We start from the raw sequence: 107,764 nt of genomic DNA, 5'->3' as shown, positions 1-107,764 counted from the left end.
AGCAGTGACCTGGGGGTCAGAAATGCTTTTTGGGGCGATCCCCATGCTGTCCCCATGTCATTTGAGCACTGTCACTATCGTTTTGGGCACTTGTTAGGCTTTTAAAAGACTGCCGGGGGTGCCACCGCAAAAATGCTCGAGTCTCCCATAGACTAACATTGGGCTCATTGCTCGGGTCGAGCACCCGAGTATCACGGCGAGCTCGGCTTGAGCTTCGAGCACCCGAGCATTTTAGTGCTCGCTCAACACTAAAGGTAATCCATCACTGTTGTCCAACCAGTGTGACTTCAACTTTTTGAGAGGATCCACCACACTATCTAACCAATGTGACCTCAACTCCTTGAGGGGTACTCTGGAAAAACATAACACTCAGTTGTCTCCATTTTCTGTTTTTTTTATTACTTGTGCTTGAAATATTGGTCTCTACTCCATAGGCATATATAATGTTCACTCTTATATAAATACTTATTAAAATAGTAAAAAACAAAATGTCTTAAATCGGACCCAATAATCTGTACAAGCCTTCAAATGTGATTGTGATTTTAGAATTTTTATTGGGCATCTATCCTTCCGGGACTGTTTTTGGCCTTGGTACACGGGTTATGCATCAAATAACAAAAAAAATGCCCCATTTTTTCATATTAAAGAAACTAGTCCAGACAATGGCATAGAAAAACATCAGTCCCAACCAAAGTTGTGTCCGGTCATCTGATAAAACTTCATGTTGTACGGTCGGTAAAACTCCTGGAGACGTAACAAAAGTGTCTTATCTATATCGGGATGTGGACGCCCCTTGGATTTGCCTAGACATCTTGGCTTACCACTTCCCTCCGGCTTCTTCAGACAAGGAAATCCCTTGGTTTTATTGAAGTAGAAATGTTTATCTGTTATGACCCTCTTTAACCCCAAAAAATCCTGAACTCGGCCCATTTCTGCTGCGGGGTCACTGACCAGTCTCTCCCCGCTGACAAAAAGGAATTTCGAGAGAGGGAAATATTGGAGCCAGTTCTCTAAGTGCTTAGCATAGATGCCAATACGAATGGCACTCCAGGTAGTTTCAATTGTCCCCATGCTGGTGTTTTTGAAGGCCAATGCTTGGAAGGTGGGCAATGATGGAGTTTTTGACAGAGTCTGTGTATAGTCAGAGATGGCCCTGGTCACTGGATTTCTCACCACCACGATGAGCTTTGTGTCCTTTGACATGTTGTAAATTCGTCTTGGCGCCTCTGGGGTTACAAAGTAACTCGGAGTCTTCTCCATTGTGATCTGTCCATCTAAAGTCCGAGGCATCAAGTTCCTAAGAAAAAAAAGAATAGATATAATGTGTTAGCATGGATTGAATTTATATTTTATCGAACTTCTATGAGTAAATCACTGTTAGTCTGGTGGGGAAAGCTGGCACTAAGTGTTCGATTCTTCTGCAGCACAACCACAGGAGAAATTAAGTACTACATGTGCCCATTCACATCGGATCCTCCAGAGGAAGAGAGACAGTTTTTTGTAACCACTCTCCGCTCTATCCCACAGATGAGGATCCCGAATGAAGAATCCCCCGCCTTTGTTAACTTAGGATTCCCTAATAGGGTGTATGAAGATGTTTTTTCTGATCTCGACAAAGCTTTCTAAGGGGTATTTATTGATCCAGCTGTATGGTAGGAGCCAAGTAAGAGCCATCAGAAGCCCTTGTGTTCCCCTCCAGGAGTTTTCTTTAATGTTAATGACATAAATAATTACTCCCCACCCCTAAAAAGAGTATTTTACTGTCAAGATGTTGTAACTTTTATTAATTAGTTCCTCAGATCTACTCACAGGAAAAGTCAAGTGCCAACCATATGGCCTTCATTACAATGCTATAAATATAACCTCAGCGGACATTGCCATCAAACGTTTTAATCTACCATTAGAAGAGATCTGTCCACCATTTGGTCATCCCCCGGTGTCATCAGATTAAATATAGAACAAGTTATAGTTTTACAGGCTTTTCTAATTGGGTATTACCAGCGAAAAATCAAATAGGTTTTAGCGTCTTAAAAAATGTAATCTTTATTAGAAAAACTATGATTCTTACAATTTTCCCTTAAATTGGGCGTGCGTGGGATTTTGTTAAAAGTCCAAACTGTTCAAAAAACTATTTATACAAGTTTTTTCAATTTTAATGTGACCTTTAAATTTTTTTTATGAAGGTTTTAACCATCTACAGAAATGTTTTCTTTCTTTTAAAACAAACCCAAATTGATCTGAAATGCCCGTGTGCACCTAAATGATTATCCAATGACACATGGCCAAGGTCAATTCAGGAAATACTCAGAATACAAAGAAGAGTCATGTTTTGTATTTATACAAATGATTAAACCAAAGTTTCTGTATTTTCACTTTTCTGTCGCTCTTGGGAATGGAAGACGCCTGAACGAACTGCAGCCAACTAGAATATTGTGGAAATAATAACCTACACTGGGAATTCCTGCTCCAGTAGTGGAGGGTACATGACAAGTCAATCGTTATTTTCTTGTCCTGCTCCTGGAATAAACCCTAGAACTATCGTCATCCAATACTGAACCTGTCAATCAGAACATAGATAGAGTAATGATATGTAGGTACTATACCCAAGCCTCATTTACTGTATATAGTCATCAACAATAACTTGTGCAATATAACTACTATAATACTGCTCCTATGTACAGGAATATAACTACTATAATACTGCTCCTATGTACAAGAATATAACTACTATAATACTGCTCCCTATGTACAAGAATATAACTACTATAATACTGCCCCTATGTACAAGAATATAAATACTATAATACTGCCCCTATTTACAAGAATATAAGTACTATACTACTGCCCCTATGTACAAGAATATAACTACTATAATACGGCCCCCTATGTACAAGGATATAACTAATATAATACTGCCTCCTATGTACAAGAATATAACTACTATAATACTGCCCCCTATGTACAAGAATATAACTACTATAATACTGCCCCCTATGTACAAGAATATAACTACTATAATACTGCCTTCTATGTACAAGGATATAACTACTATAATACTGCCCCCTATGTACAAGAATATAACTACTATAATACTGCCCCCTATGTACAAGAATATAACTACTATAACACTGCCCCTATGTACAAGAATATAAGTACTATACTACTGCCCCTATGTACAAGAATATAACTACTATAATACTGCCCCCTATGTACAAGGATATAACTACTATAATACTGCCCCCTATGTACAAGGATATAACTACTATAATACTGCCCCCTATGTACAAGGATATAACTTGTAGTGCCGGCGTCCCTGCCCTCTGCTAGGCAGGGACGCTGTTCCCCTCACCGCTCTGCTCCGAGCCCGGCGTCCCTCTCCCGCTCTGCTGGCAGCGCGCGCTCCTTCCCGGCCACTGTGCTTAGGGGGCGCGCGCGCGCCCTCCCTCCCTCTTAAAGGGGCCGCGCGCGCCGTCCTAAGGAGTCCCCGGCCAATGGCCGGAGGACTTTACCGTATATAAGGCACCTCCTCCAAAATGGAGGTGCCCGAGCAATGTTGTTTGCACCTGTGTCTCACCTGTGCTTCAGCCCTCAGGTCCCGTTGCCAGTTACCTGCCAGTTACCTGCCAGATTCCTGCCTGATTACTTGCTACCTGCCTGCTAGTCTGAGGTCCGACGGTCTGCCTTACTAATCCTGTCAGTCTGTCTAAGGACCAGCCTGCCCGCTCACCTGGGAGCGCACATCTGATACCTGCCAGCTTGTCTGAGGTCCGACGGTCTGCCTTACTAATCCTGTCAGTCTGTCTAAGGACCAGCCTGCCCGCTCACCTGGGAGCGCACATCAGCTACCTGCCTGCCTGCCTGAGGTCCGACGGTCTGCCTTCCAACTCCTGTCAGTCTGTCTATGGACCAGCTTGCCCGCTCACCTGGGAGCGCACATCTGCTATCTGCCTGCTAGCCTACCTGGAGGCTCCGCCGTCACGTGCTGTGACCACCTGCCTGTCCAGTGACTCCTGCCCGCTCACCTGGGAGCGCTCTTCTGCTACCTGTCTGTTTGCCTACCTGGAGGCTCTGCCGTCACGTGCTGTGACCACCCGCCTGTCCAGAGACTTCTGCCCGCTCACCTGGGAGCGCTCATCTGTCGCCTGTCCGCTGGTCTTCCTGTAGGCTCCGCCGTCACATGCTGTGACCACCCGTTCATCCAGAGACTCTCGCCTGCTCACCTGGGAGCTCCCGTCTATCTTCAGCCGCCACAGGTCGTACCAACCCTATACCTAGAGACTGCCCCGGTCACTTGCCGTGACCTCCAGCCCGTTCACTCAGAGACTGTCCCGTTAACTCAGAGACTGTCCCGTTCACTCAGAGACTGTCCCGTTCACCTGCTGAGACTTCCAGCCCGTCTTCCCTGGTCGCCACCCGCTCCCTTACAAGGACCGCCTCCTTGTATAGTAGCTCTGAGGTTCCGCCTCCCAAACCCGTTACAGTTTGCTCGGGCCATGGAACCCGGTGGCACCCAAGCTCCCTCGCTCTCGGACCTGTGTCATGAACTGTCCCGTCAAAGGTCCCAACAGGAGTCCATCCTGGGTCACCTGCGGAATGTCAATACTCGCCTGGACACTCTGACTGCTCCACCAGCAACCTCCGCCAGTGCCATGTCTCGCAATCCGGCAGCTCCGCTGCCCACTAATACCATGGTATCCTACCCTGGACCCCGGCTTTCTGCACCTCCTCGCTTCGGAGGCGACTCCGCCCAGGCTCGGGGCTTCATAAATCAGTGCACCCTGCACTTTGAACTTTTGTCCCACCAGTTTAACTCCGACCGAGCCAAAATTGCATTCATCATGTCCCATCTCACCGGGGAGGCCCTGGCCTGGCTAAATCCTCTATGGGAGAGAGGAGACCCCCTGGTGTCCAACTTGCCTGCTTTTCTCACGGCTTTCCGGAAAGTCTTCGACGAACCCGGACGGAAGACCTCATCCGCATCATCGTTGCTACGCCTCCGCCAGGAGAGTCTCACCGTGGGCCAATATGCCATACGGTTCCGTACCCTTGCCTCGGAGCTGGCCTGGGATAACGACGCTCTGGTTTCCGTCTTCTGGGAGGGTCTGTCCGGCCGTATTAAAGATGAACTTGCCGGTCGGGACATTCCTACCACTCTCGATGACTTAATAACTCTTGCCACCCGGATTGACCTACGGTTCCTGGAGCGTGCCAGAGAGGTCACCCGTGAGAGGAGGTTACCACGTCTAGCTCCTACTTTTCAGAAACCCGTCACTCCTTCTGTCTCTAACCAGGTACACCCTCCTGAGCCTATGCAGGTCGACCAGACCAAGATGGTCAAGACCTGTCAGGACTTACGTCGTGCCGAGGGGACCTGCTTCTACTGTGGCAGTAAGGAGCACCGGATCCGTGCCTGCCCGGAGAGATCGGGAAACGCCTGTGTCTAGGTTCGCTCAGAGAGGTCCACCTAGACAAGAATAAATCCTCTCCATCCCTGCTGTTGTCAGTTTCAATCGTCTACGGGGAGAACCGTTATTTCGAACTAGCCCAACTGGACTCTGGAGCAGCCGGGAATCTTATTTCACAGTCCCTGGTAGAGAAATACCGCATCCCCACCAAACCTCTGGCTGTACCCTTGTCTGTTGCTGCCGTGGATGGGGGGCTCTTACCACGCCCCATCCAACTCATCACCGAATCCATAACTCTGCAGGTGGGAATGCTGCATTCTGAAAGTATCTCCTTCCATGTTCTGCCTGGACTCTCTCACGCCCTCTTGCTAGGCCTACCTTGGCTCCAGAGACATGCACCCGTTCTTGACTGGCAGACCGGAGAAGTCCTTCGCTGGGGACAGGGCTGCCATAAGACCTGTCTGGTTTCCGTTCATCCCGTCCGTCCTTCTCCTACCCCAGCTAATCTACCTGGACTTCCGATTCCTTATTGGTCTTATGCTGATGTCTTTAATAAAAAGGAGGCAGAGACACTACCCCCTCATAGACCATACGACTGTCCTATCGACCTGTTACCTGGTACTTCTCCTCCCCGTGGGCGTATTTATCCATTATCCGCTGCTGAGACCCGGTCGATGTCCAAATATATTGAGGAAAATCTGGCCAGGGGATTCATTCGGAAATCTACCTCCCCGGCGGGAGCAGGCTTCTTTTTCGTCAAAAAGAAGGACGGCTCTCTCCGTCCCTGTATAGACTATAGAGGCCTTAACCAGATCACGGTGAAGAATAAGTACCCCCTTCCGCTCATTCCGGAGTTATTTGATCGTCTGAGGGGGGCTAGAATCTTCACCAAACTGGACCTCCGTGGGGCGTACAACCTGGTCCGTATCCGTCAGGGGGATGAATGGAAGACGGCATTCAACACCCGGGACGGCCACTATGAATATCTGGTAATGCCCTTTGGTCTCTGTAACGCTCCTGCCGTCTTTCAAGAGTTGGTCAATGACATCTTCCGGGACCTTCTCTACTCCTGCGTAGTGGTGTACCTGGACGACATCTTGGTCTTCTCTCCGGATCTCCAGACTCACCGGAGGGACGTTCGTCAGGTCCTGCTCAGGCTCAGGCAGAACCATCTCTACGCTAAATATGAGAAGTGCCTCTTTGAGCAGACCTCGCTTCCGTTTCTGGGCTACATTATCTCTCAGACCGGCCTACAAATGGATCCTGAGAAACTGTCTGCTATCGAGAAATGGCCCCGACCAGAGGGGTTGAAGGCTATTCAACGGTTCCTGGGCTTCGCCAACTATTACCACCTCTTCATCCCGCACTTCTCTTCCCGGACTGCCCCAATTTCCGCACTCACCCATAAGGGTACTAATCCCAAAGAGTGGCCGCCCGAAGCAGAGGAGGCCTTTCTTTCCCTAAAACAGGCCTTCTCTTCCGCCCCGGTGTTGCATCGCCCGGACGGCAACAAGCAGTTCTTCCTGGAAGTTGACGCCTCCTCCTCTGGAGCCGGAGCGGTACTTACTCAAAAATCATCTTCCGGGAGAATGGTAACTTGTGGCTTCTTCTCCAAACTCTTCTCCTCTTCTGAGCGCAACTATTCCATAGGAGACCGAGAGTTATTGGCCATCAAACTGGCGTTGGAGGAGTGGCGTTACCTACTCGAGGGGGCTCTTCATCCGGTAATAATTTACACTGACCACAAGAACTTGGCTTACCTCCAGCATGCCCAGAGACTTAACCCGCGCCAAGCCCGGTGGTCCTTGTTTTTTGCTCGTTTTGATTTTGTTCTTCATTTTCGCCCGGCTGACAAAAACGTCAAAGCAGACGCCTTGTCCCGATCCTTTCTGGTGTCCGATCTCGAGGAAGAACCTAAACATATCATCGATCCCGCCAGAGTAATGCAGGTGGCTCCCGTGAGTCTAAATCGTCTCCCTCCCGGTAAGACGTTTGTTTCAGTACCTGATCGGGAGAAGATCCTACACTGGGGCCAATCGTCTAAACTAGCTGGCCACGCCGGTCAGAAAAAGACCCTCCAGCTTATTGCCCGGCACTATTGGTGGCCTACCTTGCACAAGGACATAATAGACTTTGTTTCTGCCTGTGTGTCCTGCGCTCGCAACAAAGTCCCGAGACATCTGCCAGCCGGACGCCTCCTTCCGCTTCCTGTACCTGCTGCCCCCTGGCAGCATATAGCAATGGACTTTATAACTGATCTCCCCGTCTCTGCCGGTTGTACGGTCATTTGGGTGGTCGCTGACCGCTTTTCCAAGATGGCTCACTTTATTCCCCTGCCAGGCCTTCCGTCTGCACCCGAGCTGGCTAAAGATTTTATCCGCCACATCTTCCGTCTTCATGGCCTGCCCCTCCACATCGTGTCGGATCGTGGGGTACAGTTCACCTCACGTTTCTGGAGAGCCACTTGTAAACTGCTAGACGTCACCCTGGACTTCTCCTCCGCTTACCACCCACAGTCCAATGGTCAAGTGGAGCGGATCAATCAGAACCTGACCAGTTACCTCTGGCACTTCGTTAATGCCCACCATTCTGACTGGGTGGATCTCCTACCATGGGCCGAGTTCTCTTATAATAATCACGAGAGCGAATCCTCCTCCAAATCCCCGTTTTTTGTAGTCTTTGGTCAGCATCCTCGGATTCCTTTTCCTGTCTCCACCTCTGTGGACAACCCGGCTGCGGAATCTCTCGTTAGCAAATTTTCCTCCATATGGGAGAGTACCCGGTCCGCACTCCTTCTGTCATCCGAGCGTATGAAAAGACACGCTGACAAAAAACGCCTGGATCCTCCACAATTTCGTCCAGGAGATAAAGTCTGGCTCTCATCTAAATATGTTCGACTCAAGATACCTTCTTACAAGTTAGGGCCTCGGTTCATCGGCCCTCTGGAGGTCATCAGTCAGATCAACCCGGTGGCCTATAAATTGAAACTCCCGGCCAACTTACGGATCCCCAACTCTTTCCATGTATCTCTCCTCAAACCCGTGGTGCTTAACTCTTTTTCCAAGTCTACAGGTACGCCTCCTGCTCCGGTTTCTGCTGAGGACGAGTTTGAGGTAGAGAACATTCTTGCCACCAAAAGGGTAAGAGGAAAGACCTTTTTTCTGGTAGATTGGAAGGGGTTTGGTCCTGAGGAGAGAACGTGGGAGCCCCAGGAGAACATCCATGCCCCTCTCATCCTAGCTAAATTTCTATCTGGCCTAAAAAAGGGGGGGCCTAAAGGGGGGGGTACTGTAGTGCCGGCGTCCCTGCCCTCTGCTAGGCAGGGACGCTGTTCCCCTCACCGCTCTGCTCCGAGCCCGGCGTCCCTCTCCCGCTCTGCTGGCAGCGCGCGCTCTTTCCCGGCCACTGTGCTTAGGGCGCGCGCGCGCGCGCCCTCCCTCCCTCTTAAAGGGGCCGCGCGCGCCGTCCTAAGGAGTCCCCGGCCAATGGCCGGAGGACTTTACCGTATATAAGGCACCTCCTCCAAAATGGAGGTGCCCGAGCAATGTTGTTTGCACCTGTGTCTCACCTGTGCTTCAGCCCTCAGGTCCCGTTGCCAGTTACCTGCCAGTTACCTGCCAGATTCCTGCCTGATTACTTGCTACCTGCCTGCTAGTCTGAGGTCCGACGGTCTGCCTTACTAATCCTGTCAGTCTGTCTAAGGACCAGCCTGCCCGCTCACCTGGGAGCGCACATCTGATACCTGCCAGCTTGTCTGAGGTCCGACGGTCTGCCTTACTAATCCTGTCAGTCTGTCTAAGGACCAGCCTGCCCGCTCACCTGGGAGCGCACATCAGCTACCTGCCTGCCTGCCTGAGGTCCGACGGTCTGCCTTCCAACTCCTGTCAGTCTGTCTATGGACCAGCTTGCCCGCTCACCTGGGAGCGCACATCTGCTATCTGCCTGCTAGCCTACCTGGAGGCTCCGCCGTCACGTGCTGTGACCACCTGCCTGTCCAGTGACTCCTGCCCGCTCACCTGGGAGCGCTCTTCTGCTACCTGTCTGTTTGCCTACCCGGAGGCTCTGCCGTCACGTGCTGTGACCACCCGCCTGTCCAGAGACTTCTGCCCGCTCACCTGGGAGCGCTCATCTGTCGCCTGTCCGCTGGTCTTCCTGGAGGCTCCGCCGTCACATGCTGTGACCACCCGTTCATCCAGAGACTCTCGCCTGCTCACCTGGGAGCTCCCGTCTATCTTCAGCCGCCACAGGTCGTACCAACCCTATACCTAGAGACTGCCCCGGTCACTTGCCGTGACCTCCAGCCCGTTCACTCAGAGACTGTCCCGTTCACTCAGAGACTGTCCCGTTCACTCAGAGACTGTCCCGTTCACCTGCTGAGACTTCCAGCCCGTCTTCCCTGGTCGCCACCCGCTCCCTTACAAGGACCGCCTCCTTGTATAGTAGCTCTGAGGTTACGCCTCCCAGACCCGTTACATAACTACTATAATACTGCCCCCTATGTACAAGAATATCTATATATATAATTGTCTTATCCCGTCTGTCTGTCTGTCTGTCTATCTGTCTGTCCAGGAAATCCCGCGTCGCTCATTGGTCCGGCAGCCGCCAATCAGCGCCGCGGGATTTCTGAAAAAAGATGGCGGCCGTTAGCGGCTCATCTGCGGGACGGAGCTCAGCGGCGATGCAGCCGGGAGATGAGCGCCGCGAGGCGCTCATCTCCCGGCCAGTAACAACAGAAGGACCCCGACCGCCGGAACCATCTGCGGGACGGAGATGCAGCTGGGAGATGAGCGGCGCGAGGCGCTCATCTCCCGGCCGGTAGCAGCGGAAGGACCGCCGGCGTCGCTGACCTCCATGCGGAAGGGAAGACTGGGGAGCGGCGCTGCGGGTCGGGATACTTCTGCTGCGAGCGCCCGCTCATGTCCCGGGTTCTCGCAGCCGAAGTAGCCGCACAGGCAGCCGCTCCCCGGTCCTCACCAAGACGATTCGATGATTGGTCGTGGTCTTCGGACCCGACCAATCACAGATCTTAGCGCAAAAGTTAAATACCGCTGTGCTGATTGGTCGCGGACGCTGCCCACGACCAATCACCGATTTGGGCTCCACATTTAAATATCGGCCGCGACCAATCAGCACAGTGGTGTTTAAATGTGGAATCAAGATCGGTGATTGGTCGCGGCCGATATTTAAATTTGGCGCACAAATCGGTGATTGGTCGCGGGCCAAGACCGCGACCAATTACCGATTTGTACGGCACATTTAAATAGCGGCCGCGACCAATTGGATGTCAGCGCCGCTCCCCGGTCCTCCCTTCACACCCTAGCCGCATGGATGTCAGCGGCGCTGCCTGTGCAGATACTTCTGCTGCGAGAACCAGGGACATGAGCGGGCGCTAGCAGCAGAAGTATCCCGACCCGCAGCGCCGCTCCCCGGTCCTCCCTTCACACCCTAGCCGCTGATGTCCCCACAGTATCCGCATGGTGTTACTAAGGTCCGGACATTTGTGTTAAAAATCGCTGATTGGTCGTTGGCACTGCCCGGACCTTTGTAACACCATGCGGATACTGTGGGGAGATCAGCGGCTAGGGTGTGAAGGGAGGACCGGGGTGCGGCGCTGCGGGTCGGGATACTTCTGCTGCGAGCGCCCGCTCATGTCCCTGGTTCTCGCAGCAGAAGTATCCGCACAGGCAGCGCCGCTCCCCGGTCCTCCCTTCACACCCTTGCCGCTGATGTCCCCACAGTATCCGCATGGTGTTACTAAGGTCCGGACATTTGTGTTAAAAATCGCTGATTGGTCGTTGGCACTGCCCGGACCTTTGTAACACCATGCGGATACTGTGGGGAGATCAGCGGCTAGGGTGTGAAGGGAGGACCGGGGTGCGGCGCTGCGGGTCGGGATACTTCTGCTGCGAGCGCCCGCTCATGTCCCTGGTTCTCGCAGCAGAAGTATCCGCACAGGCAGCGCCGCTCCCCGGTCCTCCCTTCACACCCTTGCCGCTGATGTCCCCACAGTATCCGCATGGTGTTACTAAGGTCCGGACATTTGTGTTAAAAATCGCTGATTGGTCGCGGGCGCTGCCCGCGACCAATCACCGATTTGGGCGCCAAATTTAAATATCTGCCGCGACCAATCACCGATCTTGGCTCCAGATTTAAACACCGCTGTACTGATTGGTCGCGGACGATATTTAAATTTGGCGCCCAAATCGGTGATTGGTCGCGGGCAGCGCCAGCGACCAATCAGCGATTTTTAACACAAATGTCCGGACCTTAGTAACACCATGCGGATACTGTGGGGACATCAGCGGCTAGGGTGTGAAGGGAGGACGGGGAGCGGCGCTGCGGGTCGGGATACTTCTGCTGCTAGCGCCCGCTCATGTCCCTGGTTCTCGCAGCGGAAGTATCCGCACAGGCAGCGCCGCTGACATCCATGCGGCAAGGGTGTGAAGGGGGGAGCGGCGCTGCCTGTGCGGATACTTCCGCTGCGAGAACCAGGGACATCAGCGGGCGCTCGCAGCAGAAGTATCCCGACCCGCAGCGCCGCTCCCCGGTCCTCCCTTCACACCCTAACCGCTGATGTCCCCACAGTATCAGCATGGTGTTACAAAGGTCCGGACATTTGTGTTAAAAATCGCTGATTGGTCGCTGGTGCTGCCCGCGACCAATCACCGATTTGGGCGCCAAATTTAAATATTGACCGCGACCAATCACCGATATTGGCTCCACATTTAAACACCGCTGTACTGATTGGTCGCGGACGCTATTTAAATGTGGCGCCAAAATCGGTGATTGGTCGCGCCCAGCGTCAGCGACCAATCAGCACAGCGGTGTTTAAATGTGGAGCCAAGATCGGTGATTGGTCGCGGCCGATATTTAAATTTGGCGCCCAAATCGGTGATTGGTCGCGGGCAGCGCCAACGACCAATCAGCGATTTTTAACACAAATGTCCGGACCTTTGTAACACCATGCGGATACTGTGGGGAGATCAGCGGCTAGGGTGTGAAGGGAAGACCCGGGAGCGGCGCTGCGGGTCGGGATACTTCTGCTGCGAGCAGTCGCTCATGTCCCGGGTTCTCGCAGCGGAAATAGCCGCACAGGCAGCGGTGCTCCCCAGTCCTCACTAATACGATTCCGCTCCCCGCTCCTCACCAATACGATTCGCTGATTGGTCGCGCTCTCCGCACGCGACCAATCAGTGATCTTGGCGCTAAAGTTAAACACCGCTCTGCTGATTGGTCGCGGCCGCTGCCCGCGACCAATCACCGATTTCGGCGCCACAATTAAATAGCGGCCGCGACCAATCACCGATCTTGCCGCCACATTTAAACACTGCTGTGCTAAATCTCGCTGATTGGACACGGCTGGCGTCCGCGACCAATCAGCGAGCTTGGCGCCAAATTTAAACAACGCTCTGCTGATTGGTCGCGGACGCCAGACGCGTCCAATCAGCGAGATTGGCGCCAAATTTAAACAACGCTCTGCTGATTGATCGCGGTCGCTGGCCGAGATCAATCAGCAGTATTGCCGCAAAATTTAAACAACGCTCTGCTGATTGGTCGCGGCCGGCGACCAATCAGCGATTTTGGCGCCAAATTTAAACCCCGCTCTGCATCGCTCTGCTGATTGGTCGCGGTCGCCGGCCGCGACCAATCAGCAGTATTGTCGCCAAATTTAAACACCTCTTTGCTGATTGGTCGCGGTCGCGACTAATCAGCGATTTTGGTGCAAAATTTAAACACGCTCTCCATTCCTCACTAACACGGTTCGCTGATTGGTCGCGGCCGCCGCCCGCGACCAATCAGCGATTTTGGCGCCAAATTTAAACACCGCTCTGCTGATTGGTCGCGGATGGCGGCCGCAACCAATCAGCGAGATTGGCGCCAAATTTAAACAACGCTCTGCTGATTGGTCGAGGCCGGCGACCGCGACCAATCAGCAGAGCGATGCAGAGCGGGGTTTAAATTTGGCCCCAAAGTCGCTGATTATTCGCGTCTGACGGCCGCGACCAATCAGCAGAGCGTTGTTTAAATTTTGCGCCAAAATCGCTGATTGGTTGCGGCCGCCATCCGCGACCAATCAGCAGAGCGGTGTTTAAATTTGGCGCCAAAATCGCTGATTGGTCGCGGGCGGCGGCCGCGACCAATCAGCGAGATTGGCGCCAAATTTAAACACCGCTCTGCTGATTGGTCGCGACTAATCAGCGATTTTGGTGCCAAATTTAAACACGCTCTACAGTCCTCACTAACACGGTTCGCAGATTGGTCGCAGCCGCCGCCCGCGACCAATCACCGATATTGCCGCCAAATTTAAACACCGCTTTGCTGATTGGTCGCGGTTGCCTAACGTGACCAATCAGCGATTTGGGCGCCAAATTTAAACGCCGCTCTGCTAATTGCACCCCGTCGGCCGCATACCTATTCTAGAATACCCGATGCGTTCGAATCGGGCCACCATCTAGTATCTACTATAATACTGCTCCTATGTACAAGAATATAACTACTATAATACTGCTCCCTATGTACAATAATATAACTACTATAATACTGCCCCATTTACAAGAATATAACTACTATAATATTGCCCCTATGTACAAGAATATAACTACTATAATACTGCCCCTATGTACAAGAATATAACTACTATAATACTGCCCCCTATGTACAAGAATATAACTCCTATAATACTGTTCCCTATGTACAGGAATATAACTACTATAATACTGCCCCTATGTACAAGAGTATAACTACTATAATACTGCCCCTATATACAAGAATATAACTACTATAATACTGCTCCCTATGTACAGGAATATAACTACTATAATATTGTTCCCTATGTACAGGAATATAACTACTATAATACTGCTCCTATGTACAAGAATATAACTACTATAATACTGCTCCTATGTACAAGAATATAACTACTATAATACTGCTCCTATGTACAAGAATATAACTACTATAATACTGCTCCTATGTACAAGAATATACAGTGGTTGCCAAAAGTATTGGCACCCCTGCAATTCTGTCAGATAATACTCAGTTTCTTCCTGAAAATGATTGCAATCACAAATTCTTTGGTATTATTCTCTTCATTTAATTTGTCTTCAATGAAAAAAACACAAAAAAAATTGTCCTAAAGCCAAATTGGATATAATTCCACACCAAACCTGAAAAAGGGGGTGGACAAAAGTATTGGCACTGTTTGAAAAATCATGTGATGCTTCTCTAATTCGTGTAATTAACAGCACCTGTAACTTACCTGTGGCACCTAACAGGTGTTGGCAATAACTAAATCACACTTGCAGCCAGTTAACATGGATTAAAGTTGACTCAACCTCTGTCTTGTGTCCTTGTGTGTACCACATTGAGCATGGAGAAAAGAAAGAAGACCAAAGAACTGTCTGAGGACTTGAGAAACCAAATTGTGAGGAAGCATGAGCAATCTGAAGGCTACAAGTCCAACTCCAAAGACCTGAATGTTCCTGTGTCTTCCGTGCGCAGTGTCATCAAGAAGTTTAAAGCCCATGGCACTGTGGCTAACCTCCCTAGATGTGGACGGAAAAGAAAAATTGACGAGAGATTTCAACGCAAGATTGTGCGGATGGTGGATAAAGAACCTCGACTAACATCCAAACAAGTTCAAGCTGCCCTACAGTCCGAGGCTACAACAGTGTCAACCCGTACTATCCGTCGGCGTCTGAATGAAAAAGGACTGTATGGTAGGATACCCAGGAAGACCCCACTTCTTACCCCGAGACATAAAAAAGCCAGGCTGGAGTTTGCCAAAACTTACCTGAGAAAGCCTAAAACGTTTTGGAAGAATGTTCTCTGGTCAGATGAGACAAAAGTAGAGCTTTTTGGGAAAAATCATCAACATAGAGTGTACAGGAAAAAAAAGAGGCATTCAAAGAAAAGAACACGGTCCCTACAGTCAAACATGGCGGAGGTTCCCTGATGTTTTGGGGTTGCTTTGCTGCCTCTGGTACTGGACTGCTTGACCGTGTGCATGGCATTATGAAGTCTGAAGACTACCAACAAATTTTTCAGCATAATGTAGGGCCCAGTGTGAGAAAGCTGGGTCTCCCTCAGAGGTCATGGGTCTTCCAGCAGCACAATGACCCAAAACACACTTCCAAAAGCACTATAAAATGGTTTGAGAGAAAGCACTGGAGACTTCTAAGGTGGCCAGCAATGAGTCCAGACCTGAATCCCATAGAACACCTGTGGAGAGATCTCAAAATGGCAGTTTGGAGAAGGCACCCTTCAAATATCAGGGACCTGGAGCAGTTTGCCAAAGAAGAATGGTCTACAATTCCAGCAGAGCATTGTAAGAAACTCATTGATGGTTACCGGAAGCGGTTGTTCAGTTATTTTGGCTAAAGGTTGTGCAACCAAGTATTAGGCTGAGGGTGCCAATACTTTTGTCTGGCCCATTTTTGGAGTTTTGTGTGAAATGATCAATGATTTGATTTTTCCTTCATTCTCTTTTGTGTTTTTTCCTTGCAAGCAAAATAAATGAAGATAATAATACCAAAGAATTTGTGATTGCAATCATTTTCAGGAAGAAACTGAGTATTATCTGACAGAATTGCAGGGGTGCCAATACTTTTGGCCACCACTGTAACTACTATAATACTACCCCCTATGTACAAGAATATAACTACTATAATACTGCCCCTATGTACAAGAATATAACTACTATAATACTGTCCCTATATACAAGAATATAACTACTATAATACTGCCCCTATGTACAAGAATATAACTACTATAATACTGTTCCCTATGTACAGGAATATAACTACTATAATACTGCTCCCTATGTACAAGAATATAACTACTATAATACTGCCCCCTATGTACAAGAATATAACTTCTATAATACTGCTCCCTATGTGCAAGAATATAACTACTATAATACTGCCCCCTATGTACAGGAATATAACTACTATAATACTGCCCCTATGTACAAGAATATAACTACTATAATACTGCCCCCTATGTACAAGAATATAACTACTATAATACTGCCCCCTATGTACAAGAATATAACTACTGTAATACTGCTCCCTATGTACAAGAATATAACTACTATAATACTGCCCCCTATGTACAAGAATATAACTACTATAATACTGCCCCCTATGTACAAGAATATAACTACTGTAATACTGCTCCCTATGTACAAGAATATAACTACTACTAGATGGTGGCCCGATTCGAACGCTTCCGGTATTCTAGAATAGGTATGCGGCCGACGGGGCGCAATTAGCAGAGCGGCGTTTAAATTTGGCGCCCAAATCGCTGATTGGTCGCGTTAGGCAACCGCGACCAATTAGCAAAGCGGTGTTTAAATTTGGCGGCAATATCGATGATTGGTCGCGGGCGGCGGCCGCGACCAATCTGCGAACCGTGTTAGTGAGGACTGGAGAGCGTGTTTAAATTTGGCACCAAAATCGCTGATTAGTCGAGGCCGCCGGCGCTGATTGGCCGCTGCCGGACCAATGAGCGACGCGGGATTTCCTGGACAGACAGACAGATAGACAGACAGACAGACGGGATAAGACAATTATAAGACAATTATATAGTAGATAATACTGCTCCCTATGTACAAGAATATAACTACTATAATACTGCCCCCTATGTTCATTTAATTTCCGTCCCTTTGGCTGTCCCTGACCTCAGGTAGAACTGAGTCAGCCAAAGGGCTAAATGTGGACTGTTTAGGTTTTATTTATATAGGATTCATATTTTATAACATATGATTCAGATAAAAAAAAATGGCGTGCATGTAATCATCTGGTTTATAGACGTCTTCCCAAGCACTTGTGCACTTCTGCTGCATTTAGGGGAAAAGCAGAGGCCTTTCATGTTTAATAGCAGGAATTATAGTTTGTAAAGCGAAGTTTAGAGGCTTTGTACAATGTTAGACGGCATCTGTAGAGCTCTTTCATGGGTAATAAACCAGACAATGCACAGGTGGTCCGAAGGTACATAAAATACACTGTACTATAACTAAAACCATGCCAACCTCAGTAAGATTGTGCCTGTATAGTGCCAAGGGAACTATACCTTTTACCCAAGTTATATGCATGATGCAGCCATCTTCTATACTTGTTTACCTTTAATCCTTTAATTAATTAATCCTAGTTGTCTGAATTAAAGGGGTACTGGCTGAACACATGACTTGTATACAGACTGTAACTGATATATGATCAAATTTTTTTACCTGCATTCACCACTAGGGGGAGATCACCGTATACAGATTCATACAGCTCTTCAATAAAAGCTGTATAAAATCTATATTAAGCGACCTACCCCTAGTAGTTGCTGTATGAAACCACATGCAGTGACTTCCTCCTAGTGGTGGGTGTATACATCGTTATGCAATGCACTTTCTCTAGTGGTGGCTGTATAAATCCATAAACAGTGATCTCCTCGTAGTGGTGGCTGTTTAAATCTATATACAGTGAGCTCCTCCTAGTGGTAGCTGTGTAAATCCATATGTAGTGAGCTCCCTCTAGTGTTGGCTGTATAAATCCATGTGCAATGAGCTCCTCATAGTGGTGGCTGTATAAATCCACATACAATGAGATCCCCTAGTGGTGGCTGTATAAATCGATATGTAGTAAGCTCCCCCTAGTGGTGGCTGTATGAATCCATATACAATGAGCTACTCCTAGTGCTGGCTGTATAAATCTGTGGCGCCCCTGAGGGTTCGACCGCCACAGGGATGCTGCAACTTCTCTAATGGAGCGTAGTGTTCCTCCTCTGAGGTAAGAACAGTGTGATGGTCAGGACCCTACCTCTACATCCAACACCACACTTCTCCCACCAGAGGGGGCTAGAAGGCACTAGGTGCTGCCCCTACAGGAAGTTGGGAGACTGGGGAACCAAGAGATAGGGGAACCAATTAGTGGGTGAAGGTGGAGGATTCACATTTTAGTGACACTTAAAATTTCATATTTAATACCCAGCCATTTTGGTTCTTGGTTCTTTGACTGTTCGTTATCGTGACCTACCTCCCTGAGCGTGGATCCTGTGTGGACCTGCAGAGGATGGAGGCACGGCCCTCGTACCCTGGCCTTGGGACGAGGGGCAGGCTGCAGACAATGTATGTCTCAGCCCGGTCAGGGACCATGACCAAGAAGGCCCGGAGCTTAGGAGTGTAGCTCCACAGCAAATGGATCCCAGGGAGGATGCAGACGGAGCGGTGTATGCCACCTGTCCTCACCAACCTGATCTATTCAGAGGGATTCCGGCTGCAAGAGGGGTACCGGCCCCCGACACCTGACCTTGCTACTCTACGTCCTGGTCAGGGAAGCCCGGTAGGCCCTGAGGATCCCACCGGGTAACGGAGGAGCGGAGCTGCCACCCGTACCCTTTTTCTGAGAGGAGTTCAGAGGGAGACCCGGCCTATCTACACACACAGACAGGAAAGGACTCGGTCTGAAGTCTAGGAACACTCTGGTGCGGGGTCCTGATTGAACACTGGACTTACTCGGAGGTTTTCGGACCCCCGTTCCTGGTGACCGCAGAACTCCGCGAGGAGCAGGGAAAAGCCTTGCAGCTGTACTCTTCACCATGAGTAAAAACCCTGGAAGTCAACCTCTATGGCCTCCGGACTCTTTATTCTTCATTACACCGCACTACGCAGCACCAGACCTCCTAGACTACTACCCCCTCCATCCTGGCTCTCTCTCTGCCCTGAGGCCCTGCTCCGCCTGTGGGGAGTAGTAACAACGACGGCTGCCATAACATGCTGCCTCAGCGGACTGCAACAGCGCTGATGGCCTTCACCAGGTGCCACAGGTGGCGTAGTCGAGATCAGCCACTCAACCCGGATAAGCCCATACCATCTTTTTTTAATGTGACGGCCCTGGGCACGGAGCGGGTCCATGCCACGGCTGCACCCCCATCTAGCACACAGAACCCGGCTCCGAGTCCCCCATCTCCCAGGGTAGGGCTTCCATCTTCGAGCGAGTGTCACAAATCTATATGTAGGGAGAGCCTCCTAGTGGTGGCTGTATAAATCCATATATCGTGAGCTGCCCCTAGTGGTGGCTGTATAAATCCATATACAGTGAGCTCCTTCAAGTGGTGTCTGTATAAATTCACATACAGTGAACTCTCCCTAGTGGTGGCTGCACACAGGTAGAATTCTAACATTTACAAAATCAAAGATGCAGAGCTTGCATATATACAGATATCATTGCAGAATTGTAGACCTAAAAAGACCTATATTTATGTAGTACTAGTAGTGGGGCTTTCAATGGGATGGGACCTAATGTCTTTAGTGAATACCCCTAATAGGGATTTTCCTGTAAGTGCATTTTGTGCCAAGTCAATAACATATGTAAACAAAAATCCAGGGTCTAGAGCAGGGGTCTCAAACACGCGGCCCACGGGCCGCATGCGGCCCCTCCAGCTGCTTCTTGCGGCCCGCAGGCATAGACCCCGTAACTATCGTGGCTCTCTCCAGCAGCCGCCGACATCAGAGCTGTAATGCAGTGTATTGCCGTGCAGCCGGCCTATCAGAGGCAAGCAGCTGACCTCTGCGTCCCAGCGCAGCGGCGTATGACGTCACTGCCATGCGCACATGTCAGCTGCTGGCCTCTGCTCCTGAAGCCTCCCAGATGATCCTCGGAGGTTTCACTCACCATTAAGTCAGTTTCAAACATCTGATATTCATGGTCCATGATGTCCAACCATCTGCGAATCACCTGACCCAAACTCACCAATTTGATATATGGTTAGGAGACTGCTGTGTTTGGATCACGAGACCCATGGCTGTTCCGAACATTGCGTCCGCTCACGGACTGTGAATATTGAATGTGTGGAATGTGACTGCACTACTATGGACAGTCCCTAATAAATAACCTCTGCAAGCTCCCCGAATAGGGTCCCGAAAGAGAGTACCCCAGAAGTTCTATTAAAGCATACCACTTAAGGAAAGAAGCTTGTGGGTGGGATTATTGGTGGTTGACAAGTGAGACAGTATCCCCCCTGCCTCAAATTTTTTTTAGTACTTTTGTCCAAACATGAAGGTTATTTCGACCTCAAGAAACAATGTTTCTAACAAAGGAGGAGAGAAATGTTTTTTTCTCCCTACTTGAATTGATGGCCAATTTGGACTGTTAGATACAGAACCCAATGTTAAAAATGGTTATAAGAACCAGCTGAAGAAATACTATGGAAATAATCATGGGCTCAGTACTCAGTGCTTCAATAGATCAGATTCAAGTATTCCATGTTTTCCCCCCAACGTTCTACAAAGGTCCATTGACGCTCGGAGCCCCTCCGTGGACGCTCTGCTGGGTTTACGGGTCTCTCCATCGGTGTTAGAAGCACTGATCTGAATTTTACAGACTTTTTCTATAATTCACCAACTTTTCTATGTTTCCTCTTTATTGGTAACTTAATACTTACAGAATTTTCATTGATGCCAACAAGTCGTAATTGGATCCAAAAAGACAGAATAAAAACATATGGTAGTTAAATGGAGAGCCCAGGAAAAATAGGAAAGCTGTAAAAGTTATTGCTGCAGAAATCCTGGACGGGTCTGGATACAAGTTGTTCATTCAGTATTTAGTATCATTTTTAATAAAATAAATACAATTTTTAAATAAAAATAATTTACAGGTCAGAATATGACCACCATTTGCCACTACATGTCATCACCAAGCACTCGTTATCTCATCATCACAGGACTGGACAGGTCACTGCCACCTACAACATCAACTCACTCCTCTTCTGCTGCTGTAATTATACCAGTGATCTGATTGGTTACGGAAGAACAACAAGAACATTTTATATACTGGAACAAGCACTGCAGCTGTGTGAGCCGAACATTGTAAGGATGAGTTTTAAAGGGGGTTGTCCCTTGTTCGGACATCTGAATATCATACAGTGAAATCTTTAACTTGAGACCCTTTTTTCGGAACAAGAGTGAGGGCTGGTAACAGAGAAGATGCACCGGCCACTTACTGATCGCCAGACCCTCCGTGATCAAGTGATCGCTGAGTCTGCTTTGGCCAAGAAAGCCAATGGGTGGTATCTTTCATTGACATCAAGCAGAGATCTTAAAAATTGTCCATAATGAAAGCGAAAAATATTAGGAGGCTACAATGATTGATGAAGAAATACTTTCAGGAACTGAGCCCATCCCGCAGAGGGCAGGTGACAGCTGTGTTATACAGCCAGCGTCTGCCTGTAACAGTAGTGACTGCAGAGATCCCCTATCACTGCTGGTTAGCCTCCTAAATCCTGTTAAAATGACACTATAAAATACAGTAAAATGTAAAAAAAAATAAAAATTCCCTGGTTTAAAATAACGAAATAGAAAATAATTATATGTGGAATTTGGATAGTCGGTATTATCACATCCGTAAAAGTTCAATTTATTAAACTCGAAAATTATTTAACCCATCAGTTTAAAATAAATAAAATGAAAAAAAAAAAAAAGCATATTCAGAATTCGGATAATCGGTATTGCCACATTCCGATCTATGAAAATATAATATGCAAATTACCTCTTCAGAGAGAAAAAGGACTTGAACTGTATAGCGCCACCTATTGGAAGCAAGTCACAATCGACCCTTTAACGAGTCTTGCAATATGACTTAGGATAATAGCCCAATCAGAATCTCAATTTGTAGACACGGTGTTTCGGGCTATTGCCCCTCGTCAGTGCAAAGTATGAGAACTGATTTGGCTAGGTGAGAGGCTCTGGACTGAGATCTAAGGGATAACGTTTCTCCTTGTGGGTGAGTGACATACCGGTTCTGGTATGCCTATGAAAATATAACAAATTTTAACCCATTAAGTTAAAGAAAAAACAAACACTAGAATTTTGGCCACATTTTTTTCGCTTACACAATTTTGACGAAAAAATTAAATAAAAAACCATCAGAATTGTACTACTAATAACTACAGCTCGGCATGTAATAAAAAACCCACTGTCAACGAGGAAAAAACTATACAAGTTTGGCATCGCCATACTCATAAGGACCTATAGAATCATGCTGCCGGGTCATTTTTTTCTGAACAATGAACACCGTAAAAAGAAACTAAAAAGCAATGGAGGAATTGTATATTTTTCACCATTTAAACCCACTTAGAATTTTTTTCCCGTTTGTTTTTCTCAAGACATTATATGGTAAAGTGTATGGTGTCATTCACACCTTTAGCTTGTCCAAAGCCCAAAAAAAAATAAGAAGAAGGGGGGAGGAGAAGATTAAATTGAAAAGTGAAAAAAACAAAAATTGTCCCCAGTGGAAAAAGATTATTATGTTTTACATGCTTCTAAAAATTATAAAAACTCGAACGGGCACTTAGTTTCCCTGTGTCAATCAGCACACCAGACCCGTCCGTCATAGAGATACGCTGTATGGTTAATATTACGGCGATTGACGGTTGCGCATTTTTCCCGCATTCCATGTGCCAATCATCCTTTGTGCCCTCTCCACACTTAGCATATGTTGTTATTTCTGGGTGAGAAAGCGATCTCTGTCACTCCACACTCAGTGATTGTGCTGAATCTTGCAGCAGGGGGATCGGGCATGACCGCACACTGGGCCATAATGAGAAAATTAACCCCAGACAAGTCATCCAAGGTGTTGGCACTGCCAAGACGCAGCTACTGACAGCCCATTAGCCTCACAATGTCTTCCTGTGGCCAGCCGCGTAGGCCTCTAAGCTCCTAATGGGGCTTCTGGGAGACCACGGCCCTTGCCAGATCCCTTCTCGCTCCTGCAGAGAGGTGAGAAAATGCATCTGTTACACATCTCCTTCCTCCATCTCTGTCTTCCATACAAAACAAAATAAGCCACAAAGAATGCTGGCCAATATTTTTTCTGTCCTTGGCAAGTGGAAATCTGCTCTTAAACTTTTAATGACTTCAATATTTTTTAATGGGATTTTTTTTTTTTAGTTCCTGCCACTTGAAATGCGTTGTGTTTTCTAGGGTCATTTTTGTCAAATTTTGTTAAAAAAAAGAATTTTTCCCCCTCGTTTGTAGACATTTTCAAAGCCTCCCTCTCACTTTCACCAGATTATAATTGCCTTTAAGCTCTGGATGCGTATGCTAATGACCTCCCTTAATTAGGAAATGATCCGTCTGGAATAAAAACTGCTCCCGCTGACTTCGAGGCGGTTCAATTAGCAACCGGGGAGGGTGTGTGTATGTGATGGGGGGGTTGATCATTTTCAGAAAATCTCCCCTTTGCCCCAGTCTCCTAATTAACACCCGGATCAGAGGCGACTGGTGCCAGGTAAGCTGGGAACACTTCTACTAGTTTTACAAGTGGGGCACAGGTTGACGGTTTATTCTTCCAGAGACGCTGTAAAGTTGGCTCCTGTCTCGCAAGATTTGTCCAGGCACGCTGGAGACATTAAATAGCAAACAAATAAAATGAAAAAAATAATGGCATTGTACAGAAACAGTGCCACTCTTGCCCATAGGTTGCATTTGGTATTGCAGCTGATGCAAAAATTAAAACTTCTCAAGAAATGTCATTTCTACATCATCCCTCAAGCTCAATTTAAGTAACCTAAATACTCAGATACATAAAAGCAGGCCGTTTTATCTCATCGTGGCCAACCCCTTTAAACCCATGACTAACAAAACAGCAGGGGTGTCCTGTTCAAACCTGTTCAAAGAATCATTTTCTAACTTCAATTGGTTGATCATAGCAAAATAAACCCCATAATTGTAACATACTTGGTAGCGGGCTTGCATGGTGCACCATCTCTCACTATGCAAGATCGCAAACTTGATCTTCAGTCTAGTCTGCTAGCCTGGCTTCTATTCATGCTGTCTGTTTGTCTCTGTTCTGACTGCTTAGGGCGGCGGCCCAGTTACTTCCTGTTTTTTGTAGCTGCTGTGGGCACACCCCTAATGCGTCCTCAGCCTATTGCTGTCTGTCACTGGATATTTAAACCAGCTCCACCTTGAAGCTGGTGCCTGAGCAACTCTTTCCCTCAGAGAGCTCCTAGCCTCTGATGTGCCAGGTCCCGTTCTGTTTTTCCTGCCTGTTCGCCTTCCTGGAGGCTGTATTCCCAGGCCTGTCTGAACACGCTCCTAGCCTGTTCGTCCCGCCTTCTGGGGGCCGCATACCCAAACCTGTTATCTGTGTCTTCTAGCCTGTTTGTCTGCCATTCTGGGGGCCGCATACCCAGACTCGCTCCTGTATCTCGCTGCAGTGTCAGTTCCTGTCTGAACACTGAGTTCCTGTCTGAACACTCTCCTAGCCTGTAACCTGTTTTTCTCTATGTCCGTACCTTCCCTTTTTCTGCAGAGTCTGAACCTGCACCTAACTCCTACTCGTTGTCGCTGTACTTCCGTTTGTGAGTTTGGAGTCCACTCGCTACTTCATTACAAGTATCTTGTGTGTATCTGGTTCTGCCTTTCCCTTCCAGTCTGTTTCGTGTGAACAGAGCCCTGTCCCCTCTGCTCTGCCTTTGCTCACCGCTCCGGCGGTTTATCTCTGCTCTGCCTTGCTTACCGCTCCGGCGGTTCCTGCCTGCTCTGTCTTGCTCACCGCTCCGGCGGTTCCTGCCCGCTCTGCCTTGCTCACCGCTCCGGCGGTTCCTGCCCGCTCTGCCTTGCTCACCGCTCCGGCGGTTCCTGCCTGCTCTGCCTTGCTCACCGCTCCGGCGGTTCCTGCCTGCTCTGCCTTGCTCACCGCTCCGGCGGTTTCGCTCTGCTCTGCCTTGCTCACCGCTCCGGCGACTTCTCTCTGCTCTGCCTTGCTCACCGCTCCGGCGGTTCCTGCCTGCTCTGCCTTGCTCACCGCTCCGGCGGTTTCTCTCTGCTCTGCCTTGCTCACCGCTCTGGCGGTTCCTGCCTGCTCTGCCTTGCTCACCACTCTGGGGGTTCATGCCTGCTCTGCCTTGCTCACCGCTCCGGCGGTTCCTGCCTGCTCTGCCTTGCTCACCGCTCCGGCGGTTTCGCTCTGCTCTGCCTTGCTCACCGCTCTGGCGGTCCCTCTCTGCTCTGCCTTGCTCACCGCTCCGGCGGTTCCTCTCTGCTCTGCCTAACTCACCGCTCCGGCGGTTTCGCCCTGCTCTGCTTGCTCACCACTCCGGCGGTATCTCTCTGCTCTGTCTTGCCCACCGCTCAAGCGGTTCCTCTCTTCTCTGTTTGTCTACCGCATCTGCGGTTCTGTTCCTGAGTCTCAGTCTGTACTGGACCCTATCCAGTCTGTACGCCAGCCGTGCTTGTCAGTACCCCCTGTCTGCATACCAGCCGTGCTTGCCAGTACCTCCCCGTCTGTACGCCAGCCGCGCCTACCTATACCCACCAGTCTGTGTGCCAGCCTAACCTGCCTGTTCCTGTATTCCCCGGTGTGGGTCAACAGCCGTGTCTGGGGTCTGACCTGGAGTAGCACCTGGTCCCTTTGCTCGGTTCCTCCCTGGTGCACGGCGTCGTTAGCCGTCGTGCGACCTTGATCGGATCGGGTAGATACTTAGTTACGCCCCTCCAGGCACTCTCTGGTTCATGGCACAGTGGAATCACTAAATCACGCACACGCCAGACAGTCCGGGCGTGTGCATAACAATAATATTGTAAAAAGTTGCCGAAAAGTGGACCCTTCAATATTTTAAGGGTGGGCCCTAAAATCTAGTTATGCCCCTGGATGTGTTATATTTTTTACAATATTTTACGATGCTAAGTTATCTCCTGGTATTGATTTTCTTAAGCGGAGCCATTTCCTGTGCAGCCTTCTCTTATTTCTTGTTGTCTGGGTGGGAGGGGCTTGAAACAAGTCTGTGCATCATGGAGAGGCAGTCTACTGTATAGCAGATAGAACTTCCTGTCCCTACTTCACCAGACATAGCGACTTGCACTCACCGAGACAGCAAGACAAGGAGTTATTAAGTAACACAGAGGACATTTTTGTAAGTGCTATCCCAATTATTTTTGTACAACCTTATTGTAAACCCAAAAAAGTTGGGATTTTCGGGGTGCATGTAGCAAACCCTCAACCATAACAAATATTTAAGGAATTAGAAAAACTTGACAATGTTCTGTCAAAAAAACAGCGCCACACCTGTCCGTAGGTTGTATGTAGAATAGCAAGTCAACCTCCTTGACTTTAAATGGGTTGTCCAGGTCTGTCATGAAAGCCTGAAGTCACTACGTGCACTATCAGGATTCTCCAGTGCCGCCGCCAGGATCGTGCAGTCATGTGACCACAAGTAAGCAATATGTCCGGTCACATTCCGACTAGACATGTGCAGTGTCACTCAATTTCCGCCGGCAGCGTGTGCCTGGGGGAAGGTTGAGAATTCATAAGTCTGCAGTTCCTTAAAGTAACTGCAAACTTTTGTGCCAAACCTGAACAATCCCTTTAAGGCAGCTAAGCTAAAGTACTAGGCATTAGTCAATTTTCCTGTGGCCATTTTTTTTTTCTAATCCTGTTTTTTACGCCTATAGACGTAAACAAAAATGTTCCTGTCACAGATATAAAAGCAGATATCCTAAAAAATGGCAAGGAAGGAATGACAACACAAAGGGAAAGATTTATTAAAACCGTCTAAAAGAACTAAGAACATCTTAGTCACCCATAGCAACCAATCACAGCGCAGCTTACATTAAGCCAGAGCTGTTTAAAAAATGAAAGCTGAGCTCTGATTGGTAGCTAGGGGCAACAGATTTCCATTTTAGATAAATGAGGCCTACGGTAAATTTGAAACTTGTACACCGTTTATATACTATGATTAGGCTTTACGGACACAACACTGGCGGTACTCTCAAAGCTCAGAATAATGACACTCATGTAAATCATCACACTGGCCATATGGCATCACATGATCTAATGCGTCGCCTTCTGTTACTCATCCCCATGTTGGCTATAAATTTGGCACAAGGTCAAAAAACAGTCAGCTTTCTCCTGACGTCCCCCATAATAGGCTCCTATAATGTGTGTACTCAGCCGTAGTCAGGTAAATAGCTACCTGAACCACAATATGGCCCCATTCATTAAGCCTGAAAGGCCCAATAAACAAGAAGATTATTATCAACGTGGCCTGTCCTCCAGGTACTACGGCCCGTCCTCCCCTGGAGACCTGAGAATTGAATTAATCTCATTAACAGGCAAAATACATAAAAGCTAATTACCCTGGATACTGAGCGCCGCTCCGCTCGTTACTGATCTACTGTATAAACTATGGGAAAATCCTTGAAAGGGGGTAGAGGCGATGTTCATTAAAATATGATTTTTAACTAGGTTTGGTAAAATATGTATTTCACTAAGCGACGACTCTGCACTGTCCTGGTGGTAGTAATTATCCGTCTGTGAGGCCATATGTCCATTTTTACTGCAGCGCTTGGAAGTTAAATTGCTGTAATTTTAGAAATGTTTGGGCTTTATTAGCATCGATCAAACGATCTATATACACAGTATATACACTTATGTCCGCCTACTCATTTCCCCAAATAAGAGGTGTGGATACTGCTGATCTCCTATGGCAGCTTACAAACTAAGGAGAGGGTACCACAAGTAATTTAGAGAAGAAAAGACCACAATATGGAGAGAAAAGGGTTGTCGTGGCTTACACTCATTGTGATTAAAACTGGGAGAGGCATTGTGGCTGACAATTAAAGGGTTTTTCACATTTTCATATATGGATCTTGGTAAAAACAAGCACTTTTGCAATTTATTGCTTATTAAAATTTCCAGCCGTTCTTGAGATATTAACATTTTTTTTTGTTTACAAATCGTTGCCAAAGAGACCGACCACCGCTGCTGTCTAGTTTTTAAGCGCTGCGCTGAAGCTGCCCAAGATTAGGAGGTAACAACGCGCTTCAGAGAACCTAGGCAGCGCTTATAAGCTGAATAGAAAATAGATTGTAACTGTGCACGTTCTGCTGTCCAGCAGCGGTGGTCGGTCTCCAAGACAACGAGCTGTAAACAAAAGAAAAGTATTAATATCTCAAGAACGGCTGAAAATTTTAACAAACAGTAAATTGCAAAATTGCTTGCATTTACAAGCTCTATCTGACAATATCCATTTATGAAGATGGGAATAAACCTTAAAGTAATTTAAATGACATATAAGGGAGCCATGCACTGAAAATTGGGATGGGCATTATAGCTTGCAATTGTATGGGGTGTAGCATTTAGGCTAATAATAGGGAAAACATTGTGACTGACAATAATAGGGTATCATGGCTGACAGTAGACGGCATTGTGGTTGACAATAGGGGGGAAATATGGCTGAAAACAGGGGAGATTGTGGCTTACACTAACAGAGACATGGTAGCTTGTATTAGGGGCATAATGGCTTATGATAGAAGATTATTGTGCTGAAAATAGGGGGTCATTGTGGCTTGCAGTAGTAGTGTATTGTGGCTGACATCTTACCTTTAAAAAAAAACCTTGTAATAAAAAAAAGCCCTTGTATCGCATGATGTAAACATTTCCTAAATTATCTCATTATAATATGTTATGGCTTCCTAATGACAGAGATCTTGTTCTGCCAGATAAGGGCTTCATGTCAGCTTTAGGTCATGAGAATAATTTCTCATATAATCAGCATCTTTATGCACTAAAAAAATTAAAAAAATCCATCTGAGCCATTGCAGTAGCCATTTTTAGCAGCTACGGAGCTATCATTTAGTCACAGAGTCACCCAGGCTTTATAGCAGTGCATAGCCCCTTCTTTCTCCTCCCCTTCCTGCACATGGCTCTGCCTCTTTACGGTCCGATCCTCATAGTACCTGATCTATGGATTACTGGTAGTAAAAAAAGACTACAAAATTAAGTTTTACCACAACATCCAGAGGGACACCGCCACATAAAGTTTTATAGCAATGACTGTAGATTCACTTAGAGCGCAAATCCGTGCTACAAAGTGATACGTTAACAATAGGTGGATTGATTAAAATTTACATCGCGTCACTGGACGTGTTCCCATTAAAAGCGCAATCGTTACTTCAGCCCAAAGCTTATAATAGACTCTTTTATTAAAAGTGTAAACCCCCAGGAGTCTGAAATTTACATGTCTAAATGTTTAACAGCACTTCATTAAGGAAAGAAGGCGGCTACCGGAGAGGAACTGAGGCATATAAAATGGAGAATTTATAGTGTAGTGTACAGCCGCCAAAAATAATAAAAAGCTATAATACATTACTATTATAACATAGTCATAGATACACTTAGAGATCGACAGGGCCGAGGATGTCAACATCTTTTACATACACTGACATGAGATACAGTTGTATCCCAAATTCTTTGCTATTGTAAGACAGATCACTGAAAAACGTATAGGATGTTACCTGACAGATACTCTGCTATATCACTGACAATCATCAGCCATGACATTAAAACCATCTGGGTCTAAGCATCTCCAAAATGGTAGGTTTTCTGGGGTGTTCCTGGCATACAGTAGGTCTTGTGGGGTGATCCCTGTATACGGCAGGTCTTGTGGGGTGTACACAGTATACAGCAGGTCTTGTAGAGTATTCCCAGTATACGGCGGGTCTTGTGGGGTGTGCACGGTATACAGCAGGTCTTGTGGGATGTTCCCTGTATACGACAGGTCTTGTGGGGTGTTCCCGGTATACGGCACATCTTGTGGCGAGTTCCCGGTATACTGTGGGTCTTGTGTTGGTGCTCCTGGTATACGGCGGGTTTTGTGAGGTGTTCCCTTTATACAGCAGGTCTTGTGGGGTGTTCCTGGTATACAGCAAGTCTTGTGGGCTGTTCCCAGTATACGGCAGGTCTTGTAGAGTATTCCCAGTATGCGGCAGGTCTTGTGGAGTGCTCCCAGTATACGGCAGGTCTTGTGGGGTATTCCCGGTATACTGCGGGTCTTGTGGGGTATTTCCAGTATACGGCAGGTCTTGTGGGGTGTTCCCGGTATACAGAAGGTCATGTAGGGTGTTCCCAGTATACAACAGGTCTTTTGGTGGTGTTCCCGGTATATGAAAGGTCATGAGGGGTATTCCCAGTATCTGGTGGTCCTTGTGGGATGTTCCCACTATACAACAGGTCTTGTCGAGGTGTTCCCAATATACAGCAGGTCTTGAGTACACTGTGGGTCTTTTGTGGTGTTCCCTGTATGCGGCGGATCTTGTGGGGTGTTCCCGGTACACAGCGGGTCTTGTGGGATGTTCCTATTATATGTCAGGTCTTTTGGGGTGTTCCTGATATACAGCAGCTCTTGTAGGGTATTCCCAGAATATGGCAGGTCCTGTGAGGTGTTTCCAGAATATGACAAGTCTTGTAGAGTGTTCCTGGTATACAGGTCTTGGGTGTTCCCTATATACAGCAGGTTTTGTGTGGTGCACCTAGTATATGACGGGTCATGTGGGCTGTTCCTGGTATAAAACAGATGTTCTAAGGTGTTCCTGATACACAGCAGGTCTTGCGGGCTGTTCCTGGTATAAGCCCTTGTATACGGAAGGTCTTGCGGGGTGTTCCCGGAATACGGCAGGTCTTGTGGGGTGTTCCCTATATACGGGAGGTCTTGTGGGGTGTTCCCGGAATATGGCAGGTCTTGTGGGGTGTCCCCTGTATACGGCAGGTCTTGAGGACTGTTCCTGGTATACGGAAGGTCTTGTGGGGTGTTCTGGGAATACGGCAGGTCTTGTGGGGTGCTCATGGCATACAGCACATCTTGTGGGGTGTCCCCGGTATACTGTGAATCTTGTGGGGTGTTCCTGGTATATGGTGGTTTTTGTGAGGTGTTTCCTTTATACAGCAGGACTTGTGGGGTGTTCCTGGTATACGGCAAGTCTTCTGGGGTGTTCCCAGTATACGGCAGGCCTTGAGGGGTGTTCCCGGAATACGGCAGGTCTTGTGGGGTGTTTCCCATATACGTCAGGTCTTGTGGGGTGTTCCCTATATACGGCAGGTCTTGTGGGGGTGTTCCCGGAATATTGCAGGTCTTGTGGGGTGTTTCCAGTATACGGCAGGTCTTGTAGAGTATTCCCAGTATACATCGGGTCTTGGGGGTTGTTCCAAGTATACATCAAGTCTTGTGTGGTGTTCCCGGTATACAGCAGGTCATGTAGGGTGTTCCCAGTATACAACAGGTCTTTTGGTGGTGTTCCCGGTATATGAAAGGTCACCTGGGGTATTCCCAGTATCTGGTGGTCCTTGTGGGGTGTTCCCAGTATATGACAGGTCTTGTGGGGAGTTCCCAATATACAGCAGATCTTGTGGAGTGCTCCTGGTACACTGTGGGTCTTTTGTGGTGTTCCCTGTATGCGGCGGATCTTGTGGGGTGTTCCCAGTACACAGCGGGTCTTGTGGGGTGTTCCTTATATATGTCAGGTCTTTTGGGGGTGTTCCTGATATACAGCAGCTCTTGTAGGGTATTCCCAGAATATGGCGGGTCCTGTGAGGTGTTTCCAGAATATGACAAGTCTTGTGGAGTGTTCCTGGTATACAGGTCTTGGGTGTTCCCTATATACAGCAGGTTTTGTGTGGTGCACCTAGTATATGACGGGTCATGTGGGCTGTTCCTGGTATAAAACAGATGTTCTAAGGTGTTCCTGATACACAGCAGGTCTTGCGGGCTGTTCCTGGTATAAGCCCTTGTATACGGAAGGTCTTGCGGGGTGTTCCCGGAATACGGCAGGTCTTGTGGGGTGTTCCCTATATACGGGAGGTCTTGTGGGGTGTTCCCGGAATATGGCAGGTCTTGTGGGGTGTCCCCTGTATACGGCAGGTCTTGAGGACTGTTCCTGGTATACGGAAGGTCTTGTGGGGTGTTCTGGGAATACGGCAGGTCTTGTGGGGTGCTCATGGCATACAGCACATCTTGTGGGGTGTCCCCGGTATACTGTGAATCTTGTGGGGTGTTCCTGGTATATGGTGGTTTTTGTGAGGTGTTTCCTTTATACAGCAGGACTTGTGGGGTGTTCCTGGTATACGGCAAGTCTTCTGGGGTGTTCCCAGTATACGGCAGGCCTTGAGGGGTGTTCCCGGAATACGGCAGGTCTTGTGGGGTGTTTCCCATATACGTCAGGTCTTGTGGGGTGTTCCCTATATACGGCAGGTCTTGTGGGGGTGTTCCCGGAATATTGCAGGTCTTGTGGGGTGTTTCCAGTATACGGCAGGTCTTGTAGAGTATTCCCAGTATACATCGGGTCTTGGGGGTTGTTCCAAGTATACATCAAGTCTTGTGTGGTGTTCCCGGTATACAGCAGGTCATGTAGGGTGTTCCCAGTATACAACAGGTCTTTTGGTGGTGTTCCCGGTATATGAAAGGTCACCTGGGGTATTCCCAGTATCTGGTGGTCCTTGTGGGGTGTTCCCAGTATATGACAGGTCTTGTGGGGAGTTCCCAATATACAGCAGATCTTGTGGAGTGCTCCTGGTACACTGTGGGTCTTTTGTGGTGTTCCCTGTATGCGGCGGATCTTGTGGGGTGTTCCCAGTACACAGCGGGTCTTGTGGGGTGTTCCTTATATATGTCAGGTCTTTTGGGGGTGTTCCTGATATACAGCAGCTCTTGTAGGGTATTCCCAGAATATGGCGGGTCCTGTGAGGTGTTTCCAGAATATGACAAGTCTTGTGGAGTGTTCCTGGTATACAGGTCTTGGGTGTTCCCTATATACAGCAGGTTTTGTGTGGTGCACCTAGTATATGACGGGTCATGTGGGCTCTTCCTGGTATAAAATAGATGTTTTAAGGTGTTCCTGATACACAGCAGGTCTTGCGGGCTGTTCCTGGTATAAGCCCTTGTATACGGAAGGTCTTGCGGGGTGTTCCCGGAATACGGCAGGTCTTGTGGGGTGTTCCCTATATACGGGAGGTCTTGTGGGGTGTTCCCGGAATATGGCAGGTCTTGTGGGGTGTCCCCTGTATACGGCAGGTCTTGAGGACTGTTCCTGGTATACGGAAGGTCTTGTGGGGTGTTCTGGGAATACGGCAGGTCTTGTGGGGTGTTCATGGCATACAGCACATCTTGTGGGGTGTCCCCAGTATACTGTGAATCTTGTGGGGTGTTCCTGGTATATGGTGGTTTTTGTGAGGTGTTTCCTTTATACAGCAGGACTTGTGGGGTGTTCCTGGTATACGGCAAGTCTTCTGGGGTGTTCCCAGTATACGGCAGGCCTTGAGGGGTGTTCCCGGAATACGGCAGGTCTTGTGGGGTGTTTCCCATATACGTCAGGTCTTGTGGGGTGTTCCCTATATACGGCAGGTCTTGTGGGGGTGTTCCCGGAATATTGCAGGTCTTGTGGGGTGTTTCCAGTATACGGCAGGTCTTGTAGAGTATTCCCAGTATACATCGGGTCTTGGGGGTTGTTCCAAGTATACATCAAGTCTTGTGTGGTGTTCCCGGTATACAGCAGGTCATGTAGGGTGTTCCCAGTATACAACAGGTCTTTTGGTGGTGTTCCCGGTATATGAAAGGTCACCTGGGGTATTCCCAGTATCTGGTGGTCCTTGTGGGGTGTTCCCAGTATATGACAGGTCTTGTGGGGAGTTCCCAATATACAGCAGATCTTGTGTAGTGCTCCTGGTACACTGTGGGTCTTTTGTGGTGTTCCCTGTATGCGGCGGATCTTGTGGGGTGTTCCCAGTACACAGCGGGTCTTGTGGGGTGTTTCTTATATATGTCAGGTCTTTTGGGGGTGTTCCTGATATACAGCAGCTCTTGTAGGGTATTCCCAGAATATGGCGGGTCCTGTGAGGTGTTTCCAGAATATGACAAGTCTTGTGGAGTGTTCCTGGTATACAGGTCTTGGGTGTTCCCTATATACAGCAGGTTTTGTGTGGTGCACCTAGTATATGACGGGTCATGTGGGCTGTTCCTGGTATAAAATAGATGTTTTAAGGTGTTCCTGATACACAGCAGGTCTTGCGGGCTGTTCCTGGTATAAGCCCTTGTATACGGAAGGTCTTACGGGGTGTTCCCGGAATACGGCAGGTCTTGTGGGGTGTTCCCTATATACGGGAGGTCTTGTGGGGTGTTCCCGGAATATGGCAGGTCTTGTGGGGTGTCCCCTGTATACGGCAGGTCTTGCGGACTGTTCCTGGTATACGGAAGGTCTTGTGGGGTGTTCTCGGAATACGGAAGGTCTTGTGGGGTGTTCATGGTATACAGCACATCTTGTGGGGTGTCCCCGGTATACTGTGAATCTTGTGGGGTGTTCCTGGTATATGGTGGTTTTTGTGAGGTGTTTCCTTTATACAGCAGGACTTGTGGGGTGTTCCTGGTATACGGCAAGTCTTCTGGGGTGTTCCCAGTATACGGCAGATCTTGAGGGGTGTTCCCGGAATACGGCAGGTCTTATGGGGTGTTTCCCATATACGTCAGGTCTTGTGGGGTGTTCCCTATATACGGCAGGTCTTGTGGGGGTGTTCCCGGAATATTGCAGGTCTTGTGGGGTGTTTCCAGTATACGGCAGGTCTTGTAGAGTATTCCCAGTATACATCGGGTCTTGGGGGGTGTTCCAAGTATACATCAGGTCTTCTGTGGTGTTCCCGGTATACAGCAGGTCATGTAGGGTGTTCCCAGTATAAAACAGGTCTTTTGGTGGTGTTCCCTGTATATGAAAGGTCATCTGGGGTATTCCCAGTATCTGGTGGTCCTTGTGGGGTGTTCCCAGTATATGACAGGTCTTGTGGGGAGTTCCCAATATACAGCAGATCTTGTGGAGTGCTCCTGGTACACTGTGGGTCTTTTGTGGTGTTCCCTGTATGCGGCGGATCTTGTGGGGTGTTCCCAGTACACAGCGGGTCTTGTGGGGTGTTTCTTATATATGTCAGGTCTTTTGGGGGTGTTCCTGATATACAGCAGCTCTTGTAGGGTATTCCCAGAATATGGTGGGTCCTGTGAGGTGTTTCTAGAATATGACAAGTCTTGTGGAGTGTTCCTGGTATACAGGTCTTGGGTGTTCCCTGTATACAGCAGGTTTTGTGTGGTGCACCTAGTATATGACGGGTCATGTGGGCTGTTCCTGGTGTACAACAGATGTTTTAAGATGTTCCTGATACACAGCAGGTCTTGCGGGCTGTTCCTGGTATGCGGAAGGTCTTGAGGGGTGTTCCCGGAATACGGCAGGTCTTGTGGGGTGTTTCCCATATACATCAGGTCTTGTGGGGTGTTCCCTATATACGGCAGGTCTTGTGGGGGTGTTCCCGGAATATTGCAGGTCTAGTGGGGTGTCCCCTGTATACGGCAGACCTTGCGGGCTGTTCCTGGTACACGGAAGGTCTTGTGGGGTGTTCCCGGAATACGGCAGGTCTTGTGGGGTGTTTCCCATATACGGCAGGTCTTTGGGGTGTTCCCTATATATGGCAGGTCTTGTGGGGGTGTTCCCGGAATATGGCAGGTCTTGTGGGGTGTTCCCTATATAGAGCAGGTCTTGTGGAGTGTCCCCTATATACGGTAGGTCTTGTGGGGTGTTCCCTGTATACGGCAGGTCGTGTGGGGTGTTCCCTGTATACGGCAGGTCTTGTGGAGTGTTCCCTATACACGGCAGGTCTTGTGGGGTGTTCCGTGTAAACGGCAGGTCTTGTGGGACGTTCCCGGAATATGGCAGGTCTTGTGGGATGTTCCCGGTATGCGACAGGTTTTGTTGGTTGTTTCTGGTATATGATGACATCTTATGGTGTGTTACTGGTCTATGGCGGGTCTTGGGTGTTTCACACAAAAGTCCAAGGAAGGATAACCAGTAAACTGGCAACAGGGTCATAGGTGCCTAAGGCTCTTAAATGTGTGTGGTCAGTGACAGCTAGTTCATCAAGTTCAATCCCACAAAAAGATGACTGTCCTACTAATTGCTGAAAGTCAGAAAATGCAGAGCATTGTATCTTGCTGTACATGGAGCTGAGTAGTCACAAATCGGTCAGAGTGTCCATGATGACCCCTGTCCACCACTGAAAGCATCTACATAGACATATGAGCATCAGAACTGAACCAGCAGTAATGGTAGAAGGCGCTGGGTCTGATGAATCCCGTTTTCCGTCATGTGGACGGCTGGTGCGTTTGCGTCACTTACCTGGGAGGAGATGGCGCCAGGATACACCATGGGGAGAAGACAAGATTTCGGAGGCCGTGTGATGGGCAACGTTCTGCTTTGATATGATGCCAGAAACCACAGGAGTAGGAGATACACAATATGTGGTACCAATGTTATGTACAGTGGGTACTGAAAGTATTCAGACCCCTTTAAGTTTTTCACTCTTTGTTTCATTGCAGCCATTTGGTAAATTCTAAAAGTTCATTTTTTTCTCATTAAAGTGCACTCTGCACCCCATCTTGACTGAAAAGAAACAGAAATGTAGAAATTTTTGCTAATTTATTAAAAAAGAAAAACTGAAATATCACATGATCATAAGTATTCAGACCCTTTGCTCAGACACTCATATTTAAGTCACACGCTGTCCATTTCCTTATGATCCTCCTTGAGATGGTTCTATTCTTTCATTGGAGTCCAGCTGTGTTTAATTAAACTGATAGGACTTGATTTGAAAAGGCACACACCTGCCTATATAAGACCTCACAGCTCACAGTGCATGTCAGACTAAATGAGAATCATGAGCTCAAAGGAACTGCCCAAGGAGCTCAGAGACAGAATTGTGGCAAGGCACAGATCTGGCCAAGGTTACCAAAGAATTTCTGCATTACTCAAGGTTCCTAAGAGCACAGTGGCCTCCATAATCCTTAAATGGAAGACCACCAGAAGTCTTCCTACACCTGGCCGTCCAGCCAAACTGAGCAATTGTGGGAGAAGAGCCTTGGTGAGAGAGGTAAAGAAGAACCCTAAGATCACTGTGGCTGAGCTCCAGAGATGCAGTAGGGAGATGGGAGAAAGTTCCACAAAGTCAACTATCACTGCAGCCCTCCACCAGTCGGGCCTTTATGGCAGAGTGGCTCGACGGAAGCCTCTCCTCAGTGCAAGACATATGAAAGCCCACATAGAGTTTGCTCAAAAACACATGAAGGACTCCCAGACTATGAGAAATAAGATTCTGTTGTCTGATGAGACGAAGATAGAACTTTTTGGTGATAATTCTAAGCAGTATGTGTGGAGAAAACCAGGCACTGCTTATCACCTGCCCAATACAATCCCAACAGTGAAACATGGTGGTGTCAGCATCATGCTATGGGGGTGTTTTTCAGCTGCAGGGACAGGACGACTGGTTGCAATTGAAGGAAACATGAATGCGGCCAAGTACAGAGATATCATGGATGAAAACCTCTTCCAGAGTGCTCTGGACCTCAGACTTGGCTGAAGGTTCACCTTCCAACAAGACAATGACCCTAAACACACAGCTAAAATAACAAAGGAGTGTCTTCAGAACAACTCTGTGACCATTCTTGACAGGCCCAGCCAGAGTCCTGACCTAAACCCAATTGAGCATCTCTGGAGAGAACTGAAAATGGCCGTCCAGTAACGTTCACCATCCAACCTGACGGAACTGGAGAGGATCTGCAAGGAAGAATGGCAGAGGATCCCCAAATCCAGGTGTGAAAAACTTGTTGCATCATTCCCAAGAAGACTCATGGCTGTACTAGCTCAAAAGGGGGCTTCTACTCAATAATGAGCTAAGGGTCTGAATACTTATGACCATGTGATATTTCAGTTTTTCTTTTTTAATAAATTTGCAAAAATTTCTACATTTCTGTTTTTTTCAGTCAAGATGGGGTGCAGAGTGTACTTTAATGAGAAACAATGAACTTTTTAGAATTTACCAAATGGCTGCAATGAAACAAAGAGTGAAAAATTTTAAGGGGTCTGAATACTTTCTGTATCCACTGTATACATTTTGTTCCATACATTTAAAGGTTCTCTAATATTTTGGGGGATCTTTTAAAAAGAGACTAATAAAGAAATTAAATTGAATGGGATGTCACCTCTGTAATTTTACCCCCATATAGCCAAACACTCACAATATCTTTTGTAACCATCCTCCTCTATAAATCCCCCTCACACATCAGGTCCAAAAAAAATATGCAAATGTGTATATATATATTTTAAACAGGAGATTTTTATGTCTCTTATCCAGGTCATATGAAGGATTTGTTCATTCCTATCAACAGAAAAATTGCCCATTTGCTGAAAATGAGCTTCTGTGATTAGGTGCGAGGATTAGGGGAGCTGCTCATTTCTGAAATGTTGATTATGACCCTCTGGGACGGCATCCATGGTGTTTTACAGCTGCAATACAAATTAATTCTATAATAACCCCCGATCTATCTTCCGTAAGCTGCGAGCGAAACCTCCGGGAGCTTCTCTTTAAATACAGGTCCCCTCTGTTCAGCTCTGACACAATCAAACATGCTGACAGCCTCCATAATTCCTGTCTCTTCCTCAATCAGCACATGTTATGAAAACTCCATCATAAATCCCCCAGGAAATGAATAATTTCACTATATTTGTATATATTTGATCAGGATACAGATTGATACTCTCCACACGTTACATTCGCCGTGGGCAGAAAACACTGAGGATCTAAAAGCTTAAAAAAGTAATAAAAAAATAAAATAAAAAATACAAACAATAAAATCAGATGATGCTTCAGCAAATCTCCAGGTAAGAAGAGTCATTATGTTATCTCAGTAGGGATATAGGGGATATTAGGGATATGTAACTCTCCCCACCCCAAAAGGCAATGGTGTCCTATGGAATCATAGACACAAACGATAGATAGATAGATAGATAGATAGATAGATAGATAGATAGATAGATAGATAGATAGATGATAGATAATTGATAGATAATAGATAGATAACAGATAGATGATAGATAATAGATAGATGATAGATGATAGATAATAGATAGATAATATATAGATAACAGATAGATAGATAATAGATAGATAAAAGATAGATAATAGATAGATGATAGATAGATAGATAATAGATAGATAATAGCTAGATGAAAAATAGATAATAGATAGATAATTGATAGATGATAGATAATAGATAGATAATAGACAGATAATAGATAGATGATAGACAGATAATATATGGATAATAGATAGATAGATAATAGATAGATAATAGATAGATGATAGATAGATAGATAATAGATAGATAGATAATAGCTAGATGAAAAATAGATAATAGATAGATAATAGATAGATAATTGATAGATGATAGATAATAGATAGATGATAGACAGATAGATAATAGATGATAGACAGATAATATATGGATAATAGATAGATAGATGATAGATAATAGATAGATTATAGATAGATAGATAGATAATAGATAGATAATAGATAGATAGATATTTGAAAAAGATGATAGATAGATAGATAGATAGATAGATAGATAGATAGATAGATAATAGATAAATAGAAGGATGGATGGATAGATAGATCATTTTTATTTCTATAGCGCTAACATATTCTGCAGCACTTTACAATTTTAGAAGGGACTTGTACAGACAATAAAAACATTACAGAATAAATATAACTGAGATACCAAAATAAGTGAGGGTCCTGCTGTTCGCAAGGTTACAATCTATGAGGAAATAGGGGAGACATTAAAAGTAAATGATAAAATGTGCTGATGTGGCGCCCCTGTGGGTTCAGTCGCCACAGAGGTACAGCATCTCACCCAGAGGTGTGGTATCCCACTCTCAGGTAAGGAAGGAGTACTGCCCGGGACCCTAACACCTGCATCCAACACATGCACTTCAGTAGGGCAGGGCGAGATTGCTCCTAAGGGAGAGCACAGTCCCTGGTCCGTGGCTGGAGTGGAGGGGAACCAAGTGAGGGGGAACCATGTACTGGGTGTGGGTGAAGGAAGCAGATCAGGGGAGCATGAAAGGAAGTTGTATAAAAGGGGAGCCATCTCGAGAAAGACAAGCCAGTCAGAGAAGGAGAAGTGAAAGGAGCAGAGGCTCTGCAGGAGCTCTGCTCGGGAGGCGGGCCTAGCCCAAGAGGCCCAGGACTGAGAGAGGAGAGGGAGCAGGAGAAAGGCTCCAGGAACAGAAGGGATCCCAGGGGTACGGGAAGTGCTGGAGGCCACCCGTATGCCCGAATCTGCCAGGTGGTGGAGGGATCAAGCCGCAGAGGGGACCGGCCCCTTAACTAGTGGAGAACTACAAGGCTCAGCTAGGAACCGGAGGCTCTTGTACTTGCAAGGTGCAGTGGCCACAACCACAATTATATCGCTGAAAAGGTGGCCACAGAGGGTCCAGGGTATTGCAGGTCGCCCGACAAGACCCGAGGCTACCGGATTGGGACACTGATTGTGAGGCGCAGGGAAGGAGGGCGAGAGCCAGCGCAGGAAGACGACTGAGGAAGGCACATAGAAAGGGGTACTGTCAGGCACTCTTGAATTACCTGAGGGATTGCTGAACCCCTGCCTGGTGAACGCAGCACGACGTGGGAGGTGGTAGTCCGGAACCTGTAACCTGAGGAACTTAATAACTGTGAGTAAACTCGGAAGACTGCACCCCACTGTCTCTGTGATTATTATCTGCGCCATCACTCCTGCACTACAACGCCCAGCACAACCTATAACATCTACACTGCCCTGGAGCTAAGCTCTACCTGTGGAGAGTCACACCAGCTTTGCTGCACTAACATCATCTCCAGAGGACCTGCTCCGCAGCGGCGGCTCCCTTTAGCCGCATACCACAGGTGGCGTCACAAACTATATATATAAAAACTATACATCCCCTGTATAAAATCCCCTTTTTACTGACCGCCCTGGGTCACGGACCGGGTCACTGCCACTGTGACATTTCCCCTAGCAACGACCAGCCCGGCACCGAGTACCCCATGGCCCAGGGGGCGCGTCATCTTTGGCGTCACGAACAGGATATGAACCCACCCGTTATCACCGGGTATTGTGCGCCTAGAGACTGTGTTTTATACTGAATGTGGCGCCCGCCCCAGAAAAACGGGCGCCATTATGTGTGAACCAAAAGACAACAAGAGACCGCCTCCCATCGTGGGCCGGGTCCCAGAATGGCGCCAAAAATGGAGCACGCCCCAAGCAGCAGTGACCATGAACATGGATGTGTCCATCAAGGTGGGGGGAGCTGCCCCCAGGTGTGACCGACAGCAAGCAGCCAAGGGACCACCCCCGAAAGGGGAGAGGAAGAGAAAAGAAAACTGGGAGACAGGGTGTGGTCTTAAGCAGACCAGACAGACCACACCCGGCAGGCAAGATGGAAGGAGGTGAGCCTGGTACTCCGGCCTGCATCCTGCAGCAAGACGAGACACACTCTTACCTTGGGAGAGGTGATCAGTAAGCTGTCCCTGGAGGACGCGGAGTTCCTCCACGTCGAGATGTGTGAGCTAAGTCGGCGGGTGGGAGAGGCCCAGCAAACAGCCATCGCCGGCTGGAAGAGAGAGGTGCTGGAGAAAATGAGAGCGAGACTGCAGCAAGCACTGGAGTCCACCGGCAGCGCCCCAGCCCCGGCGGAGCCTAACCAGGACCAGGAGGCAGAGAGCAGCAAAGGAGCGGCCGCAGGAGCAGGTAGGAAGAGTTTCCCTGTCCCGGGCGCAGACCGCGCTGACTTGCTCCTGGGCCCCCTGGCTGCGCCTCCATACCCGGGCGCGCACGCTCCCGACTTGCTCCAAAGCCCAGAGTCTCCTACAACGGGTGCCTGCTCCGCCGACCAGCTCCTCGATCCCCTGGCGGAATCCCCATACCATCCGGGCGCCTGCTCAGCTGACCTGCTCCTGGGCCCCCTCCTGGAGTCACCAGCCCCCGCACCTGAGTGGGCATACGGAGGCCCCACTTATGACTGGTCCGCCAGGAATGCCGACCAGGGGGGGACTCCCTCTGACGCCCACACCTGCACCCCCGGTCGCCTGCCCAGGAGGAGAGAAGTCCCGGGGGAGGACCGGGAAGGGTGCCCTCATGGGGTTTCCGCGGGAGACGCAGGCCCAGGCCCTCCGGAGGGAAGAGCACTGCAGTTGGAAAAGGAGTGATATGACCGGCAGGTGCGGTGGGAGCACATGGAGGCCCGAAACATGGCGGCCAAGGCCTGGGCCCGCCAGGTAAAGTCCACCACACCCAGTCCCCGTCTGGAGGGGATAGTGGTCAAATTTGACTTGGACGCTGGGTGGGGCTTTGTAAGGGAGCCCCACACTGATAGGGACGTGTTCGTTAACCGGTGGGATGTAGAACCCCACCTCCAACAGGGGCATCCTGGCCGGGACCTATACCCCGGCGACTACGTCACCTTTACACGCCACAAGGGCGAACGCGGGTGGTATGCCCTTCAGGTGTACCGGGTGGCAAAAAGAAGAGACATGCCCCCGCAGCCCCAGGCTGAAGACCCGGCTGGGCATTCCAAAGAATAGATAGATATAGATAGATCAGAGTAGTAAGGGGGACTTCTAGCAGAATATCATTTTCCACACACCCTTTAAGTTTTCCTGTGATATTTCTGATTATTTTTGCGGCCCCCACACACACACATTGCAGTATCATTATAACCTTACACCTATCCATGCATTTATTGTGCAGTGTGAATGTGATGGGTCGGCCAAGAACAAGGCCCGGGATTGTTCCGCACATTACACGAGCTCCAGATGTTCTATAAAGAATATCATGTATCTCCACGCTCAGAAATGAAATCCAAGCATCACCCTGGAGAAAGGAGAGGTTCTGCTGCGGCGCATAATCCAGGGCCGCACATAAGATAGGATTTCCTAGTAAATTCCTTGTAAGGAAACCCTTCAGGTTTATACACAGTAAAGAACCCAGCGGAGGAGTCTGCTCCCGGCAAAAAAAGAATTCTATGTAACAAAACAAGTGTTCAGATATCTGACCTCACATACCTGAAATACTAGGAACATGCTGAGATATTCTGCTGGATAGATAGATAGATAGATAGATAGATAGATAGATAGATAGATAGATAGATAGATAGATAGATAATATAGCTGCTATTGAACTGAATGATACATTTGTCTTCAAAAAAGCTCCCCCTACTGGTGGCAGCAGGAAGCCAATATGTATGATTTACCTCTTTGTCTATGCTGGAGATTGGAGATTTCACCAGTGGGGACTGTATGTGCTGCCATATATTTTGGGGTGGAAAACCTTCATAATATATTATGCCATAGAGGTACAGTATGGCCCCCTAGCAGTCTATGGCATAATGTTATGGATTCAGCTCTGTAACAATACTGAGTACATTTGCGCTCGGATACTTGGCGGTCCCGCCGCCGCTGTCTTTGATTTGTTACAACCCGTCTCTCAGCGCTGTTTATGTCAAATGCTGCAAGGCAGGACAAATCAATCCCATATGTCCTGATATTTGCCTTAAAAAAGAGCAGACATGATCCGCAGCCATGCCGGAGGGAGGAGAACACTGGATGCTTTGAAGTTCAGCAGCGGATTAGACGCCCCGTCGAAAAGTGTCGTATCCCATTATAATGCGGGACGTCCATAGATGCTTTAAAAGGTTACTCTAACCACAACCTGCTCTGACAAGCAAATGGAGTATGATCAGCAGCTTTTAGGAAACACAACCCCATCAATCATCCCACTGAAAAACAGAACTCCCACCCTGAAGTGGTTGATAACTGGGGACAATAGCTTAAACTCAAATTTAAGAACCATTTTAAATTTATTGTCCATTTAACAGATACAATATCAATCTAAAATTTCCTAATTATTCCTGTCATTTTCAGAATCCTGTCTTGTTCCAATATCGTGCATTGCCCTATGATCGATATAGCTACAGGGCTTCTTCAAACATCCAGCTATAAACTATCACAATTTTACATTTTTAACAGCTGCACAGAGTATCTAAGCAACCCCTAAGGATGGCTATATTGATTTTGAATCTGTATTTACTAGAGGGTGTTGTTTTGGGGGTAGTTCCCCTTTAAATGTTTTTCATATTTTTTTTTCAGTCAATGTTTTTCACATGTTTTTAAACATATTCATTTTTCTGCGATTGTTTCCTAGGTTTCCTAGATACAGATATAAACAAATAAACAGATAGGTATAAAAAGATGAAGATCTTCTATTTGATAAAGTCCTTTTTTCATTTTTTTTCTTTCTTTTTAATTTTTGTTATTTTTGGAACATAGGGCTTACTGTCAGTTCCCTGCTGATCGCTTCCTAGATACAGAAATAGACAAGGAAACGGCTTGACATAAAAAAAGATGTAAAGTTGTTTGTTTCTTTTCTATAAATTCCTTTAATTTCTTTTAAATGTTTTTCATTTTTTTCCCTGTTTTTCATAATTTTTGGACATTTAGCCTACTGTTAGTTACTTGCTGATTTCTGCTAGCTACTTTCCAAAAAAAAATTGCAAACACAGAAATAACTTTACACATGAAGGCCTTGTATACAATAACGAGGATTTTTTTGGTTTATTAATTCCCTTTGAAATGTTTTTCATAATTTTTGGACATTTTGGACACTAATGTCAGTTACTTGCTTATTCTTGCTGGCTACTTTCCTAGCTATAGATACAAACATGGAAATAACTTTACAAATGAAGACCTTGTAAGCAATAAAGAGATGATTGTTTGTTAATTCCCTTATAAATGTTTTTCATAATTTTTGGACATTTTGGACACTAGTATTAGTTACTTGCTGATTTTTACTGGCTACTTTCCTAGTTATAGATAGAAACATGAAAACAACTTAAAAAATGAAGATCTTATATACAATAAAGAAGGGAGTTTTTTCGTTTGTTAATTCCCCTTTAAATGTTTTTTTCATAATTTTTGGACATTTTGGACGCTAGTGTTAGTTACTTGCTGATTTTTGCTGTATAGTTTCCCAGATATAACATGGAAACAAATTTACAAATGAAGACCTTGTATACAATAAAGAGGTTTTTTGTTTGTTTGTTAATTCCCCTTTAAATGTTTTTCATATTTTTTTACTTAAAGCTTTGCACTAGTTTTGTGTCTTCCCTTATTATGGAAATGCTGATTGTTATCCATGTTTCCTAGATAGTGATATTAACAGGCAACAGGATAGAGAAAAAGGAAAAAGACCCTACATATACTGAAGGGTGTTTTTCGTTTTATTTTTGTTAATTCTGCTTTAAATGTTTTTCATATTTTTTCTGTTTTTAATTTTTTATTATTTTGGTACATAGTGCTTAGAGACCATTTCTTGTCACCTTTTACGATGGAAATGGAAACACTTTGCTATAAGAAAGATGAAGACCTTGTATATAATAAATATTAACGCCCCTTTAATAATTTTTAAGATATTTTTCTCGTTTTTTTGTGTGCTTTTTTTTTAGTTAAAGCTTAGCGTCAATTTAATTTCACTCCTTATGATAGACTTGTTGATTGTAACTAATGTTTCCTATCTAGAGATATAAGAAGGAAAAGGCTTGACAAAAAAGAATAAAAAATGTTTTTTTTAAATTCCCCTTTAAATGTTTTTTCATCATTTTTTAACTAGTGTTTTTCATAGTATTTTTTTGTTATTTTGGGACACGGAGCACAGTGCTAGTTATTCGTCACCTTGCACGACTATCTTGAAGGGCGTTGATGTAACTCAAGCAGATCCTGTCAATTTTCCACATCAGTTTACAAAAATGAAATCAAATGTCAGGCGGCCGTGCGGCTCCTACTGTTTTCATCAATGTCCCCAAATGTCTGCACAAAAAAAAATTTAAATTACCCAGAAAGTTCAGCCGAGCAGGAAAACCGTAGGAAAATGTCATCTCAAACAAGAAGCTCAATTCAGATTTGCAGATGTAGCAGAGCTGAGTTTGTCATATGTCGTTGTAGTGCTCAGTGTGACAGGTGTAGCAGAGATAAATTTTACGGATGTGACAAAGAAGTCCCTAAAATGTAGCAGAGCCAGAGGTTTTTTTTATTGAGTAGCAGAACTGAGATTGTCAGATGTAGAAAATTGAGAAATGTTAATTATACGTAGCAGAGCTGAGTTTGTCTCTGAGTTTGTTAAAGTGTCCAAATTGTCAGTTGCAGCAGAACTACACAGCTCTGCTACATCTGCAGCCAATGGAGACATGCAAAACAGGTTCAGATGGATGTAATAAGCAAGAATAAAAGTTGTGTGTCCATATTACTGGAAAAGGGAAATAAAAAAAATAGAAAGGAAAGAGCAATAGATAGATATATAGATAATAGATAGATAATAGATAGATAGATAATAGATAGATAATAGATAGATAATAGATAGATGATAGATAATAGATGATAGATAATAGATAGATAATAGATAAATAATAGATAGATGATAGATAATAGATAGATAGATAATAGATAGATGATAGATAATAGATAGATAATAGATAGATGATAGATAGATGATAGATAGATGATAGATAATAGATAGATAGATAATAGATAGATGATAGATAATAGATAGATAATAGATAGATGATAGATAGATGATAGATAGATAATAGATAGATGATGGATAATAGATAGATGATAGATAATAGATAGATAATAGATAGATGATAGATAATAGATAGATAATAGATAGATGATAGATAATAGATGATAGATAATAGATAGATGATAGATAGATAATAGATAGATGATAGATAATAGATGATAGATAATAGATAGATAATAGATAAATAATAGATAGATGATAGATAATAGATAGATAGATAATAGATAGATGATAGATAATAGATAGATAATAGATAGATGATAGATAGATGATAGATAGATAATAGATAGATGATGGATAATAGATAGATGATAGATAATAGATAGATAATAGATAGATGATAGATAATAGATAGATGATAGATAATAGATGATAGATAATAGATAGATAATAGATAGATAATAGATAGATAGATAATAGATAGATGATAGATAATAGATAGATAATAGATAGATAATAGATAGATGATAGATAATAGATAGATAATAGATAGATGATAGATGATAGATAGATAATAGATAGATAGATGATAGATAGATAATAGATAGATAATAGATAGATGATAGATAATAGATAGATGATAGATAGATAGATAGATAGATGATAGATAGATAGATGATAGATAGATAATAGATAATAGATAGATGATAGATAGATGACAGATAGATAATAGATAATAGATAGATGACAGATAGATAATAGATAGATAGGAGCTAGATGATAGACAGACAGACAGACAGATCTGCTACATCTGATTACTTTGCAGGACAGATACCACATTAGTGTCCCAACTTTCCATTTACAAAGTGAACTATGTTGCCCCAAAAAGATAACCTGTTCACCTCTGCTACATCTGTATAGAACAATGAAGAAACGCGGCGTGGTCCGGATCTCCAAACATCGACTCCCTGATTATTACTGACTCTTTGACAAGGTAAAGAACACATTTATAAGACGTGAAGCAGTTCGGCTCTGCTACATCTGTAGTGATATGATGGCTTTGCTGTGTGCTGGGTCTGGCGGGTCATCTGATAGGCCGCCCCATTGGCAGATCTTATCGTCTCCGCACATTTGGGGAGCCCGGCAGGATGTATGGAGGACGGTGGTGGTTTCTAATTAACACAGAAGTTGTAACCAGTATGGTGCTATTTCCCAGTGCCGCTTTAGTCCCAGATACCCCTCACGGCTGACTGGTCAGACTTCCAAACAAGAACTGATACATCCAATGTCAAAGGCTCCTGACCGTCACCGCACAATTACCGAGAAGACGAAACCAGATGGGAAGCCATGAAATCTGATAGGAATATAGCAGTGCTGCTCCAGCGCTCCCACTGCCCATATGGTATCATTTATACTCATCCCTGGTGCTAACAAAACAGGATCCGGATCCCCTCTGCCCATCCACTTAAACCCTCAGTAAGACCCTGCCCTGAGGCTGAAGGGGGCGAATTTCCTATGTTAACCATGATTTAAAGGGACAGGAAGATCATACGATAGAGAAAGTGGAAGCAGCCATGACATAAATGTCTCAGACAGAACCAAAATAGAACAATACACAGACTGAAATGCTAAAAATTGCTTTTCCGGTGACTTTGATCAGTCTTTGTGGTAAATAATAATACACCTGATATTTTATACTAGCTATATGTTATTTAAGGGTTGTTAACTACTGAGAAGCCCTCATTAGATACGGAAAGACTGTGGCTGGGAGGCAAGAAACCTTCCCTCTATGCTTTCCTTGCAATGAGAGACAAGTCATACCTCTTTACATAAGTCCTGCCCCTGAGGGAATGTGTACATAAGCCCTGCCCCCGAGGGAATGTGTATATAAGCCCTGCCCCCGAGGGAATGTGTACATAAGCCCTGCCCCCGAGGAAATGTGTACATAAGCCCTGCCCCCGAGGGAATGTGTACATAAGCCCTGCCTCCGAGGGAATGTGTATATAAGCCCTGCCCCCGAGGGAATGTGTACATAAGTCCTGCCCCCGAGGGAATGTGTACATAAGTCCTGCCCCCGAGGGAATGTGTACATAAGTCCTGCCCCCGAGGGAATGTGTACATAAGCCCTGCCCCGAGGGAATGTGTACATAAGCCCTGCCCCTGAGGGAATGTGTACATAAGTCCTGCCCCTGAGGGAATGTGTATATAAGTCCTGCCCCGAGGGAATGTGTGCATAAGCCCTGCCCCGAGGGAATGTGTACATAAGCCCTGCCCCTGAGGGAATGTGTACATAAGTCCTGCCCCTGAGGGAATGTGTACATAAGCCCTGCCCCCGAGAGAATGTGTACATAAGCCCTGCCCCCGAGGGAATGTGTACATAAGTCCTGCCCCCGAGGGAATGTGTACATAAGTCCTGCCCCCGAGGGAATGTGTACATAAGCCCTGCCCCTGAGGGAATGTGTACATAAGTCCTGCCCCTGAGGGAATGTGTACATAAGCCCTGCCCCCGAGAGAATGTGTACATAAGCCCTGCCCCCGAGGGAATGTGTACATAAGTCCTGCCCCTGAGGGAATGTGTACATAAGTCCTGCCCCTGAGGGAATGTGTACATAAGCCCTGCCCCCGAGAGAATGTGTACATAAGTCCTGCCCCCGAGGGAATGTGTACATAAGCCCTGCCCCGAGGGAATGTGTACATAAGCCCTGCCCCTGAGGGAATGTGTACATAAGTCCTGCCCCTGAGGGAATGTGTACATAAGCCCTGCCCCCGAGAGAATGTGTACATAAGCCCTGCCCCCGAGGGAATGTGTACATAAGTCCTGCCCCCGAGGGAATGTGTACATAAGCCCTTCCCCCGAGGGAATGTGTATATAAGCCCTGCCCCTGAGGGAATGTGTACATAAGTCCTGCCCCCGAGGGAATGTGTACATAAGCCCTGCCCCGAGGGAAGGTGTACATAAGTCCTGCCCCTGAGGGAATGTGTACATAAGCCCTGCCCCGAGGGAATGTGTACATAAGCCCTGCCCCCGAGGGAATGTGTACATAAGTCCTGCCCCTGAGGGAATGTGTACATAAGCCCTGCCCCCGAGGGAATGTGTACATAAGCCCTGCCCCCGAGGGAATGTGTACATAAGTCCTGCCCCCGAGGGAATGTGTACATAAGCCCTTCCCCCCAGGGAATGTGTATATAAGCCCTGCCCCTGAGGGAATGTGTACATAAGTCCTGCCCCCGAGGGAATGTGTACATAAGTCCTGCCCCCGAGGGAATGTGTACATATGCCCTGCCCCCGAGGGAATGTGTACATAAGTCCTGCCCCCGAGGGAATGTGTACATAAGTCCTGCCCCCGAGGGAATGTGTACATAAGCCTTGCCCCCGAGGGAATGTGTACATAAGTCCTGCCCCCGAGGGAATGTGTACATAAGTCCTGCCCCCGAGGGAATGTATACATAAGTCCTGCCCCCGAGGGAATGTGTACATAAGCCCTGCCCCCGAGGGAATGTGTACATAAGCCCTGCCCCCGAGGGAATGTGTACATAAGCCTTGCCCCCGAGGGAATGTGTACATAAGCCCTGCCCCCGAGGGAATGTGTACATAAGCCTTGCCCCCGAGGGAATGTGTACATAAGTCCTGCCCCCGAGGGAAGAACTTCTAAGAGAGAAGTTCAATTTCTGTGAAGAAGGCTTCAGAGTGAACAAGAAAATCCAGCAAATGCCACGACCGTCTCCTAAAAAAGATTCAGCTACGGGATCAGATCAACACCAGTGCAGAGCTTACTCATGAATGGCAGCAGGCAGGAGTCAGTGCATCTGCTTGCACAGTGAGGAGAAGGCTTTTAGAAGCTGCCTGATGTCAAGAAGGGCAGCAAAGAAGCTACTTATCTCCAAGAAAAATATGAAGGACAGACTGACATCCTGCAAGAAGTACAGCGATTGGACTGTAGAGGATGGGGGGGAGATTTCCTCTGATGAAGCCTCCTCCAGACTGTTTGTGAATTCTGGAAGAATGATTGTCCGGAGAAGAAAAGGTGACGCTGCCATGAGTCCTGTGTCTACCAACAGTAAAGCATCCTGAGACCCTTCAAGTGGGCTTCTCATCCATGGAGGGGGCTTACTCACAATTTTGTCTCAGAATCAAGCCATGAATAAAGAATATTTAACGCTCCTCCAAGAGCAACTTCTCCCATTGACGCGCCCCCTGGGCCGCGTGTGTGTGGGGATACCCGGAACCGGACCCGTTGTGGATGCTGGGGGTTGTAGTCCTTGCGTGGCTGGGACCCGGTCCCGTGGCTCAGGGCGATCAACCCAAATGGCAGTCTAATTATGTGGTCTTTATGATTATTAAATGTCCGACTACGCGACCTGTGGATTGCGGTCAGAGTGAACCGCCGCTGCAGGGCAGACCGCTGAGGCTGGTGTTGTGGGTGCAGCAGAGGATAGTATAACTCCCCACGGGAGGAGTATAGCCTCAGGGCAGTGAGTGCAGACGGTGGGGGTGATGGTGCACGGGAGCAGCAGTAACGACACGGAGTCCTGTAATGCAGTCCAGGCTATTTACTCACAGTTCTTTATCCACGTTACTCTAGCTGGTCATAACTTCCCGCGTCGCACTGTGCTCACCAGGTGAGGGGCTCGGCCTACTCCCAGATAACTTTGGAGCGTTTCACAGGACCCCCTTTGTGTGTCCTTTCTCTGGCCTGTTATACCCCACCAGTGACCTCGCTTCTGTCCGGCTGCCTCGGGCCTTCTCGGGTAAACGTTGGTGCCATTTCCCTGACCCTATGTGGTGCCTTCCTAGCGGGTGTAGCGAGGGGCTGCGCCACATAAAATGTCACAGCCTCCGGTTTCTAGCTGAGGGTAGTTCCCCGCCTCCACTAGTTTCGGGGACCGGTCTCCCCCTTTGGCCTGACCCCCCTACGCAGGTAGATTCAGGCGTGCGGTGGCGACTCGCCGGCCCACACCCCTGGGGTCCCTTCGTTCCTTGTTCCTGGAGCCTCCTCTGCTCCTCTTCCTTCCTTCTCCTTCCTCCAGGCTCCGGCCACTCTCTCAGGCCTGCCTGCGGAGCAGAGCTCGGTCTGAGCCTCTGCTCCCAGTCTTCTCCTCTTACTCTCAACTCTCTCTCCTTGCTCTTTCAGTGCTGGCTGGGCCTCACAGGCTAGGCCCGCCTCCGGAGCAGAGCCCCATGCAGAGGCCCTTACTCTGTCACTCCTTCTCTCTGACTGAACTCAGAACTAAGATGGTGCCCACCTTTTATACCTCCCTCTAGGTGAACCCAGGAACTGCCCTCTCCCTCCTATGCACTACAGGGTCCCCCCTTCCACGGTGTTCCCTCCCCCCACTCCAGCCAGGGACAGGGACTGTCGTGCTCTACTTGGAGCATATCGGTCGCCCTGCCCCCCGGAAATGTGGTGTAATGCATGCAGGTGTCAGGGTCCTGATCCACACTCCATCCTTACCTGGAAGTGAGATATCGCACATCTGGTTGAGATGCAATACCTCTGTAGCGACCGAACCCTCAGGGCGCTACACCATCATCCAGGAACAATGCAGTGATGATGGTCTCCAGCATGATGGAGACCATGCCACAAGGCAAAAATGGAAATTTTGGATCCCAGGAAACTCGGCAGATCTCAATCCCATTGAGCACCTGTGGTGAATCCTCAAAAAAGCAGAGGACAAACAAAAACACAGAAATTGTGATAAACTCCGAACACTGATGAGATAAGAATGGGTGATTATTAGTCAGGATCTGGTCAAGAAACCAATATCAGCTGCCAGTGTCGGAAGAGCAGAAGTCTGCAAATGTAAAAGTCAATCCTGTAAATAATAAGTAATATCTAAAATTCTTTACATAAACATGATGTATTTGTCAATAAAAGTTAAACAACTTATGAAATAATGATAATTGTACTTCGTTAATGTTAGATAGATAGATAATAGATAGATAATAGATTATAGACAGATAGATAATAGATATATAGATAGATGATAGATAGATGATTGATAGATAGATAATAGATGATAAATAGATGATAGATAATAGATAGATGATACATAGATAATAGATAGATAATAGATAGATGATAGATAATAGATGATAGATAATAGATAAATGATAATAGATTATAGACAGATAGATAATATATAGATAGATGGTAGATAATAGATAGAAGGATAGATAGTGTGACAGAGTCACTGGTATGATTTATGAGGGGAGGTATGTGTCATACAGGTTGCTAAACTGTGTGAACTGAAACCAATAAACTTTCTACCAGCATGTTATTGTAACAGGTCTGGGAGGCGGAACCTCTGAGCTACTATACAAGGGGGCGGTCCTTGTAAGGGAGTGGGTGGCGACCAGGCAGGCAGTCACAGCAGGTGACCGGGACAGTCTCTAGAAGAACGGGCAGGAAGTCACGGCAAGTGACCGGGGCAGTCTCTGGATGAACGGGCAGATGGTCACAGCAAGTGACCGGGGCAGTCTCTGGGTGAACGGGCAGATGGTCACGGCAAGTTACCGGGGCAGTCTCTGGGTGAACGGGCAGATGGTCACGGCAAGTGACCGGGGCAGTCTCTGGGTAAAGGGTTGGTACGACCTGTGGCGGCTGATGGTAGACGTGAGCTCCCAGGTGAGCAGGCGAGAGTCTCTGGATAAACGGGTGGTCACAGCATGTGACGGCGGAGCCTCCAGGAAGACCAACAGACAGGCGGCAGATGAGCGCTCCCAGGTGAGCAGGCAGAAGTCTCTGGACAGGCGGGTGGTCACAGCACGTGACGGCAGAGCCTCCAGGTAGGCTAGCAGACAGGCAGCAGATGAGCGCTCCCAGGTGAGCGGGCAGGAGTCACTGGACAGGCAGGTGGTCACAGCACGTGACGGCAGAGCCTCCAGGTAGGCTAGCAGGCAGGTAGCAGATGTGCGCTCCCAGGTGAGCGGGCAAGCTGGTCCATAGACAGACTGACAAGAGTTGGAAGGCAGACCGTCGGACCTCAGGCAAGCAGGCAGGTAGTTGATGTGCGCTCCCAGGTGAGCGGGCAAGCTGGTCCTTAGACAGACTGACAGGAGTAGTAAGGCAGACCGTCGGACCTCAGGCTAGCAGGCAGGTAGCAGAATATTAGGCAGGAATAAGACAGCAAGCTGGCAGGAATCTGGCAGGTATCTGGCAGGTAACTGGCAACGGGACCTGAGGGCTGAAGCAGAGTAGTGAACAGTGCAACAACATTGCTCGGGCACCTCCATTTTGGAGGAGGTGCCTTATATATGGTGAAGTCCTCCGGCCATTGGCCGGGGACTCCTTAGGACGGCGCGCGCGGCCCCTTTAAGAGGGAGGGAGAGCGCGCGCGCGCGCGCCCTAAGCACAGTGGCCGGGAAGGAGCGCGCGCTGCCAGCAGAGCGGGAGGAGGACGCCGGGCACGGAGCAGAGAGGTGAGGGGAACAGCGTCCCTGCCTAGCAGAGGGCAGGGACACCGGCACTACAGTACCCCCCCCCTTTAGGCCCCCCCTTTTTTAGGCCAGACAGAAATTTAGCAAGGATGAGCCCCCGCTCCCCCGGGGCTCCCACGTTCTCTCCTCAGGACCAAACCCCTTCCAATCTACTAGAAAAAAGGTCTTTCCTCTTACCCTTTTGGTGGCAAGAATGTTCTCTACCTCAAACTCGTCCTCAGCAGAAACCGGAGCAGGAGGCGTACCTGTAGACTTGGAAAAAGAGTTAAGTACCACAGGTTTGAGGAGAGATACATGGAAGGAGTTAGGGATCCGTAAGTTGGCCGGGAGTTTCAATTTATAGGCCACTGGGTTGATCTGACTGATGACCTCCAGAGGACCGATGAACCGAGGCCATAACTTGTAAGAAGGTATCTTGAGTCGGACATATTTAGATGAGAGCCAGACTTTATCTCCAGGACGAAATTGTGGAGGATCCAGGCGTTTTTTGTCAGCGTGTCTTTTCATCCGTTCGGACGACTGAAGGAGTGCGGATCGGGTGCTCTCCCAAATGGAGGAAAATTTGCTAACGAGAGATTCCGCAGCCGGGTTGTCCACAGAGGTGGAGACAGGAAAAGGAATCCGAGGATGCTGACCGAAGACTACAAAAAACGGGGATTTGGAGGAGGATTCGCTCTCGTGATTGTTATAAGAGAACTCGGCCCATGGTAGGAGATCCACCCAGTCTGAATGATGGGCATTAACGAAGTGCCGGAGGAAACTGGTCAGGTTCTGATTGATCCGCTCCACTTGACCATTGGACTGTGGGTGGTAAGCGGAAGAGAAGTCCAGGGTGACGTCTAGCAGTTTACAAGTGGCTCTCCAGAAGCGTGAGGTGAACTGTACCCCACGATCCGACACGATGTGGAGGGGCAGGCCATGAAGACGAAAGATGTGACGAATAAAGTCTTTCGCTAGCTCGGGTGCAGACGGGAGGCCTGGCAGGGGAACGAAATGAGCCATCTTGGAGAAGCGGTCAGCGACCACCCAAATGACCGTACAACCGGCAGAGACTGGGAGGTCAGTTATAAAGTCCATTGCTATATGCTGCCAGGGGGCAGCAGGTACAGAAAGCGGAAGGAGGCGACCGGCTGGCAGATGTCTCGGAACCTTGTTGCGGGCGCAGGACACACAGGCAGAAACAAAGTCTATTACGTCCTTGTGCAGGGTAGGCCACCAGTAGTGCCGGGTAATAAGCTGGAGGGTCTTTTTCTGACCGGCGTGGCCAGCCAGTTTAGACGAGTGACCCCAGTGAAGGATCTTCTCCCGATCAGGTACTGATACGAACGTCTTTCCGGGAGGGAGACGATTTAGACTCACGGGAGCCACCTGCATTACTCTGGCGGGATCGATGATGTGTTTCGGATCTTCCTCGAGATCAGACACCAGAAAGGATCGAGACAAGGCGTCCGCCTTGACGTTTTTGTCAGCCGGGCGAAAATGAAGAACAAAATCAAAGCGAGCAAAAAACAAGGACCACCGGGCTTGGCGCGGGTTAAGTCTCTGGGCATGCTGGAGGTAAGCCAAGTTCTTGTGGTCAGTGTAAATTATTACCGGGTGAAGAGCCCCCTCGAGCAGGTAACGCCACTCCTCCAATGCCAGTTTGATGGCCAATAACTCTCGGTCTCCTATGGAATAATTGCGCTCTGAGGAGGAGAAGAGTTTAGAGAAGAAGCCGCAAGTTACCATCCTCCCGGAAGATGATTTTTGAGTAAGTACCGCTCCGGCTCCAGAGGAGGAGGCGTCAACTTCCAGGAAGAACTGCTTGTTGCCGTCCGGGCGATGCAGCACCGGGGCGGAAGAGAAGGCCTGTTTTAAGGAAAGAAAGGCCTCCTCTGCTTCGGGCGGCCACTCTTTGGGATTAGTACCCTTACGGGTGAGCGCGGAAATTGGAGCAGTCCGGGAAGAGAAGTGCAGTATGAAGAGGCGGTAGTAGTTGGCGAAGCCCAGGAACCGCTGAATGGCCTTCAACCCCTCCGGTCGAGGCCATTTCTCGATGGCAGACAGTTTCTCTGGATCCATTCGTAGGCCGGTCTGAGAAATAATGTAGCCCAAAAACGGAAGCGAGGTCTGCTCAAAGAGGCACTTCTCGTATTTAGCGAAGAGGTGATTCTGCCTGAGCCTGAGCAGGACCTGACGAACGTCCCTCCGGTGAGTCTGGAGATCCGGAGAGAAGACCAAGATGTCGTCCAGGTACACCACTACGCAGGAGTAGAGAAGGTCCCGGAAGATGTCATTGACCAACTCTTGAAAGACGGCAGGAGCGTTACAGAGACCAAAGGGCATTACCAGATATTCATAGTGGCCATCCCGGGTGTTGAATGCTGTCTTCCATTCATCCCCCTGACGGATACGAACCAGGTTGTACGCCCCACGGAGGTCCAGTTTGGTGAAGATTCTAGCCCCCCTCAGACGATCAAATAACTCCGGAATGAGCGGAAGGGGGTACTTATTCTTCACCGTGATCTGGTTAAGGCCACTATAGTCTATACAGGGACGGAGAGAGCCGTCCTTCTTTTTGACGAAAAAGAAGCCTGTTCCCGCCGGGGAGGTAGATTTCCGGATGAATCCCCTGGCCAGATTCTCCTCAATATATTCGGACATCGACCGGGTCTCAGCAGCGGATAATGGATAAATACGCCCACGGGGAGGAGTAGTACCAGGTAACAGGTCGATAGGGCAGTCGTATGGTCTATGAGGGGGTAGTGTCTCTGCCTCCTTTTTATTAAAGACATCAGCATAAGACCAATAAGGAATCGGAAGTCCAGGTAGATTAGCTGGGGTAGGAGAAGGACGGACGGGATGGACGGGAACCAGACAGGTCTTATGGCAGTCCTGTCCCCAGCGAAGGACTTCTCCGGTCTGCCAGTCAAGCACGGGTGCATGTCTCTGGAGCCAAGGTAGACCTAGCAAGAGGGCGTGAGAGAGTCCAGGCAGAACATGAAAGGAGATACTCTCAGAATGCAGCATTCCCACCTGCAGAGTAATGGATTCGGTGATGAGTTGGATGGGGCGTGGTAAGAAACCCCCATCCACGGCAGCAACAGACAAGGGTACAGCCAGAGGTTTGGTGGGGATGCGGTATTTCTCTACCAGGGACTGTGAAATAAGATTCCCGGCTGCTCCAGAGTCAAGTTGGGCTAGTTCGAAAAAACGGTTCTCCCCGCAGACAATTGAGACTGACAGCAGCAGAGATGGAGAGGATTTATTCTTGTCTAGGTTGACCTCTCTGAGCGAACCTAGACACAGGCGTTTCCCGACCTCTCCGGGCAGGCACGGATCCGGTGCTCCTTACTGCCACAGTAGAAGCAGCTCCCCTCGGCACGGCGTAAGTCCTGACGGGTTTTGACCATCTTGGTCTGGTCGACCTGCATAGGCTCAGGAGAGTGTACCTGGGGAGAGACGGATTTCTGAAAAGTAGGAGCTAGACGTGGAAACCTCCTCTCACGGGTGACCTCTTTGGCACGCTCCTGGAACCGTAGGTCAATCCGGGTGGCAAGAGTTATTAGGTCATCGAGAGTGGTAGGAATGTCCCGACCGGCAAGTTCATCTTTAATACGGCCGGACAGACCCTCCCAGAAGACGGATACCAGAGCGTCGTTATCCCAGGCCAGCTCCGAGGCAAGGGTACGGAACCGTATGGCATATTGGCCCACGGTGAGACTTCCCTGACGGAGGCGTAGCAGTGATGATGCGGATGAGGTCTTCCATCCGGGTTCGTCGAAGACTTTACGGAAAGCCATGAGAAAGGCAGGCAAGTCGGACACCAGGGGGTCTCCTCTCTCCCATAGAGGATTTAGCCAGGCCAGGGCCTCCCCGGTGAGATGGGACATGATGAAGGCAATTTTGGCCCGGTCGGAGTTAAACTGGTGGGACAGGAGTTCAAAGTGCAGGGTGCACTGATTTATGAAGCCCCGAGCCTGGGCGGAGTCGCCTCCGAAGCGAGGAGGTGCAGAAAACCGGGGTCCGGGGTAGGATACCATGGTATTAGTGGACAGCGGAGCTGCCGGATTGCGAGTCATGGCACTGGCGGAGGTTGCTGGCGGAGCAGTCAGAGTGTCCAGGCGAGAATTGACATTCCGCAGGTGACCCAGGATGGACTCCTGTTGGGACCTCTGACGGGACAGTTCATGACACAGGTCCGAGAGCGAGGGAGCTTGGGTGCCACCGGGTTCCATGGCCCGAGCAAACTGTAACGGGTCTGGGAGGCGGAACCTCTGAGCTACTATACAAGGGGGCGGTCCTTGTAAGGGAGCGGGTGGCGACCAGGCAGGCAGTCACAGCAGGTGACCGGGACAGTCTCTAGAAGAACGGGCAGGAGGTCACGGCAAGTGACCGGGGCAGTCTCTGGATGAACGGGCAGATGGTCACGGCAAGTGACCGGGGCAGTCTCTGGGTGAACGAGCAGATGGTCACGGCAAGTGACCGGGGCAGTCTCTGGGTGAACGGGCAGATGGTCACGGCAAGTGACCGGGGCAGTCTCTGGGTAAAGGGTTGGTACGACCTGTGGCGGCTGATGGTAGACGTGAGCTCCCAGGTGAGCAGGCGAGAGTCTCTGGATAAACGGGTGGTCACAGCATGTGACGGCGGAGCCTCCAGGAAGACCAACAGACAGGCGGCAGATGAGCGCTCCCAGGTGAGCAGGCAGAAGTCTCTGGACAGGCGGGTGGTCACAGCACGTGACGGCAGAGCCTCCAGGTAGGCTAGCAGACAGGCAGCAGATGAGCGCTCCCAGGTGAGCGGGCAGGAGTCACTGGACAGGCAGGTGGTCACAGCACGTGACGGCAGAGCCTCCAGGTAGGCTAGCAGGCAGGTAGCAGATGTGCGCTCCCAGGTGAGCGGGCAAGCTGGTCCATAGACAGACTGACAAGAGTTGGAAGGCAGACCGTCGGACCTCAGGCAAGCAGGCAGGTAGTTGATGTGCGCTCCCAGGTGAGCGGGCAAGCTGGTCCTTAGACAGACTGACAGGAGTAGTAAGGCAGACCGTCGGACCTCAGGCTAGCAGGCAGGTAGCAGAATATTAGGCAGGAATAAGACAGCAAGCTGGCAGGAATCTGGCAGGTATCTGGCAGGTAACTGGCAACGGGACCTGAGGGCTGAAGCAGAGTAGTGAACAGTGCAACAACATTGCTCGGGCACCTCCATTTTGGAGGAGGTGCCTTATATATGGTGAAGTCCTCCGGCCATTGGCCGGGGACTCCTTAGGACGGCGCGCGCGGCCCCTTTAAGAGGGAGGGAGAGCGCGCGCGCCCTAAGCACAGTGGCCGGGAAGGAGCGCGCGCTGCCAGCAGAGCAGGAGGAGGACGCCGGGCACGGAGCAAAGAGGTGAGGGGAACAGCGTCCCTGCCTAGCAGAGGGCAGGGACGCCGGCGCTACAGTTATATTCTGGAGTGTTGACTCACTTAAAGGGCGCGGTTTTAGGGGAATGACAGTGATGGGAGGTACATCATTCCCCATACCTCCACCACAGGGTGTGGCTGAGCAACTTTTAAGGCTATGTGCCCACGATGCAGAAATGCTCAGGATTTTTTCATGAGCGTTTCTGCATCTCCCTGGCAGAAAAAAACGCATGCGGATTGTACATGCGGATTGTACATGAGTTTTCCTGCCAGGGACATGTGGAAATGGAGCGTGATTCACTGACATTTCCGCATGCGGATTGACAAGCGCTTTCCAAGTGATTAGCATCACTTGGAAAGTGCTTGTGACAAACTGCATGGATTTATATTGTGTGAACCGAGAGAGTGGTTAAAAATAAAAAAATAAATATATACTTACCCTCCGATGGCCCGCGCTGGCTTGCTTCGCTCGGTGCCCGCAGCGGTGGATTGGAAGACTTGCCGACGTCAGCGTCGCGTGACCCGTCACATGACTCTGACGTCAGCGCAGGTCCTTCAATCCACTGCAAAGTGCCGGGAAGCAAGGAGGAGCGCAGCGCGGGCCGCCGGAAGGTAAATATACATTTATTTTTTATTTTATTCTTTTTTTACAGATTTTTTAATGGTACCTGGGTGTGGAGGAGACTCTCCTCTCCTCTACACCCGGGTACCATCCGCACATTAGAACGCGCCAATTACGCAAGTACAGATGCAGTCTTGCAGAATTGGTGCGTTCCAATGCAAGTCAATGGCGGCGAAAACGCAGCATTTCCACAAAATAATTAGTAGTGCTGCGTTTTTTTCCGCAATGATATCATTGGGGAACATTGCTGCCCTTCTACCATGCGTTTTTAATGCGTTTCTGCAGCGTTTCCGCAGCTGCAAAAACGCTGCAGAAACGCATTAAAAACGCATCGTGGGCACACAGCCTGTTCAGTCCTGTTTTTTTTCTCTGGGTTGTGTTTGGAGAGGCAAGGTCTCCAGACTGGACAGCCATAGCTCAGAAGGGAGCTGAAGGCTGGACATAACCTGTGTGGGCACACACATATATGGACTGTGCTATCGTTTATCTTTTGTTTTGTTGTTTTGCCAAGTAATGCTGTGTTTATTTTGCTGGAGTGCAGAGCTTTATGCTGTTAATAAAGCCTGCAGAGAAAACCCGGGTTCCTGAGTCTACTTCCGGAAGTGGCCTCCGAGTCGTCCTACCACAGTTGGTGTGAGAGTGCTGGCAAGATTCCAGGAACACGTGTACCTGCCACAGATACCGGTGGATGTCCTGGGTGAAAGCTGCCAGCCAGCCAGAGAAGTCCGGCAGCATGGAGGAGCTCATTAAGCACCTGGTGCAGAGCCAACAACAGATGCACCAGCAGCACCAGGAGACAACCAAACTGTTGCTGCAACAGATCTAGTTGCAGCAAAAGTCGCAGCAGCAGCACCAGCAGGAGCAACAAAAGCACCAGAACGAGCAACAGCAGATACAGCTTCTGGCGGACGCCATCCAGGGCAGAGCAACCGCCCCACCACCAGGGCCGACTGATGACTCCCACGTCAGGAAGGCGGTAAGACGGGCCATGCAGAAGATGACCCCTGGGGATGATGTAGAAGCCTTTCTTACAGTCTTTGAGAGGGTGGCAGTTCGTGAGTGACTTCCACCAGAACAGAACAGTGGGCAGAGGTTCTGGCGCCATATTTGTCGGGTGAACCCCAAAAGGCATATTACGACTTGGCACTGCAGGATGCCAAGGAATACGCAAGCTAAAGACAGAGATCTTTGCACGCCTGGGAGTGAATATGGCGGTGAGAGCCCAACGAGTCCACCACTGGACATATGCCAGCGACAAACCCCCTCACTCACAGATGTTTGACCTACTGCATCTCATTCAGAAGTGGTTGCAGCCAGAGTCCTCAACTCCGGCCCAGATGGTTGAGCGGGTGGTGATTGATAGATTCGTGCACTCACTTCCGAAGTCGGCACAGACTTGGCTTGCCCAGGGCGATCCCCAGAACACAGATGACTTCATCGGCCTGGTAGAGAGGTATCAGGTGGTTGAGAAATCCCTTGGGAAACCAGATATAGTCACTTTTCTGTACTGGGATACCCAAAAGGGGGCGGGATCACCACGTAAGGGGTCTAGAGCCACCACTGGGGGTCGTCCCACTCCCACTGAAGGTGCCACAAGGACTGTTGTTAAAGATATAGTCTGTTGGCGGTTTCACAACCCTAGACACGTAGCCGCTCCGGTGTCATATGTCCCCTGAGCCCATGGACTCTAGCCTAGGAAGACGGGGTTCCTATTATGCTTATACAGCCTGCAGTGCGGACTGTCGACCCGGCGAGGGGCCACAGGCATGTGCCGTATCCATTAATGGAGTAAAGGTGCTTGGACTGTTGGACTCTGGGAGTCTGGTAACCCTATTCTGAGCTACCGTTCCCCACCAGTTGATCCCTTCCAAAACTGTGGGCGTTCGGTGCATCCATGGCGACGCCAAGGACTATCCAGTGGCCACAGTGACAGTGGGAACAGACTGTGGTGCCCAGTCCCAAGAGGTCGGGGTGTTTAAGGACCTGATACATCCCGTCATACTGGGCTGTGATTTTTCTTTATTTTGGGACTTGTGGGGGAAGGGAACTGGACTAAGTAGCATGGAGAAAATCCAGGTCCCTGGAGAAGAACCCCTGACAAAGTCTAAAGTGGATGAGTTCCCACTGTGCGTCCTGGCCAGCGATGAGGGCGAGACGGTAACGGAGGAGGTCGTCTTACCTGAGTTAGATGTGTCTGGAGAAAACTTTGGGACTTCTCAAGTTCGGGACCTGACCTTAAAGGGGGCGTTTGGCCAGGTTACTGTATGTAATGGGGGCCGATATCAGGTTCCCCCACTTTGCAGTTCAGGGAGAGTTTCTGCATCGGGTGGCTAAACTAAGGGGCGGTGAGACAGTGGAACAGCTGTTAGTGCCGGGACCATACCAACGGAGGGTACTGGATATGGCACACTCACATATTCTGGGGGGACACCTAGGGGTGGAAAAAACTCAGGAGAGAATAGTGAGGAGGTTTTATTGGCCAGGATGTTACCGGGAGATCTTAAACTATTGTAGGTCCTGCCCCACCTGCCAGATAACTGCACCTACCTCCCACTTCCGTAGCCCCTTAGTTCCACTACCTGTGATATAAGTTCCCTTTGAGAGGATTGCCATGGACCTCGTGGGCCCCTTAGTTAAATCAGCCCGGGGCCACCAATATATCTTGGTCATCATGGACTATGCGACCTGGTACCTCGAAGCAGTACCCTTAAGGAACTCGACCAGTAGGAGCATAGCTCGGGAACTTGTCCACATCTTTGCCAGAACCGGCCTGCCGAAGGAAATCCTGACGGACCAAGGAACCCCATTCATGAACAAGGTGATGAAGGAGCAGTGTAAAGTGCTTCGAATTACCCAGCTGCGAACCTCCATTTACCATCCGCAGACCGATGGCCTGGTGGAGCGCTTTAATAAGACTCTGAAGGCAATGCTCAAAAAGGTCATCGAGAAGAATGGTCGAGACTGGGACTACCTGCTTCCGTTTCTACTGTTTTCCATCAGGAAAGTTCCCCAAGCCTCCATTGGCTTCTCTCCATTTGAGCTTCTGTATGGCCGGCATCCAAGGGGTCTCCTAGATATCGCCAAGGAAACCTGGAAGGCCGAGGTCACCCCCCACCGGAGCATCATCGAACAAGTTGTCCAGTTACAAGAGAGAATGGCGAAAGTGATGCCCATCGTGAAGGAACATCTCCTCCGGGCGCAGGAAGCCCAGGCGAGGGTGTATAACCGGTCGCAAGGCTGAGACAGTTCCAGCCTGGGGATTGCGTTCTGGTTCTCATTCCCATTGTCGAAAGTAAATTCCTGGCCAAGTGGCAAGGCCCGTATGAGGTGGTGGAGAAACTCAGTGAAGTGAACTACTGAATCCACCAGCCCAGCGAAAGAAAGCCGCACCAAGTATACCATGTGAACTTGCTCAAGCTGTGGCGGGACCGGGAACTGGTGGAAATTCCTTGCCTGGGAGCCGCTCCTGAAGGCAAGGTGGAAGAGGTCACTATAGCAGAGACTCTATCGCCGGTCCAGAAGCAACAATGTCAAGAACTACTACAGCAAAATCGGGAGTTGTTCTCAGAGTTGCCGGGGCATACTCAGGTGGTAGAGCATGACGTGCCACATGTAAGAGTGAATCTGAAGCCATACCGGATTCCGGAAGCACGCCGGAAGGTGATCTCCAACGAGGTAAAGAGGATTCTAGACCTCGGGGTGATAGAGGAGTCAAAGAGTGGGTGGTCAAGCCCAATCGTCCTCGTGCCAAAACCCAACGGAGAGTGGAGGTTTTGTAATGACTACCGCCAGCTGAATGAGGTGTCCAAGTGCCCTGCGTCGATAAACTCATTGAGAGGCTTGGACCGGCAAGGTACATCACCATTCTTGACCTGACGAAGGGCTACTGGCAGATTCCCATGTCCCAGACGGCCAAGGAGAAGACGGCTTTCTCGACACCTGATGGGTGCTTTCAATATACTCGGATGCCGTTCGGACTACAGGGGGCCCCAGCCACCTTCCAGAGGGCTATGGATCAGATCCTAGCCCCACAAAAGAAGTATGCCACAGCGTATCTTGACGACATTGTAGTCTTTAGCCCAGACTTGGCTAGTCATCTTCCTAAGCTACAGGCGGTTCTGGATGCTCTACGGATGGCGGGATTTACTATAAATCCGAAAAAATGTGCCGTAAGAAAAGAGGAAGCCAAGTACTTGGGCTCTGTCATCGGAAGAGGCGAAATAAAGCCGCAAGTAAATAAAGTGGAGGAAATCCAGACCTGGCCGAAACCGCTCTCCAAGAAACAAGTGAGATTGTTCCTGGGAATGGTGGGATAGTACAGGCGGTTTATCCCAAATTTTGTCATGATAGCTGCGCCACTGATGGATTTCCTAAAAGGCACCAGATCAACCATGGTGAAGTGGATGGAGGAAACAGAACCGCGTTTCAACTGTTAAAGTCAGCACTGCGTAAACAGCCGGTCCTGGTCGTACCAGACTTCAAGAAAGAGCTTGTGGTCCAGACAGATGCTTCAGAGGTTGATCTAGGAGCCGTACTCTTTCAAGAGATAAATGGGGAAGAGCATCCCATTCTCTATCTGAGTCAGAAGCTTTAGATGGGCCGTAGATACAATAAGATACTACCTAGTTTTAGTTGGAAGTTTAAGTTGGTGTCAGACCATGCCCCGTTGAGATGGTTGAGGGAAAAGAGGGGTAAAAATGCCAGGGTAAAAAGATGGTTCCTAGCTCTTCAGGACTTCAACTTTCACGTAGAGCATAGGCCCGGGAAGTTACACTGGAACGCTGATGCCCTTTCTAGAATTCCCTGTCTGGTATCGGAAGGTGCACAAAACCCCCGGCTTTGGGCAGAGGGGGGGAATATGTGACAGAGTCACTGGTATGATTTATGATGGGAGGCATGTGTCACACAGGTAGCTAGCCTAGGTGAACTGAAACAAATAAACTTTCTGCCAGCATGTTATATGCTGGAGGGTTAACTCACTTAAAGGGCGTGGTTTTATGGGAATGACCTAGAGATGGGAGGGACGTCATTCCCCTTACCTCCACCTAAGGGTGTGACTGAGCAACTTTTAAATGTTCAGTCCTGTTTTTTTCTCTCTGTGTTGTGTTTGGAGAGGCAAGGTCTCCAGACTGGACAGCCATAGCTCAGGAGGGAGCTGAAGGCTGGACATAACCTGTGTGTGCAAACTGCACACACATACATCTCAGTCTACACACATACAGTCTCTCCTACAGCCAAGTAAGGCTGTGTTTATTTTGCTGGAGTGCAGACCTTTATGCTGTTAATAAAGCCTGCAGAGAAAACCCGGGTTCCTGAGTCTACTTCCGGAAGTGGCCTCCGAGTCGTCCTACCAAAATAGATAATAAATATATAATAGATAGATAATAGATAGATAGCCAGATTATAAATAGATAGATAGATAGATAGATAGATAGATAGATAGATAGATAGATAGGATATGATACAAGTGTTACTGATTTATGTTAAGCACATTGGCTCCGGTGGGATTGGGGAACGCTCTTCAGTGATGTCTCCCAATAAGTGGAGCGGAGGTATTGACAAGGTGCGGAGGCGGCTGACAGATATTCGCTGTGCACTTGGAGATGTTATTGGCAGGTGCAGGGATGACTGACAGGAATGAAAGAAGATCACTGTCAACCGTAATTAATCATGACTCCCCCTCCTCCTCCCTGGGTCCTGGAGGGACAGTGTGACCGGTCAATGACTGTATTACCCATCAATTGTCCTCAGAAAATCTACAAATAATTCATCATTCATGAACACTGCAGCTTTCTAATATACTCTGCCTTTCAATTCCTCACCATTTTCAAGATCTCTGCTTGTTGCGAGTAAACAGTAACACAGAAATATGGATTACCAGCAGTGTCGCGCCAAGGGCCCACCAGCAACTTCAACTCCAGGGCCCCACTTTTCACAAATTGCAATAGCAATAAAAAGGTTAGATTGTTAAATTAATAAGTTGCTGCCTTTGTCTGTACTTAGTGATGCAAGTATTTTGTGCCAAGTATCGCTCATATAAGAGGGTGGTGGCCACTCCTGCAGGGGGGCCGGGGCCCACCTGAGGATTATCCTGTTCTCCTGTGCGCCAGTGCCTACTAGGAGCTATAACTGAGGCTGTATGATGGAAGAACCCTGAATGGTAAATCTGTCCTGACGTACAAGCACAAGACACGTATTATTGAATTACAAGGCTGGATTGCCATTCAGGAGCCTGAGCTAGTTGGGTATCAACCCCTGAGCGAGGGGCAGTATGGTGGCCATCCAATAATGACTGCGCTGATATGTACTGGATGATAGAAGAACAAGGAAGGGTTAGAGGAAAGCTGAGTGCCGGTCTCTGGGGGAGACGTATTACCAACAATTCTGTGTTACCCAGCTTTACTGGAAAAATAGATAGATAGATAGATAGATAGATAGATAGATAGATAGATAGATAGATAGATAGATAAATAGATGATAGATAGATAATAGATAGATAATAGATAGACAATAGATAGATAATAGATAGATAATAGATAGATAATAGATAACAGATAATAGATAGATACATAATAGATAGATAATAGATAATGATAGATAATAGATAGATGATAGATAGATAGATGATTGATAGATAGATAATAGATAGATGATAGGTAGATAGATGATTGATAGATAGATAATAGATAGATAGATAATAGATAGATGATAGGTAGATAGATTGATAGATAGATAATAGATAGATGATAGATGATAGACTTTCCCTACAGGACTGTGATGGTGGATATGGAGGATGAGGATTGCTGTAGAGGACAGGCCTCCTTCTCTTGCAGACTGTCGGCCTCTCACTGCTCGGTGGAGATTTCTGTTTTCCGCCATCTATATTCTCTGCGGATTATCTGCAATGTAAACTCCTATTAAACTTTATGGATCGGATTTCAGCTCGTCACACAACCCTAAACATAATGTCACAGGGGTCCGGGGGGCATTTACTGAGCTGCCACTAACACTGCAGTGTGAGACAGACAGAGGCCTGGGAGCAGATATTGAGCGAGGCGGGGGCCTCCAATACCTCCGTCCCTCTCAGGAGCCTAATTCCATTCATAGACAGTTTGACAGTAAGAACGTCAGATTTCCCCCTTCCCCTCTTCTCTGTGGTATATAATGACACAGACAACACTGCGGCTAATCTCGGGATTATAGGGGGATCATGAACACGCAGCCTCTTAAACATTAGAAAATTCTCAGAGATGATGGTCGTCCAGACAGAAAATAACTGAGAAATGATCACTACTCGTGTTACGGCGAGACGCTCGCTTGCCATTTTCCACCAAAGTGACACATTATAGTGTTCATAATAATTATTAAACATGATCTGCTGTTTTGTGTATGCAGCTCATATGCAAAGAAACCCTGTGTAGTCTCATTTTACACTCAGGCGTTGTTATTATCCCTCTGCCCCTTTTTCTACTTCTAGCTGGTAAACATTGAGACACATTGCTTTGCAGCACAGCTGAGAACACAAAACGGCATGAGATGAAAATGCGATTTTCTTTTGGGAGTTGTGGCTACTTTGTACAACGCTGACCTCTCATCAGGTTCTTGTGAACTCAAGTGGCTCCTTCTGTCGTTTCTACGAATCCGCTTATTAGCCACTTAGGGTATGTGCACACGTTAAGTATTTGGACGCAGAAATTTCTGCACCATTTCTTGGCAGGGAAAATGCCGCAAAAAAGCGACGTGTGAACACAGCCTAATGGTTGCTCCAGGCCTGACACATATTGAATGTAGTATTTTTTGGGGGAAGCTGTCCTTTAAGGAGCAGTGGCCATAAAGCGAGGACCCTATAACTGTCAGGACACATCAATATTAAAGGAGCTGCCATTTCTCAGATTACAAAGGTTACGACCTTCTTGTTAGGCCTAATAGGGAACTCTATCCAAAATACCAACTGTCCAAGGAAATGGTCAGAGGTCATCCTGCTCCTTACATAACCATGTCTTCTACTACCGCACTATGGAGTAAAGTCCCAAAACAAACAAACCTTCCTGTTGACTGATCCTATTATCGGGCAATTAATGTGTTAACGATCAGCAGTACACAGCCCTCATTTACAGTATTTGTGGTAGAGGAACATAGCTTAAGACTTTCACTATGCAAGTACACCTTATTTATGACTGCACTCTAGTACATCAGGAGCAGTATTGTAGTAGTTATATTCTTGTACATAGGGGGCAGTATTATAGTAGTTATATTCTTGTACATAGGAGCAGTATTATAGTAGTTATATTCTTGTACATAGGGGCAGTATTATAGTAGTTATATTCTTGAACATAGGAGCAGTATTATAGCAGTTATATTCCTGTACATAGGAGCAGTATTATAGTAGCTATATTCTTGTACATAGGAGCAGTATTATAGTAGTTATATTCTTGTACATAGGGGCAGTATTATAGTAGTTATATTCTTGTACATAGGGGGCAGTATTATAGTAGTTATATTCTTGTACATAGGGGCAGTATTATTGTAGTTATATTCTTGTACATAGGAGCAGTATTATAGTAGTTATATTCCTGTACATAGGAGCAGTATTATAGTAGTTATATTCTTGTACATAGGGGCAGTATTATTGTAGTTATATTCTTGTACATAGGAGCAGTATTATAGTAGTTACATTCTTGTACATAGGGGCAGTATTATAGTAGTTATATTCTTGTACATAGGGGGGCAGTATTATAGTAGTTATATTCTTGTACATAGGGAGCAGTATTATAGTAGTTATATTCTTGTACATAGGGGCAGTATTATAGTAGTTATATCCTTGTACATAGGGGCAGTATTATAGTAGTTATATTCTTGTACATAGGGGGCAGTATTATAGTAGTTATATTCTTGTACATAGGGGGCAGTATTATAGCAGTTATATTCTTGTACATAGGGGCAATATTATAGTAGTTATATTCTTGTACATAGGGGCAGTATTATAGTAGTTATATTCTTGTACATAGGAGCAGTATTATAGTAGTTATATTCTTGTACATAGAGGCAGCATTATAGTAGTTATATTCTTGTGCATAGGGGCAGTATTATAGTAGTTATATTCGTGTACATAGGAGGCAGTATTATAGTAGTTATATTCTTGTACATAGAGGCAGTATTATAGTAGTTATATTCTTGTACATAGTGGGCAGTATTATAGTAGTTATATTCTTGTACATAGGGGCAGCATTATAGTAGTTATATTCTTGTGCATAGGGGCAGTATTATAGTAGTTATATTCGTGTACATAGGAGGCAGTATTATAGTAGTTATATTCTTGTACATAGAGGCAGTATTATAGTAGTTATATTCTTGTACATAGGGGGCAGAATTATAGTAGTTATATTCTTGTACATAGGGGCAGCATTATATTAGTTATATTCTTGTACATAGGAGCAGTATTATAGTAGTTATATTCTTGTATATAGGGGGGCAGTATTGTAGTATTTATATTATTGTACATAGGGGGCAGTATTATAGTAGTTATATTCTTATACATAGGAGGCAGTATTAAAGTAGTTATATTCTTGTACATAGGGGGCAGTATTATAGTAGTTATATTCTTGTACATAGGGGGCAGTATTATAGCAGTTATATTATTGTACATAGGGGGCAGTATTATAGTGGTTATATTCTTGCACATACGAGCAGTATTATAATAGTTATATTCTTATACATAGGGGGCAGCATTATAGTAGTTATATTCTTGTACATATGAGCAGTATTATAGTAGTTATATTCTTGCACATACGAGCAGTATTATAGTAGTTATATTCTTGTACATACAAGTAGTATTATAGTGGTTATATTCTTGTACATAGGAGCAGTATTATAGTAGTTATATTCTTGTACATAGGGGCAGTATTATAGTAGTTATATTCCTTGTATATAGGGGCAGTATTATAGTAGTTATATTCTTGTACCTAGGGGCAGTATTATAGTAGTTATATTATTGTACATAGGGGAGCAGTATTATAGTAGTTATATTCTTGTACATAGGGAGCAGTATTATAGTAGTTAGATTCTTGTACATAGGGAGCAGTATTATATTAGTTATATTCTTGTACATAGGGGACAATATTATAGTAGTTATATTCTTGTACATAGGAGCAGTATTATATTAGTTATATTCTTGTACATAGGGGCAGTATTATAGTAGTTATATTCTTGTACATAGGAGCAGTATTATAGTAGTTATATTCTTGTGCATAGGGAGCAGTATTATAGTAGTTATATTCTTGTACATAGGAGCCAGTATTATAGTAGTTATATTCTTGTACATAGGGGGCAGTATTATAGTAGTTATATTCTTGTACATAGGGGTAGTATTATAGTAGTTATATTCTTGTACATAGGGGACAATATTATGGTAGTTATATTCTTATACATAGGAGCAGTATTATAGTAGTTATATTCTTGTACATAGGGGCAGTATTACAGTAGTTATATTCTTGTACATAGGGGCAGTATTATAGTAGTTATATTCTTGTACATAGGGAGCAGTATTATAGTAGTTATATTCTTGTACATAGGAGCAGTATTATAGTAGTTATATTCTTGTACATAGGGAGCAGTATTATAGTAGTTATATTCTTGTACATAGGGGGCAGTATTATAGTAGTTATATTCTTGTACATAGGGAGCAGTATTATAGTAGTTATATTCTTGTACATAGGGGACAATATTATGGTAGTTATATTCTTATACATAGGAGCAGTATTATAGTAGTTATATTCTTGTACATAGGGGCAGTATTACAGTAGTTATATTCTTGTACATAGGGGGCAGTATTATGGTAGTTATATTCTTGTACATGGAGGGCAGTATTATAGTAGTTATACTCTTGTAACAAGGAGGCAATATTATAAATTTAACTGCACAAAATTAAGATCAGTTTTAGTGCCCCTTTAATGTAAGCAGAGAAGCCCACCATAACCCCCTTGTGGACACAAAACTTCGGATTTTGACTAACAGCCATCTGAGACTCGTGAACACCTCTCCGACACATTCTGCAGATCCAATAAAACACCCGATTGTTATCACATTTTTGGCAACTGAAAAGTAAGAAATAGTGAAAATCCTGCGACTTGAGTTTAAGAAACTAAAACCAGCTTTCCTGTGGCACAATGACAGTATAAACGTTCAGGATGAATACGTCCGCTCGCTGACATTCATATTTGTATCTGTTATTTCTCCAAAAACTGTTTTATCCCCCTTTCTTCAGCTTGTAAAGCCGCTTGGCAGGAACACACAGAGGATCAAACGACCGTAATTATTACAAGACACGGGAAACGTTTCATTCTGCAAACGCTTCAAAACTGAGGTTTCTCTTCACAATTCAGAACAGCTGCTGGAGGAAAGTAAAACCAGAGACAGGACTGTCACAAAGTATGGCATCTGACACTTTGAAGGCTTAAAGGGAATGTTCATCTTTTAACACCAAGTTGTTTTACGTCCAGCATTCTTTGTTGATTTATTTCTCTTCACATCTTTATAGCAGTCAGAGTTCTGTTTTTCTGACACAGAGGTCCAAATTCTCTGCACAGCGCTAGAGATGCACAATAAAATCCTTGCTTCATGAAGCCACCACTAGAGGGAGCCCAGGAGCTAGCTGCATACTGCATATATAACAGATTGCAGTAAGTTCCTCAACTCCCCCTTGTGGTGATTGCAGCAAGCCAAAATTTGATTTATGTCTATGCATGGAAACTAGGAAAGTTGGAGCTCAGTATAAAAAAAAATCTAATAGTCCCCCCATCACCAACAACCATGTGCCATTTTTAATAGTGGTGTCATATGTAAAAAAGGCATATCTGAATTTCTTTAAGCACAAGAAACCAACTGCCTCTGATAACTCTGCTCCCCAGTGTTTTCATTGATGACTGTTGAATGATACCTGCATTGAAAATTGATATTTGCCACTTATGAATGTTACTGACAGCATAAAGAGTTCTTCAACGTGTCCACGCCTAAAAAAAAGTTTATTAGAAGTTACAGAACTTTCTAATTCACAGTTTTATCTATTTATCTAAGCGAGACTGGACAAACCCATTATAAGAGGGGAATAAGTCTAAATTTATAGACCCCATTGATATATGCTTCTGTACTAGAAATGTCAGTGAATGGATCAGACAAAACTCAAACAATGCGGCTCCCAAGAGATAAACCACAAATTCAGCTCTGCTACATCAATATAATAACTACACGTGAGGTCTAATTTATCTAATATATCTATTATCTATCAATTATCTATCATCTATCTATTATCTATATATCATCTAGCTATTATCTATCTATTATCTACAGTGCTGGCCAAAAGTATTGGCACCCCTGCAATTCTATCAGATAATACTCAGTTTCTTCCTGAAAATGATTGCAATCACAAATTATTTGGTATTATTCTCTTCATTTAATTTGTCTTCAATGTATCATCTATTATCTATCTATCTCATTTCTATCTATTATCTATCTATCTATTATCTATCTATTATCTATCTATCATATATATATCTATCTATCTATCTACCTAATATATATATATATATATATATATATATCCAAAGCATGAAGGTAGAAGTCCAAAGTCCAATATTCAGTAGTTTATTGACCCATAATGACAAGGCAACGTTTCGTTCCGAGTGTGGAACTTTTCAAGCCTTTTTTGTATCTATATATCTATCTAAAGTAGGGATGGCAACACTGCAGAAAAATACTGCAAAATATAATGGACTTTTATTGCCCATGTATTGACCCATCTATCATCATCTATCTATCTATCTATCTATCTATCTATCTATTTTTCTGTGTATTCTTCTCACAGCAGTGCTAAATGGCAGCAGCCCCTGGCAGAATCCTATTTAGTTCCTATCAATATTTCCTTTTTGTAATGGGGGCCATGGTAGATCGGAATGACTTATGTAAGGTTATGGGTTGCTGGTATAGCTGGCACCATTTTTTCAATTCCCTACATTTTGCCATATGCCATTTTCTCTGGCTTCTCCAGTTAAATTCATGTGTTAGGAGGCCACTGACATGTTGGACTAGCCCTAAATTCGCCCTATATTACATGGGTTTGGCTGCTACTCATTGGCACCTATTGTTCAGCACCTTCTATACACATCACACTCATCTGGCACCTACAACCTGTGGTTATCTGCTAAACATCAGCACCTTGCAGTCTGACAGGGCATGCTGAGAGTTGTAGTTTTGCTGCAGCGGGAGAGGCAGACAGGATTATAGACATATCTTGTAACTTTACCTACCTGTACCACTCCAGACCCTTGTCATAGCACCTGTCAAAAAAGTGGGGTTCAGCCCCCAGTGCCCTAACATCGGGGTGTATCCTTAGGAATTCCAGCAAAGCCCGGGTGCCCCCTTTCTTTACCCCCACAATGATTGCTTGGGGAAACTTTTTACTCCCGAAACTGCTGTGCACTGAGATGGCACTTGGGCTGTGGGTCAGCTTATGGTGTGATGTCCTGTTGCCGGATACTAATGAGTCTCCTAATGTCACTGCCCCAGTGTGCGCTCCATCCTTGGCACCAGGTATAGTTTGTGCAGTGCCCGGGCTCAAAGTGTCCAAAAGTGCAGCATTAGGGGCCAATGTGTCCTCCTGTGCATCCTCAGGGTGCAATGTGTCCTCCTGTGCACCCTCAGGGTGCAATGTGTCCTCCTGTGCATCCTCAGGGTGCAATGTGTCCTCCTGTGCATCCTCAGGGTGCAATGCGTCCTCCTGTGCATCCTCAGGGTGCAATGTGTCCTCCTGTGCATCCTCAGGGCGCAGCAGTTCCCCGGCACCACTGATCCAGGGCTCCACAGAGGCGGCGCGTCCGGGCGCAACCGCCTGCGCAATGCGCAAAGCTCCGGAGCTCATCTGCGAGTCACAGCAAGAGCCGCTCAGGCAGTAGAAGAAGAAGGTGAACAAGCAGATCATAGTCAGCAGCAGGGAGACTTTGGGCTGAGCCCTCAGTGTCCCCAGATGCCCAGAAACAATCCGAGGCTTTAGGATGCCACATCCCATGAGTGGGGCTGGGGACCAGGGATGGCACACATGGCACTGTGCTAATCCCACAGTCCAAGCAACTGTGGAGTAATCCTGTGCAGGATTCAGTTTGCAGCTCACATTCTAAAGTTCCCCAGCAAGCAGTGCAACAAAGAAACTACATCATTAGGACTAGGCTGGATAATCCAGGATGCAAAACTGGTGCTGAGGTGTCATCCAGGTGAGTGCAGCCTCCACTGCTGAGAGGAGAGGACTGGCAGCTCTGCACATGGACCCACTACACCAGCGTGCTCATGTATAGGGGCTGGGGGAGTGTCAGGGGCAGTGATCCTCTGTCTGAGCCCTGACAGCCCCTCCTATTAGTGCAGGAGAAGGCTGCACCCTCATCTTCTCTTCAGTCTATCATCATCCTCATCCTCCTCCTCCTCCTCAGGGTAGTAGTGCTTCAGATCTCAGCCAGGACCAGGACAGGATTACAGGAGCTGAGGTGTAAGATTCACTGGTCTGTGGGAATGTGGAGTCACAGGGGGTTGTGTCTTATGGGGAAGAATCAGGATGGATCTGGAGAGAGAACAGCAAAAATTGTGGAAAAAATACTTATTTATTGGCCCATTGTGGCAGCGCTTTGGCTTGAGGAAGGTTCACACACTTGAACATTTGAACTGAGACGTTGTCACAATGGGCTATTAAATAAGTATTTTTTCAACAATTTTTTGGTGTTCTGCCTCCAGTGGATTTTCTTGTCTGGATCTATCTATCTATCAAAAAACAAAACAGGAAACAGCACAAAAAAGATAGTCAGGTGCAAAAGCCCCCCAGGTACATACCAGTCCTTGAAATATCCAAAGCAAAGTATGGAGGCAGCACACGAAATAGAATGAAGTTATGTAATTTATTAGCTCATATAGCAACATTTCGGTCCAATATTGTGGACCTTTCTCTAGCCCTACAGCTTGACGGTTAAGCCCTGCAGGCAAGGACTTCCGGCCAGTGGCCGCTGCCGCCAGCACCGATAACAGCTGACTGGCGGGGGTGCCGCTTACGGGACCCTGGCCGATCATACATTGATGCCCTATCCTAAGGATAGGGCATGAATGTCAAAGTAGTGGACAACCCCTTTAAAACATTCTCTCGCTCATTATTCTGGCATTTGGCAAATATTAACAATTATGGTAATCCTAATTGACCTAAAATGGGAAAGGTTTATTCTGATTTCATGTCAGATATTGAGGAAAACATGCATATGTGTCTTTTTATGTAGTGTATAGAAACTTCTGGTTTCAACTGTATCTATCATCTATCTAATATCTATCATCTATCTACATAGATAAAGGTTCTGTGATAGGACCGAAACGTCACCACATGAGCTAATAAAGTGCACACTTTTTGCTTATTAATGGAGTGCTGCCTCATTTTATCTTTATCTATATATGTATCTGTCTATTTGTCTAATTTATGCATCATCTATCTATCTATCTATCTATCTATTAGTATCAATTTCACTCACATCTATCTGTTTATCTTTAACCTATTTATCTTAGGGAAACCCCTTTAAATTCTTATAGTTGGGGGCGGTAAGGAAGGTAAGCCACCAAACTAATAGTGCAACAGACTCTACCCTAGACCTGACCCCACTGAGAATGACTCTGAATCCTCACTCACTTTCTGACACATTTGGACATGTCAACTTTTACAGCGTCATGTCATACAGAAATTGGGAAATTGCATGTCATTGTGATTGGGGGGTGGAGGGGAGGATGATCTAAAAAATTACATCAGTAAGACAGTCAAACCATGTTGTGTAGAATTACAGGACACAAAAAGCCCTGAAAGGTCATATATCAAATGGAAAGCTACCGGTCACGTAATTTGGGTTATAGGCTGATCCATTGATAGACAACACCACTTATTTGTTATTTAGTGGGGGTGTATATAATGTTCCTGGTGGTTTACGAGGGGTCACTAATGGTTTGCTATAGGGTGTACCCTTTATTTAATATATATTTGATTTAGATAAATCTAAAATTATTTTTAGGTACTCCCTATATCCTTCTGCACAGTTATATAGTTGAGTGTCAAAATTCTGTCTGCTTATAGCTACCACTAGGTGGAGCTCATTGCATAGGTATGTATATATCTCTCAGTAATCCAATATGTAGTGAGCTCCCCCTGGTGGCAACAGAAAGACCTTTATCTCAATGATTACCTGAGGGGCTCGGAGACTTGGCACTAAGTCATATTTTAATATTATTTTGTGCCCCAGCTTCAGCACATTTTTTCTACTTTTGCAACTTTCTAAAATACTTATATTTAAAATTACTCACCTTTTTTAAATAATCTTTTTGCTATCAGCAAATGGAAGCATGCTTGTTTAACAGATCTAAAACTGTTCATAGGTGAGGATTTGCTACAATTGTATCCAACCTAAACCAATCCTTTGGGGGCAGCTAAATATTCCAGAAGTATACATATCTTCCAGTCCTGATAGTTTATTGCAATGTATCAGTGCTGGTAAAATGTATCAATCTGGAGTGTAGACTGTTTAGTACACAGAGGAATGGGTGCTGCTGCCAGAGTTTACAATCTAACCCCGTATATTCCTACTATTATGTTTAGGCAGCTGCCTACCTGTAGAGTATGAAGGCAACGTGACCCTATACTTAGCCCCCGGGACATTCCTCTCCAGTGCTTTCTCCTACCAGTGAGTCGGCATTTGTTGGGGTCTTTATGTCCAGCCTAGAAGGTCACTTCATACTGGCGACAGTGTCAGAAACCTGAATTTGTGGGATCTGCACCTGTTGATGCCGGGACTATGGGAAGAATGCTGACTCCATAAAATGCACTAATGCTGCCGGGAGCAGCCCACAGCTCCTCACAACACAACTGATTACTGCAGGGCGGCCATCCGTGTGCTATCCTGCTATGATGGGAGTTGTAGTGCATATTATTGATCGTAGTGACAGGGTATTAGAATTTATCACCCCGCTTTCCCAGAATAGGATGTAACAGCATGGTAAAAGATTGGAAGGTTTGTGTGGGATTTTCTTATTTAGCCTTTTCATATATATTCTACATAGTGCACAATATATATCATACACAACATGAAAATATCTGTGAGTGGGCATTAGATATGGGTTAGATATAAGATATAGATAGATGATAGATAATACATAGATGATAGATAGATGATTGATAGATAATAGATACCGTAGATAGATAATAGATAGATAATAAATAGAGATAATAGATAGATAATAGATGGATAGATAATAGATGATAGATAATAGATAGATATATAGATAGATAATAGATAGATATATAGATAGATAATAGATAGATAATAGATAGATGATAGATAGATAATAGATAGATAATAGATAGATAATAGATAGAGATAATAGATAGATAATAGATAGATGATAGATAATAGATAGATAATAGATGGATAGATGATAGATAGATAATGGATAGATAGATAGATAATAGATAGATGATAGATAATGGATAGATAATAGATAGATGATAGATAATAGATAGATGATACAGTAGATAGATATACAGTACAGACCAAAAGTTTGGACACACCTTCTCATTTAAAGATTTTTCTGTATTTTTATGACTATGAAAATTGTACATTCACACTGAAGGCATCAAAACTATGAATTAACACATGTGGAATTATATACTTAACAAAAAAGTGTGAAACAACTGAAAATATGTCTTATATTCTAGGTTCTTCAAAGTAGCCACCTTTTGCTTTGATGACTGCTTTGCACACTCTTGGCATTCTCTTGATGAGCTTCAAGAGGTAGTCACCGGAAATGATTTTCACTTCACAGGTGGGCCGTGTCAGGTTTAATAAGTGGGATTTCTTGCCTTATAAATGGGGTTAGGACCATCAGTTGTGTTGTGCAGAAGTCTGATGGATACACACCTGATAGTCCTACTGAATAGACTGTTAGAATTTGTATTATGGCAAGAAAAAAGCAGCTAAGTAAAGAAAAACGAGTGGCCATCATTACTTTAAGAGATGAAGGTCAGTCAGTGCGAAAAATTGGAAAAACTTTGAAAGTGTCCCCAAGTGCAGCTGCAAAAACCATCAAGCGCTACAAAGAAACTGTCTCACATGAGGACCGCCCCAGGAAAGGAAGACCAAGAGTCACCTCTGCTTCTGAGGATAAGTTTATCCGAGTCACCAGCCTCAGAAATCGCAGGTTAACAGCAGCTCAGATTAGAGACCAGGTCAATGCCACACAGAGTTCTAGCAGCAGACACATCTCTACAACAACTGTTATGAGGAGACTTTGTGCAGCAGGCCTTCATGGTAAAATAGCTGCTAGGAAACCACTGCTAAGGACAGGCAACAAGCAGAAGAGACTTGTTTGGGCTAAAGAACACAAGGAATGGACATTAGACCAGTGGAAATCTGTGCTTTGGTCTGATGAGTCCAAATTTGAGATCTTTGGTTCCAACCACCGTGTCTTTGTGCGATGCAGAAAAGGTGAACGGATGGACTCTACATGCCTGGTTCCCACCGTGAAGCATGGAGGAGGTGTGATGGTGTGGTGGGGGCTTTGCTGGTGACACTGTTGGGGATTTATTCAAAATTGAAGGCATATTGAACCAGCATGGCTACCACAGCATCTTGCAGCAGCATGCTATTCCATCCGGTTTGCGTTTAGTTGGACCATCATTTATTTTTCAACAGGACAGTGACCCCAAACACACCTCCAGGCTGTGTAAGGGCTATTTGACCAAGAAGGAGAGTGATGGGGTGCTACGCCAGATGACCTGGCCTCCACAGTCACCAGACCTGAACCCAATCGAGACGGTTTGGGGTAAGCTGGACTGCAGAGTGAAGGCAAAAGGGCCAACAAGTGCTAAGCATCTCTGGGAACTCCTTCAAGATTGTTGGAAGACCATTTCCGGTGACTACCTCTTGAAGCTCATCAAGAGAATGCCAAGAGTGTGCAAAGCAGTCATCAAAGCAAAAGGTGACTACTTTGAAGAACCTAGAATATAAGACATATTTTCAGTTGTTTCACACTTTTTTGTTAAGTATATAATTCCACATGTGTTAATTCATAGTTTTGATGCCTTCAGTGTGAATGTACAATTTTCATAGTCATGAAAATACAGAAAAATCTTTAAATGAGAAGGTGTGTCCAAACTTTTGGTCTGTACTGTATATATAGATAGAAGGATAGATAGATAGATAGATAGATAGATAGATAGATAGATAGATAGATAGATAGATAGATAGAAGGATAGACTCTAGCACCAAGGAGGAAAAGTCGTCTAATTCTGAAAATCTCAGGATGTATAGACACGTTTTTTTTTGGGAGGGGAGGGCTGTTTAATGGCCTATAGCTCTATTTCATGCCATGGTGACTTGATGGATGAACAATCTGTAGGAAGATCGATCTTGTGCAAGCCTCGATAGGTCCATCAGAGTCTTCTCCCCCATTGATAGTATCAAGCCATCGGGTTGCTAGTCTTCTTCTTCGCCTTGTTCCTTCTATTCTTCCGACCATGATGTCCTTCTCCAGTGATTGCTCTCTTCGTCTGATGTTTACAAAATAGGCAAGTCGTAGCTTGGTGATCTTTGCTTCGAGTGACACGTCTGGCTGGATTTGTTCCATAATTGCTTGTTCTTCTTGCCATCCATGGTATTGATAACAACCTTCTCCAGCACCACATTTCGAAGGTGTCGATTCTTCTTCTGTCTTGTTTCTTTATCGTTGAGGTTTCGCATCCGTTTGTTACCATAGAAAACACCAAACTGTGTACATATCGTGTCTTCGTCACCAGTGAAATGTTCCTCGATTTGAAGACCTTATCCAGTGACTTCATTGTTGATTTGCCCATAGCTATTCTTCTTTGACTTCCGGTGTCGCCGCTGTATCTTGACTGATCATCGATATGAGTAGGTTAAAGTCCTTCACAACTTCCAGCTCATCACCGTCCATCTCAAATGTGTTCTGGTCCTACCTGACAGTTGTCACATATGTTCGTCTTCTTTGTGTTTAGTAACAGTCCCATGTTTGAGCTTTCTATCATGACACTCCGTAATAAGCACAATAAGTCCTTCATCACATCGACGCTTGTAGTTATCAATGTTGTATCATCTGCGGATTTAAGACTGATTATTCTTCCAGCAATTTTGATTCCTTCTTTTTTGGCAAGTCCAGCCTTCCTGATAATAGCTTCTGCATATAAATTGAGTAGAATTGGTGCAAGGACACAGCCTTGTCTGACGCCTCGCTCTACTTTGAACCATGTCGTGTCGCCATGTTCCTTTCGGACTGTTGCTTCTTTGTCAATGTAAAGGTTCCTAATGAGGCTGAGCAGATGGTTCGGCACACCCATATCCTTCATAGTATTCCAATGTTTCTGGTGAGCAACAAAGTTGACGGCTTTGCTGTAGTAAATGAAGCAAAAATAGATCTCCTTGTTGTATTCTTTGGGTTTTTCCATTATCCATCTAATGTTAGCAATCACATCTCTTGTTCCTCTGCCTTTTCTGAATACTGCTTGTTCCTCCAACAGCTCTTTTCAAAGTAAGGCTGTAAGTGTCTTTGTAGGATCTTCAGTAATATTTAGCTGACATGAGGTATGAGCTCAATAGTCCAATAGTTTCCACGTTATGGAAATTATGAAAAAAATTGAAACAAAATTTTCAAAAGATTGCGATTCATTCAGTATGGAATATGAGCCACGTGCAGAAATCCAGGCACTTACAGCCTCGGCTGCTTTTACTAAGGATATTAATTGTCATCTGAGGAAGGTTCTACCACTGAATGCACTTGGGCAAATCATCAAGATCCTCTGCTGGCAGCTCCTATGTAATCACTGACCAATGACGTCCCAGATGTGCTCAAGGGGAGACAAGTCCGAAGACGCTGCAGCCATGGGAGCACATTTAGGCCATGCAGGCTTTTCACAGTATCACAGGCAACATATGATGTGACGTTATTGTTCATGGGATACTTTGGAGAAATGGCCGCACCACTGGTTCTTCCACCAAATCAATGAAACACTGAGCTGTTAGTGCACCTGGAATGAAGACTAGAGGGGTCCGGCTGCCATACATTATGCCCCTTCCCCCGCACACACCATAATGCCGGGAGTAGGACCGGTGTGATGTTCCTTCATGAAGTCCTCTTCATGGCATTGCCCGCCTGGTCTCCAGACTAATCCGTGGTTATCATTGCATCCAAGGCAAAAGTTCGACTCATCGTTGAAGAGGATACACCTCCATTCCAGCCTCCATTGCCGTTTTGCCTCCTTGACAGCCTTTGAGAGTGGTGGCGTGAGGTCACTATACCGTTACTTGACACAACAACCTCAGGCCCCATGTTGCTCATCATACTTGCACGTAGCCTGTGTTTCCTAAATGTCCTTCCATGGCCTCCAGGGTCTCTGGACTTGTATCTCATTGAGCACATCTGCAACATCATTGGTCGCTGATCACACAGGAGCTGTCAGTAGCGGATCTTGATGATTTGTACGATCATACAAGAGCTGGCAGCAGCGGATCTTGATGATTTGCCCAAGTTCATTTAGCAGCAGAACATTCTTATATTTCAACGCTTATTATTTAATAGAAACATTGTTTATTTCCAGACCTAGAACTTCTCACAACTAAGGATTCGCTGCAATTGTATCCAATCTAGGTAACACTTGACTGCACACTGAAACATTGTAGCAAACAATGTGGAAAGTAGAGAGATTTATCCTGTATGTAGACATATTTTTTTCAGCTCACAGAGGATTGTCTAGACTGGAAAACCCAGAAAGGAAGAGCCATGAAGGTAATTAGTCCATTTGCTGCACTCTCCTCTTAATGGACGTCCATATTTTGACCTGGATCTTGCTGTCGTTTCTATTTCAGAACCTCAGGAAATGCCAGTTAATGATTTCTGGTGCAGAACATCATGTATCTCGTCCTAAATCGGGGAAATATCACGCAAAAGCCGACAGAAAGAGCAGAAACTGCTGATCCTTAGATCTTAGTGGGGCACAGCTCGGCTCTCACTTTCACAGACTTTTTAGGGTTAATGAAATTAAAGGGGTATTGTTTATTGCTGATCCGCTGGGTACGCCCTCAATTTAAGAACCTGGTGATGAAGATTATGATTGGGACAGCAGTCGATCATTCAGTCTCTGTGTGTAATGGATCACCCGATCACCCTACGGATATCCATATTTTACCGTACCCCCTGCCTGTGTAACTGTTCATCCTGATCCTCCTGCTGCATGGATCAAATGGCTGAACTATAGTAAGAAGTACACAGGTCTGTGGTGCTGCAGGGAAAAATGGCCACCTCCTGCTGGGTTCCTTCCCAGATGCAGCGAATCGCTGGGTCTTCGAGGATCAGGACTTTGCATGATCAGTTTATTGCCCAAAGTGGACAATTCTTTTAAGGAAAAATTTCAGCATTACAATAAAGTGCTTCTTCTCTTACTTTCCATCTCAGGGTCTGTAGCTCAGAAGCCCAGCAGCCAGGCACACATTCCTCCCCGGTTATTAGTGCCAGTTGCTGGGCCTCATGCTGGCACACTCATTTATTGAACCACAGGCGCCATACTAATACAAATCTGTTCCTTTTCTTTTCTGGGAAGACTGTTTTTGGTGGGTTTATAACGAAGCTGCAGAGCTGGGGCACAACACCGGATGCCGGGCTTGTTGCAGGGGATGCGGAGGTAGTAGCCGCACCGAATCCCTAGCACCTAAGGGGCCCATGGACCCATGCACCACATAAGAAGACACCAATATTATAAATAATGCATGGTAGGTGGGGGCCGGTTATAGGTTTTACTTTGGGACCCAGCAGTTACCTCTTGGTAGAAGGGCCACTGAGATGAGATGTAAAGGCCCGATTGTAACACTCTTGAGGCACAAAGCCCCTCATGATAAGTGGAAGGTAAAGCGGGCACATAATAGTTGAGGTCGTCCTGTGGGTGGAAGCATCCAGGCAGCTGCGCTCTATGTGTAATTTTGGCGCCCCTGAGGGCTCGGTCGCCACAGAGGTATTGTATCTCACCCAGAGTTGTGGTATCTCACTCTCAGGTAAGGAAGGAGTATGGCTCAGGACCCTAACACTGCATTCACTACACCACATTTCCGGGGGACAGGGCGACAATGCTCCTAAGGGAGAGCACAACTGTCCCTGATCCCTGGCTGGAGTGGGGAGGAACCACCTAGAGAGGGGGAACTATGTAGTGGGTGGGTGGAGGACGTAGATCCTGGGAGCACTGGAGTAGTAGGTATAAAAGTAAGGAACCATCTTAGTTCAGGAGTACAGTGGTGGAGTTCAGTCTGAGGAGAAGTGACAGGGAGCAGAGGCTCTGCATGAGCTCTGCTCCACAGGCGGGCCTAGTCAGGAGGCCTGAGCCTGGAAGGAGAAGAGAGGACAGGGAGCAGGAAGGCTCCAGTAACCGAAGGGACCCTAGGGGTACAGGCCATGCAGCAAGCCACCCGTACGCCCGCCGCTACTAGAAGAGTAGGGGGGTCAGGCCAGAATAGGGAACCGGATCCCTCAACTAGTGGAGAAACATTGAAGGCTCAGCTAGAAACCGGCGGTTACAGTGTTTAACGTGCTGTAGCCATAATCCACACCAGTGGCCCTAAGAATGTGTCCACATAGGACCAGGGGACGGAACATACGTCGCCCGCCAAGGCCCGAGGGTACCGGATAGAAGTGGCGCTGGGTGTGAGGTGCAGGAAGAGGCAGAGGAAGGTACACGGAACAGGGTCCTGATAAGTGCTCTAGAGATACCTGAGGGTGGACTGAGCCCCTCACTGAGTACGCACAGCACGACGTGGGAAGTTGCCTTGACGTCTGTAACTTGGAAGCTAATAAATGTGAGTAAAGACCCTGGGACTGCACCGTCTTGTCTCCGTGTTTCCTACCGCGCCAGCATGCGCCAGCACTAACTGCACTGGGACGCCCTGCACCACCGCCATCATTCACACGCGCTGCCCTGAAGCTACACTCTTCCTGTGGGGAGTCATACTACACTTGCTGCACATACCACCAGCTTCAGCTGACCGCTCCGCAGCGGCGGTTACCGATAACCGCAATCCACAGGTGGCGTAGTCGGACATTAACAACATTTCTACATATAGACTACCCCTTTGGTTTGACCGCCCTGGGTCACGAACCGGGTCGCCGCCACGGTGACTACAACCCCCAGCATCTGCAGGGCCCGGCTCCGGGTATCCCCCACGGCCCAGGGGGCGCGTCATAATCTGAGAGGACTGGGGAATAATCTGCACATTTCTATTCACCGTCCTGAGTTTTATTATCTATTAACGCAGTAAGAGGTATGACAGACGCGGTCACTGGATCCTGCAGTACAAGATGCAACAGACGCAGTCACTGGATCCTGCAGTACAGGATGCAACAGACGTAGTCACTGGATCCTGCATTATAAGGTGCCACAGACGCGGTCACTGGATCCTGCAGTAAGAGGTGCGACAGATGCGGTCACTGGATCCTGCAGTAAGAGGTGCGACAGATGCGGTCACTGTATCCTGCAGTTCAAGATGCAACAGACGTAGTCACTGGATCCTGCATTATAAGGTGCGACAGACGCGGTCACTGGATCCTGCAGTACAGGGTGCAACAGACGTGGTCACTGAATCCTGCATTATGAGGTGCAACAGACCCGGTCACTGGTTCCTGCAGTACAGGGTACGACAGACCCGGTCACTGGATCCTGCAGTACAGGGTGCGACAGACCTGGTCACTGGATCCTGCAGTATGGGGTGCGACACACGTAGTCACTGGGTCCTGCAGTACGAGGTGCGACAGACAAGGTCACTAGATGCTGCAGTATAAGGTGCAACAGACAAGGTCACTGAATCCTGCAAAATTAGATGCGACAGATGTGGTTACTGGATCCTGCAGTACAAAGTGTGACAGACGTGGTCACTGTATTCTGCATTACGAGGTGCGACAGACATGATCACTGGATCCCCCAGAACGAGGTGCAACAGATGTGGTCACAGGATCCTGCAGTATGAGATGCAACAGATGCGGTCACTGGATCCTGCAGTATGAGGTGCGACAGACAAGGTCACTGAATCCTGCAAAATTAGATGCGACAGATGTGGTTACTGGATCTCGCAGTACGAAGTGCGACAGGCACAGTCACTGGATCCTCCAGTATGACATGCAACAGACGTGATCTCTGGATCTCACATTATGAGGTGTGACAGACATAGTCACTGGATCCCCCAGTATGAGATGCAACAGACGTGATCCTTAGATCCCGCAGTACAACATGCAACATACGCTGTCACTGGATCACTCAGCACGAGGTGCAACAGATGCGCTCACTGGATCCTGCAGTACAAAGTATGAGAGACGTGGCCACCGGATCCTAACAGTATAGGGTGCGACAAACGTGGTCACTGGATCCTGCAGCACAAGGTGCGATGGATATGGCTAATGGATTCCACAGTACGAGATGCAAGAAACCAAGTCACGGGATCACAGATCTGATCTCCTCAGATGTGAGAAATCACATGTGTTCGGGGGAAGATGGCAACTCTGGGGGAAAAGACTCCACATCATGTTCATTCTTGGGGTCTCCTCCTCCCATATTCCATTACTTCACTTCCTTCTCATCACTGATGGATCCAGCATTACCATCCTCAGTAGAAGAGTTGTCTGAGGGTCTTCTTGGTCATCCCTCCATGTGATATCATATGTCCATTGTCCCAGGCCGGGCTCATCTGCCTCTCAGGATATAATGAGGGCGTCTCATTAGGAGTGGACGCCGCACATCCATCGCCTGTTGCCTCTGCTCCCTGCAGATTATGATTTGCTGTTGGCTATAATAGTGCAGCGTTTACCTCTGTAGACCCCCCCATATGAATAAACTTTATGTGACCCCCATGTATCATACCCGCCAAGGGGGACACTGGGGCAGCTGCGTTCTGCGCATCAGAGCACAGTGACCAGATACAAATGGGTTAGGACTGTCACACTGCTGTTAATGGAGACCCTCATTGCTCTCTAGAATTCTCCCATTGGGTGAAAACCTGCTATTAAAGGGGATCTGTCACTTGTCATAAATATGGAATTTTGCTACTTGGTGTAAGTGCCGCTGTTCTCCTGAATCCGGCGATGTTTTTCTTTTGTTCCTACGCCTCTCCGTTCCCGAGATATGGCCCCCTTTTCCTTTGATATAAATCTTCTTAGCGAACTGGGCGTGATTTTCCAAACATCCACAAAGAAAAGTAGAGGAACACGCCCATTTGGCTAAAACACTAGATTTATTTACAGGGAAGAAGGGGCCATATCTCAGGAACGGAGAGGCGCAGGAATAAAAGAAAAGCATCACCAAATTCAGGAGAACAGCGGCATTTACACCAGTTAAAAAAAAAATTACATATTTATGGCACATATTTTTGGCTAATAATCTGCAAAAAAAAGCATTTGTACTGTTTTCCTTCTATAGCCTCTGTATTGCACTGTCTATTTCTGGCAGCAGAATTATCAATCCATCAGTGAGCTCATTCTGATGGGAGTTTATAACTCTTTTTTATAGTCTTTTTCTGAGCTCCTTTGTGCTGATTTATGACCACAGACCACGTCAAAGATTAACTGGACTTTGATGTGGTCCTACATCAGCTGAGAGGAGCTCAGGAAAAGAGTGACAAACTCTCCTGTCAGTAGGAGCTCACCGACTGATTCTGAGTTAACTCTTAAAACAATAAGATTTTACCCAACAATTGATTGTTTTCCTTGAAATCATTCACTTTAATCTTAAGTGTATGGGGGTCTTCGGTCCCGCTCACACAGCTGTAGTTTGTTGCAATGTACCAGTAACCCATTATTCACTGACAATAAGCAGAGATCTTGAACACCTAAAGATTGACTTGGTGTATGTCCAGACCATTTTTTAGTAGCTGTAGGGCTTGCATGGATAATAATAGGGGGCAGTGGCGTTTTTAGGATGAGCAGGTCTAAGCTTTTGTTTCCTTTGACACCCAGATAATAGTTTCGTGGGTGACCTGGCAGCTGTCCGCCTTACTCTGACCTCCTGCTCCTCTCTCCTAGCACCGTGATTAATCCTGTGTGCTGGACACCTGTCACCTGTGTGATCCGGCTCAACACTAATCAATGACGGATCAGATTCAGAGCGGCAGTGAACAGGTTTTTGTCCAACGCTGGCCCTTTAACCGTATATGAATAGAATGGGAGCCACATTTATAGAATGGCTGCCATTAATACACCCTACTGAGTCTGTACACGGGGCAATTTGGTGTGAATGGGGGCTTTATATTACATACTGAAGTAATATAGGCCAGATTTATCAATCCTGCCTAGTAGTAAGACTATCTTTGTTTTCCATAGCAACCAATCACAGCTCAGCTTTCATTTTGTAAACTGCTCTGGAGTATTGAAAGCTGTACTGTGATTGGTTGCTATGTCTCAAGAAAGACAGTTTGATAACTTAGGCCCAAATTTTCCCCTTCACCCCCCTGACGTAATGTGAAGCCATGTTATACAGCCGCCGCTGTTTAACCATTTAGGTGCTGCTGTTAATCACTGACAGCAGCATTGAAATCGTTGGTTTGTCAATGAGCGCATGCACCCATGCGATTGCGGGGTGCCTATGTGTTGTCATGGTGGCACCCAGGGGCTTAATAAAGGCCCTCATCACTGCCATCTTCCTTGCTGAAGTATTGCAGAATAGAGGACTAAAAAATAAAGTGAATATTCATTAATAAATGTAATTTAAAAAAAAAGCCTTTTTTTCCTAATTGAAAAATGAAAAAAATATAAATATTTTCGGTATTGCCATGTAAAAGTCCACACTATGAAAATACAGAATCAATTAACCTAAATGGTAAACCATGTAAAAAAAATAAAGAAATGCCAGAATTGACATTTCTTGGTCACACACTTCCCAAAAAGATGCAATAAAAAGTGAATAAAATATCAAAAATTGTAAAAAAAAAAACTACAGCTCAAAAAACAGCAACAAAAAAAAAATGACAGAAATGCAGGAGTTTTTTTTACCGTTTCGCATCAGTTTGCTTTTTCCCCCCAGTTTTTCAGTACATAATGTGGTAAAATGATTGGTGTCATTAAAATGTATAACTGGTCCTGCCCTCATAAGGCAAAGGTGGTGCAGGAAAAAACGAATGCGCAAAAACCAAGAAATGACCCGGTCCTGAAAGGGGTTAATGTTCGGCAGGATTGTCACCCAGCTCTCATCTTCCTGAATGTTAAACCGGCCTAGTTACGTTTTATCGCAAAGTCCAGTCCTGTATGGCTGCATAAAGCATATACTACCCAACTTTGGATATTAAAAAAAAGAGAGACTTATAGTGGTGCGCGTACATGCCGCGGCAATTTTTATATGCCCCTACAGTACATTCCCACACACATAGTATGATGATCCTACATACACACACATACAGCTCTGCTACATCAACACACAAATACATATACAGCTCTGCTACTCCAACATACACAAAACTATGCTGTATCAAGACACAAAAAAAGCACAGCTCTACTACATCAATACACATAAATACGCACACAGCCCTGCTATATCAATACACAAATACACACACAGCTCTGCTACAAGCAAACACAAATACACATACAGCTCTGCTACATCAATACACACACATACACACAAGCTCTATTATATCAATACAGATATATACACACACAGCTCTTCTACATCAATACACAAATACACGCACAGCTCACACACCTATACCAACAAAAACACATGCACACACAGCTCTGCTACATCCATACAGACAAATACACATATAGCTCTGCAATATCAACACACACAGCTCTGCTACATGAATACAAGCAAATACATATACAGTTCTGCCACATCAACATACACGGCCCTGTTTCATCAACACACAAAAACACTGTTGCAAGAATTTTTATGTAATTAATTATATAGTCTTTGAATGATAAGGATTTAATACATTTTTATCTATGCGCTTATACTAAAATGTCTTAACTGTAGCCAACGCCTAAGTGATTCATGCCTAACTAATATAGAAATGATTGCTTAAAGGGGTTTTCCCCACAAACAAAGTACATTTAAATTAATAGACCTTGGAATAAAAATACATTTCATAATTGGATGTGTTAAAAAAAAAAAGTTCCTGTGATGAGATAATCTTATAAATGTGCCCCTGCTGTGTACTGTGTAATGGCTGTGTCTGACCGTGCAGGAACATGGTCTGATCATACCACATCTCCTGGGCAGGGGAGAAAGCTAAAGAGTATACAGACATTACAGCAGGGGATCGTACTTGATTATTTTTGTGAGGTAAAACATTTCCCTGCTTATTTTTAAGCAATGTTTTACCTTAAAGAAATAATCAGCTGTGATCCCCTGGTGTAATATCTGTATTGTCTTTTGCTTCCTCCCCTGCCCAGGAGATGTGGTATGACAGGCCATGTTCCTGCACGGTCAGACACAGCCATTACACAGTACACAGCAGGGGCACATTTATAAGATTATCTCAGCACAGGGACATTTTATTTAAATACATTCAATTGTGGAACTTATTATTATCTATAGATCTATTGATTAAACTGTTTATTAAAATTAAAAATATTTCCAGTCTTCCATTGGTAAAGAGAAATTCTCCTGACATATGCACACAGCTCCTGCGCCATTAACCTATAATTTTGCTACATCAATAAAGACAAATACACACAGCTCTGCTACATCAAGGCTATGTTCACACATTGCGTTTTTTCAGCTTTTTTTTTCTGCAGCAAAACCTGATCTCTTGCCAGGAGGTTTGTTCTGTATTTTTCTTGCTTTTTTGGTGCATTTTTGCTGCGTTTTTTTCACTGTCCTTATGTCTCTTTATGCATGTACATAAAGTTCAGTGAAAAATAAAATCTCATTATGTGTAAATGTAGCGCCCCGAGGGTTCGGTTGCTACAGGGGTATTGCACCTCAACCAGAGGTGTGATATTCCACTCCCGGGTAAGGATGGAGTGTGGACCAGGGCTCAGTTAGCTGCATACACACACTCACCCCATTTCCGGGGGACAGCTCGACGGTGCTCCCATTTATGCAGGCACGACTGACTAGGCTCGACGGTGCTCCCATTTATGCAGGCACAACTGACCATGTCCCTGGCTGGAGTGGGGAGGGGGGAGAGAACCCAGTGATGTAGGAGCAGTAGGGGACGGTTTCTGGAGCATAGGAAGGAGCTCATTGGGTGCAGGTCACCTGAGCTCACACACAGAGAAGCAGATAAAAGGTGGGAGCCATCTTTAGTGAGAGTTCAGTGAAGCAGAGCAGAAAGGAGTGAAAGCTGACAGGGAGCCGAGGCTCAGCCTGAGCTCAGCTCCACGAGGCAGGCCTGGAGAGAAGGCCAGGGCCAGAGAGGAGAAGAGGAGAAGGAGAAGGAAGGAAAGAGGAGAGCCAGAGGAGTAGAAAAGCTCCAGAAACAAGAAGGCAGAAGGGACCCTAAGAAAGCATAACATACAGAAACCGTTGCAAGCCCGCGTTATATCGGGTGAAGGGTCAGGCCGTGGAAGGGTACCGGATTCCCAAGCTGGTGGAGGTAAATCATCCCTCAGCCAAGAACCGGAGGTTGTGATCATTTATTGGTGCGACCCCTTGCTACACCCGCTAGGAAGGCACCACATAGGGTCAGGGAAACTGGCGCCAAGTTTTACCAGAGAAGGCCCGAGGCTGCCGGACAGAAGCGTGGTCACTGGTGGGGCACGAGAGGCCAGAGAAAGGATAGAAGGGGGTCCTGTGCCACACTCCTGAATTGCCTGGGGGTTGACCGAGCTCCTCACCTGGTGGACGCAGCACGGCTTGGGCAGTCATTGCCGACAGAAGTGACTTGGATATCAACTGTGAGTAAAAGGCCTGAACTGCACCATTGGACTCTGTGTGATTTATGCTGCGCCTGCACCATCACCCCCAGCATCCACCTACACTGCCCCGAGGCTACACTCTTCCCGTGGGGAGTTATCCTATCCCTGTGCTGCACACCAACAACAGCCTCAGTGGTCTACCTCGCAACGGCAGTTATCTCTGACCGCAATCCACGGGTGGCGTAGTCGGACATTCAAAACACTGATAAATAGACTGCCACACAATTTGGTCTGACCACCCTGAGCCACGGGATCGGGTTGCCACTACTACCCCCAGCATCGCATAGAAGCCCAGTTCCGGGTGCCCCACGGCCCAGGGGGCAAGTCATAAACATAGCCTAATACACACAAATACACACACACACAACTCTACTACATCAAATACACACACAGCTCTGCTACATCAACACAAACACATACAAAACAGCTCTGCTACACCAATAAAGACACATATACACACACAACTCTACTACATCAATACAGGAAAATAGACAGCTCTGCTACATCAATAAAGACACATATACACACAAAACTCTACTACATCAATACAGGAAAATAGACAGCTCTGCTACATCAATAAAGACACATATACACACAAAACTCTACTACATCAGTACAGGAAAATAGACAGCTCTGCTACATCAATATACAAAAATATACACAGCTCAGCTACATCAACAAACACTCATACACACAGCTCTGCTAACACACACACACAAAAGACTGAACGGTGGAGGAAAGATCTGTCAGCTCCCTTCTCCACTGTTATTTTCAGCTGCACAAACCCCGCACGTCCTGGGACAGAAGGACAGCTCCCCAAATTTGGGACGGATGGGAGGTTTAAACTGATGTAGCTGAGGAGAAGGCTGGTGGGGTGTGTGCCCATTGTGCCAGGAGACAGGAGCGGACACAGACAGGAGAGGGCCCCTGTGTAAGAGCAATATATGGGCCCTTTGCAGTCCAATCATAATGCACAATTTCACCTTCATTGGAGGTAGTAGTGGCCCCCTGACCTCTTGGGCCCCTATGCAGCTTCACAGGTTGCACCAATAGTATATTCGCTCCTGCCTGGAGAGTACCGACCAGCCACTCTGCTTGGTCTGGGTAAAACCTAGCTAAGCCTTGCAGCACAACCAGATACATTTGCCATTCAGGATTTTAGGAAAGCTGGGTGACAGCCATGTGGGGGCTATAATGGCACAACTTGAAGCAGAGAAATTGTCTGAACAGTATCTTCTTATGTGGGCCTCCTCATACACGAGGGCCGAAGTGTGACTACTACCTCGTCTTTCCCCTACCTACGGCGGACATATTGATCATCGTCCAGCTTTCCCAGAAACTGATGTAACCAAGAAAAAGATGAATTTTTAACCAGTTAAGTATAGAAAATGGAAGTAAGTATTTAGTGTGTACCGTGAATCCCGGCAGCCCCATGGCTCAGTAATATAGTGCACCCGGGTGACAGCACACCATGTATTACAGATAGAAGATGTAGTATCGGCACCCTGTCCGGTCTGGCGCGGTATAATATCTCTAGCCGGGGAATGCTTCACCCTCTGATATACAGATTTCATTAAAGAATGAAAAAAGGCAATGAATCCCCAGTGTTTGTGCGGAGAAATTACTGCGCAATAATCCAGCCTTGTTTTATGATGGCGGCCTGCGTTCCGCTGCATGGGAGATACCACGGAGTCGATGACCCGGTGACATCCCGCTATATCTCACAGTAGGGACCCAAATTACACCGCAGCTCTTCATCCGGCGGCGTCATCGGCACATTTCATCCTTGACGTTCTCACCCCGGGTAAGATACCATTAGAATATAAATACTCCCGTCCTCCTTGTGCCGATTTACTGACGCGTTTTCAATCAATTAAAAGGTAATAAAACGGAAAAAGAGGCCATTACGATCATCACTCAGCTTTCCAAAAATTGAGAAAAGTACATAAACCTTCCATTAGGATATGACATTTAGGATCTATGGAACGTCCAATGACTGAATGCTGTTATTTTGCATTTAGGGGGGCAAATACTTTACATACTGTCCTTGAGTACCAAGTAGGAAAATATTAAAAAAATAAATAAATCACCTGTTACTAAATGGAAACTATCAACAAGAAGGTTCTCGGCTGAAGATGGGATCTTACTATTCTTCTATGATTTTATTCCACTCGTAGCCTTTGTAGGTGAATATATATAGAGGAGTGGGGGTTCACCTAGTAAATTTTAACCCTTTCCTGACGTAGGATGTAGCAATATGACCTATGTTAGGTACAGATATATATATAGAAAAGGCAATCAAATCACAGGTTATAAAAAAAAGTAAAAACAAAAAAAAGCTTTAAAAATAAAAAAAAAAATCATAAAAATTCAAATCACCCCTTTAAGAATAAAATCATTAAACAAATATAAAAAAAAATGAAAAAATAACAATTCGAATCACCGCTTCAAAAATAAAAACATTAATCAAATAAAAAAAGATAAAAAATCTTAAAAGTTCGAGTCACCCCTTTAAAAATAAAGACATTAAACAAATTAAAATAAAAAACAAAGCTATTCAATTTTGCCAAGTCCGATCTATCAAAATATAAAACATAAATTAAGCCGGATAGTAAACGTCTTAAAGAAAATTAAAAATGAAAATGCCAGAATTACCATTTTTTTCGGTCGCAATACCTTAAAATGGTACCGATAAAAATGTCAGTTCATCAACAAGGCCACATAGTTCTATCAAAGGAAGAAAATTAAAAAATTAAAAGATTAAAAAAAATGATGGGTCTCACTCAGAAAATGGAAAAAAAATAATTTTTTTTTTTTATTTTTCAAAATTAAGTTCTTTTTTTTCACCACTTAAATAATAAAAAAAACTGTTCAAGCTTGGTGTCGCATTAATCGTACCGACAAAGAAAATCATGGTAGCAGCTCATTTTTTCCATGCAATTATTGCCCCCAAAAAACAAAACCCAAAAAACGATAGCAAAATACTAAGAGGGTCGTCAACAGCAGCTTGTTGACAATTTCAGAGTTAAAATCCTTTTCACAGATTTAAAGAGGAGTCTGATTTAAAGAAACAGTTCAGAAAACTGGAAATATAATTCATCGGTGCTGTCAGGATATATAGCGTATACGGAGTGGTCGCGCTTTTTATCAGGATATATACGATACAAGATCACATGACCTGACGTACGCCTCCATTGTTCGTCTGCAGCATATTGCAGCTGTGAACATTGTACGAGGCGCCTTCCAGAACCTCAGATTATGTCTGTGCCGGGCCAACAAAGGGCAGATTATCTGGATATGAACGCCATATATTTCCCGACGCTCCATTCCCTATAGAGCCGTATGTAACATACGTACAGAATTCTTACAGAATATTAGAAAACGCATCTTATTTTTCTGACCTTTTCCCATTAAATCTCCTCCTCCTGAGAATACAGCAGTATATTATATTCTATGTGCTGAGTTCTTAAAGGGACAGTAACTTAAAAAAAAAACTGTCTTCTCTTTATTTGTTGTTCTGTGGTTCTCAGTTATCAGCCATTTGTGAGCTTTAAAGAGATTGGATTTTTTTTTAAAGAGTAAGTGCTTATTTTATTGGGGGTATCGGGGATGAAATCTGCCAAATAAATAATCTTGCTTTTACGTGTCCCCTCTTGGGAATAGGTTGCCAACTTTTCCTCCATAATGCACCAAGTAGAGGTGGCGGTGCACTAGCGCTACATACCAGCCCCGTCCTTTCTATAGCACGGTCACCCTTGTAACTTTTATAATAATTACATTTTTAATTAAATATATTTTGATTTTAAATTTGCCTCCATTTATTTTAAATCACTGCTTGCTGACAGTGAATGGGCGCAGGCCCAGTTTTGTCCAGCTCTGGGCTAAATACAAAATGATAGCTTTGAAGTTGTAATGTGTAGGTGATATATAGCTGTATTATACTGGGAGGGTGCTATATGTATACTGTGAGACTGCTCTATGCGTACTGTAGTTATAATGTGTGGTGGTGTGTTTTAGCTGTAAGTAGTGATCGACTGGGGTACCAAGCGCCCACCAGTAACACTGACTCTGGGGCCCACTGTTCAGCTAAATGCAAGTTATTATATCACCCTCATTCCCAAATGTACCTATGGTTCTATATAATAATAATAATAATAATAATAAACTGGGTAGTTGTTAAATTATAAGATGCTGGTGGGCCAGTCCAAACCTGGCTGTAAAGTTACTATTTCTTAATTGTGAGAGTACTATGTGGGTACTGTCTGATACTTTATAGGTAGTGTATTTTTGCTGTAAAGGTACTACAGTCATGGCCAAAAGTTTTGAGAATGACACCAAAATTCTATTTTCACATGATCTGCTGGCCTCTGGTTTTTATTAGTGTTTGTCTGATGTTTATATCACATACAGAAATATAATTGCAATCATATTATGAGGACCAATAGGTTATATTGACAGTTAGAATGAGTTAATGCAGCAAGTCAATATTTGCAGTGTTGCCCCTTCTTCTTCAAGACCTCTGTAATTCTCCCTGGCATGCTCTCAATCAACTTTTGGACCAAATCCTGACAGATAGCAGTCCATTCTTGCATAATCAATGCTTGCATTTTGCCAGAATTTGTTGGTTTTTGTTTGTCCACCCGTCTCTTGATGATTGACCACAAGTTCTCAATGGGATTAAGATCTGGGGAGTTTCCAGGCCATGGACCCGAAATCTCTATGTTTTGTTCCATGAGCCATTTTGTTATCACCTTTGCTTTATGGCAAGGTGCTCCATCATGCTGGAAAAGGCATTTTTGGGCGCCAAACTGCTCTTGGACGGTTGGGAGAAGTTGCTCTTGGAGGACATTCTGGTACCATTCTTTATTCATGGCTGTGTTTTTAGGCAAGACTGTGAGTGAGCCGATTCCCTTGGCTGAGAAGCAACCCCACACATGAATGGTTTCAGGATGCTTTACAGTTGGCATGAGACAAGACTGGTGGTAGCGCTCACCTCTTCTTCTCCGAATAAGCTGTTTTCCAGAAGTCCCAAACAATCGAAAAGGGGATTCATCAGAGAAAATGACTTCGCCCCAGTCCTCAGCAGTCCACTCCCTGTACCTTTTGCAGAATATCAGTCGGTCCCTGATGTTTTTTCTGGAGAGAAGTGGCTTCTTTGCTGCCCTCCTTGAAACCAGCCCTTGCTCAAAGAGTCTCCGCCTCACAGTGCGTGCAGAAGCACTCACACCAGCCTGCTGCCATTCCTGAGCAAGCTCGGCACTGCTGGTAGTCCAATCCCGCAGCTGAAACAGTTTTAAGATACGGTCCTGGCGCTTGCTGGTCTTTCTTGGGCGCCCTGGAGCCTTTTTGACAACAATGGAAGCTCTCTCCTTGAAGTTCTTGATGATGCGATAGATTGTTGACTGAGGTGCAATCTTTGTAGCTGCGATACTCTTCCCTATTAGGCCATTTTTGTGCAGTGCAATGATGGCTGCATGTGTTTCTTTAGAGATAACCATGGTTAACTGAAGAGAAACAATGATACCAAGAACCAGCCTCCTTTTAAAGTGTCCAGTGATGTCATTCTTACTTAATCATGACTGATTGATCGCCAGCCCTGTCCTCATCAACACCCACACCTGTGTTAATGGATCAATCACTAAAACGATGTTAGCTGCTCCTTTTAAGGCAGGACTGCAATGATGTTGAAATGTGTTTTGGGGGTTAAAGTTCATTTTCTGGGCAAATATTGACTTTGCAAGTACAGTAATTGCTGTTAAGCTGATCACTCTTTGACATTCAGGAGTATATGCAAATTGCCATTACAAAAAATGAAGCAGTAAACTTTGGAAAAATTACTATTTGTCTCATTCTCAATACTTTTGGCCATGACTGTATATGCATTCTGTGGGGTACTGTATGGGTGCTTTACTTATCAGTAGTGTATTTTTGTAGTATGGGTACAATATGTATACTGTGAAGCACTGGCATAACTTGAAGCTTGTGGGCTCCAACACAAAATCTCCAGTAGGACACCCAACTATTAATAAATTTAGTCTTTTCATATTGGTCAAATTTACTTTTTGGGCCCTCTTAAATTTCAGGGTAACTGCAAATATTAAATAAATGATAAGATGCTGTCTTTGTACATAGTGAATCAAGTGTATTGTGCCAACTACTGCTCATACTGAGGAGTGGGGGGCCCACTGGAGGATTCACCTATTCTCCGATGGCCCAGTCCGAACCTGGCTGTAAGGGTACTATTTTTTTAATTGTGAGAGTACTATGTGGGTACTATCTGATACCTCATAGGTATAGGTATTTTTTCTGTACGAGTACTGCGAGAGTACTGCATGGGTACAGAATATTTAATGTGTGTGTTCTATATACATGATGCGTTTTTGGTCTTATTGCTCATATTGGCCAAAGGGACTTTTTGGGTCCTCCTAAACTTCAAGGTAACTGCCAACCCACCACCCTGTATGGCTGCTTTGTTTATAGATAGTGTATTTTTGCTGTAAGGTACTATATATGTACTGTTGGGTACTGTATGGGTGCTGTATGGATGCTATTATACATTGAATACGTTTTTTTTTTTTTTCATTAACCCAGAAGTTGTCTTTAATTCTAGGGAAGCCTAAAGAAATGACCACAATAAGAGAACGATACGCAGAAAAATGGCAATGTGACATGTCCCGTCCTAAAAACACCAGAGTCGTTATAGCCGCCTTTTCCTGATAGAGAAAGAAGTGCCATATTGATCACATAATCTGACCTTTTTCTTATGACCCTTTTACTAGTATCATGGAAGAAAATGTGACAAGTGATTGCAGATAATGAGTATGGCTCAACAATGCAGATGTAACCGCTGACAAAATGACATAGAACTGTAGACCACAAGCCATCGAAATGAGGGAACTGTCCCTTTAAGAGATCAAAACAAAATACCAAAGGAACCTAACCATCTTATTGAAGACATCTGCAACTTTTTCAATGAACATTTTGTGTCTCGATTCCTTCCCATTTCAAAATGTCTTCTTGCTGACATTGAATGTGATCCTGCACAGACCTAACATTTCTTACAGCTAAGAGTATCCAACCTGGGATGACACATTTTTATCACTGTAACCAACTATTCAGACAGAGGAGGATATTCTGATTATGAATATTTTACAATATTACCATTCACTGATAGCAAGCAGAGATGAGGAACTGAAACACAAAGTGTAGAAGAAAGTTACAAAACTTTGTATGAGGCAATAAAACTTCCTAAGACCCCGTGAGCGAGAACGCCCGGTTCTGTGGCGACACAGTAACATACCAGCGATGGGACATCCAGATTACTGCCGCAGCTGCTGATCTCCTATCTGAACATCATGTGGGACAATATTAACAGCATTTAACAGAAAGATGAGTCTTAAGCTATTCTAACTACTTCAACACAGCAGCATGTAAGGAGTTACACTGATGGGATTATCGGTATTTTGGATCCTAGTCGTTACAGCCGATACCTGCTGCCAATGCCACATGTTGAGTTCTTGAGCCCAATCATCCTGCCGTACATGTACAACCTAGATCAGGGAGCGGGTTTAATTGCACAATGTTTTAGCTACTGTTGAAATTATTGTGCTGTCACCTGGAGGATCCAAGGATGAACCGGACCTTCGCTAGGGGATTTTCAACTTATCATTGGAAAATGATATAATGACTGTAAGGGATCTACCTGTAATCAGTCACCACTAGAGGGAGCTTAGGAGCTTCCTGCATACTGTTTCATAATTGAGCCTTACAGTGGCATGTAAAAGTTTGGGCACCTCTGGTCAAAATTACTGTTATTGTGAACAGTTAAGCAAGTTGAAGATGAAAATTTCCCAGCTTTATAAAAACCCAGCCTCCTCTGAACTTGTGCCAAAAAACAGCAGCCATGGGGTCTTCTAAGCAGCTGCCTAGCACTCTGAAAATGAAAATGGTGGAGACCCACAAAGCAGGAGAAGGCTATAAGAAGACAGCAAAGCGTTTTCAAGTTGCCCTTTCCTCAGTTCGAAATGTAAGAAATGGCAGTTAACAGGAACAGTGGAGGTCAAAATGAGGTCTGGAAGACCAAGAAAAAATTCAGTGAGAGCTGCTCATAGGATTGCCAGAGAGGCAAATCAGGACCCCGGCTTGACTGCCAAAGACCTTCAGAAAGATTTAGCAGACTCTGGAGTTGTGGTACATTGTTCTACTGTTGAGAGACACCTGCACAAATATGGCCTTCATGGAAGAGTCATCAGAAGAAAACCTCTCCTGCATCCTCACCATAAAATTCAGCATCAGAAGTATGCAAAAGAACATCTAAACAAGCCTGATACATCCTGGAAACAAGTCCTGTGGACCGATGAGGTTAAATAGAACTCTGGTCTCAATGATCAGAGATATGTGTGGAGAAAAAAGGGCACAGAATTTCAGGAAAAGAACATCTCACCAACCATTAGGCATGAGGGTAGATCAATCATGCTTTGGGGATGTTTTGCAGCCAATGGCGCGGGGAACATTTCATGGGTTCTTAGACCTCAGTTCACATTGTCTGGTTTTTTGACTTGTTTGCATTCTGTGCAATTTAAGGGTGTGGCATGCCCTTTGTTGAGCTGATTGGTATATATGTAGCTTACCACGGGCCTAGGTGGTCTGGAGTTGGGACCCGGTCCTATTTGTCTACCCTTTTATATGCATTACTTCAACTTTGATATACAGTTAGGTTTTTAATATAGGCAGTATAGGTACCGTCCCAATTTAGGGTCACCTTGCTGCTGGTGGGACGGCTTGTATACTTTTTTTGATCAAAAATAGTTCACTAAGTACCCTATATTTATTATGCAATTTTGCTTTACATTTATATATAATTATGGTAGGGTATGAGATATATTTTTGTCTTGCTTCTTTTTTGCTAGTGTGAACATGCCTCCTTTTCTTGTATGTCTGCCATCTTAGACCTCAGTTCACATTGTCTAGTTTTTTGACTTGTTTGCATTCTGTGCAATTTAAGGGTGTGGCATGCCCTTTGTTGAGCTGATTGGTATATATGTAGCTTACCACGGGCCTAGGTGGTCTGGAGTTGGGACCCGGTCCTATTTGTCTACCCTTTTATATGCATTACTTCAACTTTGATATACAGTAAGGTTTTTAATATAGGCAGTATAGGTACCGTCCCAATTTAGGGTCACCTTGCCGCTGGTGGGACGGCTTGTATACTTTTTTTGATCAAAAATAGTTCACTAAGTACCCTATATTTATTATGCAATTTTGCTTTACATTTATATATAATTATGGTAGGGTATGAGATATATTTTTGTCTTGCTTCTTTTTTGCTAGTGTGAACATGCCTCCTTTTCTTGTATGTCTGCCATCTTAGACCTCAGTTCACATTGTCTGGTTTTTTGACTTGTTTGCATTCTGTGCAATTTAAGGGTGTGGCATGCCCTTTGTTGAGCTGATTGTTATATATGTAGCTTACCACGGGCCTAGGTGGTCTGGAGTTGGGACCCGGTCCTATTTGTCTACCCTTTTATATGCATTACTTCAACTTTGATATACAGTAAGGTTTTTAATATAGGCAGTATAGGTACCGTCCCAATTTAGGGTCACCTTGCCGCTGGTGGGACGGCTTGTATACTTTTTTTGATCAAAAATAGTTCACTAAGTACCCTATATTTATTATGCAATTTTGCTTTACATTTATATATAATTATGGTAGGGTATGAGATATATTTTTGTCTTGCTTCTTTTTTGCCAGTTAAGCAAGTTGAAGATGAAAATTTCCCAGCTTTATAAAAACCCAGCCTCCTCTGAACTTGTGCCAAAAAACAGCAGCCATGGGGTCTTCTAAGCAGCTGCCTAGCACTCTGAAAATGAAAATGGTGGAGACCCACAAAGCAGGAGAAGGCTATAAGAAGACAGCAAAGCGTTTTCAAGTTGCCCGTTCCTCAGTTCGAAATGTAAGAAATGGCAGTTAACAGGAACAGTGGAGGTCAAAATGAGGTCTGGAAGACCAAGAAAAAATTCAGTGAGAGCTGCTCATAGGATTGCCAGAGAGGCAAATCAGGACCCCGGCTTGACTGCCAAAGACCTTCAGAAAGATTTAGCAGACTCTGGAGTTGTGGTACATTGTTCTACTGTTGAGAGACACCTGCACAAATATGGCCTTCATGGAAGAGTCATCAGAAGAAAACCTCTCCTGCATCCTCACCATAAAATTCAGCATCAGAAGTATGCAAAAGAACATCTAAACAAGCCTGATACATCCTGGAAACAAGTCCTGTGGACCGATGAGGTTAAATAGAACTCTGGTCTCAATGATCAGAGATATGTGTGGAGAAAAAAGGGCACAGAATTTCAGGAAAAGAACATCTCACCAACCACTAGACATGAGGGTAGATCAATCATGCTTTGGGGATGTTTTGCAGCCAATGGCGCGGGGAACATTTCATGGGTAGAGGGAAGAATGGATTTAATGACATTTCAACAAATTCTTGATGCAAACATAAGACCATCTGTAAAAAGCTGAAGGTGAAAAGAGGATGGCTTCTACAAATGGATTATGATCCTAAACACACGTCAAAATCCACAATAGACGACCTCAAAAGGCGCAAGCTGAAGGTTTTACAATGGCCTTCACAGTCCACTGATCTGAACATCATTGAAAATCTGTGGCTAGACCTCAAAATAGCAGAACATGCAAGACAACCTGGGAATCTCACAGAACTGGAAGAATTCTCCAAGGAAGAATGGAGGAAAATCCCTCAAACAAGAATTGATAGACTCTTGTCTGTGATACTTTCAAAAGGGGGCGCTACTAGGTACTAACCATGCAGGGGGCCCAAACTTTTGCATCTGCCCATTTTCCTTTTTGGAATTTCTAAAATGTAATAGATGACATTATATATATATATATATATATATATATATATATATATATATATATATAATTTATTTTTTTTTTGCCTAAAATACAAAGGAAATGTTTCATCTTTATATTTAAGCCTTTTAGAGATCATTTCATCTTCAACTTGCTTAACAGTTCACAATAACAGTAATTTTGACCAGTGGTGCCCAAACTTTTACATGCCACTGTATGTGTATGCAGTATGCTGTGCTCCTAGTAGTGATTTAAAGGGGTTATCTGGGACAGAGTGGAAGAGGAAGAGCTGCTCTCTTAACGAGAGGTGAAATGAAGCAGGGGAATCACCAGCAGAGATCATCTCCATGCAGAACAGGCAGGTAGTTAGCAACTCCCTGCTTGTTAGTTCTTATCCCCATACACAAAAATAAAAATTCTGGATAAACCCTTTAAGGCAGGAGAATTTTAGCAAATTTTCAAGCAAGGCTAATCACCTTAGTATCTTACTTTCTGCTCATATGGAGGACAAGATTGGTTAGGAATCCTTCAGGTGCACAAAATACATGCTTTTTAGATCCACTATATGAAGAAAAGTATCGGGCTGCACATCTTATTCACTGAATTCAAGTTTTTCATTCAGTTCCATTGCCCCCCATTGTATAACATCTGGCCCCCCAGTGTATAACCTCCAACCCCTCTCCCCCCATGTGTATAACATCCGGCCTCTCTCCCCCGCTGTATAACCTCCGGCCCCCCGCCATGCCGTCTGCCTTTAATAACGTGACAGAACAGCCGGTGGTGCGGAGCCCACTGATACCAGCGCGGTCCTGTAATAGGAGCCACCGGGGTAACAAGTCCACTCAGGACATTTCTTCCCTCCTAAATGTTCCCCTATCACCTGTGAGTGATATTACTGAGAAGTGGAAAGAATCGCAGCAACTCAGCCACAAAGTGGAGACCCCGTAATGTTACAGAGCGGGGGGCAGAGTGCTGAGGAGCAGAGGGCAGAAAAGTCCAGACCTCCTCTGGTATAACATCAGCACAAACACTGCGCCCCCACCGGGAGCTTCATGGCCGAGCAGCTGTATGCAGCCGTACATCACCAAGCACAATGCCGAGTGTCGGATGCAGTGGTGTAAAGCCGCCACCTCTGGACTCTGGAGGAGACGTGTTCTGTGCAGTGAATGATCACACTTCTCTATCTGCGTCTAATGGAGGAGTCTGGGTTTGGTGAATGGTGGGGGGGCGCACATACTTTTCTCCTTTCAGTGTAACTATATCTAACGTACATTGGAATATTTGCTTTCTAGCCTAAATAAAGCGGAATTAGTGATAAAAGAAGATGGTTATCTCAGAAGCAGAGATGGCGATGTGCGGAGATAATAAGTCAGAGCTGTGAGATAATAGATTGGCATCTGGGCACATCCAGACCTTGAAGCTCATAACTCCGGTCTTCTGGGTTTCCATGTTATTCATCCTCACCAGGAGGTACATTTTGGGAACAGAACATGGAATTCCTGAAATTTAATTTCGGAAAGATCAAAGCAGTTCTTGTAATGGAATTAGGCTGGTAATTCTTCCCATGTTCTTCTATACTAATAATGGCGAAATATGTCTTCCAAACAAAGAAGCTTGTATTTTTCTTTTATTTGTCACTAATTTGTGCTTCTTTCGCCCCGGGCGCCTCCAGTCTGGGTCTATAAGGTAAAAGGTCGCTGGTTAAAAGTTCAGGATGTGCTCGGCTTCTATAGAATGATGCACACAGAGCCGCCTAGTGGTGGGAGCTGGAACTGCATGTGATAATAGCACAGTATATAATGGATCCTGAGAGACGATTCACTGTATGAAGACCTAAAACTCACAGTACTGAATCCACCAACAAAAATCAAATTAGATATCACTGACTTCAGTCAGTGATATCTATCCCGACAGACGCCATTAGAAGTCAAAGGGGTCCGTAAGTCACTGCTGGTATCCGCTGTGGAACAGATCCGGAACTGAGTCGTGGTTTCCATTTATAGTGCATTACACAGTACTTTGCCCTATATGCCCTGTGCCATAAACGTACCACCCACATTGTCCCGCATTCACAATGCCCCCTGGTGATGCCTCCGGTTGCACAGACGTGTATATGGCATTCATCAGCTGCTACAGACCCATCCTGCTCCTTCACATCTACTCCTTGCTCAAAGTGTTTCAAAGTGGTACTATATGGCGGCACAGAGTGCCTATATGGGTTTTATAGACCTCGCCCATGGACCTGTGCAGTCCGCTGCTACCATTGCTAGAATGGCTATGTTATACACATGTGCCATCAACGCACATCATTATTTTTTCGCAGTCTGAAGCCATTAACCCCCAGATCCCTCAGGAGGGAACCATCAAGGAATTAAGATAAATTGTTTTTCCACAAAGGATAAAGACGGATATTGAGTCTTTAATTTCATCCAGACGTTGTGTGATTCCTCGCTGGCAGGTGCCGTGGTAATGACTCATTAATGGCTACAGTGGTTCACCTTAATTAGGCTCCTATTCTCTGCAAGGTTTTAGGGTGGGAGCACACGCAGCGCCCCCATTGGACTGCACAGTTTTCTACTGATTACCTGCCTGGACATAAACAAAGTATCAATGTACTGGATGGCGGTAGGTTGGTGAGATTTACACATCGGTCGGTCAGGGGTCCCTACCTGTGGCTGAACTCTTAAAACATACCTGTTGTTTCAGGTGACTCTTCAAAATAGTCTGTCCTGTGTGTACATGAGGACTAACACTATATCTGACTTTCATTCTGCATTTTTCCTGCTCTATCTGTAATTTTCAGTTGTCTCTGAGCTAGTAGCTGGAGACAAACTGCTATGATGTCTCCAATACACACAGACATAAAGGATTCCTGCTCTCCTGTCTCTATGTAGCACCAGCATCATGGTGAGGACATTATACATCAGTACTGAGCAATGTAGCTGTGAATCCAGAGCTGAGGTGAGATAAAACATTTACTAGAAATCTGCAGCACAATCTCTTACTCCGTGTCTTATTGTGTGCCTCCCTCCAAAGAATCCAACTCAGGAATGAAATAAAATACTTACTTGAAGGCAGCAGTTTGGAAGACATTATATGGCAGTACTGAGCAAAGTAGCTGTGAATCCAGAACAGAAGTGAGATGAAACACTTACTAGAAAGCTGCAGTACAATCTGTTACTCTGTGTCTTATTGTGCTCCTCCCTCCATAAAATCAAACTCACGGATAAGATAAAATACTTACTTGAAAGCAACAGCGTGGAAGACATTATACAGCAATACTGAACAAAGTACCTGCAAATCAAGAGCTTAGGTGAGATGAAACATTTACTAGAAAGCTGCAGCCCAATCTGTTACTCTGTGTCTTTTTGTCCTCCTCCTTCATTATAATCCAACTCAGGGATGAGATACAATACTCACTTGAAATCATCAGCATCTTGGAAGAGATTATACAGCAGTACTGAGCAAAGTAGCTGTGAATCCAGAGCTGAGGGGACATGAAACACTTACTAGAAAACTGCAGCACAATCTGTTACTCCGTGTCTCATTGTGCTCCTTTCCCCATAAAATCCAACTGAGGGAGGAGATAAAAGACTTATTTGAAAGCAGCAGCTCGGAAGACATTATACAGCAGCACTGAGCAAAGTAGCTGCGAATCCAGAGCTAAGGGAAGATGAAACACTTAACAGAAAGCTTAACCACAACCTGTTACTCTGTGTCATTGTGCTCCTCCCTCCATCAATTAATAAGCATATGATTCCTCAGGGAGCTGTTGGTCTTATTTTGAGCGTGTGGGATTTTAGCAGTTGTAGAGTGAACAGTGAGTTCATCTGGGAAAAGGGTCCCTGATGAAGCTGTGTGTGAAACGCACATAGTCTTGATGGGTGAGCCTCAATACTTTGACACTAGTCTTCTGATTTTACTAGATACTGCGAAGTTTATCACCTTAAGATGAATTACTTGATCATATTATTTCTTTCTTGCATTGTCTTTTGTGACGTAGTTCATACTCTGATTAGTTTGATCCTGGCTCACCCGTACACCCATTTTTCTGATACAGAGATCCAAATCCCCTACATAGACTTAGCGATACATTATAAAATTAATTTTTGCCTCCAGTCACCACCAGAGGGAGCTCAAAGCATACAATTTATACACTGAATCAAATACAGTGAGCTCCTCCTAGTGGTGGCTACAAGTAGCGAAAATGTTATCGTTTTAACTGAGAAGGGAATGTCGAACCCTGTACCAGAAAAATAATATACTGTTGGAGGGTTTGGCTTAAGAAATTAATTTGAGCAGAATTCACTGAAAGCATTTTATAAATAAAAAGTTCTGCAAGTTTCTAAAATAATTTGGATCCGATTCATTATAGCATTTATGGCTTTTTTTTTTTTTATTTAGTACTTAGTGGGTTTTTTTTGCCCGTTTTTATTTTATTTGTCGCCTTTTTTAAAGTTTCTTTTATAAGTTCGCATTGTATTTTTTTTTTTTCTTTGGCTTTTCCAGCTGTTTTGGGCTCCTTCAGTTTTGCAACTTTTTAAAAACTTTTTAATAGTTCACCATTTTTCAACTTTTTTGGAATCCCTGGACTTTGGATTGCTCGACTGAATGAAAACTATCAACAAAGGCTTGTCTGGACTGGATGCCATTGTAACAAACCCTCAGCTGTGAGTACCCCACATTTCCTGGGTTAGTGATACTCGGTGACATCTGAGGAGCTTCATGACAAGAAACGAGGCAATTTTCCATTGTACGGTCCCCATTTGTATGAAGCCAGTGATGAGCGTCGCAGGGTAGATGAGGAGCGTCCCATCTGCTCGCCATTTCTCCAGGCGACAATAAATATCCAGTCCGTGGCTCAATGACCAAGCTGTCCTGTCAGCACCGCTCCCGAACGTCAAAAGGGGCTCATTCAATCAGACCCATTGTGCGGCCGTACACCTGATCTGCCATTATATCCTTGCTTGATAGGAATGATAGATAATGACTATTCAGAGTGAATTCTGGGAAAAAAAACAACACCAAAAGCTCATCGCTGAGAACGGGACAGTCTGGTGATGCCAATACGGTTACTGATCCCCCCATATGCTATACACATTAATCAGATTTACACTTGGGTCATGTAGCATAGAATAAAAGGATTTTAAAAACATAGTTTTTCTCCAGAAATAGCGCCACCCCTATCCACAGGTTGTTTGTGGTATTGCAGCTCATTTATTCTCTTGCCTGGATTTTCAGAAATCTTCCCTTCCATATGGCCCCTCCATACTGCAGCCACTTAAGGAAATGTGAAGCAGTTTACGGTAATCCCAAATTACTGTGCCTGAACCTGTCAGCCATTAGGTTTTCGAATTATTCCCACCCTCTCTCCCTCCCGCCGTTTGGCCTTGGATATGGAGTTCGCATTCTTGCAGCTCATCCACCTGTGACTCCATATTCATGGTCATGAGATGACGGAGCGACAGAGCTCAGCAAGAAGAAAGGCGAGAACACGGGAGGACAGAAAGTCCTGCAACTTCCTAATAGACGACGGGTCCGATTTGTCATTTGTTGGTTTTTAAGTCAGAGTCACTTATTATCTGACATTCTTATGCGCCAAATTCATCAAAATGGCGAGCACGGTTTAGGAATTCTGCGCAAAAATAAAAAATAAAAATATATAAAAAATAAATTAATTAAAAAAAGTATTTTTTTTTTCCTTCATTTAACCACTATTGTGACTTTTTAGAGCAAAAACAAAACAAAACTGCACAATAGATATATATATACCCCCCTTTTTTTTTTCTTCATTTTTCCACCCATTCCTGAACTATGGCGCACATACAGTTACATTAAGTGATCTGCTGTGCAAGTGCA

At 45.8% G+C, this 107,764-nt stretch overlaps 1 protein-coding gene across 1 annotated transcript; it reads right to left on the bottom strand.

The window, feature by feature from the left end:
* Nucleotides 1–373: 373 nt before the first annotated feature.
* HS3ST6 (heparan sulfate-glucosamine 3-sulfotransferase 6) lies at nt 374–74,433 on the bottom strand. The gene is made up of 2 exons (XM_073645971.1): nt 73,383–74,433; nt 374–1,297 (listed from the first exon to the last, which is right to left on the bottom strand). The coding sequence occupies exons 1-2, from the start codon at nt 74,138–74,140 to the stop codon at nt 679–681; spliced, it is 1,377 nt and encodes a 458-aa protein (XP_073502072.1). The 5' UTR covers nt 74,141–74,433; the 3' UTR covers nt 374–678.
* Nucleotides 74,434–107,764: the final 33,331 nt, after the last annotated feature.

Source organism: Phyllobates terribilis, unplaced genomic scaffold (assembly GCF_046119375.1).
Source record: "Phyllobates terribilis strain yellow unplaced genomic scaffold, ASM4611937v1 Scaffold_9__5_contigs__length_417890890, whole genome shotgun sequence".
NCBI classification, from domain to species: domain Eukaryota; kingdom Metazoa; phylum Chordata; class Amphibia; order Anura; family Dendrobatidae; genus Phyllobates; species Phyllobates terribilis.
Note: the sequence above shows the minus strand (reverse complement) of the source record. Positions and strands in the feature narration are given on the sequence as shown.

Excerpts from the sequence above, each read along its gene's own strand:
- HS3ST6 (XM_073645971.1), bottom strand. The coding sequence starts at position 74,140 with ATGGGATGTGGCATCCTAAAGCCTCGGATTGTTTCTGGGCATCTGGGG. Across the intron at positions 1,298-73,382 it reads AAGGGTCTGGAGTGGTACAG|GAACTTGATGCCTCGGACTT; the intron begins GTAGGTAAAGTT and ends TTTTTTTCTTAG.